A 140,525-nucleotide genomic window follows, 5' to 3' on the forward strand; every position below is an offset into this window, starting at 1 on the left:
GACACAAGACAGACGCCAATTATCAGCGCCCGAGAAGACACTGTGAACGCTTCCTGGCCATCCAGTGTAGATGTTGAAACTGTTGGGAAAACAACTTTGAAGAAACGTGAACATTTTATTTGTACTGTATAATCTGCAGATTCTGACAGAAATCTGCAAATATCCTTTGGAGCACCGCTCCTCTCTAAAACAGCAATAAGGATAATTATTAAGGCCATATGTAAATAACAAAATAACTTAAAGCAAAATTGGGAAACGTAAAGTCCGAAACAAGTCTTTATATTAAGGGTCTAAACAGAGCGCGTTGTGTGTGACGTCTTCTTTTGCTTTGAGGGTTCACACTAGAGCGCATTTGCTGTCACATTTTATTTGTAGTGTGAACAAGCAGACAAGAAAATCGGATTTGATCAAAAAATCGGAACTGAGCATTAAGACCTGCAGTGTGAACGTAGCCTAAGATTCAAAGCTTATTACATTAGAAAAAAGGAAAAAAAGAAAAAACCTGCATGTGTAACATGAGTTTAATAATAGAATCTAAACTCTTCTTCAGTTGGTTAAAAACCACAAATTCCCAGAGATATTCTGAGGACAGAAACTCAGGGTCCTGTGTGGCAGTTGTAACACTGCACACGCTAACATGTACTACTTATGTAACGTGTAAGGGAGAAAATGAACATTAAAACTTAATAACAACAAGTTTTACAATCTTTGGTTTTACCCCACATATTGCTCAGTTACAGTATTTGGTCTAATGCTTAGATGACCCCATTAAGACCTCAGTAAGATCTAGATTGCTCAAAACAGCGATGCCCATCTTGCGCAGTGTCCACTGAGGGACACATACCAGGCTGGACATTTCTTCCTGTTAGAAGCGAGTTTTTCCTTCCCACTGTCACCAAGTGCTTGCTCATAGAGGGTCATCTGATTGTTGGGTAATAGAGAATAGAGAAGTCACAAGTTAGGACTAGTAATACTCCTAACTTTACAATATAAAGCGCCTTGAAGGATTTGATTTTAGACAAAGAGAAATTGCTAGATCGTTAGATTTTTAATCTACTCTGTTCTCACCTCTGTCCCTGTAGTTTAGACTAAGCGCCAACAATGTCCATGCCTGCTAAACGTGCACACCTGCCTCCACCGTGTGCATGCGTCTTTTAGAAGCACCGCCCACCTCTGATTCTTGACCTATGATCGCTCATAGGCTTTTAGCGTCATCTCCCGTTGGACTTGCGTGTCAACATGGCGGCTTCCATGGCATCCCAGGCTGTAGCGAAAGGACTGAGGATAGCTACTTCAAAGCACATACTTCTTGATAAAGCGAAGGTAGCGTCACAGCTTCTCTTGCTGATGTTACGGTCTGCTGCTCGGGCTGGGTGGCTTCGTCGCTGACAGCGTCTCACGGCTAGGGTTAGCAAGTTAGCATGTGTGAGCGGACAGAGGTTTGACAGATCAAAGTTGAACAGTGTGACAGTTCACAGGTGACGTAACAATGCCGTCTTCAAGTCCTGCAGTAGCTCTAATCATGGAGGCTGTTAAATATACGCGCTGCTCTACAAATGATAGTTATTCGGCAAGAGCTTGTTTGAGTAAAGCTTTTCTAATGCGCTCCTGCATGTGAATGTTACTCGTGTACACTGTCTGTCACTATAACTGTGAGTCTGTAAGTTTGTGCGTTTAAAATATTTTTAATTTTTCTTTATTGCGTATAATTGAACTGCAAGGGTCTTCTCGTCAGTAAGTTATTTTGCATGCTTAGGTTCAGCACTTCTACAGTGGGCTGTGTGACCTCTGATGAGCAAAAGTCATAGTGAACAAAACCTCCAGCCTGGCCCCATTTCAGATAAGACCCGAGTAAAAAAGGTTAACCCTTGCACTTTGAGCTTCCAGCATGTGCGTGTGAGCTGGCAACAGCAGCCAGCAGAATTCGCCTGATTAGAGTTGTCTAAGTACACAGTGGCAAATGCTTACAGTTGCACAGTTTCTCATTTAGCAAACAAAGCATTTGGTCTGGTAATCGCAAAGAGTCTTAAACATGCTGCCAGAGCTGCAACACATAAATCCCCACACCCCTGCACTGTATTGACTAACAAACAAACCCAGTCACACAGAGTTGTGCTTTCATAATAAATTTCAAAGCTCCAGGACGAACAGATGAATAAATTAGCATGATATGCTGTACTGTCAGTTTGATGCTTTTCTGCGCAGTCGGTATCTGAGAACTGGTCTTTCAGGTTGAGGTGCTTGCATAGGTATTTGTAACATTAGTACAAATCACCATAGTGGGTGGACAAAGCAGGGACATCTCATGTTGTGTTTACCTTTCATATTTACTCCCAGATGGATTCAAATGGATGGTAACTTATCATCAAACAGATTTCATGTGCAGTGTGGTAGAGTATTTTTTTATATAGGTGTTGTACCTGGAGGAAAGGTGATTGACTGAAAAATAATTGTGCTTTATGCTGATAGAAAAGAAAATATGTAAATTGAACTTCTTCTTTTATCCAAATTTGTCCAGATTAGCTTGGTAAGCTCCTAATACTAAAACTATTAGACATAATTACATGCTACGTCTCAGTATCAGAATTCATTATTATTGCTTTTCAGCTTTAATATTATGACTTATTACAAAGTATTGTCAGAAACGCATGGAGGTTTTCTTTTTGTGTTTTTGATATGTCTTGTGTTAAACTAGTTGCTTGCTTCTCTGCAACCATTACTAAAGTATAGAGAGGCCAAGTAATGGCCCACACTTTACTCCGATTATAAACCTGCATATATCTGTGCGTCATGCCTCCCCCCCCCCCCCCCCCCCTTTTCTTCATGTGGCTATTGCACATAGCTGCATTACTTTCTTAGTCCTTCCAAAATGTGGGCAACCTACAGCTTACCTTGCCGGAACATCTTGGATTGGATGCTGCTTTGATAATGTGCTCTTCACACTGTGCCTTCTATTTAGCCATGTGTCTGTGTCTGTGTTGTTGTTTTTTTCATGATTGAAAACCTTTGGTTAATGTTATTACCTAAATAAAAACAATGTCCCAACCAAGGCAACAAATTGCATGAAACATTTCCATTATTTCTTTTCTCATTTTCCACCAACACATTCCTTAGAGCAGGGAATGGGACCCCCTGTAAAGGCTGCAATTATTATAATTTTTTTCCTCCAGCATTAGAAAAAATGCTCTATAGGATTACTAAATCTGCTATTATTATATATCAAATATAAGTGTTTTTTATTTATTTAAAAAAATATATTTTTCATCCATCTAAGAAAGCAACTGTCAGTTTGCTAGTGGACGACAACTTCGCTCTTATTTTGAAAGGTCATTTGGCGGTTAAAATCTGGCCTTTCCAACTCCTGTTTTTCCAACTGGCTATCTTGCTAGCCGGGGGTGGAAAAAGAAGTGTATTTCTTTTTTAGCACTTACAGCACCAACTATATGAAATATCTCTGAAATTGAGGAACCTGCATCAATAACCAGCCTATCTGCATAAGGTAAAATTTAGATATGTCAGTGGAGGCCTGAGACCTGGCCTGAACTGTTCCTTTAAAAAGTAAACTCTAACAAAAGTTTTTATCTCATGTTTACTGGCTCTTTACCTGCTCGTCTTCTGCTTCTTTCACTTCTTTCGCTTCTGTCTCTCTCTTTCTCTCGTTCGGGCCAGGTGATAAGAGTAATGATCGGGGATTTTCTCTGGTGTGTAGCACAGTATCAGGGCCTGAACAGATTAACAGTCAGGTATCGCTACAATAGAATCAAATCAGCTTTGACAGTATGTCAGCTAAGCTGTGGAATTCAATTTGCAATGATTTGTCACCAACAATGCACAGGACATTGCAATATTCAGATGGTTAGGCTCCAAGATACTCCTTAAAGGAGGAGTGAGATGTTATTTTTTTTTCTCTCTCACACTCTCTCTCTCTCATAAATCAAATCTCCTGAATTCTTGTCTGCACACCGAGATAATCCTCGGGTTGTTTTTCACTGTCGCTGCACAGGGATGAATTTGTAAACCTTTGCTAAGTTTTTATTTTTTGTGTGGCGAGCGTGCTTGGTAATACCCCAACTGTGTTGAAGCCCAGCGTGGTTTGAAGGGGTACACTGGGAAGAAAGGTGTCTCAATGAGACTCAGTCCTGAATATTTTACAGAACAGGGTGGAGAGCCCTCTGCTTGCAACGGCTTCTTTTGCTGGAACTTCAAACGACGGGAGGCTCCCCCATCTGTCTCAGCAAGAACACATTTACATTTCCTCCCCGCAAGGGATACTGGAGGACGAAGTTGGCTCTAACTAGATTTGAATATCGTTCGCCAAGGTTAATAGCCATTTCTGTAGCTGGTGAGGTGCTTAGGCTTTTTCAATAATTTAGAGCGGCTGCAGTCATTAGGAAATGTTGCCAGCCTCTGCAATGAGTAAATGCGCTCCTATCAGCTTAACTTATGCTGTTGTGCCTGTGTAGATAATGAGGGAGAAGTGGGAGTAATGCTGAAAATTACTTGAGAAAACAATGTCAGTGATGGCTGACAGGCGTAATTCATTAAAAGTGCAGTATATTGAAGATCATGTTCAGCTTCTCTATCATCTGTGAAATGAGACCTTCAAAGATTGAGTTTTCCTGGAACTACCCTTTGTGCAAGTCATAGTAGGGCTGAACGATATATCGCATTTGCGATAATATCGCGACATGATCAAGTGCAATTTTCTAACCGCAAAGGCTGCGATTATACTGCGATTATATTATACAATTCATGGGCTGCATCCTCCTGAGGCCGCATTTGTAGACCGATTACGTCACAGCGACGTGCCGAAGGCTGTCCAAATTACTACCATATCCCAGAATTCATAGCGCGGCCCAGCCAAACTCCAGTTTCCAGCAATGGCGGCCGCTACTAAGTTTTAAAATTACTCATACTAATCTTTCTGGGTCACAAAATAAACTTTTAACATATTTTCAGGCGAGAAAGTAGTTGTGTAAACATCAAATATCTGCTCGGTTTATCAAGATATCCCATATTTGCAAAAGTGCTTCGACGTTTTCAGAGGCGTCTGCTACCCACCAGCTCGACAGCTAGCCGGGAGCTCGAGGGTTACTGATGCGGCCGAGAACGGCACAACTCCCGGCACATCATTTTCAGATCACCGCGGAGTTTCGCTGCTCGGGTTAAACGTAATATATAAGTCACTTAGACAACCTAAAAATGTTATTGTTGGGCTTTTTTCAGTGTTTTGTTTGTTCGTGAGTAAATCGGTTTGGCTGAGATTAAAGTTATTAGATTAGATAAAATAAAACTTTATTAATCCCCCGGGTGGGTTCCTCCTTGGTTTTCACACAGCTGACTAAACGTCAAACAGAAAACTTATTAAACAGAAGTATGAGACAGTCGAGAATTTACACCAGTGTCTGGTTATATTTTAGATAGCAAGAAGCAGACGGCCGAGTTTATTAAACTCCACCGAGACAGCGGTGACGCTAATCAGAACTAGACCGTCCAATTTCACGCCTTTAAACTTTAAAGGCGTGTTTGTGTGTGTGTTTATACAATTGCTATTATGTTTGCACTTTATGTGTAATGTTACTGACTGCAGAGATCAGTAAGATGTGTGTATTTTTTATTTATTAGTTTTATTTATTTAATATTATTTTTTAATTGAATGACTGTCTAGTAGTTCACAGATGTCGAAAAACTGAGTGTGGTAAAGCCACTGATTTTTTTTATGTATATTTCTGCAATCTGCACATTGTACTGACTTTCATTTTAATGTTTACACCAGGGTTCCTTGTCAGCACTTTATGCTCAGATGTTTGTAAGCTAAAAATAAACTATTGTGTATGTTCAAATATACTGTTGTGATTGAAGAAGTTAAATAAAAATGTCAGTCATCAATTCATGCATCACCTCATGTCATCATAACAGAGGTCTGTCTTCCAGGAAAGAACAGTTTAAAATTAATGTAATATAGTATTGGCCATACTATATGATGTATTGCTTGTCTTTGTTTAATAATACAGAAGACAAATACCTTAAAAAATAATCGCATATCGCATCGCAATCGCAATATTGGGGCAAAAAATCGCAATTAGATTATTTTCCATAATCGTTCAGCCCTAAGTCATAGGGATCCGATTCATTGAAAATTCTGACTGGGTCTGGCTGGCTGATCTCTCTGTGCCATAAAGGCGGTGATTCCACTAGCACTGCGTGAGTGAAGAGACTGTGTTACAGAGCACAATGGCTGCTGCCACTTGTAATAAGTACGCTGTAGTACTCTTTGCACAGTTTTGCCTAGATATCGACCATCTCGCCTGCTTAACCTTGGCATGCATGCCATGATCATTTTTAAAGTGGTGACGGCATATTAATCTGAACTTATTGATGAACAAGATAATTAAGCCATCAGCTAAAAGCAGTGCGTGGCTGTTAAAGCACAAGGGGAAGGCTTTTGCAATTCATGAGCTGTGACTGAAGGTTTGTGCCTGTGGCAAAGTTCACAGGTATATGGGACTGAACTTTGCCACAGTTGCGCATCCTTGTATTAACTTCTCCTTATTTACTGCATTATCTTCCCTTTAGACCTGACACCTTTGAATCTGACTCCCTCCTCATATTAACTATGCTAATTACTGAAATCCCTATCTGTAGAGACACAACAGTCAGGTTTTCCTTTCTTAAGCCTGTCTGCAGGAGATTAGACCTGCCCTGCCTAAAGACCTGCCAATGATGCAAATCTCACTGATCTAAATCCTGGAGCCATGCTCTACTGCTTCCGTCTCTATCTCTGCTCCGCTGTTCTATCCCCGGCTCTGTAACAGGCAGATGTCATTTCTCTCTCCTTACTAAAATGGTCTGAGCGTGACCTTTTTAAAAGGCAAGGGCAAAAAAAAAAAGCTACAAGTGGCTGCTAGCAGTAATAAGAGCAACAGCGCATCTTTTGTGCAATAACCAGACCCAAATTTAATTTATCACTTTTTTTATTTATTTGTTTTGTCCATGTGATCAGAAAGGTAAATTCAGAAAAAGTAAAGTTCTATAGTATAAAGTGCCTTTCTCTGGTAGCTACAACAGAATGAATAGGCCAATCATTTGAAACGCTTTAACATGCATAACTTTTTAAAGGGGGTTATGTAACCTGCAATTTTATTTATTCATTCATTTATTTATTTATTTATTTATTTATTTATTTTTTTGATAAACTAAATAACCTATTCATGCTTTCATCCAAATCTATAGAGGCACTGCCACAGTTGAGGGGTAGAGAGAGGCACTTGTGCCACGAACACTCAAGCACTATATTAATTAGAGCAGATAAGGCTCTTTGAATTAGTCCACTAAAGCTTCATGAGGCATACTCGTGCTGCTTTAAATGGAAAGCATGGCTGTGATTCATACTGGCATGTTTGTGAACACAGCTTCTTCGCGTCGTCCATCTCTCTTATTTTATGTCACCTCTAGCACAGCTTACTACGCAGCGCTTGTCTTATCGCAAGACAGTTTGTATTTATGAGATGCAACGAAGTAGCCAAGTGCCACCTCATTAACAGAGTAACACTGTGCGATCAGTATAGCAGTGACTCTGATAGTCACACAGAGGACTGCTCAATGTGATTCAGCATGTGCGAGTGCGAATGGACACTATAAATTTCCCCTTTTAATTTTTCCTTGGATGGTTAGCTGAATGGATGGGGAAAAGAGATGAGTTCATAACCTGAATGGGAACAAATCAATTACATAGAATTGATGAACTGGCAATCTGTTAATTTCTTAAACATTTGATAATGCCCCTTAAGGAGCATTCTGGTTAATTAAGTCTGCAGTCATTTGTCTTAACTAATTAGGTAGTGTCATTTCAAAGGGTTAGGGACTGGCCATGACAAATAATGAGGATTTTAACCTCACCAGACATCTGGGAATACCACTTAATAATATGTGATATTCGGTGACTGTGATTCGCAGTTTGGAACAAGTGCATTGGTTTGTAATAGGTGAGAGTAAGGACTCATTTTTGTGCAGAAAAAATGGGACTTAACAGCCAATAATAACATGTCAGTGTGTTGCCAAAATTGCTCAAAAATGCTTAACTCTATTGTGATACATTAAAGAAAAATGTCCTTGTATACGGTTTAATGCATCGGTATTGAAACATACTGTTGTCCTGAAAAGTAATTGTTTCTGTACAACAATAACAACAATAACAAAAAAGATGTGCATGGGAGGGCATGAGTGGGGAGAGCGGTGTGCCAACCAAACCTCATTTAAAAATCTGGCCTTGTCAGCTCTTGTTGTGAGAAGTAGGTGCCACTTTTCACTGAGTGTGTGATAAGCTGCAGCTGCTTGAAGTGCATGCCGCTCCAGTCCTCAAGTTAGTGATATTGTCTGTAAAGTGTCTAGATAAGCCTGAAACTAGGTTTAACAGATATACAAAGCATATCTGATATCAATATGCTTATTTCTTATATTCTATGTAAAGTAGAATAGAATATATTGGTATTTCGTTATTCCCCCAGGCATATATGCAAATTGGGCATTTATTTTACTTTCTATTCTATTCTACTAATCTTCCTTAAAGAAAAAGAAAGTTATCACTCTGAAACTGTAGCATGGGATTTGTAAAAAATAAACAAACAAAAAACACTGATTAGTTTCTATTTAGAAGACAAAACCAAAAAAAATGAGTCAACAGTTGAATATGGAAGCCCGTTTCCACCACTAAAAAAAAAAAAGGATCCATAACTCGAAATTTCGAGTTATGGATCCTGGAAATGACGTCATTTCCTTGTTACCCGGAAGCTGAAGCCCTCGGGTACAAATGCTACAGCTAAGCTACCAGTATTACATCCAGTCATGAATGCACAGATTGCTGAGTATTTTCAGCGTGGCTTCAAAAATGATGAAATCCTTGTGTTATTAGCTGAATCACATGGCGTTACTATCAGCAAACGTACTCGCGAAAGCGCCAATTTGTTGCGATCAAGTTTTGAGTGCATGTTACTCTGTGCCATATGCTTCCGGGTAACAAGAAAGTGACCTCATTCACGTAGATTACTGATTGGCAGAACTAAGTCGAAATTTTGAGTTATGGATACTTTTTTGTTTGTTTGTTTGTTTGTTTGTTTGTTTGTTTTAGTGGCGGAAATGGGCTTCCATAATTGAAAAACCCCGGTAAGACCTGAATTGGAGATTCACCCATTTTAAGTTTAGCATCTTTAAAGACAATATATTCCGCACGTCTTTGAAACGCAACTGAAATTTATTGCTAGTCTGCTTGTCAATGTGCCCACTAATACAATCTGAACAGGATTTTTGGTTTCGTTGTTAAATGTGCTGAAGACTAATTGTAAATGTTCTGGAATATTGTTGCCCAGTCCCTAATGACTGTGACCTGGTGTAGCTAAAACCAAAGAAATGTTTTTTGATGAGAAAAATGTTATTAGATTTTCATCAGAGCTCCCCTTTTTTTTCTGGCTGTGCATTATATGTGCTTAGGTTTGAGCATGTGGCAGCAGTGCATTCATACACTAGATGAAACTGAATCCTTTTTGCAATTACAGATGCTGTTTGATAAAACAATCTGTTGTTCTTTTTACAGAGCTTGCACGTGGACTTGGCACTGAGGAATGTATTTTATCTTTATTTTATTGATGCTGACCTTTCATTTTCTAGTGTTTGACAGCCTTACAAACTAGGAAAACTTCAGAATATGTTTTATGTGCCATAAAACCGCTGGTCTTGCTTTGAGGACCTGTTTCCCAGACATGTATTAAGCTTAGTTCAAGGTCTTTTCTTCAGTCGATATTTTTAAAAAGTTAATCCAGGACTGGGCTCAATACATATCTGGGGAGCTGGATGAAGATGTTCTTCAGCACTTGAATTAATAATAATAATGATTTTAAAGGCACAGACTATTGTTTTTGACGCTCATTATTCTTTAAATGTTGAGTTCCAGATGTCATCAGGGATGGAAGTTTAGTGCTACCTATTGGGAAAACTAATGGATACAAAGTGTCCTTTGTCCTATCTTTAATTGGATCTTTAAAATAATTACAGCTCTGAATGTCATTGTGTCTGTCTTTCTTTTCCCCATGAATCATGGTGACGGTGTGGGAGAAGTAGATCTGCTGTTTGCTTTGTGTTTGATGTACAGGACATGCTGGTGTTAGACTCCTGTCTTTCATTTACATTGGCCTGTTGGCAATTATGGTTTTACCATAGCAGCATCCAGTTATGTTTTTCTGTCTTCTTATTCAAGCACATTAGCATGCTAACATCTGTTAATTATTTCAGAATATCAAAGTACAGCTGGGGGTGATTGGCACATTGGTAATGGTGATTTATATGTTCATAAATGTCCAACTTATCAGTGGCTCCCCTGAGATATCACAGCTCATCCTTAAGGGAGCGTGAATTCAATAGCTGTCAAATGTAAATCTCATAATGGTGCTTTATATGAAAAGTCAGGAGGTGAAGGTAAAACATAGTATATGTGTAGTTAAAATCCACTAGATATTTTGGCAGTTCATTGCAGACATTCTTTCATGTAATAAGGAGGGGGACCAGCAGATTCACGTTTCCAGCTGCAGAGCTTTCTTCCTGCTGGAAATAAAAACATAATTCTTTGTTTTCACTGTAATAGATTCTAGGTGTAGCAGTGCACCTATGGCAGTTTGCTGCAACTGACAGCATATACAAACAAAAATTAACTTTTGCATAACTCCATTTTAATAATTGTATGACATTATTAAACTTCACAACTTTTCCCAAACTACTATAAGTTTAAGGATCTTTTCTCACTTACTCATCTGAAAATAAAGTGCTCCGATATTAGAAACCGGCATAAATACTTAACTGAAAGTGAGCTGCTGTACATTCATCTTCACCTGACGTATTTGACTTTACAAGACTAAATCAGGTGCAACAGATTTATATAACAAAACCAATGTCAGTTTCTTACATCATTTTTTCAGAGGTAAAATATCGACCCCGTTTTCTTTTTAACTCTATAAATCTCTCTCCATAATTTTCCTCATACCTGCTTTGGTCCTTTGCTCATGCTGAGGCTGCTGACTTCTGAGGTTTAGATTGAGTTTAGCGTTAGCTTTGTTAGCTTCTTTAAAATGTCCACGTTCAGGTGATGCAGAGGAGTTAAGCATTGGACTACGTTTGTCTTTATAAATGTTTTTCAGACTCGTCCATCTGTACTTGAATTTATGTCCTCACAGTGAAGAGTTTCCATGGTGAAGACATGTTAGCTTGTGGATTTAAATGTGCGCACAACTATAGACCAGCTTGTAATCAAACATCTGGGAGGCTGTTTGGCTGGTCATTGGTCTCTACTGAGAATGCTGGAAATCGGTTGATTTAAATCATGGATTGATCGATGCATCTCTAATAAAAGTCTGCTTTTTTCTGAAAATGGAGAATAAAATAAACACAGCAGGCCATTTCAGAATTTGGCAAGTTAGGAATTCTAAGCAGTCATTAAAAGAACAACAATGAGGTCTTTCATAATGCTTAAATATTTCAAAAGTTCCTTTGACACGTCCTGATTGGACTGTTGCAAACTTTAGAGCTCTGAAAGGAGTGTCACGCAGGTTGCATCGATACAGATTTGCAGTGTCCTCATGAATATGCCTGCTTAAAATTGCCTTAGTCTCTCAAATGTTGTCAATAGCCTTTCTTTATTTTTGCATAGAAACTAGTAAGGATCAATCCAGGGTTGACTTATTGAAAACTTCCTGTAATGGAACTCACTTTGTCCTGCCATCGAGGCTTTTGATTGATGATAGGCTTTTTGTAAGTGGGATGGTGTCTTGTTCAAGGTGCATTTCTGACTCAGTGCAGCTGTTTACTGCCTTAATGTAGCTCTTCACAGTGTATGTAAGAGATTTATCTGTGTATATATAATGTATAAACTTACTAAGTAAATAATTCAGTGAGATAATGTAAGGTTATTTGTTTTTATTTCTTTTTATTGAGTTTTGAAAGGTGATGACTGACAGTGGCTCCTGTTAAAGTACGTCTCCTGCTTCAGTGCAGCCTCTTCACAAAGTCATTTCATCACTAGTGTAACAATAGATACCATTAGGTTCTCATATTGCTCACATTTCTATATAACAGTTTCCATAAAGTACTGAGTTTTATTATCGCTTTGTTTGTCTGTTTTTAAGAATGGTTTTAATATAACTGTTACAAAGGTAATATTTTTGGAAAGCTGCTGAGCTTGTTTGAATAAATGTTATAATAGGATAGCTGGAAACTAGAGTTTTTTGGGGGGAAATAGTGAAATTGATTTATCAGATGATTTTCTTTATGCATCACTTGACACTTTGTTAGTTACACCCTGTTAGTACTGGGTTTGGACTCCTTTTTGGACTCACCACTGTCTTCGCGGCATCAATCCAGCAGCAATACTCAGATCGGCTGTACAAACCAAGTACAGTTCACACGGTCCTATGTGAACTGTACCTCAGTTTGATGTTTTTAGCTCGCACTTGGTGTGTGTGGTCTTCTGCTTTTATAGCCCTATGCTTCAAGTTTGATGTGTTGAGCATTCAGAGATGCTCTTCTGCACACCACAGTTGTAACAAGTGGTTATTTGAGCCGTCCTATCAGCTTGAAGGATTCGATCTCCTGTGATCTCGGGCATCAAGAGGCCATTCAGACCTCTGTAAACACTAGTGATGGTTGTGGGGAAATACCCCAGTAGATCAGCAGATTCTGAAATAGTTACACCAGCCTGTCTAGCACCAACAACTGTGGCACATTCATAGTCACTTAAATCAGCTTTTTCCTTATACTGATGTTCAGACTGAACCAAAGCAGGTTCTTGACCATGTCTAGATGCCTAAATGCAATGAATTGGTTCCATGTGATAAGCTAATTTGTGTTAATGAGCAGTTGAAGAGATGTACCTAACAAAATTATACTTTGCATACAACATCTTAGTTATATAGATAATGGTAACTGGTCATTTTTATGAACCTTCCAGCAACCTCTTTGAAAAAATATTAACATAAGGTGAAGACACTGCTTAACTGTGCACCATTGCTACATGTGCAGCAGTGTGGGGAGCATTATAAACAATGGAGTCAGAACCACTCTTAATTTGATTTTTCAATAATCAAATGAATCGTTTTAAATATGCCATTTAATATTTTGTGAGTACATATGTATGATGTAATTACTACGAGGATACGTGAATTTCATTACATTGCCAAAAGAAAACGTGTGGCGGAGTCTTTCTTTTACAGCCGCAGTGCTGAAGTCTCTTGTATGATAAATCGCTTGTGTTGAGAGATAATGTTCCTGTACTGTTAACACCTGCCAAATCAGAATCACATCTTCACTCACTATTCGCTGGATCCTGTCTAGACTTACTTCCAAGAAACAAATGTGTTGTTTGACCCGCCGTGTCAACCCTTTGAATTTTTGAGTAACAGATTGACGAGCAGTGCAGCATTGACGCTCGGCTGTTTATGGGCCTGATCAGAGGTGATTGCCTGCTTTGTAACCTTCCCCTGTAAATTAAGGCTTATGGCTCCAATAAATTTTCAAGGGAGCTGGAACTGCTCTGTCAGATGGTGACTTTTTGACATTGTTCTACTCTCATAGTGATAAAGACAACTGCTCTAAATTAGCCTTAGGATATTGACTCCTTAAGTTTAACAGAAGGGCAGATGACAAAGTAGTGGCATGTCTTGAAATGACTTTGCAAAGTGCCAAGATCAGACATACCCTAACTGTGGTGACACTTCTCACAACAAGTGTTGTTTGACATTGTGCATCCTGCTCTCAACTAAGCATGAGACTGCACAATTCTGTTCCTCTTAGGAGGAAGAGAAGTCCTGATGTTGCACGATGCCGCGCTGGTAACCATATGGTCCAGCCAGAGAGGTGTTTTGGGACTAGTGTTGTACATACCAAGATTTTGTCCTTCAACACCACTGGTGGATCAGTACAGCTGCGACAAGGACTTGGCAATCTGATGCATCTGCTGCCATAGCACTATCTGTCCTTCCTGTGCCTCTTTGTGCGAGGGCACAACCAGTGAGTGTTCTGGAAAGAGAGCGCCTGCATGTCTATTCTGCTCATTTCAGTGTTGCAACTATTCTTGTTTGCTTGTTTGTTTTTTGCGTGTAAATCTCATCAGAATTTAGTGCAGGGAATTCAACGTATGAACTGTGGTCTTTAGATTTGTTTACCTTTTTGCAATTCTTTCATTTATGCTAACTATCTAATAAGGTGCCTTTGATGTGAATCGTTTTTGCAGATACTTATGGAGCAAAGGACCATGTCAGGTTGTTTTTGGCTCTTTGTCACATACACGTGAATGTGTATCATCTATTTGTTTAATTACACTTCATCGTGTCTTTTCAAATCTAATATAACCACAGTACACTGAGCACTGACTCACTTAAGGCATATTTTTTGATTTTTCTATTTTTCTATTTTTGCAATTCCATCAGAACATAAGCGTGTGCAAAGCTCCTCTCTTTTATCGTACTTTTCTAGACAAATTTTATTCGCACTTTACAGCAATAACCTTGTGCACCAATACTTTGTTGGAGTTTTACTTTACTGTGTTAAAGGGAAGAAAATTTAAATGTTGATCAAGTAAGTAAGCAGACAACCCATCAAGATATGGCTAAATGTTTGATGTTTGCTTTTAGCATTAAATGAAAAGCCCTGTTAGGATCCATCTTTTCTACAGTGTATTGCTGTGACATTTTCTGATCACTCGCTGAATGTCAGGACTCTTGCTGCAAGCATGCCAAAAGCAAAATCTTTCTCAGAATAAGTGCTTACTCAGTTTAACTTCAGCTTCCCTTTCCTCTGCCTAATTTAAATTTTATAGTTAAGTTATTTTTCCGTGCTTTTGCATCAAATCTAAAATGCAGTTGCACAGGTATAAAGAAGACAAGGTTGAGCTAATAATAGAGTGGTATGGCATTAATACTGTATGACTTTGTGGTTAGTTTGGGGTTATTCCTACCTCCTGGACATTTGCGTGTTCCTGTCCTGAAGGGAAAACCGGAGACAATTTGTGTGGGCCTGCGATGGTTTGTCAGTGGGCCAAGTTCTTCGAAAGTATGGCTGGAATGAGAAAGGGGACTTTTTGATTTACAGAGGAAAATTGTTCCTTCAGTTGTTTTTTCTTCTGCCTCCTCTTACCTTCATATATTAATATAGAGATCATTATTTATCATTGTCACCACTCCACCTCTCTTTCTCCAGTGTGCCCCACTTCCTTCACTTAAATGCATCCATATGAGAGATCTTGAGTGCTTTTGTCTGTAGAGAGGTTTGCTCTGAATACTTTATCCCATCTTGGGCCCATTGCATACAACTTTGTTTGTGCCAGTGTCTAGTCTAGTCACCATTGTGCACAGCAAACCTTGTGTCTATTCTTGTCATCTTTGTGTGTGCATTAAGAATAGAGCAGTAGTTAGGCTGAAGGACTGTGTAGGATCGTCTCTAGAGTGCTGCTGATGATAATTACTGTAGAGAGTGTGTCTCGAGGGACTGCAGGCCAGCTGCCTGCTTGCCTCCCTGCCTTACTGCCATACTGTCATCCAACACTTGCAGCTTTTTTGTTTTTTTTCCAGGGCAACCATGCAGTACTCAGATTATTTCTCTTCCTGTCAAGATGTCAGCACTATCATGACTTTCTTGTCTGAGTGCAGGATTATAAATGGCTGAAACCATAACTGTTTCAATGATTAGTCCGAAAGGAATTTTAAAGTAGTGATATCTTTATATGGTTCACAGTATCTATTGTTAAGGTGGCAAATATATCTGTGCTCTGAGTTGCAGCATCTGGGGAATTGGCTAGTATAAAAGGTTTTGCAATACTGTAATTCCCATTTGACACTTTTCTTTAAGCCTTACTGTTTTCCTGTTACTCAACTTTGAAATAACAGAGTTTATGCAATAGCCTTGCATAAATATTAGCATTACAGAATGACAGTTAACTAAAATGTTCCTGTACTTTAAAATCTGTCAGTGATCGAATGTACCGTCCTCTCTGTTTAAATATTTTAAAAAAAGAAAGAAAAAAAGTAGTAGTAACGTAGGGTGGCAAACAGTTGGGTGGCAACGGAAGTGGATGTTTTAAGAGAGAGGGCCCTGCAGGTACCTGACAGCAGTCAAGTGAGTCGGCAAAACAGAGGAAACGTGTTTTGCAGCTTGGTTTGTTAAGGCTGTGTGAGATTTTCCGCTAAAGTGGACATAAAGGAGTGAGCGACAGGCAGAAAAAAAGAGTAAAGTTTTAAAGTCATACACATCAGCCAAGTTTTTGGCCAATACCACGCAGTACAGTTAATTTCCTGCCCTTCCTTTGAACCCCATCCACGCACTGTGAAAGAATGACATTATCAGAATGTGCTGCATTAGAGGGATATGGGTAATAGACTTGGAAGCATATATGTGTACAGTACAAGCTGTAATAGCTAAAACATATAAATAGTGTAGTATTACAAACAGTACTGCAGAGGTGACCTGCACATGCCCCTGTTTAGTGTAGGCCAGTATACATCAGCGTGCGCTGCTCTCCAAGAAAACAACCTATTTTGGCTGTAATGAAGTCTCTCGACAGGCTCTCACAAGAGCTGGAATGGAGAAAGCATGCTAATAGTGTGCTGTGGCACAGAGAGGATTGGTTTTGGCATGAATTGTGGATTACTGGTCTTGCAGTTTTGTTTTCAGTCGAGGTCCACCAATGATTGTAGATTGAAAAGGTTTAACTTGGCTATTGCCTATTTAAGGGACCATGTCAAGATCATTATCCTTTAATCACTAATAACCATTAAGTGCTAGTCGGGGTTACATTTTACTCCGTCTATCAGTAAATGGTTGAAAGAACATCTCTCTCTTTCAATTCCCTCACTCTTGTGTGTTCCCCCTTCGTGAATGATGGAGTGACTGATGACTTTAAAAAACACACAGTGGCCTTTTCACGCCCCATGAACCACTGAATCAAATTGCAGCCTAAAAATGCAGACACAGTCCATGTGCGTGCGCTCAAGTGAACAAAAGATGGCTTCTATTGTTGCCTGTTTGGTCCCTACTGTAAGAAGCTTTCAAAAATGTAGTTTCTGCTCCTCTGTCTTTATTCCTCTTGAATTCAAACTACATTATTCATTCACTGCGCACGGGTCTCACGCTGTTTGCAAGTGTGAGCAAGAAACATATAAACATGTTTGCTTGCTTGCAAACATTTTTACCATAATCTGAAGAGGTCCAAATAGTTAAACATCACTTAGTACGCAGAAGAACATGATTCTGTTATGGTTGTTTTTTTTTGTTGTTTTTTTACCACATCACAAATCCTTAGTCTGTTTATGAAAAAGTCTATAAATAATTTGTTAGACTTATGTCATAAACTTTAGACAAAATGGCATTGTTTTGATTTTTTTTGTTTTGTTTTTTTTCTTGCCATGAGTCATCGAGAAATCGACAATGCTTCCTTAAGCACAGTTCCTGGTTTGTAGCATTTGACGTTGTTGCATTGATCTTTTGACAGTCTGTTACTAACAGAGGTTCAATAGTACACAAAAGCAGTGGATTATGTCACAAGTGATCATTGTCTTCTACATTTTAGATCACTTATGTGGCCCTTATGCTCATGCAGGTGTCCCTGAATAACTAATGTATTCTCTAACAGCATCCCATCTCAGTTTAACTCGACTGAGTCAGCAATAACATATTGTGTTGCAGTCCTAATGTTATCCTGATGTAAGTTTAATCTTTACCGGGTAGACAAATAGAAATACTGAAGCATTCTTTCTGTGCCGGCCGTGATTTAGTTCATAGTTCTTGTTTTTCCTTTACTTTAATGGAGTTTCTCTTCTTAATGACTCCCCAAAGACCTTTGCTGTGAAAACATTTGCATCCAGGCTCACATACAAGCCTGCTGGTGCAGAGGGATTCTAACTCTAACACAGTCTATGTCTCACTGTCGCATTAAAAAGCCAATTTCTTTTTAATAGCAACAACAGCTGGAGCTGACAGGACCGGTGTCTTGCTGATGGAGCAAACGGCTTCTTAGCTGTCCTGCAGTTTAAGCCCAAATGCCTGCCTCATTACAGGAAAAGAGAGCGTAAAATAGTTGGAGAGGAGGGAGGAGAGGAGTAGAAGATATATCCTATACTTGCTATGTGTTGTTAGACATGTTTTGGTATTGTTTAATGTAAAGAAAACACAGCAGAGTAGACAGGCTTGGTGATGTTAAGGTGAGGGGAAAAAATTGCCATTGTTAGATGTGGTGGGAGCCTATTTGCACTATTAACTTTGTTTCATTTACACTTTTACTCTTTCTACCTCGATCTTTCATCTAGTGCACCTGGTTGAGTCCGAGGAGATGGCTGAATCTACAGGAGTACCAGAGCAAGAAGCTGATGCAAGAGAGTGGCGTAGCTGTCCAGCGCTTCTATGTGGCTGACACAGCTTCTGAGGCACTGGAGGCTGCAAAGAGACTCAGTAAGTAGAGGACACACATACAGAGACATGTGATTCACTTATGTCAGCAGCTGCAATACGTTGTTGTTTAATATTGGTTTGTACCAGTGCTCATTCGTGGATTTCACTGATACATTACTTGAAGCTGTATGTTCAATGATTATTTGGGATCTGTCACAGTTTTTCACATTTATGGTAAATGGCCTGTATTTGTATAGCGCTTTTCTAGTCCCTAAGGACACACCTGTCATCCACCCATTCACACACACATTCACACACTGGTGATGGCAAGCTACATTGTAGCCACAGCCGCCCTGGGACGCACTGACAGAGGCGAGGCTGCTGGACACTGGCGCCACCGGACCCTCTGACCACCACCAGTAGGCAACGGGTGAAGTGTCTTGCCCAAAGACACAATGACCGAGACTGTCCAAGCCGGGGCTCGAACCGGCAACCTTCCGATTACAAGGCGAACTCCCAACTCTTGAGCCACGATCGCCCCCAATTTAATGAAAAGCAAGTTTAAGGTCAGTCTCAAATAAACTGGTGAGTCTGTGTTATAGCGGTCAGAATTGTGTTATTTTCAATTATTTTCATGCAGTATAGATTCAGCAAGTGCACTTGACTGTATTGCATTTGTAGCTCTCTTTTAAACACAGATGTAGTGAGGCATAAGCTAATTCCTAATTATTCTCTTACTGTAGTTTTAATGAGTTAGTGTAATGGTAAACGGTAATTGTATTGCTGTACCCAGTAAAACCTTAACGGTCCTATTTGTGCCGCATGGCTCTTTGGCCCTGCTACCCAATGTGCAAATGGCTGTGTTTGCAATTTAACAAGGCTCGAAGTTTTATCATGTTAAATTCCATCTTTGCTGTTTGCGTACGTGTGGGAGCTTGTGTTTTTGTGGTAGTGCCTGCTCAGTTTTTCATCACGGCATTCATCCATACTAATTTGTTTCGCAACCTCTCATATGAAGTTTCATATATAAGTGTCAAGCTTTTGTTTGGGTGTGTGTGTGTTGTATAAAATTCAACTTGCTGCCTCACACAGTCATACAATGTAAGGTAGTGGCCAAAATTGTGATTTTTCTTTTTCTGTTTTTGTACTTGTGGTACAAATTTTCACAGATGCATTGTAAGCACAGTGTTAAGCACACATACATATGTGTGTGAACCTACATCTGTCCTCTACCTTCCCTGTTCTACTTTCCTTTCACACACCAAATTGTCCAACACGTATAGTGTGTATTTCCACCCCCAGCTTTATATTTTATTCAGTGTCCTCTCTAGCTACAGCAGCAGCTTTCTGATAGTGCCTCCAGGTTGGTTGTCAGCCAGTGAGGTGCCACTCTTACTGCTGCCTTTGGGCTCAAGCGCCTGGGGCGCTGCTTTCAGTGGCCCTGGTTAAGATGCTGGCAAAGATAAACTGAATAGGGGAAGAGAATATATATTTTCATGACAGTATCTAGAATGTATTGCTTGGTAGGGGATGAAATGGAGAGTCGGAAAACTTGGACAGAAAAGTTCGAAGGGTAAAATGTAATTTTTCTGCACTTACATAGCTTATTTTACACATACCTGAATTTTAAGGCCATGTTTTTCTTGTTCACTCATTAACAAACACATTAAAACACAAATGGCAGCGTTCACCTGCCATCAGGAACAACTTGGGGTTCACTCTGTTGCTAGCTCTGCCATTAGTTTACATTCCACACTACCACCTAAATTACAGCACAACAGTGGAATGGACAGTCTAATGAAACCATCAGACAGCCTTAAAGGCATGTGTGCTCTCAATTCAGACAGCATTTGTCCATTGACAGTACATGCACTCACCAACCATTCACATATTCAGGTTTTCTTTGTCATGCAAATACTGAAAGGTGATTTAAGTGAGTTTCAATGTGGCATGGTTGTAAGTGCCACATTAGTTAATGGGCTGGTCCGTGTATTTCAGGAACTGCTGAACTACTGGGATTTTTCCGCACAACCATCTCTTGTATTTCATAGAGAATGGTCTTTAAAAGAAGAAATATCCAGTGAGCAGCATTTCTCTGGAGAAAAATGACTTGTTCATGTCAGCAGTCAGAGGAGAATGACCAGAGTGCTTCTAGCTGACAGGAACGAAACAAAGAATCACTCGTTAGAACCAGGGTATGCAGAAGACCGTCTCTGAAAGAAAAACATAATAGAACCTTGAAGAAGATGGGCTACAGCAGCAGAAGACCACACCGGGTGGCACTGACTCATTAAAGTTAGAGAGAAGATTGGAAAAACATTGCCTGGCTTGATTCTTGATGTCTGCTGCAGCATTTGGGGGTGGCAGCAGCTCAGGAGGTAGAGCAGGTCATCTACTGATTTGAAGGTTGGTGGTTTGATGCCAAACATCCTTGGGCAAGATACTAACCCCAAGTTGCTCTGTGATGCATCCATCTGAGTATGAATGTGTGCCAATGTTAGAGCACTTAAAGCAGGGGTGGGCAACTCCAGGCCTCAAGGGTTGATGTCCTGCAGGTTTTAGATCTCACCCTGGGTCAACACACCTGAATCAAGTGATTAGTTCATTACCAGGCCTTTGGAGAACTTCAAGACATGTGGTACGAGGAGGTAATTTAGCCATTTAAATCAGCTGTGTTGGATCAGGGACGCATCTGGTGTGAGTAGGTTAATGTGACATGTTGTATAAAGCGCTTTGAGCGCTCCAGGAGAGTAGAAAAGCGCTATATAAGAATCAGTCCATTTACGAATTACATTTGGATTGTGGTCATATGGCATAAACAACTTCCATCCTGCCATCATCAATTAAAGTGCTAATAGTGAGGAAATGGGTTTGCATTATCTTGGTGCACTCTTAGTATCAGTTTAGCATTGTGGCCTCCACAGTCACCAGTTCTCAATTTCATGTAGTTTTATTGATCTTATTTCTTATCATATCATAAACAAATCGCATGAGCAGTCACAAAATTATGAGCTGAAAATTGGTAGGAACACATTCAAATTACAGCTCCCGCAGCTGACTGGGACCTTTTTTATGTTACTAATGCATTTCCAGTGTCCCTGACAACAAATATGTTAACCCAAGTTTTTGCAGTAATTTCAAGTCAGCTTGGTTAACCAATCCCTTGCTTCCCATAGTCCCTCAGAGCAGCTTTGCCCTAATATCTCTATTCATGCACTGGGCTTTGGTTGGTCCTTATCTGTGTGTGTCTTGCACTTTTTGTGCCCTTTGACTACTGCTGGCTCGCTAATAAAGCATGCAAGTGAGCATCCACATATGGTTCATTTCTTCAGACACACACTGACTGACTTTGTCTGGGCCATTTTAGGTCATACATAAATGTGTTAGAAAGTAAAAAAGGCAGAGATTAATAGTCTTTAGTTGAGATTTGTGGTGCTGATATACAAGCCGAGGCTGTGCCAAGCTTTGTGTCTGAGGCTGTGATGGGAAGGCAGGGAATGGAGCCAGCCTAGGATGAAGATCTATTTCATGGCTTTCCACTGTAGAGGACACGTGGTATGGCTCTCTACAAAAGATATGGATGTTTGGGGTATCTGAGCTGATCAGAGTGACTCACATGGATTTCGATGTCCTGCTGCGAACCCCTGACGTACACACAATTGAATGAACTCATCAAACATTGAAGCACGGGCACAGATGAATGACATTCATGGAGTAGGCTTGCTTCTATGAGCACACAAACACTCAAACATTCACACCAACTAGTACACTCCTCTCTGCTCTCCTCTCTTAACCGTGAAGTGGTTAAATTGGCAGTTCAGTCACAGCAATGTTACACAGGAAAAAAAACTCTCATTCCTCTCATGGACTGTGGAGTGGTCCAGCTCTGGTAAGGTGGGCACAGACCGATTTGTTCTATTGCTGCTGAGGACAAACAGATTCTATCCTTCTCTATCAAAGCATTAAAAACATGTATCTGGAGCAGACTTTTAATTCGCTTTAACTTGAATGACACTCTTAGGGGAGAGTTTGCATTGCGTCAGATGGGTGATTCGCTACCAGGTAATGGCTCATAGAAAGTAGAGTTTGATTTCTTTAGTGTTGTACTGGGTGAGTCCTGCAGGGAGCTTTTGTGATGGCTGGTCCACTGGGACACTGAAAACGTTACCACACTAACTGCTGCTGTCGGTCCAAAACCAGTGACCCACATCCACTATTCACATTCACAAGCTACTAATTTTTGTATTTTGTGTGTGTATATGCATGTACAGATTACAGTTTACATCTACAAATTACACTTTTCCATCTAAGTATTTCTTAATCTAACCTTAATATGTAAATACTTTAAATGAAAGTTAGAGTTTGTACCATATTGCCTGATAATGCCTGATTTGGAACAGATTGTTTTCTTTAGGTAGATTTTCATCACCATAACCCAAAAATTTTAATATGCAAGTAGGAAATCAATCCTGTCATTTGAAGACTGCATCGTCTCAGATGCTGTGCCTGGAGCGACCCCCTGCTTGGGCTTACAGCAACCTGATGCTCGTATTCCCACGGGGATCACTTTGAGCTTCCACCTTCCACATCTGTTCTTTTTGTTCCTTCAGCTCCTGGTGCTTCTCGACGTTCTCATGCTCCTTCTTGGGATTACCACATCTATCACTGCTAATGTTTTTTGCTTGTCAGCCACCAACCACCATGTCACCGTGGAACTGCTTAAAGTTGAATTCCTGCAGGGTCTTAGCTCTGCTGTTCTCGAGCAGTTTTGCTTGTATGTTCCGTGTGGATTTTGGTACGTCTTGCCTATATTGGACAGAGAGCTTTTTGTACACTATCCTTGCTATATAACCGATCAGCTGCAGACCAGTTTTATTTTATATCTCCTTGAGTTTATTCAGATAAATTGCATAACACGATCTTGTTACAATGGAATGTTCTCCTGGGAAACTTTGCGCCCTGGCATTCATGTGGATGTTAGTTTGACACATACTGCTTACCTAAGCATTGTGCAGACAAAGCACAGCACACTATAGCAATGACGCTTTCCATAGGGACCCCAAGTAGGACAGCGTGGCCTGCCTCAGAGTATCACAGGCTCACAATTGTGTACAAAGCCCAAGGTGTTGACCCAGCTTTCAAACTCATCAGAGCCACCTTTAATCCAAAATTTAAGGTGCAGGCCAGAGATGATTCCTATCTAGGAGCCACAACCCAGCAGTTCACTGGGCCTAAAAGATCTTTGGGCAACATCCTACGCCAGAAACAGCACATCCCAGATATCCTGTGTCCATGCCAAACAGGGCAAAGTGGTTTTAGTGAAATTAAAACCTAACTAGAAGGAACAGTGCCGTCTTAAAAGCAAGCAATCATACTTAATATAAACACCATTGCTATTTTTTGTTCTGCATACTGCACTTTATAAAGACAGTTTAAAGAAATAACTTTTTAGTGCATTTTTGAAAGCGCTGTTTCTTATCTGCTAAGGCCTAAAACTTTCATAGGCAGAGATTTTTCACAAATGCTTTGTTTGAGATGTCACAGTAACTGCAGTAATGAATATAGATTTTGTGTTTGCCTTCGAAGCAGATTTGCACGGCCATGCACACAAATATACAAACACACATACCTGTGCCCTGCTACTGCCAAAGAGAATATGATTATGCAGTCCACTTTGTGTGTCGCCACCCGCCTGACAGATGCATCTGCAGAGCAAATCTTGATGGATTTTCAGTCTGATTTCTAAATCAAAACCACATTTTCCCTCTCTTTTCTTGGTACGAAAGCCCTTCATGTCTGCCATTTCCTCTGCCTCCCACAGAACTCGTTCATTGACAGAGCAGTGATGGGAAAAAACATCGGTCTGGATTCTTATCTTAACCGCATGTTGAGCCTGTGTGATGAATGGGAGCAACATATACTTGTGTATATGTACAGCTTACATCAGATGGCAAAGTGTTCTCTTTTAGCATTGTCATCTTCCTGACTTTCCTTTCAGAAATTGTGCTGCAGTCATATTCTCTGCGTCCTTCATTTTTCCCTTTCTTGTTTTCAGTTTTATACTTTAATCTTTTCGTACTCCTCGCTCACCTCAGTCTCCCTCTGCTGCTCTCTTCCTCTCTTTGTGCTTAGCACAGCCTCACTGCCAGAATGACAATTAACAGAGGAAGGAAATATTTTAATTTATTTTTTTCCCACTGCTATGAATATTCAGTGTAAACAGTTTTTATGCATGGCTGTCAAATCTCATGTGTGCTTATTAAAAGGATGGTTGGTTTGATATGTTGGCTTACTGAATAATAGCAAGCTACCTTGACATTAGCCAACCCTTTGATGAGGCAGGTTTATGTGTGTGTTTATGCAGTTTTGCAAATTTGGTTATTCTTGTATATTTTGTGATGTTGCTGGATAGGAGAGGGAACGAGAGCTCTATGGGATGTTCCCAGCTCACAGACACATTTACATTGGTTTCCACTTTTTTCCCCTCTGAAGTTGAGGTACTTTAAAAGCACTCAGATTGTCGGATGACATAGACGTCAATCTCAGAATAAAAACCGTGTGTGTGTGGGCGGGAGGGGGAGGGGGTTATTCTATATATAGTGGTTTATGTTCTTAGAAGTGAAAGAGGCTCTTTTGTTGGGCAGGATCTATTGTACTCAAGGGAAAGAAGCTCATATTGTTTTTTGTACGTATTGTATCAGTAAAACTAGCTTCCATACATTTTGTTGAACTTTGAAGTGAACAAAAAACCCAATATAAACAACAGCTAAATAACAACCTAATTACAGCTGCATACAATAGTTACATGGGCTGTAAAAGCCAAAAATTCTGTCAGATGTGGAAATTTGCAAAAGTCTTAAGCCACCCCTCATTTTTTAAAAAGTATTTTGTTAGGAAGATTTTTATTTTTATTTTAAATTGTTCTTTGGGAATCACCTTGTTGGTGCTGGTACTGTTTTTATGCTTGTCAAACTCCGCTGTTTTTGGCTTTTTTTTCCCTAGATTCATTGCTAATGGGAACAAATTTGTTTTTGTGATAGGCTGCTAGTATCAAAATTATCAAAATAAAATAAACTGTTTACGGCAATATTTTTTCATTGTTTTGATGGTCACTGTAGTGGCTGTATTAATTTCTTAAAGTGCTCTCTTTCTCTTGTAATATAACCACACTACGGACGGACAAGCGCCTGTTTTTATGTGTTGTCGTTAGCAACAACGACGGTAAAACCATCGCGTGTCCGCTTGTTTATTTTCCATATAAACCTTTCACAATAAAGCTCAAGATCCTGTTGAGACTTTTCAAAATAAACTGAATCACGTGAAAGATGCAGAGTGTTTACGGATGAGAAGTAAAAAGGAGCTGTCAGGTGCTAAAAAATAAACCTTGGACTCAAATGTTAGAACAGGCTTTTCCCCGCAGCACGGCGTCTAATGAATACTCACAAAGAAAACGGCGGCCGTTACAACTTATGTCTAAAAATGTATCGTTTCAAGCATCGGTTAAAACACTCGACTTCAGGTACATGACGCGCAGCTGGAAACACTTCACGCAAGTCGAGCTGCCCGAGATTCACAGAATTTACAGAAAATGTTAAATTTTTGTGATTTATATCGTTATCGGGACGATAGATGTCTTGTATCGGGATATGAGATTTTGGTCATATTGCACAGCCCGACAGTAGTATTATAAAATACTATATTTTTATCACATGCATGACAACATGATCATAATTCGGTCGTGGGGAAAAAAAAGTGTCCCGCTGTATTTCCTGTTCACTCCTTACTTGAATGATCTTTAAACCTTAGAGCTTTCATCAGACTGTCATGCTCTAACCAAACCTTAACCGCCACATCTCCGTATCTCAAGTTTCCATACGCAGCATAACCTCATCAAAGCTCAACCTATATTTACGGTATGTTGAACCAACACTTTCTGTACAATTCATATGAAATATGCTTAGTGTAGTGAATTCAGAAACTGTGCTTCCAGATGCAGTAAATGAATTAAATGTAGGTTATATGCTCGTTTAGATGATTGGTGTTTGTATGTGTAATGTTGCTCCAGCAGCCAGTTTCTGATATAATCACTGCAACCATCCTAGTTTTGTGTGACTGGTTTTGAACTGTCTTTTTTTTTTTTTTTTTTTGTATCAGATATACGTTTGATTTGTAGTACATGCTCCATCCGTTCAACATCGGAAGAATAACAGCATGAATGAGCATTTTGTTTTTCATCCATTTTTCGTGGAATCTGGATTTTCAGGGTCGACTGAGTACTTTGTGAGTGCTTAGCTGATTTCCTGCACAGCAAGTTTAGCATTTTCTTTTTCAAGTTTTCTTCAACAAAATTGGAACAAAACAACAAAAAAGGTCTTTCCATTTCTGAACTACTTGGCTCCTGTAATTGTTGCTTGCAGGTGTATTATTTATATTTGTCTTTCTTCATAATTCAGCAAAATGTGGAAATTCAACAAGAGTATATTTGACAGACTTTAGGTAAAGCACCGCTTTAGGCAAAGCACCACTTCTGTGTAGATGCCAAAATATATGTGGGAAAGGCTTGATATTTCAGTAGATGCTGAAACAGTTACTGCTGACATTTTGATTCACTATTTGTTTAACAATTGTAGGATTGAACAAGTTATTTTACTGCTATTTTATTATTGCATTATAACCACGTAACAAGCATTGCATTAAAGCATATATTGAAGCTGTTAACATTACATTAAAGTCTGTTATTTCAGGTGGTATCATAATCATATAATAATCTTTCATTGCAGGAGCAACTGTAATCATTTTATACACATTGCATTTTGGTGCTTATTAAAGAGTTGAAGCTCGGTCAGTTAATTGATGGTCAGAAGCTTCGTCCGGCGCGATGTCCGGCCGATCTATTGAGTAAAGTGGCCTAGAGCTATGGAAAGATTGCATACAGGCTTACAATACATATATCACATATAATCTAGAAACAGGCCTGAATAAAGGCCTGAGTGTATTCAACAACCTGCTGCATTTGAGTTTGTTTGGTAACAGATGACTCAGAATAAGTCAGGAAGTATACTTCTGAAATGTCTTTGTTTCCTCTGTAAAGTGTGCATTTTTTGGTGGTTATTTTGAGGAGCTGTCTGGATGAGGCTATTTGAATAACCAGGTTGTTCATTGTTATCTTTTTCTTTTATATTCTTTTATTAAGTTTTAAGTAGTATCATTTGATTAAAACATTTAAATCAAATCAAATCAAATCACTTTTATTGTCACATCACATGTGCAGGCACACTGGCACAGCACATGCGAGTGAAATTCTTGTGTGCGAGCCCCACAAGCAACAGAGATGTGCAAACACAACAACACAAACGAGCAAAATACAAGAATGGCCAACCTGAAACTAATAAATATATGTACAATATATAATAGTGTATGCATTTCTGGATGTGTATACTAAATATTTTCCTACGTGTGTGTGTGTGTGTGTGTGTGTGTGTGTGTGTGTATACACATTTTTACAAATTAAATAGTAAAAAAAAAAAAAAAATAATAATAATAATAATAAAATATATAAAATATACAGAGTTGAATATGTGCAAAACAAGTGGCATTAATGTACAGTATGGAGTGCATAATGTTGAAGTTCCAGTAGTGAAGCTGAGGTGTCTATGACGTGTTCAGCAGTCTGATGGCCTGATGGAAAAAGCTGTCTCTCAGTCTGCTGGTACGGGACCGGATGCTGCAGAACCTCCTTCCTGATGGAAGCAGTCTGAACAGTTTATGGCTGGGGTGACTGGAGTCCTTGATGATCCTCCCCGCTTTCCTCAGGCAGCGCTTCCTGTAGATGTCTTGGAGGGAGGGAAGCTCACCTCCAATTATCCGTTCAGAGCACCGCACTACTCGCTGGAGAGCTTTGCAGTTGTAGGCGGTGCTGTTGCCATACCAGGTGGTGATGCATCCAGTGAGGATGCTCTCAATGGCACAGTGATAGAAGGTCCTGAGGATGCGGGGGCTCATGCTGAATCTTTTCAGTCTCCTGAGAAAGAAGAGGCGCTGCTGCGCCTTCTTCACTGTTTTGTTTGTGTGTACTGACCACGTAAGATCCTCAGCCAGATGTACACCAAGGAACCGGAAGCTGCTCACTCTCTCCACAGCAGCGCCGTTGATGGTGATGGGGGTGTGTACTTCTCTGCACCTCCGGAAGTCCACTATCAACTCCTTTGTCTTTGCGACGTTGAGGGTGAGATGGTTGTCTTGACACCAGTGGGTCAGGGCGCTGACCTCCTCCCTGTAAGCCGTCTCATCACCGTTGGTGATAAGACCCACCACTGTAGTGTCGTCCGCAAACTTCACAATGATGTTGGAGCTGTTAGTGGCTGTGCAGTCGTAGGTGTAGAGTGAGTACAGGAGAGGGCTCAGTACACACCCCTGTGGAGCACCAGTGTTCAGTGTGATGGGGGATGAGGTGATGCTGCCCAGTCTGACCACCTGGCATCTGTCAGACAGGAAGCTAAGGATCCAGCTGCAGAGGGAGCTGCTCAGTCCTAGATCCTGCAGTTTCCTGTCCAGCTTCGAGGGAACGATGGTATTGAATGCTGAGCTGTAATCTACAAACAGCATCCTCACATACGTGTCTCTCTTCTCCAGGTGTGACAGGGCAGTGTGTAGTGTCAGGGCTATGGCATCATCAGTGGACCTGTTGTGGCGGTATGCAAACTGTAGAGGGTCCAGTGAGTCGGGTAGTGCAGAGCAGATGAAGTCCCTGACCAGCTTCTCGAAGCATTTGCTTACGATGGGGGTCAGGGCTACAGGTCGCCAGTCGTTCAATGAGGAGATGGTGGAGGATTTGGGTACAGGGACGATGGTGGCCATTTTGAAGCAGGCTGGGACTACAGACAGAGAGAGGGAAAGGTTGAAGATGTGCGTGAACACTCCAGCCAGCTGAGCCGCGCATGACCTGAGGACGCGGCCGGGAATCCCGTCCGGACCAGTAGCTTTATTCAATATATTACACATATAGTTTCAGTTGTGTACGTGCGTGCCTTCGGTCTGGTGGAAAGGTTACAAGGTTTAGCTGGTGAGGTGAGAGGTGAAACTGAGTGCATTTCAGGTCAACACAAACGCACACCCACACGTCAGACGTGTTGATACATCACAATAGTTCATTAGTCTTAACTAAACTGCCAGTCTTACAAGGTATGACATAACACACACATACACTTTTGCTGGTGATGCAAATGGTTCCACTTCCTCTGGCAGGGTGCAGAGAAACATTTACACCTCCAACTGAGCCTGGCGCTGCTGCATGAGATCATCTAGAGGGTACCATATGCCTCTACACCAACCCCACACACGGCCTAGCCAGTGCCATCTGTCACGAAAATGCACTTTTCCACCATGGGCATCACCACAAGTCATTTTGAGGAGTTCCTTATCTAACCATGACGCACCTCACCTGAGTCCTCCATCACGCTCCCCTCCGATCTGTCTAGACTGGCCTGTTTGCCACCAGAAATTCTGTGCTGTGCTTTCTGTGTTTATTTTTTTTGTTCTTATTTTTATTTAATATTAGATAATTGGGGTGTTTGTCGATCATTATAGCTGCTTGAACATCTTGTTTTATTGTAGCTTTATTTCTTAATGAACATGGGACATCGTTGCATTGGATTAATACAAAAGGGTGAGCATGAGGCATTCTTAAAATTCCCTATTACATCAGATTTGTTTTTTTCCTAATGAATAATGCAAGTAAAAATGTGTGCTGGTTAAATCTTAGTGAAAAATAATTTAACAGCAATTATTGTATGTGTGTTCAGTTACTGTTCAATTATAAAGTGCCAGAACTGCATAAAGTCATTGGGGCTAAACTGACGGGCTAGAACTTTGTTGTGAAGGTCAAGATTTCTTATTCAGCTGATCACACCTTCATAGCTGATAAATTGTATGACTCGACAGACTTGGTGGTAACACTCGGCAGCCGTGTGCTGTTCACACTGAGGATCTAAAAATGAAGCAAACAGATCAGGCTCGGGTGGTTTCTATTTCTTTCCAAACCTTCACACCTTCCTGACATTTCACCAGGCTTAATGCTCCGCTATGGTACTTTGTAGTGTAGTTGGGGGATATGACTAATTACTCGATTCAATGGTTAAACTAGGTAGACTAGTCTGTCAAACTAGTGCCATTACACAGCTTTTTTTTTTCCCCAGTGAGGCAGTAAATGTTACATTATAGCAGACTCCACTGATGAAAGTCGGTATTTTTGTTTGCAAAAGTCAGAAAATGGAGCACAGACTTTTCTAAGTGTTAAAAATCACTGCTTTAGTCAGCAAAGCCTGGCAGGTTGGAAATGAGGTCTTTCTTTTTCAGTATGTTATTTTCTTAAGTAGCAGTGTTTCTTGCACAAATAGGTACATTTAACAGTCATCAGAGGGAAACCCAACCTGCCACCTCGTCTCAGAAATGAACATCTGCTGTAAATGGCACTATATGAAGCGATATTTGTAAGCAAGGTCTGGATGAGTCAAAATTGAGTACTTTGGCCATGATCACCAAAGGTGTGATTAGAGTAAATATGGTTTACAATTTTATGAAAAGAAAAGCTTGAAGAATTAAAGTGAAAAATTCTCGACTTTAAGCCTCTAAGGCAGCTACTGTAGTGGCAGAGGAAACATTGCACGGATAGAGGGAAGACGGCATTTGTTTAAAGAGCAGTAAATACTGGATGCAAATGTCATGCAGTCAGAGGATGAAGTAAAGGCCTGAATGGAGAATCATCCTGGGAAGTTATGAGTGGAAACATTTTGGATTCAGCACCACAGATCGAAAGGGTGTGGCTGGAGGAAAGACAGTTTGCTCTTTTGTATAAAGGCAACTGTCTTGCATCGACACAACCACAATAACATATCCAACACTGCATCTTAGCTTGCCATTGAATTGAATTAGTGGAAATTTTACTAAATGAAATGAATTCTACATCTTAAGTAGTTTAAAATTAGGTTACATGAGATGCATTCAAATGAAGTGAAATACATTTCATTATCTTTTCTTTAATTCAAACTTGAATGAAAAATGAATGCGAGTGCCAATCCAACTGTTTTTTTTTTTCTTCTTCCTTTTTTGGATTTCAACCAGAGAAATAAATAGAAATCTGCACATATTGCTGACTTCTCGAAAGCTTGTGCTTGGCAGCTACTACACCTGACCTGCATGAAACAGACTGTGAACTAACAGATTTTATATGCATAAATATACATTAAGCAAAAATGGTGAAAATTGAATTGATGAACAAACTGCAATGCATGTAATTGAATCTAACCCACTGTACAAACGTGAGCTTTGATTGACTTGGTATCATATATGTATTGTAGGACTTGACAATCAGAAATATGTTGAAACCTTGTCGTGGGCTTTGAGTATTTATATGGCACATTAGCGTTACTCATGCTTCAGTTCACTTGAGCTCTTTTATTCCTTTGTGTCCCAAAACTTGTGCAGTTGTAGAGCCATTATCTGAATAATACTCAGCCTAAATTGCATGTTTTATTAAGGCTATTCCATGATTCATTGAGCAGTGAATTTGTAAGAAGCAACGCAGTGATATTTTCTCTCTGTTGTGTGTGTGTGTGTGTGTGTGTGCGTGTTCTCTCCAGTTCACATCCAATTTTTGCCTACCTTGATTTGGATAGCAGTGCTGTGTAAGACCTGGGTCTTTTGTCATCAAATTCTATTATACTCAGCTCTGTGTGTGATAACTCTCCCGTTCTATCAATGACAAATGTTTGGACATATCTTGCACTTCAATAGAGGGTTGAAAACGGGGGGAAAAGGTACTGTACACATCGCGTGCACATGGGGCCCTTCTTCCTTTTCAGCGAGGGACAGACAAATATTTTACTGTCAAACATGGTTAAAACACGGAAAATGGCCAGACCTCTCCTCGCTGTGCACATCCCCCCTTCTCATTCACACTGTCCCCACTGGAGCTGCTTCATGCACTTCAACATTTCAAGCGCCTTTTAAGACCACTTTCATCTTCCCCCTTCAGAAAATGAGGCAGAGTCTCTGGTGAAAAGCGCTGACAGTAGCAGTTAGCGTTGAGTAGTGTTGGCTCAACCACAGCTCTTTTTCTTCTGTCTTTGTCTGAAGTATTGAGAGATGAGACGACCCTCTCAGAAGTTGGTCTGTGTGACTGTGTAGACCAGCTGGAGCCCTCATTGCGTCCTCTCCTCGTTGGTCTGCTGGACAGAGGACACCGAAGCAGCTGCTCATCTATCAAGCCACTTGATGTTACAACGGGTTCTCGCACTTCATGAGAATATGCAGCCTGAGCCTCTGAATTTTGCGCTTGTTTCGCTGCCATCTTTGTGCTCTTGCTGCCAGCAATTTCCATCAGAGTCTTTGTCATTTCCACCTCTACTGTTTCCAGTGTAAACATTATGTGGTGAGTGGAGCTGTGCTGAGATTGGGTCTGTTTGGTGTCAACCATTCAGATGGGTGAGCTTGTGAATCACTGAACAAACACACAGGGGAAGATGTATTTGCTAGCTCACTACCTCTTTTTTGACATGCAAGCCTATATATGAAAGAGCTGTTTAAGCGGTTCATGTCTTGAGTCTGTGGCTTCCAGATAGACATTTTTTTTTTGAACACACCACTATCTTTTGGATATTTAATGTTTGCTGACCAACAGTGCATAATTAATAATACTCAGTCTTTGTGTTGACTGCACAGTGTAATGTATAGTTTGCAGTAAAAACATGATTGGAAAATCCGTCAGGTCATTGGCTGCAGCTGCTAAGAGACTGATATGAAATATTTGTGCCCAAATGATAAGAAACTGACAAATTTGTAGCTGTTAGCTGTAATTTGGCATGCCTCAGCCTTTTCTCCAATTTCCCTTAATAATAACTTCTTGATTGCCATCCTACCACTGAGACCATTTCTGATGAGGGTTAAGGGCAAGTCTTTCAGATACAATTCATCCTTTGTCTTCTACTTGTCCAGTTTCCTCAATATTTTTTAAGAACGCACTGCACACCATGCCGAGATGTGCCACATGTTTGGGTAATAGCACTTTGGAAATCACCGTGCTGTTCCAAAAATATTTTATGCCTGTCAGACTGTTATCTTTGGCAGTTTTCCTAGAGTCAAATAATAAAATGAGAAGAAATTGTGTTTTGGCAAGAGGCTTAAGTGCCTAAAGATACAATTTAAAATGGGTTCTTTGGTAAATTGTCTATTATGTGTAGAGACAATCCTGGTTCATCCCATTTAGAACTTGTTGCACACGTTCTAAATGGGATGAGTTACATAGCTCTTAAATTGTGATTGTGAAGTTAAAACAGCATTGGAGTTTCTTATGTATTGAAACCACACAGTGCGCTGTTGCCTTCTTCTTTAGTCACTCTTTTCAGCCTTGTAATGTCTTTGTCACAGAACTATCCAGTTATATATGTTGTATACTATATACGTGTGAAAGTGTCTTTTTTCTTTTCTTCCACAATACGTGTTGACTTTATTCATATTTAAGTCGTGAGTGTATTATAGCATGAGTGTGTTTTGAGTGTTTTGAGACGTACAATGCAAAACTTTTTTTTTTACTGTACATTTGTTTATTTTTCTTTCCCATATGATTTTTCTTTTTCATTCGTCCCTTACTTCAGGCTGTTGTTGCTCACTCCTACTCGCAGCTCCCCTTATTTTTAGTATTTCCTAAACACCCCCTCAAAATGTGCCCAGACCTTCTGTAAAATCATCATAGATGGTACTCATTTGCCAGTTTAATCACATCGGAGGGGATAAGTAAACAAAAGCAGGTTGTTAGCTGGAGCCAACTGCAGATATCTGCGTCTCACTCACTGCAGGGCTCCTGCTGATGGACTGAACAGCTCTCGCCCCTCCATAGTGCTGCTCTGTCACACAGGAAGACAGATGTTAGCCTGCAGTTTTTCACTACCTGCCAAGATAGCACGCATAGCACGCAATGAGGAGAGAAAGTGGGGGTGGGGAGGGGGTGTGAAACAAAAGGTTATTAACACAGACACAGCGACCCGCCGACTTGGAGACAAAGCAGAAAACCACCCGTAGGCAGCATGATAGCTGTGAAGACACATGCGCATAAAAACGTCGAGAATTTTCAAGCACAATATGAGCGTTCCAAAATAAACAAGCAGATGCACATTACACTGCCCTCTCCAAGGACCTGTTGTTATCCATTACATTAGCTGGCTCTTAGGTCTTGCGTTGGTTTTAAAAAGGGGGAAAAAAGCAATGCATCTGAAATTGTCTTAACAGCTGTAAATAGGCTTTGCAGGGTAAAGCAGCCTGTCTCTCAAAGAGCTGATTTCCGTAAGCAGCTTAGTGTTTCCACCTCCTCATTACGCACCACAACCTTTTCATGTTGTGGAATTATTTTTCACACGTCTTCTCTATCGTATTAGGATGATACTAATGTGCCAGTGAGCGTGCCGCCTATTGTTTGTTGTCAGGGCACATCGGGTAAACATGGGGCACCTGGTCGTGCCGGAGTTGAAAGTAGTTCGAGCAGATACAGAAATTGTGGAGTAAAATGTGCAAGCTCGGCTGTGCTTCGTTGTAGTGAGCTCCAGCCATTAGATACGTTTCATTAGTCATCAGTGGAATTGGCATTGCGTTCCTCCTGCCCACTAATGCAGCAGCAGATGTCTGTAGATTTTAGAGTTTTTCTCTGCAGTTGTTAATGCTGAAGTGAAGAAATTGTATCAGTCAATAAAAGGGCCTCTCAGCTAGTTAAACTTTTTTTTATTTATTTATTTATTTATTACTCTTTTTCTTTTTTTTCTGGCGATCTTGTCTTTAACAAGTTGATTTTTATTTTATTTTTTTTTTTGTTAACTGTTTCCCGATGAGCCTCGATACAAGTAAATGTCTTCACCCTGGTTTTTGCTCCGAGACGAATGATTCGCCCTGCAGATATCTCCATGGTCATTTAGCACCCATTGCTCCACAACACCATTATCATTATGATCACCCTTCTGCTTGCATGGCAATTTAAAAAAAAAAAAAAAAAAAAGAAAAAGGGGGAAAAAAGACTGAGAGGAGACCGGGGGCATCTCAAGTTGTCATTAGAGGTGCTGTCCTGTGTCTGAAATTCAGGTGGACTTGTCCTCTAATGAGGACTCAGCTGTCATGCAAGCCGTGACTGGAGGAGTGTCACAAAGAGGTGCCATTGTTGGTCAGGGAAACTGATATTCTTTTTCCACTGAGTAGCACCGAGATGCATCATTAGATGCAGAGACACATGGACACTGGGCTTAACCAGACAAGACAGTGACATGATAATTATTTATTTAGTTGTAGCGAACAAAGAGGATAAATGTTGCAGTCTTTGGCTATTTTGGTGTTCAAATCTGTTTGTTAGAGTCTTGTTAGGCCCATATATCTGGTTGAACTGACGCGCCAGTAGTAAGAGGGCTTTTACCAAGCGCGCTTATGATTTATAAATGTTGGTTGACTTTTCAACCTCAACTGAACAGGCAACATATTCTGCTTAAAGAATTTCAAGACCATTATATGTCAAGGTAGATGCAAAACAGAGAGATTTTATTTTCCTGTCTCTCCTTTTGGTTCACTTGCCATCGCTGCATGAATAGAAAACCATTTAATGTCTGACCTTTTCACAGTCTGGTAGAATTGGGGGAAAAAAGGTAAAAGTTTAGAGAAAGCGGAACTTTTTCCAAGATAATGTCAGCTTTATCTGCTGCGCTTACAGCCCCATCTTCTAAAAATCTGTATTCCTTTGTTAAAAACAATGATTTTACTGTATTCAATTAGACATTTGATGGCACAAAGAAAAATTGTCGAATACTGAAACTGGGAAATTTCATTGTTATTTGACTAGTGTGCTGATTTTAAAGTGCTAGCCCTGTAAGAGACAGGCTGTCCCAGGTGTATCCCAGCCCTGAATGGGATAAGCAGGGAATGATGGATGCATGCTGACCAGTTTATAAAAATCTTTTGCCGTTAACAAGTTATTTATGAGCACAGCTTAAAAAAACTAAAAAAAAGTTTGATGATTTGTCTCTGTGTTGTTGTTTTTTAATTAAATTTAGGCTTTAAATGATTCGCAAATGATTTCCTTTTGTTTTGATTTACATTTTACATCGCATTCCAGCATTTCTGGAAATGGGAGTCGTAAATGAAATCATTATACAAGCAGTCATTAAACATGACCCGCTCTGTGCACTTGCCCTAATGGTGCCTAAGTGTAATTAAAATAAAATGTGTTGATAAGGCTATTACACTAGGCATTTTACAGAACTAAGCGCTGGCCCTAAATTTGCCTTTTAATTCACATGAAAGGTAAAAACCCGGCGCACATATTCACTTTTGTGCTTAAACAATTAGTAAAGCTTATTAGATGGTTTCTTTGTTTCGGATCATTAGTTTCCTGCGTTGCCTATGGTGCTGTAGTAGATTATGAGTCCATTTTCACAGCCAAAAATCACTGCGGCAAAGTGACTCATAAACTAGAGTCGACAGAGTCACTAGCTTTCTTGACATCAATATGCAGCTGACAGCATAATTGAAGTTATTTAAAGGTACACTATGTGCTTCTAGATGGAAGCAAATGGAGGTGCAGATTGTTTTGTTTTTTTCCTCCTACTTATCGTAAAATAGCTCTATACTGGGAAAGTATAATTGTGCCTACGCTACTTGTTTTAATGATCCTGTAGACTGACATTTCCGGCCTCTTCTTTTTTTTTTTCTTCTAAAGAACAGATTCCACCTGTTCGACAGCAATCAGCACTGTCTGGCATCATAATCGAGCACAGATGTTGAGGGTTTGACTGCGTTTATTTTTATTTTTTTTATTTACTGTCTTTCCTCTGGTGTTAATGGTATTTATCCATAGGAAGGCTGAGACTCAGACTGGCTGTGTTTGATTGTAGCTGTTCGTGGCTTGTGTTTGTTTTCTCCTTACTCCCAAGAGTTTGATTAGTCTTCCCCATTTAGCCGCCGCATTACTTTCATTACAGCACACGAGTGTCGGGGAGGGCCACCCTGATCTTTTTCTCTCTCCTTGCAGATGGTAGCCTCATCTTACTCTCTCCGGATTGGCGCATAGCCCGCATCTGTCCCTTACCAGGCAGCATTCCCCCTCATGGCGCAGCCTCAAAGGCTTAATTAAATATCAGACCAAAGCTAACTGTGCTGTTGGCCGCTCATGAGCTACATGCAGAGGGAGGAGGGTGGGGGAAGAGAATAGCCTTTCAAAGTGCACAGAAAGAACGGGGTGAAAGAGACACCGACTGCAGAAGTAACGTCCTCTTTGCCAGCTGCCTTCACTGGCAAGCAGACTGGGAGTTGATTTGCTCTCATTACTGGGAAATAAGTAAAGCCTGAGGATGATGACCGCATTACTCAAATTGCATACGATGAGATCGGAGATGTTGTGCAATGTTAATCTCCTTCCGTGTGTCCCCAAGAAATGGAAAATAAATGAAGATGAAAATCTAGCTCCATTTCTTCACAGAGCGCCATGCATGATACAAATGGAAGCAGTTAGCTGATTATGAAACACTGTCTCCCTCCAACTAAGAAGAGGATTCTCGTTCAGCTGATAAGCAAACTAATATCAGTCTGAGGAGATTTTTTTTTTTAAATTATTGTGGCTGGATAACAGAAAGGGATTATTCACTTAGCCAGTACTGTAAAGAAAACATACAACAAAGCAACGTAATCAGAACATAGAAAATGTTCCTGTGATAAAACACCCACCTGTGTCACCTTTCAGATGTTTAGAGCTAAATATTGCATTTTTTCCACTGTGTGAACATCTTGAGCTGTGACTCATCAGCAGCGCTTGCTGGTGTCTTTATTAACTTCAGACACGTGCCCTTGTTTCTGCTTTTTCTTTACAGTTTGACATAAGAAAACTTTGACTTGTTTCAGATTTTTTTTACATTTTATTACTCCTTTTCCATCCTGTCCTCACGCTGCTCTCATTATGGACCAACCTTTTTCTCTCAGTGTTAGAAGCCATCTCTTGTCTGCCATACTACCAGCTAATGGTCACACTGCTCTTTCACTCTGATCTTTAAGGACATTGTTATAATTTCCATGCATTTCAACTGAGATTGATGTTTCAGTGTTAAACAGCATTATTTGTAAGATTCTACATGGTGTGTGTGAGAGAGAGACCGAGAGAGATGGGAAGAGGCAAGTGTGTCCTTTTTAATCATGCTGTCTTTGTGATTGGTAATACTCACAGTTTATCACATTATATCTGCTTCTTCTGTTTTTCCTCTAAAGTTTTCTCTTATTATCAGCACATTACAGCTTCTGTGGCTATTCATAAATGCTGAAATTGCTTATATATCTTATTGTTTGCAGATTGGCTTCACTTACTAGTGCAGCAAGAATGAACACCTGCCTTGTTCTCACACCATTACCTTCCTTAACACGCCACATACCCTTTTCTTCTTCTATATATTTTAGTGTACTTGCTATGACGTCTTATCTTAGTTCTTTACCTTTCTTCACACCTCAATGATGCAACCTCCCTGCTGGGCCACATCCTTGTTCTTTAACTTGCTTCTTTTTTCTATATATTATTTCTTCTTTTTAAAGCAAAAGTCATTTCCTCTGTGCTGTCCCTCTCCGCTGCACATGCCCGCAGGACATGCTTTCTCATCTTGCTTTGAACTCTTTTTAATTTTGTGCAGTAGCAGTTTTTTTATTAACATATTTATTCATTTATAACTGCTCTCAAAGCCTTTTGCATACGAGCTCACCTTTCATTCTCTCTCCATCTCTTCATGCCTTCGCTTCCCCTCTCCCCTCAGCCTTTAACTCTCCTCGCAGAACGGGCCTCACTAATGCAGTGTTAGTTTAATCCCTGTCACCCTGTCCAAGCCTGTATTCCCTGGGTCCTTTTTTCTTCCCCCCCCCCCCTTCCCTCCTTTTTTTTGTTTTAAACTGCAGCAACAGTGAACATGGAAAACATTTTTAGCCCCTCCAGCTTCACCAGGTCCTCGATCTATTCCACCCTTCCCTTAGACGTCAAGAGTTTTTATTTTTTTAAATGCCATCAAGGGAGGAGCCAAGGTCAAGGTGTCTTCTTAACCACGTTTCTACGCCCCCTCCACCCACTTCCCAACGTGCTGGCAGCCACCTGTCAAAGGTTGAACTCTCCCCACCTAGATAATAATAACCTAACTGTAGACCATCTTTCATCAAGTGTCCTCTGATCCATTTGAATAGTGCGGGATTGTGGGTAAGATGCGGGATTGTGGGTAAGATGCGGAAGAGAGAGCTCAGAGACGACCTCCTGATGCGACTGCTTGGAAGGTGGCAGTGACAGCGAAGGGGATGCTGGGTGGTTAAGTAATTAGGGCAAGGTCATGTTTCCAAACTTCCAAGACTTCAATGCTTTACCAAGTTTTTATTTTCCTTCTTCCTTATGTGGATCTTTTAATTCTTAAATTTATCATAATGGCAATCACCCCAGAAATGGTAATCCTCTGTCAGTGTGTCCACCACTTTAGCTTATATGTTAAATTCAATCACCTGAAATTGGTAGACATTTCTGTTCTTCAGAAGCTCTCCTGTACTGTTTAGCATAGCCACCAGGATTTTGACTTCTTTGGGAAAGTAGTTCTACTAATACTCTGATAACTCCAAAATGATCATCACAGTTATTTTAATCAGTACTGACATCGCAGTTAGTGGCTCTACATTGTGTAGTGCTTTATACTTCCGCCCAACAGCAGAAGCTCCCTGGTTAAAATCCCAGCAGGAGACACAAATTCCAGAGAGGTTTTATCAGGAAGGGCGTCTAATGTTAAATAAATAAATATCTGCCAAATCAAATGTGAAGCTACCGGCTGTGGCGACCCCTTTTTGAATAAGAGAGCAGCTGAAAGGAGCTTTATTGACATTATGATTAAGCATGGAGCTTAGTGACAAAAATGCTTTGTAAGTATAACACTGCTTTTTCATCCAGGTTGTGTTCCTGCTAATGTCCCTTCATATTGTTCATATTTACCATTTTCAGCAGCTGAGACAGATGTTTGTTTGTTTTTTCACATTAGTTTCGTATTTCTTTGACCTTTGAGCTAACACCAGCATCAGGTCAGAGGTTTTTATTTTCCTTTGCTTTTTATTTATTTAAAAAATGCATTTCAGAGATCCAGTTTACCTCAGTGAGTGAACAGGTGATCATATGCCACAAGGCTATAGTGCAGCAGCCCAGGTTCAAGCTGACCTGTGTCTCCTTCTCTCTCTTCTGTCTCCCCACTTTTTTTGTCTGTTTTCACTGCTGTACTATCAAATAAAGGTTAAAATGCCCCAAAAAATAATCTTTAAAAGATGCATTTATGCTGTTGACAAGTTAAACCACCTGTACTTTTTCTTTAAAAAACATTAATTAATGGACTTAAGTGTCCATTGATAAAACTGGTATGTTCTTTACTGGACTATAAACAGATGAATGTCTCATTGGGAGCCCTTAGATCTGGAATGCACTATAATTGGTGTTTAAGGAAGTCTTATCTGAAATGTATATGAAAGGATGTTGTCCACGAGTCCTGTTGGGTTGGTGGGAAGGTTAAGACCTGTCACTGTCTGAGCCAAGAAGAATAACATTAGGTTACAAAAGATATTTATTTTCCACCATCCGGCTGTCTGTAGACTTAATAGAGTTAACTTTGTGATGCATTACAACAGGACCTTAGTATAAACTAAAGTCAAAGTCTTGCAGATGATCACTCTGCTAAGGAATGTTAGCCAGCCTTCTGTTTTCTTCCTCCCTCTTTCCTTCCTTCAATCATATGGACAAATAATTGACAGGCTCAAGGGTGCGTTCAAGGGCATGAGCTTATATCTTAAGTGCTCCGTCTGACTTTCTCTTCTCCTCCTTTTGTCTCGTTCCCTCTCTCTATCTCTCTGTCTGTCTCACTCTGTTGTTCAGATGCCAAAGAGATCGTGCTGAAAGCTCAGATTCTGGCCGGGGGCAGAGGCAAGGGTGTGTTCGACAGCGGCCTTAAAGGTGGAGTGCACTTAACGAAGGAGTAAGTATGCCCCTACGTGCATTTCACACTGTGAGTTACTGTAGGAAATAGATTGATGTTATTTTCTCCAACAACAGCAGCTTTTACAGCGAGGAGGCTCAAAGAGCTTTCTGAAGATGCTCCCTAGGCACAAAGACACAGTCAGGATTACTCGGGCTGCAAATAAACATTTTTCTTTCTTCCACTGTCTCGTTTTCGAACAACTACCCTCAATTAAATGTTGAAAAAGGGGCTTTAAGGTCGACTGAAGCATTACTCACCCCATTTTCAGTTTCCCCGCTCGGGTTTATTGGGTTTTGTGCTACTATTTTGTTCCTGCTCAGAGTTGCGAAGTGTGATGGATGTATTTCTTCAATGAGGGCTCACTCTGAAATCTTATGCATTTTTCAAAAGGCTAAACAAATCTTAAAAGAGCTTTACTTTGCTCAGGAACTGCATTTCCCTCCACCAAGTTTCCCCCGTATAAAATACATAAAAAAAAAAAAAAAAATGCTGTCTTCTTAGTAAAGGTAGCTACAACTTGCTGCCACCGCAAAGGCAGAAAGGTGATTTATGACAATTGTCCCAAGCATGTATCATCATCACCCTACTTCGGGGTTCGGAAAGGCCGGAAACTTGTGATAATTTTCTAGATATTTTTACTATGTGGTACAATAAACATTGTCCTGTAAACGAACACATGACAAAGAAAAAAAAGATAAAAAGTCCTTGGCTCACAAAAGGAATTATTAATGCTTGCAAAAAGAAAAACAATCTGTATAAACAGTTTATCAAAGTAAAAACAAAAGAAGTGGAACAAAGATATAAAGCATATAGAAATAAATTGACTGATATTATAAGAACGAGCAAACAACTTTATTATAGAAGAAGATTATATGAAAATAAAAACAATATAAAAGGAACTTGGGATGTGTTAAACAACTTAATTAAACAAGGATCTTCTGGAACATCATATCCTGAATATTTTACTGATGCAAATGGTGAAAATCACAACATGAGTAATATTGTCGATGGGTTCAATAAATTCTTCATAAATGTTGGCCCTGAACTAGCAGCGGACATCCCGTGTCATAAAAATGAAAATATCAGTAATATAAAATCAAATCCCTTTTCACTGTTCCTCTCAGCTACAAATGAGCAAGAAGTAATAAATATCACATTAAAATGTAAAAGTAAGTCTTCAATGGATTATCATGACATAAATATGTCTGTAGTTAAACAGGTTATTCTGAATATTGCTAGTCCCTTAACATATATCTGTAATTTATCATTTCAGTCCGGTTGTTTTCCAAAAAAAATGAAAATTGCGAAAGTAATACCACTATATAAAAGTAATGACAAACACAGTTTTACCAATTATAGGCCTATTTCTCTACTGCCTCAATTCTCAAAAATTCTAGAAAAACTTTTTAATTCAAGATTAGAAAAATTCCTTGAAAAACATCAAATAATAAATGTTGGTCAGTATGGTTTCAGAACGCAAAGAACCACTTCAATGGCGATAATTGAGGCAGTAGAAGAAATTACTGATACACTGGATAAAAATAAATATGCAGTTGGTATTTTTGTTGACCTCAAAAAGGCCTTCGACACAATCAATCACTCAATTTTACTGGATAAATTGGAAAGATATGGTATTCGAGGGAAAGCTGGTAACTGGTTAAAAAGTTACCTAACAGGTCGGGAACAATATGTTAGCATAGGGCATTACCATTCAGAGAAACTTGGTATTACATGTGGTGTTCCCCAAGGGTCAGTGTTGGGACCAAAACTTTTCAATGTATACATAAATGATATTTTTGATGTTCCCTTTCAGTCGATTCACTCGGTACAACACATAAGTATGGGATATCACGCCCTCGCGTGTCCTGGCTGAAGAAACCTTTATTCACGCCTTTACGGCAGATGACGTGTGATGACACGCGCAAGGCCCCGCCCGCACATATAGCCGCTGCCATCACCGTCATCCCTCAGTTCTTACGCTCTTCACCTCGCTGAGAACACCTCTGCTGAGTTGGGCTAGCTAGCTACTGCTAGTTAGCTCCGTTGTCTGCCAACTTGAACCTAGCTTAACTGCCCCTGTTGGTGTTAGCCTCCACCGCCCAGCTGGTGCGTAGGCTGCCCGCGGAGCGCTATTTTCAAGTTTTTCTTGTGCAGCGTTTCGCTTTGCGTTTTGGGAATGGACTCCAAACCGAAGCGAGCAAAGCAGAAATCTTCTGTTCGCCCCTGTCCTCAGGGATGTGGTTTCTCTTTGCACGACAGCGACCAGCACGATGCCTGCCCTGTCTGCCTGGGGATCGTCCACGCTAGGAGAGCGTTGACGGAGCCCGAAGCTTGTGCGTTTTGTCGCCAGCTCCGACGCTCGACCCTGGAAAGACGGGTGACGTTTGTGGAAAGAGTGCTGGGACGCTCGGCTGTCGCACGGCATGACCCTCTTCTTTCCGAGTCTGGAGCCCCGGCTTCGTCCGAGTCCGAAGACGAAAATTTTCAGGTCGATGTCCCCGCGATTAGCTGGGCTGACCACATGGAATACGTTGACGGGTTAGCCGATGACGGACCGGAACCATGCAGGAGCGCTGACGGGCTTCAGCCTGGGTTGAAGCCCGCCAGCGCTCCCCAGGAAGACGATGACGTGCTGGACATCGGCCTGGACATCCATGGTTTGTCGGAGGATGAGCAGGAGAGCTCATTGTCGACCCAATATGCCGCCGCTGCTGCGCCGGTCGGCCACGATGACACCTCTCTTTTCTCCCTGTTTCGCCGTGCCGCTGAGAAGCTGCAGGTGGACTGGCCCTCTCCTCCACCAGCTCGGAAGCCGTCGCGGTTTGCGGGTTTTTTCCTTCCACCGGAGCCCGCAACGGCCAAAAACTGCCTCCCCATGTTCCCAGACTTTCTCTGCGAGCTAACAGCGTCATGGGACAAACCTCTGTCTACCCGCGTCACTGTGCCCGGCTATGGACAGTACATGGAATTGGACGGCGCCGAGGGAGCTGGTTTAGCTAACCCACCCCCTATGGAGCCGTCTCTGGCTGCTTATCTGGCCCCGTCCCATAACCATGGTGTCGGTGGCCCCGCAACTCTGCCGTCCAAGCACTGCAGATTCTCGGCCTCGCAGCTGGAGAAGATTTATCGGGCTCAGGCCGGCACCGCTCGAGCCATGAGCTCCGTCACCATGCTCCAGACGTACCAAGCAATGTGCCTGGCGGAGCTTGGATCGCTGGTTCCGGAGGACAGCCCGCTGTCACCTCTTCTTAACGAGGTTAGAGTCACCACGGATTACATCCTCCGTGCGTCTCGCTGTGCAGCGCTCTCCCTGGGCAGAGGGATGGCTTCGACAGTGGTGGCGCAGAGGCACCTGTGGCTGACCCTCTCCGACGTCCCTGATAGAGACAGAGCTGTGTATCTGGACGCACCAGTGTCTGCGGCTGGGTTATTCGGACATTCACTTGAAGCCATTCAGGCTAGATTCGATCTGAGGAAGAAGCAGACGGAAGCTCTGCGCGACATCATCCCCAGACGCCAGCCCCAGCCCAAGCCCACTGCTAGCTCTCACAGGCCCGCCGCTCCTCTGACAGCTGGCAAGAGACCGGCGCCCACTGCTGGAGTGGGAGGGCCGCCGGCGAGAGCACGTACTCCGGCCCGAGCTCCACGCCAGTCGGCCTGGGGCAAAGGCCCTCCCCCGGGCCCCCGACGGGACCCGACGCCCAGGAGGAAGAAGCCTCAGCCCTCCTAGCTGTGATTGCGAGTGGGGAAGGGATCCGGCAGCAGGGAGACGCTGCTCTTACCCCTCTGTTGCCGCACAAGAGGTGCCGCTTAAGTTCTGTTCAGGTTGTCAGCCCCAGAAGGCGCTGCACTTCCCTATCGCGGTCTCCCAAGCACATAACCCCTGCACACGGTTCAGATGTGTTGAATGTTCAAGCGACCACATCGAGTGTTCCCGCTGTTTTTCATTGTTATGCCCCGGAAAAGGTGCACCCAACAAAATGTATAAATGTACATGTTCCCATGTTGCAATCAATAAAGAGTGTTGTTTACTCTCAAACAATCTCAAATGCTCAACCTGCAGGCGAAATGAGCCAGGTCAGGCAGGGGATGCAGTCCCCTGCAGACACACTGGGGGGCGACGGCGCCCCGCCGTCAGTGCTGCAGGCCAGCCGGCTGGCTGCTCACTTCCCTCAGTGGCGCGCTTGCGCCCCCTCTCCGTGGGTGCTGCAAACCGTTGCCATGGGTTACCGGTTGCAGTTCCGGGTCAAGCCGCCTCGTTTCCAAAGAGTCGTGAACACGATTGTCAACCCCGAGGCAGCCTTGGTACTCAGAGAGGAAATACAGGCGCTATTACAGAAGAGAGCAATACGGGTGGTCCCCGCTTCGGAGACGGACAAAGGTTGGTACAGCCGTTATTTTGTCATTCCGAAGAAAGGGGGAGGGCTTCGTCCCATCCTCGACCTGCGAGTCTTGAACACGTACCTGCGAACGTACAGGTTCAAGATGCTAACACTCAGACAGCTCCTGAGTGCAGTCGGCCCGGGAGATTGGTTTGCGACAATCGATCTAACAGATGCTTATTTTCATGTCGCTATACACCCGAAACACAGGCAGTTTCTGAGGTTTGCATTCGAGGGCGTAGCCTACGAATACCTAGTGCTGCCGTTCGGGCTGTCGCTCGCTCCCCGCACCTTTACGAAATGTGCCGAGGCAGCGCTAGCGCCCCTCAGGAAGAGGGGCATCCGCATCTTGGCCTACCTGGACGACTGGGCTCTCGTGGCTTGCTCCAGAGAACAGGCGGAGACGCAGCTGTCGCGGGTTCTGTCACACATTCAGACACTGGGGTTCTCTGTGAACTTTCAGAAGAGCTCGCTAATCCCAGGTCAACAGATCGCTTTTCTCGGTCTGGAAATATGCTCTCTTTCCAGCCGCGCACGGTTGTCAGAGCACAGAGTGGCCGCGTTTCATCGCTGCCTCGCTCAATTTCAGCTGGGACGCAGACTGCGTTTCCAGACGATATTGCGCTTGTTGGGCATGATGGCATCTATGATCGCCGTAGTGCCGCTTGGGCTGTTGAAAATGAGAGCGTTTCAACGCTGGACTCTCTCTCACCGTTTGTGTGCTTCGCGTCACCTCCGGAGGAGGCTGCCGGTAACTGCGTCTTGCATGCTAGCTCTCCGTCCTTGGAGGGAGCCCGGGCTACTGCACCAGGGCTCTCGGATTGGGAGGGTGTTGTTTCGCAAGGTGGTGTCCACAGATGCTTCCCTAAGTGGGTGGGGAGCGCTGTGCGAGGGTGCGTCAGTGAGAGGGATCTGGTCCGCGGCTCAGCGCCAGCTGCACATCAACCACTTAGAGCTGTTAGCAGTGTTCTTAGCTCTAAAGCGTTTCCGTCCAGTCCTGCAGGGCCAGCATGTCTTAGTCAGGACGGACAATTCAACAGTGGTGTCTTATATAAACAGGCAGGGAGGAACACGCTCTCTTCCCCTGTTGCAGCTGTCTCGCTCTCTGCTGTTATGGTGCAGTGTTCATTTTCTGACTCTAAGAGCCACCCATGTCCCGGGCCACCTGAACCTGGGGCCGGACCTTCTCTCCAGGGGGGGTCCTCTGGTGAGAGAATGGAGGTTACACCCTTCAATAGTGGCTCAGATTTGGGATCTATTTGGCGAGGCGCAAATAGATCTTTTTGCTTCCAGGGTGAATGCTCACTGCCCCCTGTACTTCTCCATAATCGACCACGATGCACCCTTGGGCTTGGACGCGCTAGCGCACCAATGGCCAGACGTGCTCCTGTATGCATTTCCCCCAGTGGAAATGATATCTCCAATTCTGGAGAGGGTGCGTCGGCATTCCCTCTCTCTGATCCTGGTGGCCCCTTGGTGGCCCGCGAAGTCGTGGTATGCAGAAATAATCAGCCTGCTTGCAGCAAGTCCTTGGCAGCTTCCTCTCCGCAGGGATCTCCTCTCTCAGGCGGGGGGGGAAGTGTTTCATCCGCGCCCGGATCTGTGGCACCTTCATGCTTACCTGCTGAGAGGTTAAACTTGGTTGCTAAGGGTCTGCCACCTAGTGTGGTAGCGACGATTCAGAGCGCCAGGGCCTCGTCTACTAGAGGCTTGTACGCTTACAAATGGCGAGCCTTCGAGCGATGGTGCCAGGACCGCCACACTCTCCCATTTCAGTGCTCTATTGTGGATGTTTTGACATTCCTGCAGGAGCTGTTGGATAAAGGCCTTTCGTTTTCGACGATCAAGGTTTATTTAGCGGCTATATCTGCTTGTCATATCGGTTTTGACGGGGTGACACCAGGTGCGCATCCCCTCGCCGTGCGTTTTCTGAAAGGGGTTCGCCGGCTGAGGCCCGTGCTTAAGTCCAGTGTCCCGGCTTGGGACTTGTCTTTGGTGCTGGAGGCCCTTTGTGGCCCTCCGTTTGAACCCGTTGGGTCGGTAGATATGAAACTTCTTTCGTATAAGACCGCATTACTTCTCGCTTTGGCCTCGGCGAAGCGAGTGGGGGACCTTCATGCGCTGTCTGTGCATCCTGCCTGCACACAGTTTTCTCCTGATGGCCGCAAGGTCGTATTGCGTCCGAATGCCGCCTATCTTCCCAAGGTCATGCCTGCATCTTATAGTTCAATGGAGTTTGAGTTGCTGAGCTTTTGCTCCCCTCCTTTTGAATCTGAGGAGCAGAGGAGGGTGCATTCTCTTTGTCCGGTGCGTGCGCTACGCACCTACATTGAGCGCACTCGGGATGTGCGTTTGTGTGACCAGTTGTTTGTCTGCTTCGCTAATCCGAATAGAGGTAGAGCTCTGTCCAGACAGAGGCTGTCCCACTGGATTGTAGAAGCTATCTCGCTGGCATACAGCACCGGAGGTTTTGCGTTGCCCCACGGGGTGGGAGCTCATTCCACCAGGGGGATGGCGACCTCATGGGCTCTTTTTAGAGGGGTGCCTGTGGCTGATATTTGTGCAGCGGCTAATTGGGCGTCGCCGCACACTTTTGTGCGGTTTTATCGGTTGGACGTTACAGCCCCTTCGGTGGCTCATGCTGTCCTTTCTGCTGGGTCTACCACTCACTAAGGATGTGGTGGTCCCGTTCCGGTTCGGTGGCTGCTCTGCGGGGCGTGTATATAGGTCCCATACTTATGTGTTGTACCGAGTGAATCGACTGAAAGGGAACGGTTAGTTATGTCTATAACTTCTGTTCCCTGAAGGAGAGGAACGAGGTACAACACAGGGTGGCCCCACTGAGCAGTTGGCTCGGTGAAGAGCGGCTATCGAACTGAGGGATGACGGTGATGGCAGCGGCTATATGTGCGGGCGGGGCCTTGCGCGTGTCATCACACGTCATCTGCCGTAAAGGCGTGAATAAAGGTTTCTTCAGCCAGGACACGCGAGGGCGTGATATCCCATACTTATGTGTTGTACCTCGTTCCTCTCCTTCAGGGAACAGAAGTTATAGACATAACTAACCGTTTCTCAAGTACTTAAACTCATACTGTTCGCAGATGACACCAACATATTTTTCAGTAGCGATGATTATACTGATCTTGTAATGACTGTAAACAGGGAGCTAAAATTAATAAAAAAATGGATGGACATAAATAAATTATCATTAAATATAAATAAAACTAAAGCAATGTTTTTTGGTAATTTAAAATATAATATAGAATTACCAATTATCATTGAAGGTGTACCAATTGATAATGTGAGTGAAAACAAATTTTTGGGAGTTATAATTGATAACAAAATTTCATGGAAACCCCACGTCAGACACATAAAAACCAAAATTTCCAGAAGCCTCACAGTTTTGAACAAAGTGAAACAATTCCTTGATAAAGATGCACTTCGTACTCTGTACTGTACCCTGGTTCTTCCATATCTTACATATTGTGTGGAAGTGTGGGGAAATACATATAAAAATACAACTAATCCATTAGTCACAGTACAGAAACGAGCACTGCGTATTATTCACAAGGCTGGTTATCTAGATCATACTCACAAATTCTTTCTTCAGGCAAAGTTACTTAAATTCCAGGATCTGGTTAATTACAATACATCCATAATTTTGTATAAAGCTTTTACTAAACTTTTACCGGCAAATTTACAAACTAGATTTGAAATTCGAGAAAAGGTTTATAATGTGAGAGGCTTTGGAGAATTCAAATTACCCAGAACTCGAACAACCCGTAAAGGCTTTTGTGTGTCTGTATGTGGTGTGAAAATCTGGAACAGTCTGAGTTTACAATTGAAACAATGCAAAAATATTCATAGATTTAAATTTCTCTACAAACAGTTGGTCTGGTCACAGTATACTCAATGATGGGTTTTAGTGTGCTCTGTAATGTCTGTCCTCTTACCATTGCTGGTATGGATTCCAAAATAAAAAATAAAAAATAAAGTGTGCGTATGTATGTACATATATGTACTTGTGTGTGTAGATATATATGTATGTATATGTATGTGTGTCTGTTACTTGTAGTTATTACTGCCTGTTACCTGTGGTAATGCAATTTATAATTTATATATTCTGTATTCAGTTATGAAGGCTCTAATTGTTGGTTGCGAGCTGCCGCTTAGATGCTTGTATCTGCCCGGGGCTGTTGATGGGTCTGTATGCAGTGATGGGCGTAGCTGCGGGAAGTTTATTGTTTTTTTTTGTTGATGAGTGAGTATAGGGGTGGGATTTAATAAGTTTTCTTCGTCCCACTCCTTTTTCAGGCAAGTTTTGTTTTTTGTTTTGTGTATTTTATGTTCAATATAGGTATTTGTTGTGCCTGAAAATGAATAAATAAATGAAAATGAAATGAAAGTGAGATACAGTGAAGTTCATCGTCCCCAGACAGTGACATGAGTGCACAGTTCACCTTCCTCTCATCTATCAAAGGATGAGTACAACCCCGAGCTTCATTTGTATTCACTTGCAAAAGCAGAGCAGGCTAACAGAAGCAGCCTCAGCATGCGTGCTGCTTTTAAATGGAGAGAAAATGCGGAGTTTGATTCACAGCAGTGTGCACGTGTACCCAAAAGCTGTCCTTCATCAGAATATTTTGGACTAATACCGAGAAAGTGCTGAGACATATTTCTTTTCAACCGAACAAAGTTATTGAGAGGGGAAGAAATGCGCTTTCATCTGTAGACCCCTCCTGCTTTTTCCACCTTTATTTTAGAAGTCTTTTATTTTTTGGCTTTATGATAAAGATTTATTTCAAAGAAGTGATATTGTTTGACCTACAACCTCTGTCCTTTAGCCCCGCTGTCGTTGGTGAGCTGGCCAATAAGATGCTGGGTTTCAACCTGACTACTAAGCAGACACCAAAAGAGGGAGTGAAAGTGAAAACGGTGAGCCACTGCAGAGACAGAGGGAAGGAAAAGATCTCTACCCTCACTATCTTTTCTTGCCTTTTTTTGACCTCATTTCAAGTCATTTTGAGTCCAGTAATTAATTTCTGTCATATTAATATCAGTTTTGTTGTTGTTGTTTTGTGCTCAGTTTTAATAGTAGCTAGCCCCCGATGTTTACTTTTGGGTTGCACTAGCTGGTGTTATGGCTCATTGCATAAATTGAACAGAACCCACTGTGAATTTAAAGTGTCTGGTAAACAACTGTTTCTGTGCGCCACTAACAAGCAGGAATACTATTTTCTCTGCTCGCATGCTGCATGTCGTCCCCCCTGAAAACAGACGTTTTCCAGGTGACGAAGCCGTTTCAGTCTGTGGCTTGTTTGTGTGTCCTGCTGCCTTCCTCTTTGTCTCTCCTCATCTCTGTTTCTGTTTCCCCAGTAAAGTTTACGTTGAATCAAATGAGCATCACACATCATTTTTATTGACGGCGGCTACAGAAAATTCAACAAGCTCAGAGTTAACTCGCTGTCTGAGGCAGAAGGCAAAGGCGGATAAAAGACACAAACATATGGCCAAAACCTGGATTAGATCTGACTGAGAAGAGAAGTGAAAACCAATTGGACATCTACAATCATTGTCTTACCAAGAAAATCTCACACAGCACAGAAATCTGACGTGGCAAAGAGCCGCCTAACGGCTCGAGTACAATAACGGTGTAGTCAGAACCCGGCGTTTCCGATGACAGCCAGAGCTCAGCTGTCAACCTGCCAATGGGAGCACACACCAACGCTCAACCCGTCCTACAACACAGATAAGGGGCAGCACTCGTGTATCTGTGTGGATTTTCACTCTCATAGCTCTGAATGAGAGATGAGGAAACGAGGCGGGACAGGTGAGCGAGGCAGAGAAAGATAGAAATAGACTGTGGAGAAAAGAATATGTTTAGTTTGAGAGAAGAAACTGGTATAAGTCAAACGACAGGCAACTTAAAAGGTTGTTTGAGTGAGTGGGGAAAACAACTTTCGGACAAGAAGATAGGAGCGCTGTCTGTTAACACGGAGCGCAGAAAAGCCGATCCATCCTCATTCACTGGGCGATAAGGTGGAAGCAGAACATAAGGGCTGTGCATGTTCAAACAAACACCCCTTCCACCAATCCTGCACCCCATTAGCCACCACAGAACTGATAGTTTCCTGTCAAGTCTTTTTTTCCTTTCCTTTTCAAATGGGCTTCTTGCTTGCTTCCTCCTGCCCCTCTTTCTGAATGAACACACAATCCCTCTCTATTTGCCTCTGTTTCTTTTATTCATAACAGATGACATTTCCTCAGAGCTGTTGCACGTAGATTGTGCCAATCTCTGCACTCTGCTTATGTTCTTGTTTTGTACAGCTAGTTGTAAATGTGTTACTTTTAAAAGATAAAGTTAAACATTTTCGGAGTTTTTGTAAATACTGGTCGGAATAAAGGGGAACACAAATGACTTATTTCCCTTTTTTTCCCCTTAATAATAATGTTTTCTTAGTGATGTCAGATCAGTAACATAGCTACCTTCTTCTATCCAGCCCCTCTGTTTTTGCTTTGCAATGTGCAGGTGATGGTTGCTGAGGCCCTGGATATTACCAGGGAGACATATTTTGCCATCCTAATGGACCGCTCCTTCAATGGTCCTGTCATGGTAGGAAGCCCCCAGGGAGGTATGGATATCGAGGAGGTGGCTGCCAGCACCCCAGAACTCATCTTTAAGGTATAACATTTCTGCTTTTCAGTCATTTCTAAGTTGTCAGTGATTACCAGCTACAAGAATAAGAAAGAGGGGGGGAAAAAAAACTTGAGAGCAGTCCAAACTTCCTTGAATTAGACATCTTACCATGATGCTTGTTCTTTACTGGCACAGTGGAGCTCTTTATAATCCCCTCACCATCTTACTTTAAAACTGATAAAGGTTTTGGTGGGGGGGGGTGTTGAAATCATACCGAGTTTCCAGATGGAAGCTGAGATCTGTTCGCGCACACACAGCAGAAGCTGAACACGGCACACGCATACAGGAACACACTGGAGTTTAACATGTGCAAACACACACAGCCTTCGATGTTTTCTTTTGCCATTAATGAGATTTTATTTACAGCTTCTCGACAGCACGGCCTCATCGTCATTAGCAGATGTAACCTTGAAGCGTTTACAGATGGCTACCTCCAAAGGTTATATACGTGTATCTTATTTTGCTAATGTGCATTGTGAAACATCAAGCTGAGACAATTACGTTACATTAACTTCACCAAAGACTGTAGAGTTTCTATAAATGAGAAATGCGTGGTTTTACTATCAAACAAAATGATTAAAATAGTTATTGTCCAGCCCTGTTTGGTGCTACAGACTGTCTGTACAGATGGATGAGATGTCACCAATAGGTGAAGCAGTAATGATGTTGTAAATAGGAGATGGGCAGTGAAGATTAGGCTGCTGAAGTCATGTTTCCTACCAGATGAAATGCAAACACTTGGGTTTTGCTGAAGGATGATGGTGTCAAAGTGAGCACCATCAAGTTGACTTTTTTTTTAAATAAAAACCTAATTTCCACATTGATACATGAAATTATCATTACTATGAGATTCATAATAAACTGAATCTGCTTCACTACAGTTTGATTTTGCACTTCCACATCTAACCAGCACTTGGAACACAGACGTGCCTCCACAGGAGCGTGCACACAGGTTCATGCCCGGACTTGACACTGATCCATCATCATCAAAAGAGAGAAAACAGGAGGATATATTAGGCTGCCAGGCTGACTTTTTGTCCTCCTTTATCCTGGAGCTTAATGTGACTGCAGTTTCTTTATATATGGTCTCCTTAACTTTTTGTTTCCCCGCGGGGGTTTCTGTCAGTGAAGAACGTGCATAGGAATAGTTGGTAAAAAGTGCAGAAGAAGCAGGTGAGATATTTTAAATGGAATAAAACTGTAGGTGTGAGGTAAATAAGTAAAAGAGCCAGCAAGTCTTATTTATATATGTTCAGCTTCTAATCAGCCACCGTTTCTCTCTGAACCATGTGCTTTTTTGGGTCACACACTCTGCTTTATGGAGGACGGATAACCTCCTCTGCCAACAATGATGCTATCAGTCATCAGCAGTGCTAAAGGGGGAGGATAGAACGATTTGAATATGGAGCCAATTGCCCAATCCTAATAAACACACATGCCCAGAACTTCCCACAGATCAGTCGATGCATTATGCATAAATTACCTGCATGTTATAAAAACCCAGTGGAATGTGGGTAAAGGATCTAAAAGGATAGATCTGGATCACTTTCTTCAATTTTGCAAACTGGCATTGGTCTTGGTGATGGATATGCTCCCTGAAATTTTATTATTTTACACCATGTTACTGTACTCCTGCTTTGTGCAAGCTATAACTCTGGTGTCTGATTCTGGTTTTGTACAGTTTACGTATTTTGTGGTCTACAAAGGAAAATGAATGACATGGTTTAGGAAAGAAACAGTTCGTACATGTGCAGATGCTCCACTAGTACCTCAGGGATTGCTTCAGCTACTACAAATAAGCACTCATTAATAAGATAATCATAAGCATTTATAAAAAGTTTGATGAGTGTGATGAGCACTTTTAGATATATTTTTGGGAGGTATTGTGATCATCTTCATAGACAGCCTATTGCTGTTAGAGAGTTGGTCCATTCTGTGTATGATTATCAGAAATATATTGCATAGTTTATTTAGGATATAGCCTAATGTTTACTTCTTGTCTTCGTTTGTTTGTCTTCCTCTGTCTTGCATATTCTCTACAAATCTACCAGGAAGCCATAGATATCTTTGAAGGTGTGAGAGACGACCAGGCACTTCGCATGGCAGCTAATTTGGGTTTCAAAGGAGCTCTGCAGAGACAGGTAATGGGCCCATGGAAGGCTTTAAAGTCACAAAGAAGGATCAGTGATTCTGACATTCATATATATGTAGGCAGGCAGATGCTTGCCCAGTCATAAATAGGCCATACTTTGGCTATTATTAGTTTTCCAGAGGCAAGTTGTGAAGTGTCATTATACTATGCTGACTTGCCAGGTGGTCTGTTGTCATACTTGGCAGTGAGGCACAGCACTGTGCCAGGCTTAGGGAGCTTACAGTACTAACGATATCATTATTTGGTGGAACATGGCACACACTGATTTTGTGAGTGAATCATGCGTTAGCCACTAAAACTCATCTCAGTGGGCCAGTTATGATTTTGAGGACAGTGAAACAAACATTTTCTCTCCTCTCCCCAAAGTTTTGAGTCATGTTCAGGCATTTGCTCTGAAAATAAAGCTGAGGAAGAATAGCACAGCAGTAGGCCAAGCTCACAGTCTGAATAAAATGTGTGCTCAGTTAAGATTACTTTAGATCTTTTTTTTTTTTTTTTGCCTCTTAGTATTAAACCCTATTTTTATGGCAAAATTTCAAGTATTTATTTCTGGGCAAATTTACACAAATTTTGATTTTTATTCAGATTTTCTATGTGTTGTTTCACATTTGCCATCACGAGCACTGGAAAAAACAGTTAACTTCTGGTTTGTGTGATTGCTATTGTTAGCAAATCCATGCAGGCTGTTGCCCATATACAGTATAAAAAAAGGCTGAATTGTGTCTGTGGGTTAACGGCACCTTGCCGGGGAGGTGACAGGTGTGTTTACAGTGTCTGTGAGCTATGAAAGGCTTCACAGTGTGGGCCTAAAGCCACACAGCAGCCAGACTTTCGGCCTTTCATGCCATGTCAAGAATGTAAGCCGACGTCACAGCTTTGTGCTGGAAAAGGACAGAAAATCTGCAAGTCATGTTTCCATCACTGCAGATTGAAGGCAGAGCCGATAAATACCCAGAAACGCCGTCAAGCAGACTAGAGTCATTTGACCGATGATAAATGCAGCTGTACCCTTTCCCGCTGTAGAGAAAAGTCAGATGTTTGTCCAGTATAAAAAGGGCTTAATTTGTTTTCTTTTGCACAAGCTCTGACTGGCATGAGAAATCAGATAACTCAAATCCTAGCACATAGAATAATGAAATATATAAATTACAAAAAAGTAAAAATCAAATCTGCCTTTGTGAAGCAAACTTGATTTGATGACATTTTTATTGCATCCTTTTTTATGGCCTGTTTTTGCTGGATACTGAAAGGAAATTGATTTTAAACAGGGAATGGGAGAAATAGAAAATTATTGGTTAGTTGTGTGCATTGTTAGTGCGCTTCTCCATGGTTGCTGTTTGTCAGTTGCCAAGCTGTTTAATTCAGACATAATTACAGCATTTCTAAAATACCTTTACTGTTTTGAAGGAGCTGTGTGGCGACGGGAGCTTTGTGCAGATACAATTTTTTGCGCGTCTGTCTGCACTGTCAGACTGCCTTTGTCACTAAAGAAGCAAAGCTATAGAGAATTAAAAAGAGGTTCCTTTTAAAAGGAGGATTTCATTGATAATGTTTAAGTGCAGTCGTGTTTAATATCCCGTATTCTCACTGACAACATTTGTTTTCCACATTGTAAATATCAGTTTTTTAAATGCAAAAGGCACATTAGCAAAACAGGTATGCATCGATACTACATCTATGTGCAATCAAGTGAAAGGTGTGCTAACACCAGGTAATTTAACTTTGCCTTCCTTACACATTAATGCCATAAAAAGACACGGCGATGTTGAAGGTGATTTGCCATGTTTTATGTAGCCTGTGTGGGAAGCTGAGCAGCCTTGTCAGGGCTGACTACTCAGAGCCGAACCATCAGGTAATTACTGTCCTCTGTGGACCTCACAGGCAGCAGATCAGATTAAGAGGCTCTATGATCTGTTCCTGAAAGTCGACGCCACTCAAGTTGAAGTCAATCCTCTCGGAGAGACTCCCGAAGGACAAGGTACTTTGTATCATTTTTTAAAAACATACTTGCCTGTATGTTTGTTTGTTTCATGTGTGTCTTTGGATGTGTGCCGTCCTGCTGTCTGTAATTTCTATTAAACATTTTACACGCAGAACTCAGCATTTCAGCATCACGATGCTGCCACATATTAATCACCGACTGCGAGACAGAGGCAGCACTTCGCTCCTCTGGTCTAAATGCATTTCAGAATGTGAAGTGTACTGTAATTGCAACACACTGACATCAGCTTCTTGTCAGCATGACTTTGTCTGGATCAAAATCCAAATGGCTTCAGGGAGCAGAGCTTTCCATATTCACAGCATGTTCATGTTTGTTGATGTTTCCTAGTTGCTGATGATTAACTGAAGGCATATAATCTATCATCAGCAAGTAATGAGGGACTACGAATAGCAGCAGCGGCAGCTTCAGACGCAGCCTTTTAATTTATGGTCGGCGAAGATTAACCACTTTGAGATGTTCTGTGAAACTCTTATGGGCTCTGAGTGGAGCATTAATGAAATAAAGTAAAGTATCATAATTAAAAATATATTGACATAGGTAACTTTGCATGACTGTTTGTAGTTTTTGAATTGATCAGCGTTTATTTCATATTTATTATTTTCATATTTATTTCATATTTTGCATGCGCACAAGATGTTCTGTGTAATCCCAGCAAATCTTTATAGGAAAGCTAACAACAAATAATGCTGTTTATATTTATAAATATATCAAGTATAAATGTTAAGATTTCCAAAATAATAGGAAGAAATAGTAGTTCCCAAGTTAAAAACGTTGCATCGGGGAATGCCCCTAAAGCACTTTAAAAACCACAAAAACAATTTAATTTATCATACTGTTCACTTGTTCTATTCTCAAAGGAATTATTTTCTATAATTGTGTCGTTGTAAACTGGCCTTATTCCAAATGCATGTGCTCAGCCAAAAGTACTTAACTTGGAATATGTCTGTAAGTGTCTCTGAATGGATGAAAGGGAGATTATTAAAAGGTTGAGCAATTATCATCTTCACTCGACAATGTTTATTGGAGTGAAGCTTAGCCTATTACACGCTCAGTCTATTGAAATTAACTTTCAGTAATTATATTCAAGATAAATTTATTGTGTCGTCAAGCAATAAATATTGTCTCTTAACTCTTTGTACTTCATGTATAAATGATCAGATGAGACACATGAGCCAAATGACAAACTGTAAAATAGTAATGCTAAATTTTCTAAGAAACAAGCAATGATTAAGGTGTTGGCCTTGATCAACATGTCTGACTTTGTGCTGCTGCAGAAGTAGTTACGGCTGCCACGATTAGTCGACTAGTCACGATTACGTCGACTATCAAAATCGTCAACGACTGATTTAAGTCGACGCGTCGTTTGAAGCTTTGTAAGATACCAAAAGACGCAGGAATAAGTAGTAGGATTTAAGAGTGTAATAACGGACTGAAACAGAAGATGGCAGCACTGCATGTACAAGGATGCCAGCTGCCGTTAAACCCCGAAGAAGAAGGAGCTGTGTCCCAGACAGTGTTGCCAACTTAGTGACTTTGTCGCTATATTTAGCGAGTTTTCAGACCCCTTAGCGACTTTTTTTCTAAAAAAAAAAAAATCGCTAAAATAAGACGTGAAAGCACGTATCGCTTTTACTCTCAACAAGCAGCGGGTGCTGTAACGCAGTCAGTTCTTCTTTTACTCTTTTACTCTTATGCTGTTTTGTGGATTACAAGGTTTAAAACTACTTATAAACACAGACACAAAGTAACTCCACCAGAGCGCCTATTTCAGGTCACTTTTGCCGGTCCAAGCCCGGGTAAAGGAGCAGGGTTGGAATTGTGACATTAAAAAAACAATAATTGCTAAAAGAAATTTAATTTGTAGTTCTAAACTCTAAATGCATTTAGGACGTTTTTTACTCACTTTATGTCTCTTCCACGATGTTATTTCTCTCTCCAACAACATGGGTTACAATTAGATTAGCATGACCAATTATGCAAATTAGGCGATGACGTCATTTAGCGACTTCTGGCGACTTTTAGGACAACCAATAGCGATTTTCCTTACTGAGGAGTTGGCAACACTGGTCCCAGAATTCATAGCGCAGCCCAGCTCAGTTTCCAACAATGGCGGCAGCTAGTTAGTTTTAATGTTACTCTTATTATTCTTTCTGGGTCACAAAATAAACGTTTAACATATTTTCAGGCAAGAATGTAGCTGTGTAAACCTCAAATATCTGCTCAGTTTATCAAGACACCACATATTTTCAAAAGCGCTCCGACGTTTTCGGAGACGTCTGTTACCCACTAGCTCGATAGCTAGCCGGGGGCAAGGCTCACTAGAGCCCGTGAGAACACCGGACTCCCGGCAAATCGTTTTCAAACCCACCGCGGTCTTTCGCTACTCAGGTTAAACATGATATATGAGTCACTTAGATAACTTGGAAATGTTATTGTTTGGCTTTTTTTTAGTGTTTTATTTGTTCCTGAGTTAATCGGTTTGGCTGAGATCAAAGTTATAGTTTTTACACAGCTGAATAAACGTCAAGCAGACAGCTGATTATCAGAAGTGTGAGATGCTCGAGAATATACTCCAGTGTCCTGTTATATTTTAGATAGCAAGGAGTTTATTAAACTTCACTGAAACAATCTGCAAATTTCATTCAAATTTAATAAACTATCATCTTGTCTTTATTTTTAGTTAGCACATACCTTAAACACTTAAAGCTGTAAGCTAATGATAGTTATATAAGAGCAGATGCTGCTGGTGCAATAAGCTGTAGTTTTACGTCTAATACTTGCATGATCTGATTAGTCGACTAATCGCAAAAATAATCTGTGACTAGTCGACTATCAAAATAATTGTTTGTGGCAGCCCTAAAAGTAGTTAATAAAAAGATGGGATATTTCAGTCATTGAAAAGTGTCTTAGATTAGTAATTTAGAAGTACAGTCTTAAATCCCCCCTTATTTCTTTATATTTTGCTAGGATAATGGAAAAAGGGGTGCAATGATTTACTGAAACACGCAAACATCCATGGAAATACAATATATAAGGCAAAGAGAGAGTTAATTAAATTCTACTGAGCTTAAAACTCAACATTTGGTAAGACCAACTTTATCTTGAGCACAGCCTGAACTCTCTAAGCAAACCTTTCTTGGCATTTCCTGAAGTAATCCTCAGAAATAGATCTCAAAGCTTCTTGAAGGACATTCAAAGCTCTTCTTTGGATGTTGGCTGCCTGTTCAGTTCAGCAATGTTGCTGATTGGACTCCGGGGACAGTGACTGTTGTGTCTGAGTGATGGTGTTTCACTGTGTGTTTTCTCTATCCAGGTATATTTTTACTGCATTGACGGTTTGTTCGGGATCGTAATGTTAAAAAAAATGAAAGTGCTGCCAGTCAGATAGTTTCCTGATGGTATTGCTTGATGGATCAAAATTTGAAGTGAATGAAATACAGCCAAAATCATGACACAGCCTCCACTGTGTTTTACAGATGGCTCCAGACACTCACTGTTGTATGTTTTTCCTGACTTCCTCCAGACGGGTTGAACCAAAAATTTCAAATGCGCTTTCATCACTCCGTCAGCCCTGCAGCCGCTAATTTTCAGCCCAGTGGTATTTGGCCTTTTCTACCCCGTTTCCCTTCATTAAGAATTTTTGATTCAATGAAGAGTGGATGGATCTCAAGTCTGTTCATTTTCTTTTTAGGCTTGCTACTTCTTTTGTCCTCCATGTATCCAGTTTCCTTAATAATGCCAAGATACTCACATACAAGTTATATGAATCCACAACAGTAGTTCATCCTTGAGTCGAGTAACTTTTTTTTCATATACTTGAATGTATCATAGGTCAGTGTTAAAGGGCTTAACAAAACAAAAATTCCTCTGAAAATGGTCAGGTACAAGGACTGGAGAGAAAAGGCGACTTTTAATGGTTTAATGAAAAACTTTGAAAGGCCTTCAGAAAGCCTGGAGCACTATTGATCAAAATTTTTTTTTTAAATTACAAGAAAGTCTGTCTTCTTGGAGGAAAAAGATAAAGACATGATTCAAGATTTTTGCACAGTAGAATACAATTGGATCCAATATCTACCAGGATTGTTCAATTTTAAAGTAAAATACCATTTCACGGCCCCTTACTTTATTTGAAAGTCACCAAGAGCAGTTCACATTTCTGTCCTCCTCTCATTTGTAGCAGGCACTAGCAAACTGTTGTGTCCAGTAAGAGTAATGTAAGAGTAAAGTTTCTGCTTCTATAATTTCTTGATGTATTTTTCCTGTATGGCGTAATCCCTGTTGGAAGCAAGCACTTCCAGTCACACAGAAGAACAGAGATATGGGTAAATTTCAGTCACCTTGATTTCCCCTAGTGACAAAAATGGAGGTTAGCAGGAAAACAATTCAAGTGCTCGTCATTCACATGAGAAGGCTGTTATAGGAAGTCACAAAGCATTATTCCAGCGCTTGTGACGCTGCCAAACGTTGGTTTTTGTTTTTATTTTTCTCTCAAAGAAATAAGAGTGATTGTCTTGTCTTTGGAGCTGAACACAGATTGAGTGTGATGTGTCATACACTATTACAGCGTGCTGAAGATGCATCACTTCTTTGATCCTTAGTTTCCTCAAAAAAAAGATGCTTGCTCAAAGTTATCAAACACTCACACGACAATGTTTTTGTGTGATTCGTTATGAATATTAATGCAGAAAATGAGTCCTTAAAAAAACTGAATTTATACGAGGGGTATGATTTTTTTTTCTTTTTTTTTTTAAAGAAGGAAGACGCAGGTGTTGTGATTGAAGCAGGCTTTGTAGAAGGGCTTCACATTAACATCAGCTCATTCTTTGCTTCGATTTGTTCACACGTCGCAAGGGAGCACAGCTATTTTCTTGCAGGCTTTCGACAGACGTGTTTGGAGAAGGAAAATTTCTCAAGGGTGGAAAATTTGTATTTTTTTGTCTCGTTTGGTAATAGCTGAATACATTTTGTAGATAGACTGCAATAATGTATGTGTCAAAACAGAACAAAAAGGAATTGTGTAGTGAGGAAAACGCTTCACCTGGAGGACGCAGCATGCCGACTCCCCAGTCCCAGGAGAGTCTGCCGGCTCCATGTGTCTTGTGTCCATGTATGTTGCTCATGTTGCACTCATAAAATATTTGCACATTTCAATATTTTCCTTCCTTTCCTCAGTTTCGCATCAGGATTGCCTGAATGTTTAAATGTAATTAGCCATTAAGTGGAATAGTTAATATTGAAGGTGCTATAGAACATTACCGTAGTTCATTTTAAAGCAAAGTGTGGAAAATACTGTGAGGCCTGAGACTGAAAACTGGACTGGAGAATATAAAGTCAGCACAAGCAGCTGGTTAGCAAAGCAAAAACTGGAACTAGGAGACGTGGTCCTCCATTTGGATGTCATTTTTATACTTTAGGTTTTGTATTAAATTAATTGAGCTTCAATATCGGGGTGAATTTGTTACCTTTCCCCCTACTTTCCTGGTTTTAATAATAAGCTGAGCTAACTGACTTCTGGCTCCAGCTACAAATTTAGCAAATAGACGTGACTTTTCAAATTCTCACCAAGACGGCAAATAACTGTATTTCTTTTGAATGTCCAGTTATCCCTTTCAGTTAGAGTCACTATTTAAGTGTAAGCGCTTCTACTAATTTGTTACATTATTAGTGTGCGGTATTTTCAGGTGGCTTTAAGAGTGTAGAGTCTTTGAAATACACACTCTTTGATGTGTAAAGGAAATGTCCATTTGCTATAATAGTCTTTTCCTTAGAGGCAGTGTCAAAACGTTGGGTTACTTAACGTAATCCCTGGTTCTTTGATAACAGAGTGAGGTGTTTCACTATGGGAATCGCCTCGGCGTGACCAACTACGGAAGCTCCAATGACACCACGTCTGTCTATGACAGACCTGTCGAGCCGTGCTCAGGGCTCCGCCCCCTCGTACTAACACGGCCGACCAGCTCCTCCTAACTCATTCCAAGCACTTTTTTCTTTCCGTGCCTAAGCAAGGAGGGAAGTGTTGGTGAAACACCTCACTCTGTTATCAAAGAACCAGGGATTACGTTAAGTAACCCAACGTTCCTTTTCTAACTTCGCTCGGTGTTTCACTATGGGAGATATGGCCCACTCCCGGATTGCGCCAGCTCCCGAAGCTACTCTCCAGTGCTACTCCAGGATCTCAGGTCGAACCTGAGGCACCAGAATCCAGCACCATCTGAGCCAGGGATGACTGTGCAACATCCAGCCGATAAAACCGGACAAACGTGTGCGGCGTAGCCCAGCTTGCTGCCGCACAAATATCCTGGACTGATACACCTCTGAACAACGCCCAGGATGTGGCCACACCCCTAGTGGAGTGTGCTCGGAGTCCCGGGGGGGCCTGCAAGCCCTTACAGCTATAAGCCAGAGCTAAGGCCTCTACAATCCAATGAGCTAGTCTCTGGCGTGATACGGGCCTGCCCTTGTGAGGGGAGGCCCAGGAAACAAACAGCTGATCAGACTTCCTGAATCCAGCTGTTCTGTCAACATAAGTCCCCAAGGCCCGGACAGGGCACAAAGTGTTCAGCCTCTGCTCCCTCTCGGAAGAGAATGGAGGGGGGGTGAAAAGCTAGGAGCTCTACTGTAGGGCACCTGTATGATGTTTCCAACACTTTAGGGACAAAGGCTGGGTTAGGCCTCAGGAGTGCTTTAGTGAGTCCCGGGGCCAACTGTAGACAAGAGGGGTGAATAGACAGAGCCTGTAATTCACTAACTCGCTTGGCTGTGGTTAGAGCCAACAGCAGAGAGGTTTTAAGAGAGAGAAACTTCAACCCCACTGCCCCAATAGGCTCAAAGGGGTGGTGGGAGAGGGCGTCTAAAACGACTGACAGATCCCATAAAGGGACCAGTGGTCTAGAAACTGGGAGCGTTCGACGCGCTCCTCTCATGAAGCGACCTACAAGGGGGTGCTGCCCAGCAGGTTTATCACCAAACCCCACGTGGCAGGCTGAAATAGCTGCTAAATAGACCTTTATAGTGGAAAAAGCTTTCCTTTTGTCCAGCAAGTCTTGAAGAAAACACAACAGCTCCACCACTGAACACAGAAAAGGGATAATCTGCTTTTCATGGCACCACTCTTCAAAAACACGCCATTTACTGCTGTAAATGGAACGAGTGGAGGAGGCTCTGGCATTCTGAATGGTTTCAATAACCTTCGGAGGCATGCCTGCTGCCTTCAAATTCCACCTTTCACGGGCCAGGCCCAGAGAGCAACCTGGTCTGGATGGGGATGGTATATCTCCCCCCGCGCCTGAGACAGAAGGTCCCTGCGGATGGGGAGTGGCCATGGCTCGTCCACCAGAAGCTGGATGATTTCTGCTATCCAGTGTTTGGATGGCCACCGTGGAGCTATTAAAATCAGAGACAGCCCCTGATCCCTCACTCTGATCAGTGTTGGGGAGATCAGGCTGAGGGGAGGGAAAGCATACAGCAGAGTTTTTGGCCAAGGATGGGCCAGCGCATCCACGCCCAGTGGCGCGTGTGCGTCTGACAGGGAGAAAAACAGGGGGCACTGTGTGTTTTCTCGCGAGGCGAAGAGATCTACGGCAGCCCGGCCGTATCTCTGCCAAATCTGCTCCACCACCTGTGGGTGAAGCCTCCATTCTCCGAACAGTGGATTTCCTCTGGACAGGAGGTCCGCCCCCCTGTTCAGAATTCCCGGCACGTGAGTTGCCCGAAGGGAGAGGAGCCGAGTGCTGCTCCACATAATTATTTCCCTGGCTAACCTGTGTAGCTGCCGGGAACGGGTGCCGCCCTGGCGGTTGATATAAGCAACTACAGTGGAGTTGTCTGTTTTCACTAAAACATGTTGACCCCGGAGATACGGCAGAAAATGCCGTAAGGCTAGGAGCACCGCGCGGAGCTCCAGCACATTTATGTGATTCAGAGTGAGTCTCTGTGACCAAACGCCATTCACTGCTCTGCCCATCATAGTTGCACCCCAACCTGACAGGGATGCATCTGTGGTCAGCGTCACCCTGGATGATACTGCCCCGAGCGGTACCCCCGCCGCGAGAGCTGTCGGGCTCCTCCAGGGCCGGAGAGCCGCAATACACGGTTGCGTTATTTTTACACCACGACTGAGATGTCGGCGAGGGCACAGCTGCAGAGAAGCGACCCACCGCTGAAAATCTCTCATCATAAGCAGCCCCAAGTGTACCACCGATATCACCGAGGCCATGAGGCCGAGGAGGCGGAGACAGACTCGGAACCGCACGACTTTCCCCAGCTGAAAACGGGAAAGACAGTGAGTGAAGGATGCGATCCTCCGCTCTGAAAGTGCGATACGATAAGAGATGGAGTCTATTCTGAGCCCCAGATACTCTGTAAACTGTGCGGGTTCCAAGTGGCTCTTTTCCAGGTTGATAGTGAACCCAAGCTCCGTGAGGTGATTCACCACCACCTCGGAGTCTTTGATCGCCTGCTCGCGCGATCGTGAGCATATTAGATAATCGTCTATGTAAGAAAATATTCTGATGCCGCTGTTCCTTAATGGAGACAGCGCTGCCTCCACACATTTGCTGAACACCCTCGGAGCTAAGGATAGCCCGAATGGGATAGTTTGAAACTCGTACGCTACGCTCTGATAAGCGAACCTGAGATATTTCCTGTGTGGAGGATAAATGGCGATGTGAAAATATGCGTCTGATAGGTCGATTGTAACAAACCAATCGCCTGTGTGAATTGAGCGACAAAGCGTCTTGTGTGTGAGCATTCTGAACGTGTACTTTCTCAAATGCTTGTTTAACACACGCAGATCCAGAATAGGACGGAGCGACGTTCCGTCCTTTTTCGGGATGAGGAAATAGCGGGAGTAAAAGCCCTGCTGAGCTTCTTCGCTCGGAACCGCTCCGATCGCCTGTTTGTGTAACAGGGAGGATATTTCCTCCTCCAGCACATTCGCTGAATCGCGACTGGCCACAGAAGCTAACACTCCGCCGAATCTCGGTGGTTTTGCCGCAAACTGTAGTCTGTAACCATGGGAAATGGTTGACAAGACCCAGGGATGAACTGCGCATGCGCGCCACCGCTCCAGCCGCGCTGCGAGCGGGCCTCTGAAGAAGCGGTAGCGTGACGTCACCCCTGTCTCCCGGAAGGAGTTGGGGCTCTCCCCCTCGGGAAGAGCGTGAGCTCCCCCCGCTGGGAACAAAGACAAATTGCAGTGATTTTCTTTTGTTTTTATTTTGAAACTGGGGGGACATTCTGCCCTTGGCAAACTGCCTGGCTGCAGAAATGCACGTTTTATTTCTTTTGTTACCCCCAAACCACAGTGAAGTGTCTGGTGACTCTGGGCAGTGCTTGGTGACACAGACAGAGTGCTTAGAAGTGTTTGGTGACACTGCGCCATTTGTCCACAAGTCTGTCCTCCCTGAACTGGAGGAGGAGACTGAGAGGGTGCTCCTGGTGAACTGGAAACTTCCGGAGACCCTGAACTTTGGAGTGATTTGGTTACCCCTTCTAACACCTTCCTTCTCTTTGGGGAAGAAAAGAGGGGTGACACAGAATGCTGCAGGTGTGCTAGGCTGACCGCTTCTTTTTCCCCTCTCCGGGGTGTGACGGCTTGTTCTTTGCAGCAACTGCTGCAAAGGAATGCTTGCCCCAAGGTCTTCGGTTCTCTACCTTGGCCTGGTGGGCACCCTGCTGGCCTCCTGCTCCTCTCTGCATTCTGACCCCACTCTGTCTCCCTCTCGCAGCTGCTGCTGTTGCTGCAAAGCCAGCTCTTGGCACCTGCTGGGGCTGAGAGTTAGGTTTTCTGGGTAAGCAGAGATTGAATGCTTCACCCTCCTGCTTTCTGCGGGTGCTTGTTTCTCTCATTCTCTCCAGGGCTGGGCCAAAGAGACCCTTGGTTGGGTCATAGGCTGCATCCATGACCTCAGCCTTCTGAGCATCACCCAGGCCTGACAGGTTTAGCCACAAGGCTCTCTCACCCGAGACTGCAAGGCCCATAACGCGACCACACCCTTGGACTGCTCCCCTGGAGGAGCGAAGAATGAGATCATTAACCACGCAGATTTCATCCCAGAGGGCTGGGTTCGGGGAACCCGAGTCAAGCTGACGGCCCATGTCTTCCAGAATTTCTGCCTGATATGCTGATAGCAGTGTGACTGCATTAAGCGAGCACACTGACTGTGCAGCATATTTGTATGTCCTTTGATAAATAGATGCCGTGAGGCGATCTATCTTGTTGGGCAAAGAAATGCTAGAAGAAGCTGAGATTGCCCTGCGGTTAGGGTGAAGGTGATACGCCACTGAAGGCTCCACTGCTGGGGGTTCAGTCAGCCCCAGTTCACCCATCCCCTGGATCTCAAGCTTAGAGCAGCCCTTGGTCGGAAGCTTGCTTTTAAAAGGGCTTGACCAATAGCGACTCATTTCTTTCATGCAGGCTGGGACTGCTGGCAGAAGCTGCTTTGATGGCGGCAAGGCTGGTGGGAGCCTCTTGCCGTCGTACAGGTCGCGTTCTGCGCCTTCGGCATCCTGGGCGGCTGGCCATGGGATGCCTAGCTTGGCAGCAGCCCGTTTACAGACCTCGTACAAATTGCTGTCCACCAGGGGTGCAACTTCAGCCCCACTCGGTGGCCTGGACTGCTGGGGAGGAAAGGTAGAGTCATCCTCCTGTTCCTCATCCATGTCCTCCAGGTCGAGGAGGTCGGAGTCGGCATCGCCCTCCGCGTCCTCGCCACCCGGCTCGCCCACGTTTTGATCGAGGAGGTCCTCGAACGATGGGGGCATGAGCGGGGACTCTTCTTCCATCATGTCCGCCCAGCTTGTGGAGGCTCGCGGATGACGGACATCGCTCGTAGCAGTAGCAGCTGACAGGCAGGGGTCCTGACTGTTCGTTACTGCTACTCTCAGCCTCCTTTCCAGGACTTTCTCTGGCATCAAAGCACAGTGTGGGCATCCCTGAGGGTCCGCCAGTGAAGCCTGAGCATGCTTGGCACCCATACAGACGATGCACATTGGATGAGGGTCCCTGCCCGAGATGGTGGCACCGCATGATGCGGGGCACGGGCGGGATGCAGCCTCTTTAGCCTTCGGCTCCGACCTTTTGGCGGGAGTAGGAGCCGTAGACATGGTTAGCGGAAAGGGGTGAGACTAGGCTACACCAGGCTCGTCTCGACACGTTAGCCCGTAAGTAGCTAGGACTAGCAGCGGGTGTTAAATCCGATCTAGTCGCGGCGGGAGTCAGCTCGTCGTGACACGTTAGCTGCACTCCGCTAGCCAATATCGTTAGCTACTTAATGCTAACCGAACCCTACGTCGACCAACAAGCTAATGCTAGTGAGACGCTAATGTGGTTCGTGGCCTGCTAACAAGTTAATGCTAGCCGGACACTGAACGAACAGCTCGCCGTAACGCGTTAGCCTGAGTCACACAACGTCGGCTACCTCGCTAACTAAAACCAGGAACCGCTGGGACAGCTCGCCTGACGCGGTTGCTGTTCCACAGTGCAACTCTAAGTACACTTCTTTCGAAGGACTTACTCAGCACGATCCAAACTGGAACCGGAAAAACTGCGTTCGGCGACGTACTCCTACACGGGACGCCTGAGAACTGTTAAGCAGCTAATCAAGTTAGCCTGGATGCGCTGAGGGAGCTCAAAGTAGTTTCTCACGGGAAGAAAGCGAGAATAAGTTAGGAGGAGCTGGTCGGCCGTGTTAGTACGAGGGGGCGGAGCCCTGAGCACGGCTCGACAGGTCTGTCATAGACAGACGTGGTGTCATTGGAGCTTCCGTAGTTGGTCACGCCGAGGCGATTCCCATAGTGAAACACCGAGCGAAGTTAGAAAAAGAACCACATACCTTAGTGAGCCTGAAATAATTAAGACCAGCAGACTGAGGGGACACCCTGGAGTTCATTACTTTCAGGTTTTAGAAATGGTAATTAGGTTTTTTTTTTAATGTCTGGATTCTGCTTCCTCTTTCTCACTTGTTCTATTTTTCCCCCATTGCTGTCTTTTACCCATCCCTTACCGTAGTGGTTTGCTTTGATGCTAAGATCAACTTTGATGACAACGCTGAGTTCCGTCAGAAAAACGTGTTTGCCATGGATGACATGACGGAGGCCGACCCCACGGAGATGGCTGCAGCAAAGTGGGACCTTAAATATATCGGACTGGATGGGAACATTGCCTGCTTTGGTAAGGAAGCGAATCTCTCCATCAGACCCGACACACCTGCTTGCACATACACCACCCAATAAAGGAGTTCTCCCCTCCTGCCATGTGGCTTTAATGTGTCTCTTAAGTAGAGTAAGCGAAAAGCTCAGACACAGTTAAAACTTAGTCAAACTAACGGCAGTCTGTGCTCTCCTCCAGTCCACATTACAAGCAGCTTTCTGAAGACTCCAGAAGGATTGCTGCCATAACCAATGCGTTCTAATTAGCTATAATCCACCCAGAAAGTCTCCTGTGAGCCAGATTGTTAGCATTCTCATTAAAGGCCCCCTCTCTTGTCATAAATCAAAGCTTTTACAGTGTACAACTGCACTAACAGGTGCTCTCACTTCTTACCCCGTAGCCTCATAAACACATTAGTTGTCTGTTAACACTTCTCCTCCATTCTGCACACAAACCCCATTCTGCATCCCCAGCTCCCAGGCTCTCCTAAAGTAACAACAGCTTTTAAGGCCCCGCAGCTTCCTTGAGAGCTCCGTAAGCCACCAAAGTGACAGCTGTTAAAGCGAATTTCCCTTTTATTGAGACCTTGGTTGGGGAGCTTGCCAGGACACAAGTTCAGCTTGGCTAAACCAAATTATGTAGGACATTTTTGTGCACTTGGCTCCTGCACAACTCAGCAGGGCAGAGGCACAGGCAGTTGGCTAAATGATGACATAGTCCACAGTCCAAAAGCATAGCACAACCTCTTCTAATCAACACTCTCTTCTCTGAAGTCGGGAGCTGAGTTGTAATCAAATTTTCTCTGTGTTGCTTGACTTGAATGTTTCTGATTAGAAGATTTCCAGCAGATTCACTTTTTAAGTGTGGCATTTTTTTCCAGCTATTAGCTCGTATTTAGTGGATGACTTAGCACTGAATTCCTTTGCGGGTTATTATAGTTCATGCCATCTTTCCTTCAGTGTCAGTAATGTTACTTTAATTAACTCGTGTCTGCATGTATCGCACTTTGTTCTCAGGCACGTCTGTTTCAATATCCGAATATTAGCCTTTATTTAATGTTCAAATTGTTATACTTTAGCCTCAATTATCGTTAACACAAATATGTGAAAGTGCATAAAAACGAGTGCCTAATTATTACATTACATTGTCGTAACAGTGAATGGAGCTGGTTTGGCCATGGCCACGTGTGACATCATTGACCTGCATGGAGGAAAGCCAGCAAACTTCCTGGACCTGGGTGGTGGAGTCAAAGAGAAACAGGTGTACGAGGCTTTTAAGCTGCTCACTGCCGACCCAAAGGTAGGAACAAACTGTTAACAAAGAGGTCGCTTGCCTGCTTCTTGACCAGCTTGACTGTAACAGTTGAGTACATAAGCTAAATTGGTTACTGATTTTTAAAGCACAGCTTGGAAGAAAAAGCAATTTTACCACCTGTTGAATTGCGTTTGATATTGCAGTCATGTATTTTGTCACAGTACATTCATAAAGCTCTATCTGTCTGGTTAGAGCTTTGTCAGTGCAACTCATTAGTCTGGGGGCTTGGCATATGCCCATGTTTAACTTAGGAAAACAGACTCTGGGAGGCTGTGTGATTATATGCCATCATTTCAGTTACTGTGGCATGATAAATTGGCGCTCTGTATTCTGCAGTAACTGCGCTTGTAAAGAAAGGCTAAGACGTGCAACCGCGTGCGCTGTGAACACGCAATAACGGGCGCATATGCAGCTCAGATTTAATGCACATATAAAACTTTAAATGAAAAGCATGCGACAGAAATTCTCGCGGCTGTGAATGAGTGGCAGCTCGGGGTGTTTTACAAGTGATTCTGCTCCATGTTCGGCAAGCTAATAATTCCAAGCTAAACAACGTAAGCCTTGTAACGATACCGCAGTGCTGATTGTGTGTTGACAGTTATCACATCGCTAAATCCCTCACTGCTGTCACTCCTGTATCCCAGGAATGATCACGGGTTCGCTCTCTGGGGCGTCTCTACTTGGTTGTGTTGAATACAGAGTAGAATTAGATTGAAATTCAGTCCTCAGCTCACTTTTTTTTTAAAAATCTTTCTTTAAAAAAAGCACATGCTGACTTGATTTGGCAGTAAATATTTTTGAAGAATTAGCTTCGCATCTAGTTTAAAAAGCTGTCTTGCCAGCTGGAATTTCCTCAAATGGCTTTCCAGGACAGGTTACTAAACAATACAGCTACAGTACGCTGTAAGTGCATGTGATACATAGTCTAGTCTTAAAATAGATATTCTGTATATATTACACATACCAGAAAGCTTTATTTCATCTAAAGCTCATTCGAAACACTGAAGTAGGATTTTTCATGGTAGCAGTGTTGCACACCTTTTGTTGATGAATGTTAAAAACTTGCTAACCTTAACACTCCAGCAGGTGATACATTGCCTGACTCGAAAAATCCACTGTGTGATCGATTTTGGTCTCACAAAATCAGCCCGGCAGACTGTGGAGAAAAATAAAAATGAATATGGTGGTTAAAAAAGAAATGCAATCAACAGGGGAGATTTGCTGCTCTCTTCCCCTGAGGGAGCCACATTTTTATTATTATTATACCCTTTTAAAACAAGTTGGATATCTTCAAAGGCGAGATCAGGTTTTAGTCTGTATCCACTGGCCCCCTCACCATCAAACACTCCTCCTGTTCCTCTTTCTCTCTCTTTTTTTTTTTTTGTCTTGGGTTGATTCCCCAAATCCAGATGGGGGAGTAGACCTGCTGCCTGTCCCTCCTGCTGCTGTGTATGGAAACGGAGACGGGAAGCTCCTCCCTAACAGGGAAAAAAATAGAGGAGGATTGACATTAAACTGGGTTGGAAGCACCATTAGCATTTCAACCAGGGGAGCTGAGAAACCTGCTCTGATCTGTGGAGGGAATGTTAATCATTTCACAATAAGAGCATGCTGCTCATTTGCATTTGGTTTTTCTTTTTTTCCTCCCCACAAATTACTACTCCCAAATATTTAAAGGATATATGCACAGTAAGTAACAGTAAAATCATACCCTGGGTAAACATGGATGGGATGAGGTGCCGAGGCAAAATTGATCGGCTCGGAGCGTCAGTAAATTCTGTTTTTCCTTATTTGCCTTAAACATCAAGGCTTCAGTGCTTATTTCCTTCAAATGCGCAGCCCTTTGTTTAGTATTTATTCAAAGTTTAGAGTCTCAGACAGCCTGGTCTACTTGCATTTCACATCATTATTTTTCTACTGATTTAAAAAAACAAAACTTTTGCTGCTTTTGCATAATAGTGTTGATAGAGTGCCTTATAGGAATGCTTACTTCCACTGGCACTGAATAAAATGAGTTTGGTAGCTGCTGTGAGGAAGGCCAGAAATGTTCTGTTGCATATGTGAAAATGTGTTTTTTTTTTTATTAGGAACCACTGCAACTTTTGAGTGCCAAGATTAAAATGGTTTATGTCCTGCGAAGAAAAAATGATAGAAGCCCATTCAGCAGGAAATATTACACTGTAATGACAGAGAGAAAAAAGAAGGGGAAAAACAGGTATTTTTGGGGTCCGTCTCTTCTTTCTGGCTTTCTTCCTCGGTTGCTTTTTCCGCTTTTGTCTCCCTCCCTCCCCTCTGTCTTCCTCGCGCTCTCTCCCTCTCAATCTCCGCTTTGATGTCTCAGGCTCATTGTGCTGAGAGGAGTGGATGCGACGCGAGTGTACCGCTGGCACTGAATAGCAGAGATGGAGCATGAGATGACAAAGGCTTCCTTTTCTTGTTTGCTCACTTCCCCAGAATCTACCCTTAAAGCATTCATTACCTTCAGATTATTATGTTGTGAATGAAAGGGGAAGAGAAAACCGATAAAATGGAGGGATACTGCATGAGAAGTGGGAACAAGACGAGAAAGAAAGTGGGAATGAAATTAATGCGAGAAAAATAAACATACATGAGATGTTATGTAGCTCAGCTGGGTCTACTAGACCAATAAGGTTTGTTTGAATTTAGGCCCCCGGCTTTTTTAACAGGAACATATTTATCTTCCATGCTAAAATAAATAGCTCCACTTTCTTCACATCCACGCGTGGAACAGTTTGATGACAGAATGCCTGAATTTATTAAGGTTTCCCTCACATCACCTGTAGGCACAGGAGCAGGCAGCAAATACCAACAGCCAAATAACCTCGTTATTGCCTTGCGCCTGTGCCGTAAAGAAGGTGGCAGATGGATGTTTTGTCCAACTCAACATCCATTTTGTTCTCCGGGCTTAAGGCTGTTTTCTATAATTTTTATAGGCTAGAGTAAATGATGACATTTTCCTAAAACACACTCTTGTTGTGGCTAGATGCCCGTATCAGGGCCGCCATTATATCAACCTACTAATTGTCAAGGCGGCTTATTTTGTGATTTATTGTGTCGCCGTTACGTAATTAATATTCTATTCAAGTAGGCCGAGCGTTTTCGTAATACTTTAACCTTTCATTCCCATATTCATGCGTCTCACTGCGAGTGCATAAAGGAGCCTTTTTCAAAGGTTTATTACAATGCGAAACATCTAAAGCCCTGATCTTATCCTCGACTACGGCAAACTCTGTGTTTTCAGATGAATGAGAAAATAAGCACGTACGGCAGCCTGTCGGTAAATGAACATGTCGTGCTGACTCACGAGTGTGTGTGGGAAGCTTGGTTAACATTACACTGAGTTTGTGCATGTCATGTGTTTACAGATTAGCCTTTCGTTCCAAATTTACTGTAATGCAAACTAAAGTCTGCAGCAGAGAGGCAGCGCGGTGATCCTGGGGATGAATACTGAGGTTCTTTCTGTTTCTTGACCGACAGTTCCCAATTTCCATTTTACAATTTATGAAAACTACAGAATCCAAAGCAGTCCGACTTTAAAAATGAACTGGCTTTCGGTGTAGATAACGTCTTCCCCTTCCAGAATAAGGTGGTGTTGCGGTGTTGCTCGAAGGAGAGTTAAATTTTCAGAGTGAGCGAGCTGTCAGGGTTCTGCCGCCCACTCAGTTGTTTCTGCGTGTGTTCAAAGAGATGGCGATAAAGAAAGAACAAAAGTATAATGTGTTTAAAGTTGTAAATAATATAAAACTGGGAAATTACACATTTATGTATCAAATATGATAATAATGAAAACAGCTATTCCTACATTGTGACCTTAAACATACAGGCAGTGTTTGTTTCTGCGTCTTATGACAGATTTTCTTCTTTCTTCTTTGTACATTGTTACCTTTAGGCTTGTTGCATACTGTAGTAGTTTGTCACATCTCTGCGTTGTTTGAGGTGAAGCAGGCACGCTATGAGGTGGAAGAGGCACAGACGGGCACATTAGCATTAGTCAGCCGGGGGGACCCGCCTCTGAGGCAAAAACAAGAGTCGCGTACATATTCATTTTTTGGCGTTGCATAATCACACTGCCGATCGTGAAACATCTTTTAGCTCGCACTGGTTTGTGTGTGAGTGTGAGTGTGAAGGCAGTTTGAAATGCTGAGACTCACCTGTGTGTATGTAATTTCGAGTTTCTCCCTCAGAGAGCTCTCCCTCCATTCTCACTTGCTCTCTCCCTCCCTCTCGCTCTCTTTGTGTGGGATTATTATGCGTGTCGCTCCAGCCCCCTCATTGCCCTCAAAGAAAACTACACACAATTTTACCTCTTTCCAGCTCAGTGACTCTGCTTTAACTCACCTGTGGTTCCCCTTTAACCACTTTCCTCGTTGTTGCAGTGACACTCCCGAGCCCTGCCGGCTCTAAGCCCCATCTCACCCTCTACAGGGAACACACCACTATTACTACCTTTCCAGCTCTGTCTTATGTTATCTGTGAAACAGTCTTTACTGGTGTTATACACCACTACTTATGTGCTGATGTATACCCAGGCATTTCCTGTCTGCTCCTGCTAGTCTGTCATTTCACTAGTTCTTCTTGTGTTTTCTGCTTCTCCTTCTCCACCTTTTATCTCTCCTTCTTTGTGCTTCTTCTTTCTTCCCAGCAGACTTTCATCTCACTAAATCCTGTTAAAGTCAATGTGAAGAGCTTCCTTCAGTTTCATGCCTGCTAGTTAAATCCTGCAGGTGCCCAGGCACTGTTTCTCATCCCTGTATGGAGATGTCTGTACCCGTGTCCAGTGTGCTCCACATGTATGCAGACAGAGAAAAGGGAAGAGGGCTCAGGTCCAAGCCAGGTGAGCCAGAGAAATGTGTCATGAAAAGCCCATCATCCTTTCCTCACTGAAAAGAAGGAAAAGAGCTCTGTGTTACAGGGCTGTTTCCTAAGGGTGTTACAACACAGTTTGCAATGAAAACCACACAGCTCTTCCTGTCACTCTTAAGAAATGCAAATAGGTGCAGATAAATGCTTGTGTCATGGCACAGCCACATCATACAGACGCACACACACGTAGTCCTCATGGGAGCCAAACAACTTTTAATCACAACAGTCACCTGCGATATTAGAGTCCCATGCTGCGTTATTTTAGTAGGAAAGAAATCACCTTTCCGCCTGGAGCCAAAGGCCTTTGGGAGATTCTGGTCCCCTGTGTTATAAACACAAGCAATGCGAGCTGGTGAGAAAAGGAGAGAAAGAAGAAAACAAGCTACCTCAGTAATGGGGTTCATTCCCAGTGTGCAGAGTATTACACAAGTACTAAATATGGGGCCAGACATAAAGGGACGCATGCTTAGTCCAGTCAACGCACTGGGGCAGCTATATTGAGGCCAAGCTGCAGGAAGAGTGAGCACTGCTCGAGACAGGCAGACAGTTTGTGCGCTCCGAGGGAGCTGTGGCTCTCTGTTTTCCAGTTACTGGTTGCGTAGGTCATTTGAGAAAGCCTCCATCTCATATTGTGTTTTCCTGCAGATTTGCTTATAGTGCATTTAAGTCCCGTAGTGATGGATATAGGGTTAGGTTCTGTGTGCGTCTTTGAGGACCTTTTCGTCTCCAGCTCATTTAAAATCAGTGCAGCAATGTAAGAAGCTTCTATTATAGGCTAACCTTAGAGTACACTGACCCTGGCGATAGTCTGTGAAATGTATTCACCTTTTCTTTGCTATTTGAACATATAGTTTTTGAATGCATGTGCGTATAAATTTCAGTGCTTTCCATTCTGAGCTCCCAAGATTGAGGGCAAAAGTTCAAAACCCCTTTGTGCAGCTTTATAAAATACACATGTACAGGCTGAGGCAGCATGGGTGAACATACTTGATGAGACCTTACCTGTTAGGGAAAATATTCTAAAACACTTCTTCAGTAAAGACTCAGAGAAGAGAAACACACAGAACTTCTTGCTAGCAAGGGCAGCCTCCAGACTGAGACTCGCACTAAGAAACTGCCCCAATCTTTATTTATACTTCAGTAGGTGTGTGTGTGTGTGTGTGTGTGTGTGTGTGTGTGTGTGTGTGTGTGTGTGTGTGTGTGTGTCCTGCTGATCAAAGGGTCATGAGAGCACAAAAGGTACATCCTTGGTCAGGAAAGGGGGTAGTCTCCCCCACCCTAGATAACATGGTGAGGAAGTCCAGCAGTTCATCTATATGTAAAGAAGCACTTAAACTAAAACAGACATAGCTACGTTAATCCTGCCGTAAAACAATAAAACAAGGTATGAGCTCTCATGCTCCCAGACGTGGGGGTGCATTCCTGGGATGCACCCCAAGCCTGCAGCCTGTTAGAGATCACACACAATTAATTATATGCCTCTAAGTATACATGGTTGAATATTTCCTAATACAAATAACTACATGCAGTATTCTACCATATGCAAACTTATATCACTAAAAGATTATACTGACTACTAAATACAATTTTCCATTGACATTACCTCACGGCAGTATTTTAAGTTCAGCTTCCGAATTAACTTTTGGTGTTTCACAATTTTTAACATGACTTCTAACAAGAGAAGTCAGGAAGAAGCAGATGTTTGTTTTTTATCACATTTTTCCCCAATAGTTTTAATGAGTGCACCCATGAAACCAAGAGAATACATGTCACACACAGCAGCTGGTGTGTTGAAGTGTTGATTGGTAGAGACACGAGATGGCATATGGATTCATGCTTGTTTCGGTTTATAGAGATATATGCATTTTGTGTGTGTGTGTGTGTGTGTGTGTGAATCAATACCAATGTTGGCAGAGCTCTGTTTCTGTTTTCAGCTTGTGCATGTTTAGCTTTGGCTGTTAGCTTTACATTTGTAAACTGTGCTGCAGTTGTAACATGAGAGAATTGCAGATGGTGTCTTATACCTCTTTGCAGTGTGTTGGATGAAAGCAGTAGATTTATGCTTATAACCAGCCTAACTATATTTTCTTAATTTTCTCTATTTGGGTTTTGAAGCAGTTCAGGCTCGGAACAGATGAGGGATTTTGAGAGGCCAGTAAAGATCCCGTAACACTGAGATTAACAGTAAAATGTTAATACGCCCGGAAACACGTTAATATTAGCCATTTAACTATTATTACTAGCCATATTAGCCACATGCTAAGTTATTATTTAGGTAGCAGTTGTTGGCAGTGGCTAACTATTAAACTATAACATTAGTGAGGAAGCTAGGAAACAAACAGCATAAGTTCTGCCTGTCTTTAAGTCTAATAGAGGCAGTTAACAGGATAACGCAAGTATTTATGTGTATAAAGTTGAATGCTTTTCGTAAATTCCCAGAATGAAGTTGAGAAAAGTCTACTAGCAACTACAATATGTGCTTTACTTTTATATGTGTTGCATGAAAGAACAAGAGTATGATGATGAAATGCGAACTGCATCCAGAAACAGAAACTACTGCACAGCCAGCATGCTAACACAAAGCTAGCCAAAAACTCAGACTGACGTTAAAGGGCCCAGCAGCCTGACCCTGAATATCAACCCTAAATTTCCACCTGTACATGTTTCTACAGTAGGATCACTGTGCCTTTAAAGTTTCTCTCAGCTAGTTCTAATCTTTACTTGGTGTTTTTAGTTTTGCTTACTTACGTAAAAACTAAAAGAAAGCTCGTATGTGTGTCCTCATTAGGATTGGGATTTATGTTGGTGTGTGGGACTGTAGCCAAAAATTTATGCTAACTTGTACTTTTTTATTACAGAGTGCGTCTCAGGTCATTTGTCAGAGTAACATGGAAACAATGTAACAAATTACTTTCTCTGGTGAGTAATTAAGTAATATCCTGTGTCACTTTTATGAAAGCTAATGAGTCAAGTGTGATACATTACTTTTTTGAGTAACCCGACACTCTTGATCAGTACAAAAAATATGGTGCCCAGTCACCAGAAGCATACAAAATTTTGGCTTTTGTCAGGGGTTTTTTTTTTTTTTTTTTTTTTTTTTTTTTCACAAATACTTCATATGTGGATATCTTAGAGTTCAGTTACTCTGTCACTGTCATTTACATTATTGTTTGTATTGTTTTAATCTTTATTTTTAAAAAGTGCCTTTTCCCTTTGCTTTTTTCACCTCATGGTATCAGAAAGAGTATCAACTATCAATAATTTTCTGGTCAGTATCAAGTTTAAAAATGTAGTATCATGACAACTCTGTACTAGTTTCTTATCTTAACCAGAATCACAGAAGTCTCAGAAAACGAGTATGTTGTAGTAGGTCGTATAAGCACACCATGCCAGAAGTACTTGACCTATTTGGACTTGAGCCTGAGTTACAAATGCATATCCTCTGTCGGCACGTTGATGCAGGTTAAACAAACACCGCGGATCTGTCTGTGTGGTTTGACCCTCCTCTCCACCTGGGTTTGATGTGGGTCAAATGCTGCCCAGCTTTGGTCACTTTCTGTTGCTGTCTGAAGTGGAAAGAGTCTTAACTTTTAAGTGTCATTTACCAATTGGCTGAAGGAGGAGTGAGAGCACGGATGAGGGCAGAGAGAGAAAAAGCGATTAAAAAGCTGGAAAGAAAGAGAGAAATTTTGCACACCTTGGTGTTGAAGAGAGAGGGAGGGGTGAAACGAACTTTTTCCTGCATGTAATTCTGTGTCATTTTCAGCCTTAACTGTGAAATGTGAAGCTGCTCCGTGAGTGGCTTTAATGCAGATTGAACGAGAGTGAAATAGATCTGTGACACGCACAAGCGTGCTCTCTTGAAAGCAGTATTGCGTGGGTGAATGTTGAGACAGGTCAATGAGATGTGAACTGAGAATGAAAAAGTCAAATGTACAGGCATGATGAATAAGCACAAAAATATATGCTTTCCACCACAGAAAAGGGATGTTTAAGCCGTAAGTGAAGAACAAACAGTACTTTTAGACTAACTATTGTATACTCTCTCTCTTATTTCTGTGCTTAATTTGAGGGCTCGAACTGTCCAGACATGTACAATGGAACTGATGAGTTGTCAGATTGATTTGCCCTTCAGGGAGCTGTCGTCTTCTCCACTTGATCTGGGTTGGAACAGCACAGCGTGCTTTTAAAGACTCATGTCATTTTCCACAGCACCATCAGCAGACAACACCATTAACCTAACCATCATGTATTCAAGAAGACCGTGGATCGCTAATGTATTCACCTCATCCCAGCACCTTGACTTGGCACCAATTTGTCCCCTATTGAGACACACACACTCGTGCACACATGCACACAGAGACGAAAAGACAAAGAGGGAGACGGGTCCCATGGGTATGTCTGATTGAGCTTTCTCCTGTCTGCCATTCCTCATCCGAGGGAAATCAATAGAGGATCTGGGATTGGAGCTTGAGCTAATTGAGCTCTGCTCTCTCTGTTCTCTTATTGCTGCCAGGAGCATTTTGTCATCACAGCACCTGGTTCACACCACGGGGCCAGGGGGAGCTAGTCAGCGATCAGATAGGGCCTTTGGATGCCACAGGGAGGTGAGCTGCATGTGATTGAGCAACCTTGTGAAGTCAAGCACTCAGAGGAAGGGCATACCAAAGACGCTCTTCATTTATTTTCATTTGCTTCTTTGAAAGCGGCTTTACGTCTGCTCCTTTTCACCTGATGATAAAGGAAGTGGAAATACATTTTTAGTTTTGTAAAGTTTAATCATTTCGACAGTGATTATCACGTTGGGCAGATCCTTGTTAGAACTCTGTATCGTATTGGTCATTGCATCTATCTGCATGTATTTTACATCTCACTATTGGCTACAAAAAACTCAGAGAATAATTAAAAGGCTTCAAACTTAAACCTGTTGTCGTGCCAGTTTAAACCCCGATGCTTTTTCGCCCTGAATATCACAGCGTGAATGCAGCAGTTTTGTTGTGTTTACACACCACACAGGGTTTCAACATAGTCACCCACGATAATGGCTCAAATTAAATGTGGCATGCTGTTGCTAGCCAGTGTTCTCCTCTTCTGAGTGTTGAGTAAATGAAGATTTCTTCCATCCAAACCATCTGCTGTCATCACTCCACCCTTTGCCTCCTCTTCCCATCCTTCCATCTGTCCATGTTCCAAGACTTGAGAGAGTATGACCATCACAGACTTTTCCCTGTGCAGCTCTGAGAGACATTGCTGCAGAAATGTGACTCCCTCATTTCATGCTCCTCTGGCGCGTATGTGTGCACACAGGCGCGGGAGGGGGTGGATTATATGTGGCCACTCGAACACTCAGTCGATGAGATCAATCGTGCTCGGTGAGCCATGTATTGACACCACAAACACTGTACCCTCTCCTGCTCTCATGCTATCAAGGTGGAGGTCGGTGGTGCGCAGGTTAATTTCAGTGAAAGCTGGCGAAAGTTTGACGAGCAAACATGGCAGCTAGCTAGCTCTTTTTGGCTAGAGGTGACCAAAGTGCACCTCATTAACTGCAGTATGAGTCACTGTAAGATGCATCACTCATCACTCAAGGAGATGCATGTACTTTAAAAAGGGCTAATATTTTAATAGCAGCATGTATTTGCTTGAACAAACTCTGAAATTTCATTCAGTTTACATTTTCCAGCTCCTGCAGGCTGCTGTGTTATAGGATTCTGCAGCTGAACACAATATTATCACACAATATTTTTGTTCAGTCGCATGAATGAGAGCTGAGATTCTGCACTTTAAGCATTTATTCATCATGAAATTGAAACTTGAATATGTTTTGGTACACTGCGAAAAATTGTGCCAGCTTCCAGAAATATGTGAACTTAACTGTCTTTTCTGGTCACGCTGCTTCTTTCTGTGCTGGATTTTCACTGCGGCTGGGGCTGAGGCAGCACCTCCATACACAGCAGACTAAAAATACTGAAACTGCATGAAATATCAACGCTTAGTTTAAGAATATGTTAGGTTATTTCTTTTGCTGTTGTGATATTTATCTGAACATATTTAATCTGCACCACTTTTTGTGTATGCATGTGGTGTGTTTGCCTGTAGATTTCATTCTTAGGGATTGCGTTTATTCTAACAAGGCCCTAGGCTCTGAATAACTCACATTAACCTTCTGATTTTAGTCAGACTTGGCTCTAAATACCTCCCCTCCCACTGCCCTCTCTGCTGTTGATGCCTCATGAGCTTTGACAGGGTCACAGGTTAAAACATCATCTCCTTTCCTCTAGCTCCTTTGTGCCATGCACCTCTATAATGTCCTCAGAATGAGCAACATTAAAGGACAACTGTTTTAGCTTCTTTGTCCACACTGTAAGTAAATAAAAGTAGGATTGTGCTAATGCTTGCAGTTTCAAAAAGAAAGCCACCCAAATTCTGAAAATCCCAAAGCATTTGCTCTTAAAATGCGGCGCCTTCCCACAGATGCTGTCGCTTCATAAACCGTTCCTGGATACACTATCTGTTTAGATGTCCTGTCTCTTGTCAGCGCCCCTGCTCGTCATGTTTCAGGTAGTTGCTGCTTTGTATGGCGAGACATGCCAGCAGCAGTACAGCTAGAGATTATTGTCACAGTAATTGGCTTTTCCAGGCCTGATTTGATACGAGCCTCTTGTCTGATCCACACACTTCTTTATTATCAAGCGTAATGGAAAGACGATGAGGCTCCCATAAAACGCTTGGCTCGTCATATCTCCAGAGAAATCGCCTCTCGCGTTTTGTCTCCATACTCCGGGTCAGGATAGATGGCCTTATATCTGTGTGAAGACTGAAAACCCGTAGAGGCGCACACACTAGCATTAGGCGTACTGGATCTGCACACATGAGAAGAAAAATGGTCTTTTTCTATACTTCCTGTATTAATTTTAAGGTAAAGTTACATTAAAGGATCTTGACATGGATAATAGTTTTTGATACCAATACCTAAACAGTTCTGCTATAGGTCTGATTCTTTATCACACATTTGCTGAGTTTGACTCAAATGGGACTTTAATGTCATTGTTTTGCTTTGTGCAGCTGTCAAATAACACAAAGTTTCTAGGAATATTATTTTAAAGGATAATTTAAACTGTGTTCTGGATTTCCATCCCTGTTTAGAAGTGCTGGTTGGTGCATAAGAGCGAGAGCATCAGGCCTAAACAAAAGCGCACATCACCCTCACCAATGAAATTAAACAAGTGCATGTGAATTAGATCAATAACTGAGTAACCACCAAATGATGATAATGATTGTCAGGCCAATACTGATGCTATTAGTATTTGCTCAGCAGGTGATGCTGTTTTTTTGTTTTGCTTTTGACTTTATTACTCCCTCTTCGATAACTAAAATACTTCATTATTATTGTTGTTGTTGTTGTTTAAAAACAGACTGGTACTCTGCTATCTGGATTTCACAGTGCTGTATGTGAAGTGACTCACAGTTTCATTTCGCTCCATTCTTGTGGCCGGCCCGCCTATCAAAACTCCGATCAGATAAACTCTGACAGATTTCATTTTCTTCAGAGGACAACATTACACTTCTACATGTTTACACAGCAAATTGTTGTGTGCGGTTTTATTAATGTTTAAAATCTCATATATTAAACCCTTAATCGCCATTTTGCTAGTACGCACTGCGGCACATTTCCCTTATCCAGATTTTATTGTCCCTGCGTTCCCCATAAGTGACAGCTGGTTGGAAGAATTTGCTATCAGATTGCATGATCCAGTTCAATTCCTGGTACTCTGTCCAAGCTGACATGACTGTCTGCTGCTGTGGCAGTCTGCCTTGTTCACCAAGCAGCAGAGGCAGTGTTGAACACGGCTCTCCTCCATTATTATCTCAGTCACTATCTGCTACTGCCAGAGGAAGATACAGATGGACAAGAGATTTTCGCAGGGAAAATGGAAAAGTACTGTGAAGGCACGGGAAAAATTTTTTTTATTTCTTTGAGATTGTTTGAAATAAAAATAAATTATTTCAGTTTCATTTCTGTAGTTTGTGTTCGGGGCTCAACTTTACCATTACCACCTGGTGAAGTCTGCTGGCAGCTAGGGTTTCATTTCTTATACGATGTCACATTCACACATTTTTAAGTGCTGATTCTACATTTTTATAGAATTTCCTCCATGACTTTGCTGATTCACTCACTGGGTTTTAAAGTCCCTCAAGCTGAGCATGTTTGCCATTGCTGTCATAGTGGATGCAAGGAGCAAGGGTTGCAACGGACTGAGACCAAGGCCACTGCATGCTCATACAGCAGGGAGTAGGCCTGCACTCAGAGCTCACTTTGTAATTTAAATGTAGTGGCAGGAGTTTACAATATATCATGTATATTGTTTATATTGATATACCAGCATAGTTGGATGATGAATTTACAAAAAGAGTTTCTTTATTTACACATCCAAGATATTGATGAGGAGAACCAACTGCTTGCTTACTGCGTAATTCTGATCTAAAGCAATCAATCAATCAATCAAGGCTTTATTCGCTACGTGCAGGTTGCCCTGCAGTTAAATAAGGACCCCCCCCCCCCCCCTCCCCCCCCGACCTTACACACACAACACAGACATCACATGGGGATACAGGTCGGAGATCGGTAGCGTTACAGAAAAAACACTGAGGACAGCATGAGAACGGGTAACAAAAAAACTACTACACTAACATACCTGGTTTTAAATGAATTGAATCAAATGCCATTGAAAAATATAATTATCTGAATCCCAAAGGGATGCACTCGCTATTGATCCACTGATATTTTTTTTTCATTAGGCTTTTGTTGTGTGCTTGTTTCCTTACCTACAACAGATTGTCATTTCAACAGCCGTATGACACTCATTCTTTGTTTATTTGTTGTAGCAAGCATAGTGAGGAGTACTGGGAGAAAATGAGTAAAAGCGAGTCGGCGTGAAAAGAGCAACCAAATGGAAAGTGAGAAAGCGCAAAGGATGAGAAGAAAAGGAGGGAATGTGTATGTAGTGTGTAGAGGGTGGTAAAATGGGTGGAGGAGTGGGGCTGGGAGAGGAGTTCTAGCAGTGATTACATTGTCCATCAGGCCACAGGACGGCCTGCATCAGCCCGCAGGATTGATGTTTGACAGAATAATTAGAAAACTGTCGCAGCCTGTAATCACTGAAGCTCATCTTCCCGAAGAAGACTTCCATTCACTTTGTGCCACACATACACACACACATATACAGACTAGTGGGAACCATCTGTGGTTGACTGGTATATGGGACAGTGGGTTGATAGAGTGGTAAGATGGGAGTGTTCCTGTTTATTCTTAAGAAAGTGAAAGACTTTATCTGCAGCAGTGGAGACAGGAGGCGAGCGTGGCCCCTCACTCACTGGTTGGCTGACGGCAGGAGTGGGGAATGCGCTGGTGATTTTAAAGGTGCCGCTGGTAGGATTTATGGCATGGCAAAAAATGAATTAAATGGAGTTTTATTACAGTGGGTGGCAGAATGAATGAGATGTGGGACCAAGAAAAAAAAACCTCACTTTGACTATTTCATTCATGGGTGGATGACTGGTTGTGTGAAGCGCTTTGGGGTCCTTAGGGACTAGTAAAGCGCTATACAAATACAGGCCATTTACCATTACTAGTGTGTTTGCTATAGGAGTGACTAGATCTGCAATGCTAGTCAAAGTGGACACAGTGTATTTGCAGTAGCCCATAGTGAATGGTAGGACATGAGTAACCCATCATTACTAAGCTGTGACACACCAGTGAACATGCTTAAGAGTAGTGGATGGTAACTAAAATCTAATCACACCTTAACTGTGTTTCCTTAAAGGTACAGGTTTGCTTTTGCCTCTGGCATTTGTTCATAACACCAACAATTAATCCTTACCAAGTATCATAAGCTATAATGAATAAGGCTTATATTTAAATAAACACACCAGTGTGAGATGGAGTAATTACAGTGAACTACACTGAGTCAGTGGAAAGTGTATTGAACAAAGCACTCTCATTACAAGAACAATTTAAGCAGGTGCTCTGGAACTTTCAGCCCTTGCATGTTTTTTTCATTTAAGCCTAAAAGATGCATAACAACAGATATTGTAATCTAGTTATTAGATTGTAATAGATTATCTTGAAAGTTTGATATTGCTATTCAAACTCCCAGTTTCAATGCCTGTTGATGGTTTATTTATCAGCAGTATAATATTAAGGCTTTCCTTGATTCAGCTACATGTTGAGTCTGTGACAGCCCTGTTTTGTGATTATTGCACATCAACTAGCATTAGCGCCTCCAGGTAAGAGGTCACAACATTAAACATGTCATTCTTACACAGCTTTTAAACAGGCTTGTGGAGTCTTTCCCAGCTTTGAGTGAGGGGACAGGATACACTCAGGATAAGTTGGCATATTAAAGTTAAGTTAAAACTAGTGCTGTCAATAGATTAAAAAAAATTAACTAACTAATCTCACAATTTTCTGTTATTAATTGCGATTAATCTCAATTACTTTATTAATAGCCTGGCTCCAATTACATTTTTTTATTCTTTATATTTTAAGTAATTATCGTTGTTCACCGAAGTCCAGTGGTCTCCGGTGAGAGCGACATTCCTTACTTGCACAAGCTTGCTGGACTGCTGAGCCCTCTGGTCCCCATACAAAGTGTGCAGTCTCGACACAATGGTTCCTCTCGAGGGCAGATTGTAACACTCATCTCCTGATGCAGCACGAATGACTTCTCTCAGTCCATCATCTTCTACTATGCTAACTGGTCGGCAGTTTTTAGCTATCCAAACAACCAAGGAATTGGTTACCTTTTCTCTCACATTTTTTGTTATTCGTCCACAAGCACCATACTCCTGAAGCGTAGACTGGCGAGGTCCCGTAGAGGTGGATTCAGTTGGGTGTTTTGCTCTCAGGTGATACGCCAGTGATGAACTGCTTCTGTGGTACTTGAATTCAGCGTTGCAAATTGTGCATCTTACTCTCGTTTTGTCCAACAAGCCATCAGGCAACTTCTTAAAGAGAAACTTTCCACCCAAAAGTCCGCCCTCGTCCATGCTTGCGTGTGTTAGCTAGTGTTAGCTAGATAGTAGCATGGTGTCACTTCTTCTTCTTCTTCTAATCATTTCTGTCAGGCCAAACGCCAGCATAGCACACTGTTGCCCCCTCCTCCAGAGGTGCTCATGAATTTAAAGGTCTTAGATTACAGGAAATTAATAAAAAAACAAAATCAGCGTTAAATTTTTTTAATGCATTAAACATTTCGCGTTGATCTTAACAATTAACGCGATAATTTTGACAGCACTAGTTAAAACACAACCAACCCCAATATCAAATAGTACAACAACCTCTGTTTCATTATTAGGCCAACACTGCAGGAGGAAAGACAGAATATCAGGTCAGCAAGATAGCCCAAAACATTCAAATGAAAGAACTAGATGTTGGTCTTGAAATGATAGACGAGCGGCACAGTTTCCATATTTAAACAGACAAGTTTATGTAGGATGAACTGGACAGAAGGATGAAAGCAAAGCAACCTACAAGTGGAGCACTTTGCAGAAAGAGTATTGAGATCAACTTTCAACTGTTTTTTTGTTTTGTCTTGTTTGTTTGTTTGCCACAAGTATAATTAATTATGAGATTTAAACCTTACAGAGATTTTCAGTAGATGCAGCCATGTCATTGATTTGAAAATTCTGCGTTTCCTCGTTCTTGACTTATTGCATTCACAAACTTGGGTGTCCACACCGCCCCGCTATATACCAAACTCAAAAGATTAAGAGGTGTTTTTCATAAAAAATTACAGCACACAAATAACAAAAATGGCAACACTATTTTTGATCTAATGAAGTGCCAAAAACAAACAATAAATAAATAAATAAATAAATGGATAACTGGTAGTGAGTCTTTTGTGTGCACACAGTCTGTGTCAACACACAGGGGAACACTGAGACTTCAGAACATTTTCACTGTGTTTGTCTCATTCAGCCACATATTTGTTTCAAATAACTTTCAGATTTTTCACATAAAAAGCAGCACAGATTTTGTCCCTCATCATTTCAGCTGCAAGCACTTTATAAGGTGAACATTGAAACTGAATAGAAATCAGACCTAGCTTCATTCTTCAGATCATTCTCCTTCTGCTGGTCTAACAGCACAGGTCACAGCTAGTCTTCTCCAGCATCATTGCTCTAGTTTAGTGTATCCCAGCCACTGTGCCATGGCACACAGGTGTGAGAAATGATCAGGTGTGCTGTGGAAGATTATCTGGTTCCACCTGATTAGTACTCTAAGCGATCGGGGCGAGTAACGGGCAGAACAATTGTATTCTCTTCCAGTAGAGGGCAGTACAACTACCTGCTCTAATAAGGCATTTAAACATACACAGGCATAACAATACTGCGTGTATAAATATGAATATATAAAGTTGATGACTGTGAAAGTAAAATAGATCATTGTAATCAATTTCTTGTTTGCTCCCAAACCTGTAACACATTAGCTTGCACTTGAAGTTCAAAGGTCACATTATATGGCCTTCCTGTTATTCACAAGGCCCCCAGACAAGACTTTCATTGATCTGAAATCTACTCTGCATCTTCCTTCTCTCCCCAGGCTTTTATTGGTTTCTCTGATCCCTTTAATACCTGAGCAAACCATTAATGGCTAATTGATATGCTGCACCGTTCTCCTGAACTCCATCAAAGTATGCATGGCAAAATGTCAGCCATAAAGCCATTGGTTGCCCCCACCCCCTCCCCCCTCCCTTCCTCTAAGACACACGAGAAATCCTTTGCATTTGCATATGTGAACAGGCCACATCTCTATTTGATGAGACTTCAGGACATGGGAATTTTTTATGTAAGAGCTCTCAGTGCAGGAGAATAAAAGGCATGAGCTGGGGTTGCTAACATGCCCAATCGGTGTGTGTATCTGTGTCTGGCTTCCTGTAAATTAAACCCTGATTGTGCCCATCTGTTTCGACCAGGTTTGGATGTTCCTGGCAATTTAGCACCCACTTTCCCAGACCTTGTTGCAGCCACAGGGGTTGGGAAGGAGAGAAAGCTGGAATAGAGAGCAAATTGGGTCTATTCTATCAATTTCTGAATTACTCATTTAGCTGGGGCTGAGTGCCGTAGAGAAATCGTCATCTCCATTCATTAGCTGCTGTGATTTGGTCATTGACAAGAATGATGAATGAATAAGTGGGTTTGTTGGAAGGAGTTCTGTACTGTATGCAGAGGCTTGCTTTTCATTAAGCTTTTCTCTCGATTTTGGCATTTATAAAAGGACATATGAACTTTGACGTCAGTGCAACTACTATACTGTTCTCTCTAAGTATGTTCTAGGGATCTAATATGCCATCCTTTTGGTGCACGTAGCTGATTTCATATACTAAATTCTCACTCTACACCATATTCACCTGCCCCTTGCTTAATTGGCTGCCCTTCCATTCTTTCACAGCTTAGGTACGGTTTGTGCTTATGTATTCTTAGAAAACTTGCGCTGCGTTGGTGTAGTACTTGTAAGATGCGTTAAGGTGAAAATTGTAGTTGCGGTGCCACTTAATTGTGAGGGGGAGGAATGTGAAGTCCTGAATGAACACTAGAGAAGTTCTGTAAAAATCTTTTTCCCTTCCCTGTCAGCTTGTTTAAGAGCAGTTATTCCACTTTAAAAAAAAAAAAGACTTTGTTTCTTTTTTTTCTAACTATGCAGAGTCTTGGAAATTATTACAGCAAAATCAAGCTTACAGTCTTTTAACCTGAAGATTATTCTGTGTTTGGTCTCATTTACAATCACTCTTCTCTCCTGTGCTCAGTGTGTGTGTGTGTGTGTGTGTGTGTGTGTGTGTGCGTGTGTGTGCGCGTGTGTGTAAGCGCTTTGTTCTGTTTAACTGACTGTCCTCCGAGTTGTCCGGCTAACTTCCACACCAGGATTACCTGTTGAGCATTTTTGAGCATTAGTGTTAACTATTTGTTTACACCAATGTTTACTTAGAAGTCATCTGCTCTGTTACTTTTTTGTTAAGTTGTTTATAGTAGAGATGGACCGATCCGATATTACGTATCCGTATCGGTCCGATACTGACCTAAATTACTGGATCGGATATCGGAGAAAAATAAAAAAATGTAATCCGATCCATTAAATATCACGAAAGCACCTCACAAAACTTGCAACACGCCGTAACTCACCTCAGAACGTTAGCACGTCGGAGCAGTGTGCATCACGTGATAGAGCGGCTGTGGCATGCGGGACCTGTCGGTGGTCTGGATAGCATTTGGAGCTTCGCTAGCAACCCGGCATTTCATCTCCGACAAAGTTATCCCGAGAGAAGTAAAGCAAGTGTGTAAGTCCATCTCTGAATGTTTGTAAAGCATTCCTGCGTTAAGCTTAACAAGCGACTGCCTCTTCTTGCTGCTACTTCAATCATGAAACTGCTTAATGATCAGCTGATCGGCTTTTCTGTCGCGAGTCCGTGTCTCTGGTTTGTTTTTGGCCCACTTTGCACCAGAAAGAGGAAACCAGCGGCTGAACAACAGCAGCACGTTTAAGCTTGATCAGCTGTTGTTAGAATGTATTTAATATTACTTTCTACTCGAGGATCTTTTTCTACATAGCTGACGCTGGTAACTGTGCAGGGGCGGATCTAGCAAAGTTTAGCCAGGGGGGCCGATAGGGCATTAACAGGGAAAAGGGGGCACAAAGACAGACTTTTCTTTCTTATTCTCATTTAAAATGTCGAGCTTTTAATAAATAATTATCTGACACCCAAAGTTTTAATTTGATGCAAAATGAATAGAAGTCCATTACTGTATATAGTAACTATTAAGTCTAATATACCCTAGTAAGCTATACTACTTTTTCCTTTGGGAAGGTACCATCTGTGCAGTCTGCAATTCTGTTGAAGAAAGATGTTGAATCTATTTAATATTTCTTGAAAAATAATTGATTTCTGTGCATTTTTTTCACACTGCATCAAATTAAGGTTGATTACGTCGATTAAGCATCATGAGGTGGAGCGTGAGGGGTGGTTCCCCATTTTTTATTTATTTATTTTTGTTGTTGCTGGGAGTTGGAACCCTATTAGTTAGGTTGCTTAATATTTATGCTAAGTACTCTTTCAAATACCAGAATAGGGAGGATGGTGTAGGTTTAAGTTTATTAGATTGATCAGTATTGCTGAACTATGAAATATTTTTTTTGCATACAGGTATAACAGAATAGCTTTAGTGTAGTTGTTGTTTTAAACTTGAGTATGAACTTATACAAAATGCGGCAAGATATTTAAAAAACAGTTTTGTTGATTAAAAAACACTATATCGGATTCATATCGGTATCGGCAGATAACCAAATTTATGATATCGGTATCGGTATCGGACATAAAAAAGTGGTATCGTGCCATCTCTAGTTTATAGTGGAATGCACTTCACTGAAAGCGAGCAGTCAGGCCTGCTCTGTCGGACACGTAAATGGTGGGGAGGTGACTAAAGATGAGAGTTTGGGCGATGATTTGCCTTGCAAAGCACACCCATCTGCCCTCTCGATGGCTCATTGGCTCCCAAGATCAGGTGCTATCTGAACTGGAATCATTTGGATAATTGACCTTCTGTGTGCATACATTAGAATAAATTAATTCTGATTGGCCGTGCAGCATTAGGAACAAAGCGGGAAATGTTGGCTCTTTTATATTCAACTCCTGGTGTGTTGTACCCAGTCTCTTAGGTGATTATGTATGCCATTCCCCAAACTATTATGCATTTCTTCAGTTTAATAAAATAATTCTTGCTCTGAGCAGAGTAGAGCACAACAGACACACACCAGTACTCAACTTTTTAAAGCTTCAGCCTGACTTTGCAAAAAAGTATCCATCCTACCATATGTCTATGCACTTATGCAAATTTCTATACATATTTCACGAGTAAAGGTCAGTGATGTATACCAATCTGTGTGTCTGGCAAAGAATAAGAATAATATTCCTGCTTTCATCATTTGCGTTCTTGTCTTCCAAGTTGTTGTTTAGTTTGTTTTTTTTAAATCTCCAAATGACCTTGCTATTCCAGTGAAAGTGGTTACACTGTGTGTGCGCACCAGGCCCGTGTAGCTTTGTATGTGTCGTTGCTGCGTGATGGACAGCCATTAACCCTTGTTCAAGGGGTTGAGGAATATTTATGTCTGCCTGTCAGCAGTAGCACGACACCCTCCGGGGATGAATAATATGCCTGCCCTACACTGGCTCCTATTGTTGAGTCTAATTCACACCAAAATGGTTTGTGTGTGCATGTTGGTGCGCCTGCTGATAGGTTTACAGTGTGTACGTGTGCATGTGTCAGTTCGGGGCTCTCTGATACCCTGAGGTGAACAGCAGGAGATGAGTTCTACATCCCTCACTGACATCTGACAAACCTCCCGCTCACCACAGAGGTCGGTCTCTCCTCGCCTTGCGTCATGCATGGCATCTCTGTTGCCTCGTAACTGTTCTTTCCTTTTTCTCTCCGTGTAACCTTCAGTGTGCACAAATATATAAAAGGATTTTAATCCTGATTATGTCAACATTAGGATTGGATTGAAAAGGTTGTTCAAAGGTCCCGAAACCTATAGCCTGGAAGAGTTTGCAATTTGTATGGTGACTGTATAGAAAGTGGAACATGGTCTTAGGGCCTTCATAACTAATTATCAAATCCCTTCATTTTACTATTATTAAATCTCGTGTCTACCATCGTTTCCAAATTCATGTTTTTTTTTTCTCCCTCTGAGTGTGACATATTTTCATAGATGGCTCTAAAAGGTCTCCCAAACATTGCTGTTAAAAATGCCTTCTGGATTGCTTTCACTCACCGCAGTAAGCTTTAGGGCCTGTAGTGAATGACTTTTGCTGCCAATGGGATCATTTCTACTCTCAGCCTACATGCAGTGCTGCTCCAGCCTCTGCTGCTGTGAGGTTGTCAAGGTCTAAGAAGAAGAGAAATTTTGTGGAATAAAATAAATACTTATACAGCTGACCCAGAATCAGTCGATACTCTGACACCAATCAATGCAAAAAATTACTATCAGATGAGATACTCGTTTGTAGCAGTATCAGTACTAACGACACCATTTTTGCCTCCTCCAGCTGATCCACAACTTCACACAACACCTGCAGACTTGCAGACACACAGCCCCTCCTCTGACATTCATAACACTAAATAACACTTTAAGTTATTCTCAGAGACCAGTAAAGCTCTCGTTTAAACAAGATTGAAGTATTGAATAGTTATCATAAATGTTAACTTGGCCACATTAACATTTGTGATTCCCACTCAATAGGTCTCTGAGGAATCAAAAGTAATATTGAGTCGTCATTATCGAGCTTGAAATTCTGGTATCATGACGACCCTAGCATGACCTTAGTGCCACTCGGATCAGATTTGTCTGTTCACTGTGACGATTTGAGTACTCGTCCCTTTAATGTAACATTGGCCCACCGTATGAATTCGTTGAAACACATTCAGAAACTAAGTATGCATTCCTAGTCTAATCAAGCTCCTCTAGCCCAAAACGTGTTCCAGATAAAGTCACGTCTAAACGCGTGAACATTTTAAAACTGTGCTAATGTTTAATGTTCGTTCACATTTTTAAGGTTCTTCAAAATGCTATCCTGGCTTTTTACAAAAAAAATGTGCTTCTTTACAAGGTCTGCTGTGGTGGTTTTTGCACCGGAGATTCTTAAGTGAGACTTTCATCCTTCTCGGTTGTTTAAAAGGATTAACTGGCAGCGTAAAAGAATGTGGAGTAACATGCTTACTGCTCAACTCCTGCTTCATTAGAACTATCCAGTGCTTTCAGAGTATCTTAACCTGTCCTTCATAGCTTTCAACAACAAAGTTTTTCCCCGTCCGCACCTCTAAGCCAGCAACATCAGCTCCCTGCTCCTATCTGCATGACAAAGAGGAAGTATATTTTGTAAAGCTGACCTTCAGAGGCACCTTCTGGGTTTTCATGTACTTGAAGTGCATTTAAAGACAAATACACATAAACTCTGTGACACTATTCATAAAATGTGTACATTATCAAAGTTATAGGTGTTGTTGTGGGAGCAGTTATTCATAATTTTCCCCACTCTATTATACCCATGTACTCAAATAAAATGCTAGAGTTGTCTCTGTAACACAGCAGCGTGGATAAGATTACATACTTTACCAAATACAACTTCACAAACACATTCTGTTTGGCCTAAGGCACTGAAATGTTTGGTCTTAAACTCAAACTCTGTCAAGATGAAAGCTTATTTTTGTGTGTGTGAATCATAATAATGTAAATGACAGCTGAATGAGTTCACAGTGTATTGTTGGGATGTATTTCATAGAAAATACAGTTTTGTTTTGTTTTTTATAACTTTTTGTGTCTGATAAGTTGTGAGAGTCTCTCTTAAATTTGAAATTTGATTTCCATGAATACTAGATATTCATTCTGCTTATAAATCTGAGGGGAGGTGAAAGGGTCACATAATCATTGTGATGGTTTAGTAGCTAAGAATAAGAATAAAGCTTCAGTTACACAGTGACATCTTTATTTAAAGCTTCTTAAATGTTGGTACAGGTGATAACCATCACCTAACTGCATCCAGGAAACTCTTGATCTAGCCTTTTTTTTTTCTTTTTCTTTTTTTTGTCTTCAGAATCAGAATGTATTGGTCAAGTTTGTGTACATGTGCAAGGAATTAGGCTTGAATTTTCTTTGGTCTCAGTAGAAACAGAATAGACAAACAGACAATTGCAACATGACACGAACAACAGCTACATGTGTAGCATATTTATATTTAAATATTCAGTCGTGTAAAGTGCAAAAATATTGAAATAAATTATGGAATAATATCTCTTCTTATTGAAGTGATGTTTCCTGGAGCTCGGTGGACACTTGGCCTTTGGTCACTATTACTTATTAACTGAATGTCTCTTAGAAAAAAAAGGACATAAGTAGTAAATCCAGAAGTACTTGGATTGTACACAGTTGCACTTGTAGTTTTACAGTATTCCTTGTTCCTTGTACAGCCATTTATTAAAACATGTGCAATCTTACATATAAATACATTATGTAAGACAAAAGCAAGTTAATATATCAGCAATTGTACAAGTGGAAGCTTTCCAGATGGTTTTGCATGGTTGCTGAAAAATTGACGGTGTATTTCTGTTTTCATAAATCCATCGATTTTGACAGGATCACCAACACCACTGGCTGAAATGCAGCCATGAACCAGTGTTTACAGCTAACTCCCTCACACTCACTGTTGTACCTCTCATTCCTCAGCCTTTTCTTAATGGCTTCTTTACAGTCACCGTTCAACTCAGACCTTTTCTGATGAGGCTTCATTGAAAAGTAGACGGATCAACTGAATGGCCAGATGCATCTCTCAGGTCTAATAGCTAGCATGTTATTGGTACAAAATTACTATTTTATGCCTGTTATTTTTGCTATCTGTCATAGATTCATCTAAAAAAAAAAATGGGAACAAATTACATGTTCTTGCAACAGGCTTTTAGTAACAAAGTGTCCAAAGATACAATTTCAGATTGTAGACAAAACACCGGTTCCCTTGATTTAGATTCGTTTTTTATGCTTGAATGGTTCACAGATTGGTGAAAAACAAAAAACATCCCTCTGAAAATGGTCAGGTACAATATCCAAAGAAAGAATTTGGAGACCTCCATAAAGCCTTTGAGAACTTTTAAAAAGTGTAAGACCGTCTGGTTCCTTGGAAGGAGAATATAAAGAAATTAGGGGCCGCTCAAGAGCTTTGCGCAGTACTGTACGTTGATCCAGTCATTTAACCCCAAGAAATGAGATGGTTAATAGTAAGATCTGCTGTGGTGTTTACATTGGTCTGTCTACAGTTAAATGTGTTTGATTCTTATATTTAACAACAGAGAGAGAAAAGAGAGAAAGAATCACATCCTGAATGACAGAGTAGAAAAAGTGGTAAAGACGTGTCACTAGAGATCCCCAAAAGTCCCACAAGAAGAGAAACTTGTCACAAAATGTTAGCAAATCACAAAATGAGTTTCATGAAAAAATGCTTTGCTTGTTTTTTCTACTTTACTGAGGAAAAATCAAAGAAAATCTTTAATTGTAGGGCGGTGGAGCCCCTCTAAAATAATCCTCTCAGTCACGACACATTGCACAGTTTTTGTGTTTGCTTGGCATATTAGACAGTTTTGGTTAATTAGCATTATTTGTGCCTCTCACACCTGTCGAACATGTTTAAACTAATCTTAATGGGAATGCCTGGCAGTGGCTGGATCAGAAGGCAAATGATTACAATCATTAAACTCCACATGCTGTATGATTTTTATCTCCCGACTGTCGACACCAACTGGCCCACACTGGAACAGATTTGATCCCACTTGGTCCAATCAGTCATTACATCCAAATCATAGCTATTAGTGGCCCAGAAATTGTAATGTATATTCACCTCCTACTCTTTTTTTTCTTTATTCAGCCAGAGATTTTTGTGTACATACTCATTGCATTACTTTGACAAAACCACAGAGTGCAATGACTGATTCCAGAACAGTGCAAAAGTTTGTGAGAATAAGATCAGACGAGCAATGAGAAACGAGATATGTTAAAGGCCGTTTTCAGGATCCATTCTGTGGTCACACAGGTTACACCAGACCTCAGTTTGGTTTTTTCCTCATTTCCCTCTCCCTTTCTGTACCTACCAATACCTTCACACAAACTGATTTTGGCTGGAAGCAAAGCCATCTTTTCCTTGATTGGTTTCTATTCTTTCGCCTGCAGGGAAAAAAAGGAATCCCAGGGGGCTCTAGGTTGGAGGTGGCTGAGTGCTCATAAAAGACTCTTGGCCAGGACATATGTGAGAGGACTCAAAGATGTGGATGAAAGCGTGCAAGACATTTCGATGCATACTCGAGTTAAGGCTCTGAAATAGTGCTCCGTCGCGTTGCTCTCAGGATGATTTGTTTTCAGAAAAGAGAATTGATGCCAATAATAAAAACGATGACTATCTGTTAAACTGCACAGCTTTTAAATTGGCACAGAAACAGGAACATAAAGGAGTATGTGTAGTTAGTAAACTTAGTTTAGTGATTACATCCTTATGTCCTCCAGATGTAACCCCATCAATCAGACAGGTATCCAGCTGCCTGTTGCGGTAGGTTTTTTACCATCAGCTGAAACTTCAGACGCCACTGTCTGTCAAAAGGTGTCTCTGCCAGTGACATGGCCAATCTTTGACATAATGCTCAGTCTGTCTCTCTGCAGTCCCAAGAAGGGGCTGTCATGCTTCAGCAGGCCGGATAATTATTTCCCTCTTATCCCTCCTTGCCAGGGCCAATCCTAGCCTTCAATAGAAGTCAGGGCCTGCACCACTTCCCATCAGTTCTTTCTGTCTCTTTTCTTCTCCATCTCCCTTCTTCCATCTGTTTCACTTCACCTCACTCTCTGACTTTAAGACCTTCTTTTTTCCTCAGTCTGCCTTTATGTCATTCTCTCTTTCCTGTTCTGTATCGTCTCTAAGAATAGATTTGCATGGTAAAATAGATACTCCGTTTGACAGAATCAGTGGTCATAATGGCAAATGTTCCATAAAATTGCCGTGTGGGGTGTTTGATTCTGTGAAGTGGTCATTTAATGCAAAGCTTGTAGAAGAGTTGGGTTTCCCAGAGATGACAGTGTTACATGATGGAGCTCCTTGATTTTTAAAAATGCTGAATTTAATTCAGTAGGTGCTGTCAGGAGTTTGGATGCTCATTACTCCTCTTGGCGTTGTTCACTGGACCACTCACTGAATGAATGAAACACTCTGATAGAGGGAAATACATAGCATTATTCGGATGTATTGAATGAATGAATTCCTAGTTTTTGGACCTTTTTATCAGCATTTTAGAACCCAGCTGCTGAACCTGGATCTTTCAGATGTTTTTCTATAAACGTCAAAATAAAGTAAATGACCCTGCTGCCATTTGTGAGATTAGGCTCTAATATGGAATTTATAAGCAATTTACCCATCTCAGTATCTCAAACAAGGCTAAAAAGAAGGAAAAGAAAGCATGCTAGAATACTGTGAACAGGCTCAAGTCACTCCTCATTTCTTTATATTTTGCATCCAAGTAGCCGGTCTTTCTTTCCATTTTTAAAGTGCTCTTCTGGAGTACTTTTAAAGTTTTTCCCAACTCAACTTGCTGATACAGTATGGCTCAATCAATGACAATTGCAAGCATATTTGGGGGAGAGCAAAGTAATCCAGATGCATAAAGAGATTGCTTGGGTTTACGGTCAGTGAGGAAAACCTCCTCCAGGCTGCAGGAACCAAGTTTTCTTTTTTATAGGCATGGTGAAAAGCATCTTATTCCATTCTTTGAAATGGATGATGACTTTGTTGATTGTGCTGATGGTGAAGGTCTTTTGAGTGCAATGGTTGTGAGTACAGTGCAGACAAGTGAAGGCTGTTCATTAACGAATCAAATATAAATGTGTCTTACTGCATAATGGCAAATACTTTGCATCTATGCCAATTCGTCTTTCTGTTAAAATTGAAAAAACAAGCAAAAGAAAATGTGCAGATCATGTTGGAGAAGCTGAAATCCAGTGAGCACAAATGGACCATATGTGAAAAAATGAATTCGCATTTTGTGACAAAATTAGAATTTAATATTTTATTTGGTATTTTTTTAACTCTGCCTCACTGAGTTAGGTAAGTTTTTTTTTTTTCTTTTTAGTTTTTTGAAACTAGATCTAGTTTTTAGCTCCCTTTGAGTTGTTCTTTTACAAAGTTTAAGCTATTTGAGTGTAGAAACTAAACATATACCAAGAAATCCAAAACAACTCAGTGCCCATCTAAGACAATTTAATGCTTTCCACTTCAAACACGGGCAGAAACAGAATAATCGTTTCTCGCCAACTGCTCCTCCTTTCATTCCAAGATGTTTTACTAGAGCCAGCAGGCCTACCTTGATTTGGAAGCCGTCCATGTTAACCTGTGGCCCCAGGACCAAGAACTGGGCCCCCAGTGGATCGAAAACAAATAAACAAGACCTGCCAGAGCAGGCGGTGACAGTACAGGCTGTCTTCAGTAGATAAGACAGAACAATAGCCCTTAATAGGCCACAGAGAGACACACACCCATCTCCATCCCTGCCTTTTTTTATACTCTATCTTGCTTGCTGGTAACAAAGGGAACAAGATTCTTTCCCTCTTCTATCCTGCTGAGAGATTAGCGGTGCTTAACAGCGGTATGGGCATAAAAATGTGTATTTGAGTGATAATTCAGCAACGCACGCACAACTCATCACAAGGAGCCTCGCAGAATGAGAAGGAATACAATGCCTTTATTCCCTTCTGGGCTAAAATTTGGAGGAGAAAAGTACATCATGTTTGTTTGCTACTTAACAGTGTATGGAAATGAGCACCAAGACATCCCCAACATGGAATGGTGCTTTCTAAAGTTGTCCTCATTTTTCAGTCAGTACAGATGACTGTTTCAGTATATACTGATCCAGATCTGTGCCCATAATAATTACACACAGTGGGGGTTTTCCCAGACATGTATTCAACATATGTTTTATAAAAAGCTCAGACAGCAAGACTACAATGAAGGTCCACATGAGCATGGTGAATTGTCTGAGTTATAGCTTTCTTGTCCTAAGTGCAGTTAGTGGGGTGTATAATAGCAGGCAGAAAAGCCTGTTTCTCCTGTGAAGGCCCCCTTTTTTTGACTTTGACACAAAAAAAACCTTGGCAGAGTATCTGAATGCCAGCAGCAATGATCCTGTTTTCTAAAATTTGAATCATTTCAGCGGCACCCAGGTAGAAGGTAACAGCTCATGCTGCAACTCTGCCTGAAAGAACACACAAAGATCCTCTAAAAGAGTGAGCTGGCACATTATACCTGATGCCTTTATGCTGAGCTCTGATGAAAGAAATCCACCCCGCTGCCAACTTTGCTCACCTGAAATGAATGCCTTTAAGGAAAGAGACTGTAGCGTTTTACCGTCTGTTGCAGAAGTACAGAAATGCGATGTTGAAGGTTTGAGGCGGATTGAGGGGCGCAGCGCTATTTCAAACCTTGAAATTTGGATTTCTGAGATGCTGAAAGGATACGTGGTGCAGGGGAGTTTGTCGTTTAATTGTACAGGACATCAAACAAATGGGCTTGGCACTAAATTTGGCTCCCATTCTTTTTGTTTCCCCTGTTGTTGCATTTTAACCCCACAGCTCACTAACCTGCGGAGAAGCAAAGTAATTCATACCTAATGTGCCGTTTTCATTCCACCACAAAGGAACCGTACGCTTGACCTCACCATATTATACATTTTGAAACCGAGTGACTCATTCCAGGGCAGAATATCTTTAGAAAAATGAATAGTTAGAACTGCCGTCGCTGCCTTGTTCCCTCCTGCCGCACGGTTCTGTATTTAACGTATATCTGCGATTTCTGCTTGGAAAATATAGCAGCTGAAGAGTATTTATATCAAATGTCTGCTTATTTGTCTCTTTGTACGAGGTGCTCCTTTGGGATGTACACATTGTCATAAAACGAAACGGGAGAAGAAGGGAAAAAAATAAAACGAACTTTCAGCAAAGTGCAACTTATTCCTCGCCACATCCATATTTCTATAAACTGCATTTACTTTTGTGGCCAGCAACATAAATCATGCCTTATATATCATTAATATACATGGGTGTCAATAGGAGATGCATGAATGGAAGAAATATGGTTCATCCCCACAGAGACAGAGTTGAAAAATGGGCTGTGGACGGGGTGAGAATAGAGGCTTCTCTAGTGAAGCTGCAAAAGGCGTCTAAATCTCTGCTGCCCCCAAGTGGGACTCCATATAATGGAGGGTGTGTGTGTTTGCGACACTAAACAACTGTGATACAATATGTGCAGCTTGAGCCACCAGAAATAAAGAAACGCACTGTTATCGTAAATCGGTGCCCCATTTTGCTGTTGCTCAGTGTCAGCTGTGTAACGCGAGGAGCACTCCAACAAAACTGTCACATTAAATGCGATACATTGTTAACGCACTGCACTGTGCATGCGAAGTCATGGCCGATGATACGAGCATTGTTTGCTCACTGGTAATACAAACAACTCCAATGATTATCTTGCCTCAGCGGGTCGTTTTTTCTCTCCACATTTGATCTTTCTTTAAAGCTCTGTTTATGCTCTGGATTTTATTTATTTATTTTTCATCTATTGTACGTTGCTGCCGGTCAGGATAAAAATTGGGTGCGTGCATCGACTCGAGCATTATAATTTGGTTGATTATGTTTTCTGTGGATAATATCCAGTTGTTGTTGTTGCCTGTTGTTTGCCACACCTGCACGGGGTAATGTAAAAACACACACTTTCATACTTGTGCCCTAAGGCAGGATGTAGTGTATATGGCCAAAAAAAGAGGAAAAAATATAGACAAGCATGGACTTGGTGAACTCTGCATCACATCAGCTGCTAGTGAGTCTTTGTCATTGATGGTAACGAGTGAGTAAATGTTATTGCTAATATATTGCATATGTTTCCTTTAAAATGTATGTAAATTTACCCATATTTCACCTCCACATTAACCTATATGTGGTCCTTCCCCTGTAGACCCATTATTGCAAACACACAGGTCATACAATGTGTGGTGGAGCAGATTCATGATTGTGCAGTGATGTCAGTCGTAAACATAGACAGTAATGAACAGCAGGGATAATTCAAAGCTTCTCCTTTTAGATGTTTTACAATAGGTAGAATTTTTTAACATTATATTGACTTTTCAAACTATTCATGGTGCAAAGTACAAAGTGAACATAAAATAAATAAAAAGACAGAAAAATGCAGAAATAAAACGCCCTCCTCTCCTACCTTTTCCGTTTCAACTTCACATGAGGAAAATATGGATATGTATATGTAATGACATATAATAGCTTTCCTTTTTACAGAATTTTTTTCTTTCAACGCCGTGCCTTAAAGCAGAGAGCGCAGCCTTTGTTGCAGCAGTCTTTGCAGCATTTTGCAGATATGGGTAACATAAAAGAATTGTAAGATTAATTTACAATAATGAAATTAGACTCATAGAAGTAAAAGAGAAAACAAAATGATTATAAAAGTGAAAAGGTGCTTTCCATTTTTGAGCAGTTTGTAATTCTGGGAAAGGATGAGCAAGTGTGCTTGTAAATATTATCTTAATAAAATGCATTTAGTTTGTTACTGTTTAAATGATGGGAATATTATAACAGGGAGAGATGAAGTACTAGAAGTACCTGAAGCTGCTGAGTGGCACAGTTATCATTGTTTAGAGTGTATCGTCAGCTTTCCCGTAGACTGGGATTGTGACTTCATTGGAGTCAAAAACTACAGCACACATAATTCAAACTGCCTCTACCCCGTCCATAATTCTCCATAAAGCTCCTCATCATACAGCATTACTCTCTAATCAGGAGGCCGTGTTTCATTTGATCACCTTTGCGTTTTATTGAAACATCAAACTGTTATTTTCAAGTTTGAGACTATCGATTCCCGGCCTCTTCCTCTTGTTTGTTTGTTTTTGCATTTCAGGGCGAATTCCCTGTGCGATGCACTTAATCAGCACAAAATGGGTCTCGGTGTGAATCTTTCTCGGTGTCTTTGCGTGGTAAATGAGTTTTTATAGTCCTGCCTATGTTTGTGTTTGTTCGGGAGCGCTCTCCTGGTCTTGTGCCATTCTCCGCCGTTCGTACGGAGATGCTCATTTGGATAGCATATAGAGGACAATGCCATGGCGACACTCTGATAGCTATCCAAGTCCTTGATCTTCTCTCCCTGTAAACATCATTACCACACACTGACAACATACACATGCACAACAGGCACGCACACACAAGCACACAAACACACACCCACAAGCTGCTCATCCAAATCGCTGCTAACAGATTAGCAGTGATTATAAACAAACATGGAGGATTAATCCTGTGTGCTCTCAGTCTACTTTTCCACTGAGCTAGCTAGGGTAATTACCAAGTGCTAGATTGTCAGTGTGTAATCACACACACATGCAAACACACACACATACAAGCTGCAATACTTCTCTATTTGGTGATATCACTTTTGTGCTTGTTTTGTAAGAAAGTTGAGCGTGTCTTCATCGATATTTTAGGGCAGCTGTGCTCTGGTAAAGATGATGGGATGTTAAGTCACTTTCCAATAACCTGACAGCATCTGAACAGGTCACTGATGTGTTGTAATGCACAAACTGGACACTTTTCTATAAAGGTACAACATATATATCCATATATCATTTACATAACACTTTGCACAGAGGCTCAAACAAGATTATCCTAGTTCAGAAACACACACTGCTGTATCGTGCCCTAAACAGCCAAACAGAACAGCCTTTTGTCATGAGACACACTTTTGACACTGTCTCGCAGTCTTAGTCTGCCCGTGCTGACAGAACAGACAAAGCTGCTCCTTTGTGGAACAAAATGTGTTTTTATGCACACCTGACAAAGTGTGAACTTCACACTTCTTCCACCTTTCACTGCCAGCAGAGTGCAAAGATGCACTCTGTATGTCTCTGTGTGAGTTTGCCTTTTTCACTTTGCCCTACAACTTTACAGTAAAGTCTTCACCCCAATGAAAACTTACCAGCAAGAAAAATAATCGTGATAAATTACCCCTGAGACACTGAGAGGATTGGCCATGTTGCGTACAATACTGTGTACTCCACGTAGGGCTGGGCCATATTATACCGTTCACGGTAATACCGGTATAATGTTAGGCAACGATAGGAAAATGAAATATCGCGATAGAATGGGAGTAAAACGCGCGTGCGCAGTGCCTTTGTTTTCATACGCACATGGCCGATTGTTGAGTGAAACAGATGAACCAGAATTGGTTTGTAAAAATGGTGCAACTTCAGTGATGTGGAACTGGTTTGGTGTTTGTCCGTCAGATACACAACAAAGCACATTTTTTTGCAGAACATGCAAGCGGCCGTTGTTATTGTCGTATTTGTCGGACTAAGATGCTCTTAAATCTGGGAGTAATCTGGGTCCTAAACTCCGTCTTTTTCAGGTCAAACAACACTGCAGCATCACTTAGAGTTAAAAACTGTCTAAATTCTTTCATCTTTAATAAAACGATCAGCATTGCTGCTTTACCAGGTGTAACTATAAAGTTTAACTTCCAGGCATCCATGAAAACAAAAGTTATTACATTTAACGGAGTTAGAAGTTAGCAGGAAGCTAGCGGAAGTTAGCTCGCTAGTTTCGCTAGTTACCTAAGCATGATATTGCATGTTCTGACTGAGAGATTTCTGAAAAAAATCAAACGTACAGCTCTGCTATCACTTCCAACATAAATGAAGACAGGAAACTAAACAGCAGTGACGTTTGTAGGGTTACTGAAGTTGGGCTAGCTGGTATATAATGATGTGCTACGTGATCGCTAGCGACACAGCGATGTTAGCATAACATAAACAGTGAAGCTGGAGGAGGAACACTACCACTTTTCCACTTATAAAAATTAATGTTAAGGTTCCTGATAGTTAGAGACAAATGCAATCGCATGGCAGGATGCTGTAAACGGACCAAACTTCAGTCAGGAGAACAACTAGGGTTGCCAACTCCCTGAAAAATAAATAAGGGACACCTCGTGGCCAGGGCCGGGCAACCCAGTTGTCTTCACCCTTCCCAGTGTGGTAGCTCTTTTTTTGTGTGTGAAATTATTTTTTAACCATTTGACTTGAACTTGATTTAAGCAGATGCATATTCTTTGTGATATGACCATATGGGAAACAAATGATCATTTAGCCATTTATTTTTAGCTCACAATGACAACATTAACACAGTAAAACAGGTCTCTTTCTTAAACAGAAGCCTGTCATGCTTAACTTTTGAGAATATAAGTAAATCTTTCTTTAAAAGAACTCTGTCCTACTTAACTTAAAATTATATAAATTAATAGAAAGCAATAGAACGAAAAATATTCTTGTAACAGTGCACATTTAGTGCATTTAGTACAGTTGGCTTCAGTTGAGGTATTATTTCAGCTTTTCTAATGCTAATCAGCTGCTCCTGTTTGTAAACCCACTTGTTCCCATGATTACGTATCTTAACTCATCATCATTATTCATCTATGTATTACTTTTATGTATTAGTGATCTATTTGTTGTAATCATCTATCCTTGCAGTTGTTTATTACACAAAATAAATTATATTATTACACTTCTGGCCACATAGCCCTGATATTCACTGCACATGCCCATATTAACCTTAACCAGAGGGTTTAAAAAAAACAAACCAGTGTTTACATACCATATCTGCTTCTGCCGTGGCCTGGCGGACAAAAAATTGGTAAAGGGTTCCCCGAGCTTTCATGCCCCTCATGTTCTTCATGTGCCCACCACTAGAAGCATGCCTATGGAAAAAGTGCGCCAGCACACAGTGCAGTGCGCTTTATAGTGCACTTTTCCAGCCAGGTGTTTTCCTTTTCCCATTCCTCCCTGTACTTTTGCAGCCTTTTTTTTTCTTTCTCTGAGCGAACAAACATTGCTGCTCTAATGCTGGGCTCACACTGTGCGATTTTTGGCCCATTTTGAGCCGATTTTTGAGTCGTGCGACCGATTTGGTGATCAGCCCGATTTTGGCCTTCATCGTGCATCGTGTAGTATACGTTGGGTAACGAGAAGCGATTAACACCTCACGACCAGCTCCCGATCATCAATCGCTCGTGAGGGTGTCACTGCAGCTGCTCACGCGCAAACACGTAAACGTCGGTGAAAAAGACGTTGCAGCACGGCTGTGCAGCGTGTGATCTGGACACAAGCGATGGAGGCACAACTTGTAGAACTTTGGAAAGCTCATCCGAGCCTTTTCCATGTGGCATCACAAAATTATCACGACCACAACAACCGTGAAAATAGTTGGATTTACACTGTTGCTCAATCACAGCTGCCTGATCATGTTTTTCATTAGCAATTTAGCAAAGTTGATGTGGTGGTGTGTCTGTGTGAGTGAAAGACAGAGAGAGCGAGCGACAGATTTTCTGTTATAACCTTCATTTTATGGACGCACAGTGTGCCGTCCGAGACTTGCACCGCAGTGTCGGCGTTTGTTTCCCTGTTGGCCATGCTTCTTGTTGTGGTCATCGGTTGTCTTCCGGTATTTTCTCCGTAAGCGACCTTTCCTCAACCAATGAGATGAGCGGTAATCTGACTTGTCATACTCGAATTGTCATAAGTGTGCTGTCAGCTCATTGGTCACAAAGCAGGAGAGGGGCTGGGAATTATGTTTTCAAACAAAGTGTTAATTCCATTAAAAGTTATAGACTACTTTTGATTCTCACTGTATTACGGGACAAAGTGCGTCCCTTATTAGCTCAATACGGGACGTGTACTTTTGTTTCTAAATACGGGACGATTCCGTTTTTTAAGGGACGGTTGGAAACCCTAAGAACAACTGAGATAATCCATCCACAATACGAGGTTAGTCATTAATATACTGCAACAACATGGGAATAGAGCAGCTGCCAGAGAATTCAACATTAATGAATCAATGGTACAGAAGTGGAGGAAGCAAGAAGAATGAGTTTAATAAAGTTTGATTTATCTGACTGCTTTGTTTCGCTTAATGTGCCTTATAATCCTGTGCACCTTATGGTCCGAAAAATACGTACTGCACACTGCAGTTTAATGTTGCAAAGCACCTCTTTTTAACTTCAGTGGATATTATACATGGTTATGCTCAGGATATGTCAGCCCATTTCTACTGGAAATGCCTTTTGGTTAAACTTTCAGCAAGGAATTTGCATTTGCACTGTTACATTTTTATAAAGCTTTAATGTACATAAAAACCAGCTTCTTGTTTAAGTGAAAATAAATGGAAGGTTGTCTTTTTGCGCTAGTAATGTTGTGGAGTTGTATTTTGTCTCGCATCAATTATATCGTCAGTTATATCGTTATCACAAATTTTCAAATATATATCGTGATAAATATTTTTGGCCATATCGCCCTGCTCTAACTCCACGTAGGACATTTTTTTTAATCAAAAAGCAAGACTTTACCAGTTTGTCACATCATTGTTGAGGAATTTCATCCCCTCTTCTTTGCAACATTACTTCAGTTCAGAGTGTTTGCTTATGCACAGCTCTCTTAAGGTCCCACTGCAGTTTTTCAGTCAGATTGAGGTCTGAACTTTGAGTCAGCGCACCTCCTTAATTCTTTCCTGTTTTAGTTATTCAGTTGTAGATTTGTTGCTGTGGTTGGGATCAATGATGGTTGTCAGACAGACTGTCTCATGTTTGACTCTCGAGTACTTTGGTATACAGAGGAGTTCATGGTCGACTCGAAGGCTGCAAGGTTCCCAGGCCCTGTGGCTGTGAATCAAACCCAAACCATCACCGTTGTTATGACTAGGGCTGGGTATCGTCACTGATTTCTAGAATCGATTCGATTCCAATTCACAAGGTTCCGAATCGATTCGATCCACGATTCTATTCAATTCGATTCGATTTGAAATTGGGAAATTTTGCCTCAGACAGTGAGAAATATTATAATTCAGATCAGTACATTTACATATTTTTGTATCTATAAAAAGGAAGCTGACACTCGCAAGACTTTATCAAAGGTGTAAGCATCACAGCAGATGCCTTTGTGTCAAAGTAGCTGAAGATAAAACACAAAAATATGAAGGTGATTTTCCTGGCCTGGGATTTTATAAAAATATTCTGCAGTACATCAAAAACGAAAGAAAACCATTAATCAACATATGAACATTACCTCTGAAGTTACAGCGGTTTTATTAGAGACACAGCTAAGCGTTTTGCATTTTGCATAATTTTTAAAAGTTTACATTTGTTCAGTATTGAACGGCAGAAATTAGTCTTTCTTTTCGGTCATAAGTAAAAGGGAAAAAAACGTCGGCCGACAGCGCTGTAAGAACGGTAGACTTGTGCGTAACAAGCAAGCAAATAATGCAGAAAACAGATTTTTAGATGGGAAACTGTTCTTGAAGTATACAGAGAAAGCGAGAGAGAGAGAGAGAGCTGTGCATGAAGTGTGGTGGAAGCAAAACAGCAAAAGTCAGAGTGAATTCATGACGATGTTTTTGTGAAGCGTAGTTTGGATCTTCTTTTGCTGCTGGTTTGGTCAATAATGTTTGGAGAGATCAAACTAACATCTTTAGAATCAGCGCAAAAAGGGCGTAAACACAAAGCGCGGACCCACCGAAACATCTGAATCAGCGAGCTGTCAGCTTTCAGCCCCGACCGTGTCTGTGCCGTCGGGTGAGAAAGGCGACATCTCACTGATTCTGATGCGTCGGCGGGTCCGAGCTTTGTGTTTACGTCTTTGTGCAGAATCTGTGTTCCTACTCTCATTTACAGTTATGAGTTGGTATGAGGTGTTTGTGCTTATACGCTATGTTTGGGTTTCACCAAACAATCCAAAGGACATTAGAGTCTCTTTCAATAGTGTTTGCATGGACATTCTTACCTTGCACAAAAAAGTCCATATGCAAAATTATTTTCAGATTCATGAAATGTGCACACCAGCTTATGTGTTCTTTACACCGTGCATCTGTTAGTGAAACACAGTCATGTTAAACCAACAGGCTTAGTATTAGTAAAAGTAGTAATTTCAGCACTAACAGTATTTTTATTCAGCTTTGAAAAAAACTTGTTTAGTTTCAAAGACAGCCAGACCTTTGTCATTGAAATGTCTGTATGCATAGTTCGTGCATAAACTTGTGCATACACATTGTTTCAATGAGGTTCATTGTTCCAAAATTTGTGCTTTGTGAGAAGAGGCTTTTTCTAATTGTACTGTCGTGAACTTTAACATTTAACAGCTCGTAGAGTCTGAGATGTCGGACTTAGGTTTTGTTGCACTTTCTCTGATCGCTGCACAGCCTGATCTTGCAGTGAATTTGCTGGGACATCCACTCCTGGAAAGATTGGCTGCTGTCTTGATCGTTTTCCACTTGTGAATAATCTTTCTCAGTGTGGAATGATGGACTAAAAATTTTTCGCAAATGGCTGTATAACCCTTGATAACCCATTGATGGACAGCAACTAGAGCAGGGCGATATGGCCAAAAATATTTATCACGATATATATTTGAAAATTTGCGATAATGATATAACTGACGATATAATTGATGCGAGACAAAATACAACTCCACAACATTACTAGCGCAAAAAGACAACCTTCCATTTATTTTCACTTAAACAAGAAGCTGGTTTTTATGTACATTAAAGCTTTGTAAAAATGTAACAGTGCAAATGCAAATTCCTTGCTGAAAGTTTAACCAAAAGGCATTTCCAGTAGAAATGGGCTGACATATCCTGAGCATAACCATGTATAATATCCACTGAAGTTAAAAAGAGGTGCTTTGCAACATTAAACTGCAGTGTGCAGTAAGTATTTTTCGGACCATAAGGTGCACAGGATTATAAGGCACATTAAGCGAAACAAAGCAGTCAGATAAATCAAACTTTATTAAACTCATTCTTCTTGCTTCCTCCACTTCTGTACCTTTGATTCATAAATGTTGATTTCTCTGGCAGCTGCTCTATTCCCATGTTGTTGCAGTATATTAATAACTAACCTCGTATTGTGGATGGATTATCTTAGTTGTTCTCCTGACTGAAGTTTGGTCCGTTTACAGCATCCTGCCATGCGATTGCATTTGTCTCTAACTATCAGGAACCTTAACATTAATTTTTATAAGTGGAAAAGTGGTAGTGTTCCTCCTCCAACTTCACTGTTTATGTTATGCTAACGTAGCTGTGTCGCTAGCGATCACGTAGCACATCATTATATACCAGCTAGCCCAACTTCAGTAACCCTACAAACGTCACTGCTGTTTAGTTTCCTGTCTTCATTCATGTTGGAAGTGATAGCAGAGCTGTACGTTTGAATTTTTTCAGAAATCTCTCAGTCAGAACATGCAATATCATGCTTAGGTAACTAGCGAAACTAGCGAGCTAACTTCTGCTAGCTTCCTGCTAACTTCTAACTCCATTAAATGTAATACATTTTGTTTTCATGGATGCCTGGAAGTTAAACTTCATAGATACACTTGGTAAAGCAGCAACGCTGATCGTTTTATTAAAGATGAAAGAATTTAGAGATTTTTTAACTCTCAGTGATGCTGCAGTGTTTGACCTGAAAAAGACGGAGTTTAGGACCCAGATTACTCCCAGATTTAAGAGCATCTTAGTCCGACAAATACAATAACGACGGCCGCTTGCATGTTCTGCAAAAAAATGTGCTTTGTCGTGTATCTGACGGACAAACACCAAACCAGTTCCACATCACTGAAGTTGCACCATTTTTACAAACCAATTCTGGTTCATCTGTTTCACTCAACAATTGGCCATGTGCGTATGAAAACAAAGGCACTGCGCATGCGCGTTTTACTCATATTCTATCTATATTCTATATTTCATTTTCCTATCGTTGCCTAACATTATACCGGTATTACCGTGAACGGTATAATATGGCCCAGCCCTAACAGCAACAGTGGTCTGTAAGATCACAGCTGACATCTCTTTGTCCTCAGCATTGTACACACCTTTGCTGCTCTGGACCAGCAAACTGCCAAAGCTTCTGCTTGTTCAGAGGCACTCACACTCACTAATTATCAGTTAATCAAGTGCATTTAATTAGCAGGACCTGGCAGCTACTTACTCTCTTTATTCCTATAGAAGCAATAAGGGAATTCTTGGTTTTTCATGTACTGCTTTTGCATTTTAGCTCAGTTTTTGATAAAGAAATACTGACACGCATTAATTTGTCATGTTTTGTTATCTGAGGTTGCAGTTACCTCATTTTAAGACCAGCTAAGGACCAGATTATTTCTATTTTGTCTTTATAAGTAAGACATTATCATTTAATGATATAATTGAATGTCTTATTTAGTACATGTCTGAATGAAGCCGCTAGGATTCCCAACAAGACATGCTCTGCTGTTTGTTTAAATGATGTTTCTTGCTATTGCACAAAGATGGTACAGCTGAAACTTGCCTTTATCTTATTTCATTTCACTTGCTGTTTATTGTTGGGTTAATTCTTTTTTTGTCTATTGTCTTCTTTCACAGGTTGAAGCCATCCTGGTCAACATTTTTGGGGGCATTGTTAATTGTGCCATCATTGCCAACGGCATCACCAAAGCTTGCCGAGAGCTGGAGCTCAAAGTGCCGCTGGTGGTCAGGCTGGAAGGTAAAACAGCACTTGACACTCACCAACACTGGAACACATGCACAAAAGTTTTTGTTTTGCCTCTCTGACGCTGTTAGTAAGTCATCGGCAGTTGGCACTTCCAGTTAAACCAAACAGACTGCATCATTTCTCTTAGGCACATCTAGCCTCCAGCGAAAGAATTTCACATTAATGAGCATTTAATGATTGGGGGTTAATACGCTATAACATGCAACTAGGTTCACAGCTGTGTCGCTCGTCACAGTTGTTCACCTTGACCTGGCGCATGAGTAACATCATCATCATGTAAACACAAGTTCCTTTTGTCTTGCTTTTACATATATGTGTCAGTAAGTTTTATTTTTCTTGAACTGTACCTAAAGTCTCCTTTGCTCAGGGTACAGCTGGTTTGAGTTTATATGGACTGAGAATATAGCTTGCAGTATCGTTTTATGAATATTTTCAATTTCAAAGGTACAAAGAAACTCATTCCCCACCTAGTTTTAAACTTTGCAGCCATTGTATTATTGCTGCTGTACTCTCAGGAGCATATCCATCTTCATTGTGGCCCAGTGTCCCAGAAAGAACAGCAGTGCACCTGTCATTAGCAGCAGCCAGAATAACTGTAGAGACGGCACTGATTGGCTCACCTTTCACCTCTATATGCTAATAAAACCTGCTCAGCTGTGTGTGTTTGCCCGAGTGTGTGTGTGTGGGGAATGGCAGTGGTGACTCAGAGGCATAGGGCCAGTTGGTGGTTAGCTTAATTGTCAAGATCCTGCCGAGTGGTGTGTCCAGAGCACAGAGCAGGGGAGAGTGTGTGTGTGTTAGCGCTTAGCATTTCATGCTGTATGTCTGCACACATCTGCTATTTGTAGGTCAGGGCGTGTAAGCTGTTTCTAGAAGCCAACTGTGTGTCGAGGTGCTGTGCAGTAGTGAGGGCATGGTTGTTCAGAGCACGATGTAGTGTGAGAATTTTACTCTTAACTGTCATTTCCACTACTTTCCCCTAAAGTCGAATAAAAATGTCATGCAGGTATGTACATCTACCCCATGGCTGTAAAAACTTTGCGTCTGAACCAAAAATAATATTGTTGACTGGAGTTCAAACACCCCAAGTTCAAGATGCACATTTGTCTCTTTAGAATACACAACTACAGAACAAACTAGACTGGCAATCTGCACGGATCCTTAATTATCCACCACACATTTCTGATAGTAGCCATAATTCAATATGACTCTCAGACAGTCCAGAAAGTCACTTCTGGTGGATGCCGGATGGTCCAAACACGTCACCCTGACCGAGGCCTAATCCAAGCCTTAGTTGTGGGTCATTACATCCTGGGCTGCAGTCTTGTGGAGAGGATTGGCTCTGAATCAATCAGCTCAGCTTGCTAGGCTGTCTGCCTGGCATTGAAAACGGCCCAACGTTCTTCAACAGGATCAGAATGGATTAACAGGCACACTTTTAATTGGAAAGGCCCTAAAGAGCCAGGGTTGATTGCACTGGCAGAGAATTATGTGCTCCCATATGTGGGGAAGAGAGGCCATGTGGTCTAGTTCTTGATAGAGTTGTGTTAGTTGATAGAGTATGCATGAAGTGTTTGATGTGGGCTGATTGAGTTGATCTAAAACAGTCTGTAATTATCATCGCTAGCACTTAGACTCATCTGGTGAAAACTGAGCAGAGAACACGCAGACACACTGTCGTTATTGAAGGTATAGAAAGGAAGCGATACCTAAGGAGGTGCTGTACTGCCCTCTTTGGCTACAGTGTGCGCATGGTCATCCTGTGTTTCTCTGCAGGTTTGTCTGCCTCTTAAAAAACCTTTGGCATCCAAGAAAAAGGTGACTACATTCATTTAACTCTGTTCTGAGGTGTCCCCCAACTCTCTGTCAAAGAGTGGAGAATGTTCTGCTTGAGCAAGATTTGAAGGCCCTGTTTCAATGGATGAGATTTCAACATCAGTCCTGACAGCATCATTATAGCTTAACTAATTGCTGCAGCTATATGCATATCCACATACATAAATATAGAGTAATATACATTCACACACTGGTTGATTTGGGGGGGGGGGGGGGGGTTCTGTCTTTGATTTCACATATATTACACATTTTTTCATTTTTGTAGTGCTTTTTAAAAATAGCTATTAACTTACCCTCACATAGTGTAAATCTCGCTATTTGCCTCTCACAAAGAATCTGACAAGAATTGATTAAATCATGAGAATGAATGTCATGCACATTATACAAGTATGCAAATAGGGAACAGTGTTAAGATACTAAGATACTCTCTGTTAGAGTTAGCACTGATGAAAACATGAAATCTGGTGGTGCAGTAAGCTGCTCTTAAATAACAGATAATACAAAAAACTGAATAAAAAATGTAATGTGTTATGTTTGTTTTAATCATGTAGACCAGGGGTCGGCAACCTTTCTAATGGCGAGTGCCATTTAAAATTTCCTCAGAAGTCAGTGTGCCATATGATTGCATTAGCAATAAATTTAATAACGCTCTATATGAACAGTTACACAATATATAGACCCACTTTATAGAATTATATTTGTTTACAGATTTTGGCAGCTATCAGTGAATAGTTATCAGATATTTTGAAACAAAAAAAAAGAAAAAGACACTTTTTATCCATAACAGCACATGAACTGTACAACAGAAAATACAAATGCTATTTATGGTCTCCTCACAACAATGATAAGAAAAATAAACTAAGCCAATGTGGCATGTCTGTTAATGCAGAGACACACATGTTAATGTGATCTCTGGTCTCCCACTCAGAGACACAGGTCTTCGAGTGTCCAGCATTCAGACGGCTACCTGAGGACTAATGTGAGAGGAAATCTGCGCACACAGATATGTACAGCCAAATACTGTCAATAAGGCCTCTGCAATGTTCTGAAGACAGTTAAACTTCTCAGGTAGTGATGTCCAGCAGGTGAAAATGCAAGCTCCATGAACACGCACAGCTGTGGATTCCAGCTACGTCGATGTCGCATTAACTGGCATCAACTCAGCCAGTTAATGTGAGACAAATCCAGCTGCTCATTAAAGATTTCTGGTTTGATCAGAAAAGAAAACATTGGTCCAAACACCTGAGAGCACCACTGGTGCGGCCATTTATTTTTTGATGCATCTTCTCAGATTAATTCACTGCGTGTCGTGTCCACGGCTGGACTGGGACAAAAAATCAGCCCGGGCATTTTGACTACAGACCGGCCCACCAGGTATTAAAGCCATAAAGCCTTTGAATGAAAACAAACGCTGTTGTGACAGTGATGTACAGTCTTGTTGGTATATGCATGATTTCTGTAAATTTTACATCAGATAAAAACTGTGGTTGTAAGCTTCAGATAATTATTTAATAACAGCCAGACATTTTAAATGAGAATAAGAAAGTAAAGTATTTCCTTGTGCCCCCCTTTCCCTCTTAATGCCCTACCTGGGCCCCTGGCAAAACTTTGGTAGATCCGCCCCTGCACAGTTACCAGCTGTCAGCTACATAAAAAAGGATCCTGGTGTTATTTGTCTCTCAGAAACAGTTCATAACTTCCCTTCAACTCATTCATGTCACCTAAAAGGTAAACCTGTTTCTCCATCACCTGTTCAGCTCTGATGATCCAGTAAGGACATCTCCTGGTTTCATCTTCATGTTTCCCTCTCACCAGATATACAAACCGATATCATGACCAGCAGCTTTACAGCTGTGGCTCCAGCAAACATCAGCTGATACTAGAAATTAATATTAAATAAATTCTAACAACAGCTGATCAAGCTTAAACGTGCTGCTGTTGTTTAGCGCGACATCCGCTGGTTTCTTCTTTCTGGCGCAAAGTGGAAGATAAACAAACAAGAGAGGAAAGCCGATCAGCTGATCATTGATCAGTTTCATGATTGAAGTAGAAACAGGAGAGGGAGGGGGAGAGAATGAGAGAAGAAGAGGCAGCTGTGCAGCAAAGACACAGAATAACTCCAGCTTTGTGTCTTTTTTTCCCCATTCTAGCTGAAGTACGGGACAAACTGCGTCCCGTCTCAGCTCAATACGAAACATGTAATATTTTCTCTGAATGAGGGACCATTCCATTTTTTAAGGAGCCGTTGGCAACTCTAATAACTAACCTTATGAATAAAATAAAGTTCACTTTAGTTCAGTAACATCATAGCACCCACCCAGCTGTATATAAACTCCGTCATGCTAGCTCACGCAGTACGAGTTATTGTAACTGACTGTAAAAAGTCAGCACAACGAAAATAAACTCCACCTAAACTTGGTTTATATCTGACCCAGACAGACTGCAGGTCATAACTTCATACCTGAAGTTCAGTTCACCTGACACTCGGACCGGCGGCCGCCTCGGGTCTCTCCTCCTCCTGCCTCCCCTTTCTCTCATCCACCTGTTGGCCTCCACCACTTGCTAATGTTACTGAATCTGTGGAAGCTACGCCATAGCCACCACCAAACAACTGAGTTATTTTTACACACCGGCCACATCTGGCCAATCCAACACCTTTCATTGTTTATACCGTTACAAAAAATAAAAAATCATCGGGTCCCGAGCAAATGCCCGGTATGCCCAATGGCCAGTCCAGCTATGGTCGTGCTATCAGTTAACCCTTCGCGTCCCAACCGTGGCACGCGTGCCCAGGGTTGCCGACCCCTGATGTAGACTGTCTGGTTGGGGCTGGGTTAAGAGTTGAGTGAGTATGACAACATGCAGTCAGTTAAATAGTTTTCTTTTGGGGGGAGGGTGTATACATCAGCTGCCTGTGGTTCATCTGGCTGGTCTTGAGGCAGAGCGCCCTTCTTTGTTTTAAACTGCTTTTACTAAGTGAGTTACTGGACTGTAGCATTGTGACATTTATGCAGATTCCCAACACAAAAAGTTAATGATACAGATTATAATGTATGTTAGGACAGTGGCACGAAACAAAAACAGACTAAAATGTTAACTTTTGGTTTGCCATGAGATTTCCTGACAACTGCAATGACATACATACAGTTTACATACATAATTATTTGCTTTATTTGTACTGAGCTTGTGTCTAATTTAAATAAATAAGTCCTCTAAGAACTTCTTTCACAGCGTACCCCAGTATCTTCAGACAGCTGACAGATGGTGGGAATTATGTTAGTGTGACACATCAAAAGCTCTCATTGACAGCCAGGAGATTATTACGTGGGGAACTAATCACTTTCTAGTGTGAAGCAAACCATAACTCACCAGCAGTGCAGACAAGCCACCAACTCAGGAAACCTGAAAAAAACTGTCAGTGGACAGTCTTGCAGAAGCTGCCCGTCTAATTGCCACGTATTAATGACAATTGTAATATTTAAAAGGGAAAAGAAATATCCAGACACACACAGCCTTACACTGACAATCACTCAGTCACCACATGATTAATTAACCGGTTGGCTTGACTGTGAGAGAAGGTGAAGGGGTTTCCATTTTTTGTTGTGGCAAAGATTTTACCAACAGCAGGCAAAAGAGTTCATTTATCAAGCTCTACATCTTTTTGTTTCCCTTATCTTCTCCTGCTAAGGAAACAGTCTTTATCGTGTCCTTGACACATAAGGAACCTTTACAACTTCAGACTTCCTTTGTATGTGTGACTCTACGGCAACGTGTCCTTCTCTCAGATGACAGCAACGCTAAGCACAGCTTGTTAGGACAAAGCTGCTCACAAATGTAGGATTTGCAGCATCAAGAAAGCTCCTCCAGCACAAGTCTTTGGCACAGCCCCAACCCTTATTATCCCACTGAAGCCTAGTGGCCTGTAAGTCACACGTTAAGGCGTCATTTTTCACAGTAGTCACAGGTACGCTAGTTAATTGCCACATAAATGTGAAAATATTGTGTTGTGATGCTTGCCACCTGCTGAATGCTCTTATGTTGTTTTCTTTGTTAAATGCTGAATCTAATTTAAAATCCTTCTCTTCATGTACAAGGTCTAGAATAATCAGGTCCCATCTTATATTAAAGACCTCACAGTACCACTTTGCCCCATTAGAGCACTTTAGTCTCAGACTGCGGGTTTATTTGCAGTTTCTAGGATATTTACAAGCAGAATGGGAGGCAGAGTCTTCAGTTTTCAGGCCTCTCTTCTGTGGAATCAGCTCCCAGTTTGGGTTATGGAGACAGACAGCCTCTAGTGTTAAGTTTAGGCTTAAAACTTTCCCTTTTGATCAAACATATAGGGAGGACTGGATCAGGTGACCCTGAATCCTCCTTAAGTTACTCTGCAATAGGCCTAGGCTGCTGGGAGATTCCCATGATCACTCGTCTCCTTTCATAAGTAGTGTTCATAAGCTACTCTGTATTTAGTCATTAGTTATTATTAATCCCAGGCTCTCCTCCGAACTCATTGGTGTGGTCTTTCTCCCCTTAGCCCAACCTAGTCATGGCAGATGGCTGCCCCTCCCTGAGCCTGGTTCTGCTGGAAGTTTCTTCCTGTTAAAAGGGAGTTTTTCCTTCCCACTGTCACAACCTTCTTCCTCTAAGGGGTTGTCTAGCTGTTGGGGTTTTCTCTGTATTACTCTAAGGTCTTTAAATTACATTATAAAGCGCCTGGAGGCCACTGTGGTTATGATTTGGTGCTATATAAATAAAGTTGAATTGAACCTAATTAAATTCGGGGGGTTTTGTCGGTTTTTGATTGGATTGAGCACTTTTGAAAAGTGAATTAAAGTTTGATTGAATTTTCAGGAGTTGATTGTTAATAAAGAAAAAAGTTCAGACTAGCAAGTTAGTGTTCTGTGACATTTCTCAGTAATTAACAGGTCAGTTGGACTAATGATCGAGGTCTGGAGAATACGTGTTGTGATGAATTTCTGCAGAAATCTATATTTTTGCCTTCTCTAATGTTCATTTCTTATATTTAATCATATAGATTTAAAACAATCATCTTGCTTTGGTTATTTGTGCATGCTGACTGTGTGCGTTGATGCCCTCTCCAGACTGTGAGTAGGTCTCTGGCAGCACCTAGTGGCTGCAGGTGAACACACACATATCCCCATTCTCCAGTTATACCCTACACTCACACACATATACTCCACACATGCCTTAGTAATTCTGTATCCAGCTGAGCTCAGCCCTTGCTGATGCTGCTGGCGTGAGCTATCAGTGCTCCCTACTGCTCACAGTGGAACTGCAGTCAGCTCTCACCCATACTTGTGCAGAAAAAGACTCCCACAAATGCACGACTCCAACACGACGTGTGATTCTTCCACCACACATGTCCTGAGTAACACACAGATGCTGCACAATCTAAATAATACACTGAATACTCCTGCTGGTCATGAATATGTATCAGCTTGGGGAGAAAAAAATGCATGTTTACTTTTTGTTCCTGTATACACTTTCCATAGGCATATTTGTCTTTCAGAATACCTGCTGCATTATGTATTTGCTGGGGGCCCATATGGCTGCTTCCACTTTCGTCAGTTTTATCTTGTGCCGTTTGAACTTTGTTGTGCTGCAGCTTTGTTTTAATCTTGTGACAGATAAACCTGTCAGTACACAAGCATAGATCCATCAATCTCAGTGAAGTTTGCGGATTAGCCTGTTGAATGTAAAGCATACAGTACTGCACCGCTCTTCTCGCTGCGTGTCCGAATCGAGACGCACACAGTCGCACGGAGAATATCCGCTGTTTGATGTGAAAACGACTTGAGACATCCGATCCCCTGTTTATGCAGCAGAGCAAGAGCTCTCCCTGCTCTTATTCTAATTAATTGCATTGCCGAATTGATTGTTTGGAGTGCGAGCCTGCAGAAATGTGTTTGGAATGACTTATTATACGGCTGGACAAAAGAGATGAAATATTAGGCGTTAAGTGGCAGTGGTAATAGAATTCCTCATGAAAGGTCTATTGATCAGGGTGGCCCGGCCTCCGGAGAATTCACATATCATGCAGTCTTAATTACACGGCAGCCACGAGAGCGAAGGTCAACCTGTGAGCGTCTGAGCATGCACAAACACTCGCACATCGACTCGTTTAACACCCGAGCGAATACAGGGAGACACTAATATACAGAGAATCTCAACACACCCTTTGTCCATATACAGCAAACGTAACGTGTAAAGTCACAATAAAGTGTTTTTCCAGAACCTTTTTTAGAGACTTTTTCAAATGTTGTTTGTTTGAATTTGAAGTAAGAAAAGATCAGACAGGAGTGATCGTCAGTTGAAGTGTTCAGCATGGACACAGAGAGGTGCGTCCACTCAAAATGTAATAAATGAGATCTGAAATCTGATTAAGAAAAACAAACAAATGCAAGTAGTTCGGGGGGAAAAAAAGATAATTAAATGTTTCAGCAGCGTGCTGAGTCTTTGATGGCACATCAGACAGATTCAGTTTTTGTTCTTCATGTGTCGAATCAGTAAATGCCACATAAACAGCTGGCTTTTGTTGTTTTTAGCTGCAAGGGGCCAATTTTGCTTCATTTGACCTTTTGCTCTGCTGCCCCACCAGCACCACCACCTCGTTCACTCCCTCTCTCTTGCTCTCATCCACTCCCCTTCCTGCGTCCCTCCGTCCGCTGAGGCGCCCCCTGCCCTGTGTTGTGACAGGCTTGTCAGGCTTGCATTTGGCCGAGCGGTGTGCAGTGCTGGGAGGCAGCCAGCTCAGTGCGTAGAGCCTCGGGGTTGCACAGAGTATCTCCGAGTGTCTTCCTCTTTCTCTCTCTCTGGTTGGTTGTGGGCCTACTGGGGGCACAGGCATCACCGTATCACCCAGCACCTGCTACCCCTGACCTCACTACAGCCGGGGGAGCTGACACACACACACGCGCGCACACAAATTGCCCTTTTGCCCGTTGTTCACACTCTACGACGTTCGGATCAGCAGTTGCATGTGCCACCATTGACCCATGACTCCATCTGTCTGTGTGGATTGATTCCTCCAGAGGAACTCTTCGTCTTTCACACAGTGTGGTTTTTAACATCCGTGCAGATGGCAGATCAGGTTCACCCTTGTTTAGCCATTTTTGTAATGTTGGTTGTCGCCTGTTGTAACACTGTTTTTCTTCCCTTTTTTTTGCCCCTTTTCAGGGACCAACGTCCACGAGGCTAAAAGGATTCTGACCGAGAGCGGCCTGCCCATCTTGGCAGCAGATGACCTGGATGATGCCGCCAAGAAAGCGGTGGCAGCCATCAAGAAATAGAGAATCCTGCAGGACGTCTCATTCCAGCCTCAGCACAGCACCATCAGCCTTTTCTTCCACATGCAGACCTCCAAAACCTTGAGCCTTTGCGTGCATTTCTCACTTTAAATGCCAACTGAGATCCAGATCACGAGCACTTACAGGATTCTGCCATTACACTGGTTTCCTCTCTGCAGATCAGATCAGCTGCAGTTTCTTTAATCATTAAAATGTGCATTAGTTAGGAAGAACCACTGACATATTCAGGCTAACATATTGAAAGGACACCCAACACTTTGTCCATTCCATTAGCTTTCTTGTCTTTATTTTTCAGCAAAATATGAAGTGGGAAAGACATTTTCCATCTTCACATCCCATCCACTGAGTTGTTGCCATGTTATCGCACACCATTCATAAGCTGTGATATCATTCAGTGGTACTTGCTGAAACCGAGATGAATGGAAGCTGTAAACACTTTCTTACTTCGTCCACGTTGGTTACCAAGCCTGGTCTGCGTTTCAAATGAAGTAGATGGCGTACTCACTCTGAATTTGTGCATCATGTCTTATTTATAAAGTGCTACTATGAGACGTCCATTATCTGCTCTAATCCTGTGCCTGTCCAGTGAAAGCTAATGAGGCATCACAGGTGTCGAGAAAATGAATAATTAAAAACAAAGAATTGTACTTTTTTATAATCATGAATGGATGTTGACAGGATGTCTGAAATACAATGAGAAAATGCAATTTGTGACATTAAACAAAAAATGTTTTAAAAACTACACTTTAGTGTGTTGAATTTGTCCGGCCCATATCGGAGTATCCTGATGGAGGAAAAACTGGCAGAAGGTGGAAAGTAAGGCGGAAAAAGAAATTCTGCTGAATTTCCCGGGTATTTCTGAAGGAAGCACACTCCCAGAATAAATGTGATGTCAGTGAGGAGAGCAGATCCTCAGCAGTTTGCAGTTTTCTTAACACTATTGACTGCATGAGCACATATTTTGCAAATGTTTTTCCAAGTAAATCAAGCTGCTTCTTCAATGGGCAAGTATTTTTTTTTTTTTCCAACAAGGGAAAAAGAGACTTGGATGTAATTTATAGTGAAAAGTTTTAATATAAGCAGTTTTTTTTTCATTCTTGTAATAGATCTCCCTTTTTCTTTTCAGGAGGATGACACAGATGTAGACATCTCAAAAACTCATGTATCAAATATGACACAGAAGGGATTAAGGGGTTAAGCGATCCAGAGGCCAAAGCTCATCTTTGTGTTGAAGTGTCAGTTGTCTAAAGATATTTAGTTTCTTAAGATTTCTACCATATATTTTCAGGTCTTCTTTCTTAAATGTTTAGAATTTTACGTTTAGAACGTATAAATGTTACGTTTATTATTTTTCCATTCTTCAGTAGTTCAATAAATCAGGATTTTGACAGAGCTCAGAAACTGTTTGTTACAGATTCCATGGTAACTGTAAAACTAAAGTCACTAGAAACGCCCTCATGTGTATCCAAAAATATAGTCTACATGATATCATTTAAATCTTTTTTTGTTTCTTTGCCATTTTCTTTTTGAACAACCCTGCCTTCTTTCTTGCTTTTCGTCTGCACATCAGTGTACGCGTACACTTAAACTCCTCAAATCATCCACCTGCAGTCTTCTAATGAAATTCAAGTGTACGTCGTCCCAGGAGAGACTTGAAAAGAGTGATTGTCCTTCATAGGGCCCGTGTGAGCGCTACAGAAAGTTGACTGAGACCTCTTCCTGTCAGACACACTGACTGTGTGATGGATTATCTGTCAGGCAATCTGAGAGGGCTCACAGGATCGACTGCCACCTCCAGGAAAGACGCACGCAGAGAGCACTTTTCTCGTCCTGCCTGCACCGGAGAAGAACAAGTGTGACTCAAACTGAAGCTTTTCTCTACAGCGCTTTTTTTTTTCTTGGGCAAAGTCAGGAGGACTCCAGAAGGGCCTCTTGGAAACTGCTGCCATAGCTACACGTCTTTGTGACATGTTTATTGACAGGCTATATTTAGAAACAAAAAAAAGATGTTGCCTAACTACTGAAATTTCTTTTCACTGTATTAATTCTTAGCATCCCTATCGCTGAGAGTCATCTCACAGCACAAACTCGGAGCTCTGAGGCTCTGTGCTGCATCGTGCCAGCCAGCCAAGCCGTAAAAATGGGCTGAAGGGTTCAATAATTGCCTTATTTCATGCTCTTCCCTCCGTGTGTCAGAAATATCCCCGCTGATGGATTGGACGGAGGAATTTAAGGCTTGTTAAAGCGGGCTTCTTGAGCCCTGATATTGTTTAATTCAGTGTCAAGCTGGAGGTCACAACAGAATGTGCACACTGATTTACTGGGCAAAATTAGTGCCGCTCCTTCATATAAATATAGATGAGGGGGGAAAGAGGCTTTGGAGGTCAGTCTGACGACTTCTATCGTGTAGCCCGCTGCTTTTAACTCTGCTAATACCTCCGGAGGTGGGAGACACGGGGGTGTTGTTGTAAATGACCCTTTGGATGGGCTGCTCCTTTAATTAAGCAGAATTATTATGTCGCGGGAGTTTTATTTTCCCGCTCTCGGTGGCTGGCTTTATTTGCCTCTGTAATTGTCCAGTTTGCTTTCTCAAAACAGGGCAGGTTTGTTATGTGCTTTCTGAATTGATGTCAGGATGGTAATTGCCACTTTACCGAAGCTGCTTTCAGTGTTTAAGCGTGTTGGGGGAAAAGCGTCCACTCGTGAAAAGCGTTCTTTCAGACAACCGGGTCAAGGCCGTCTCTGAGGAAGTATTGGATATTTATTGAGTAATTTGGAAGCGGCAACTATGAACATATTAGTTCATAAAAAAGCAATAGTGGGATGAATTGCCTCCGGCTATTGTACTTCATTTTTCAGGGACAAGGGGTTGCTCAATATTTACAATTTTCTGCCTGTGAATCTGTCGACCAAGCGGTGGATAGATGAGGACAATGAGCCTGTGTGTGTGTGTGTGTGTGTGTGTGTGTGTGTGTGTGTGTGTCAATTGATTGTTATATCAGTTCCTGTAAGTGCTGTGAACACATGTTTATGCATGAGCTCTAAAAACCGCCAAGGTAGCTCTGCTCTGTGGGATCATACAAACACACAAACATTGTTTTCCTTTTCTCGGTCATGGAAATGCCAAGTGAGATGGAAGGTCGGGCCTCGCCCTCTCCACGGCCATTATTGTCTTACCAAAACCCTGAAATCATAAAAAAATAGCTGTCGACAGATTTTATGGAGCAAAAGCAATACAGCGAGGTAAAAACGTCAAGTGAAGGAGGAGCCTTGGCTGGCAGCAGCGTGCTTTGTTACAGCGCCGCTGTAGAAGTCCTCAGATTTGGCCTTGGCTCACAGATTAGCAGAAAAATCCATTTCCCCTCTCTCCAAACTGTTGTCAGTGTGTCTGTAATGGAAGGACTTAGAATCGATTTAAATTACCTTGGCTGTCTCGAGAAATTGAGCGAAGAGGAGGCAGATTTAAAAAGTTGCAATAAGCAACACTCCTCTTTCCATGACAATCTCTTGTTTTCAGCCTGTCTCCCAGCTGCTTCCACAATCAATACAATTTCTGCATCTCTTTCAGTTTCCAAAGTTTAAACACGCAAGATAATTTTTTGGGGGGATGTTTCCTGTTGATTTGGACCAAAGCATTTTAAACTTCCTTTCCATCCATCAAACACCAATTTGCTCCCTCAGTTTTTTGTCATCTGACCCTCTAACCTGATTTATAATAGTTTTGCTTAAAACCTACTGCCCTCTGTCTTTGTTGACTTTCTCCTTTGGTTCCCTTTTCTTTTTTTACATTTCTAATCAACCTTATTACTTCCAGGTAGTGCAGTGGGGCCGTGGTTAGCACTGTTCCCACACAGCAAGAAAGTCCTGGGTTCAAAGTCTAGGCCGGGGCCTTTCTGTGTGGGTTCTCTCTGGGCGCTCCAGCTTCCCTCCAGTCCAAAGACGTACTTGAGGTTAGGTTAATATGAGATTTTAAATTGTCTGTAGGTGATCATTACTTCTCTCCCTTCTTCTTTGTTTATCTATTCAGGCTTTGTCCTCTCTAATTTTTCCTTCATTCTTACTCCTCCCATCTTCATCTATTGTTTTTTGTTTTGCTTTGTTCTCCATCCAGAGGTGTGTCATCCTCTTTACGTCAGGTCAGGATGGGCATATGACATGAAATTCTGCTTGTGGTTGAACCCTAAGTTCTGATGTAGGGGAGCAGTGGGGGGAAATTACGTAATTAGAAATACACTCCCTGGAATCACACGGGTGCTCTGATAGACTGAGCTCTGGTAACTGTGGAGGCCATTTGAGTTCAGTGAAGTCATTGCACTGTTCAAGACATCAGTTTGAAATGATTTGAGTTTTGTGACTCAATGTGTTATCCTGCTAGAAGGATTGACATGGTCAGTAATAATGCTCAGGTAGGCTGTGGCATTTAAGCAATGTTCAGTTGCTACTAAAAGGCCCAAAATGAGTCAAGAAAATAACCCACACACAATTACACCATCACCAATGGCCTGAAAGATGAGAATATTAAAAGAAGCATGTGTGCAGGCGGGACCGTGTGGTGAATAACTGTGTCCAAGGCATCAGCTGCAAGCACAGTCAGGCTGCTGCACATGAAAACTGAACTCGCTTGACAGTATTTTGTATTTTACTGCCTACAAAATTGAATTAGTTATTAGCTGAAGTTAGTGCAAAAAACGGTTCCAGGTGGTTCTACCTCAGCACCTTCACTCTTCCATCCTTCCCTCTACATTTCAAAAACATATGAAATCCCTTCCAAACCATTTTTGCACATGCTTTAAACTGCAGTCCTGATCAGAGTTGCAAAGATGCACTCAGTCTGGAAACTCTGGCATCTCAAATGAGACTTCAAAGTGTTTTCTGTGTCGCTCGCAGTGCAGCATACAGTGATCAGATCAAATCAATAGTGCTGAGCAGAATCCATGAGTGCCATGAAGGACAGCATGGAGAACAACGGTGGGTTAACAGATGTCCAAATACATTATTTTGTAGCACTTTGAGGTGAGATGTCAATACAGGAAAAGCTAGAAGGAAAGCCACATCACCATCATACCTACGTGCTGACTGATGGCTTAACAAGGTCCTCAAAGCTTCTGTAATTACAGAGTGCAATACAAACAGCAGGAACAGACAAAGGGAGGCAGGGTACATAAACTACATAAACGCTGCATAAACCTGCTTTCTTTTTCTCATCTCTATTCTGACTTATAAACCTTCCCCTCAACGCATCCTCATTTTTTGGTAAGCGTCCTACGTCATCAACAAGCCAGCATCAAGTGTGTCAGTGTGGAAAAGAAATCTACTCCTGCAGTGGGTGTAGTTAAAAGCTCATTTAGCTGACCTCTGAAAAAGCTTCCACCGCTTAATTAAAACGGAGGCAACAGTTTCAGATTGCTCCCAAGTTATCCTGGTGGAGCGCTCAGCAGGTGTTCACCTGACACTCTCAGGCGCTCAGTTTTCCCACAATGCCATGCTTTGAGGCCGTTCTTTACTGCACTTCTTGCATTTTCCTTATCTTTCTTCATATGGCTGAAGGTGTGTATGCTGATGAACATTAAGTACACACCCAGTGACGTGATCTGTCTCCGTTCATCGTACTGGTTGCAGTGTGTTTGCACACACCCCTCGGGGCGAAGGTGACTTTGGCAGTTAATAGGTGTAACGTTAGCTTTGCCGTCTCATGCTCAGGCTGAATATATGAAATGTGTGTGTTCGTGTGTGTGTCGAGCGTTATCACCATCAAATGATTCTGCCCACAACGCGCGCTGAACGGGGGGCACCAAAGGAAAGTGGCCCGTCACCTGTGATTTTGGCAACGATATAAAGCAGAGCAGTACCAGCAAAATGAAGGCCGCTCTCACAAATCCAGCTATGAAGAGAAACGGTAAATAAGGTAATGAGGTTTAGTAAGTGTGCTAGATGTGCCTTGTGGAGGATGCAGCGGAAGCCTGAATAGGTCTGATTGTGTTTATTCTTATGTTTGCTCTGTGGATGTGTGTCAGAATCCACAGGAACATCAAATTGGTGCATATTTGCACCTGTGTTTGTATGTGTGTGTGTTTATTCACTGTGGGAAGATTTGATGAGGCATTTGTGTAGGGAAATGTGCTTGAAGGTTTGTTTGTGTTCAGGGTTGCGAGTGAATTGCTTTCTGTAAAAAAGTAAACTCGTGACGGTTTAGTGCACGTCAGCCTGGAGTATTTAAATCATATGGTAGCGATTAGCATGATATGAATCCGCTGACTAATTGTAAACTTTGCCTCACCTTTGTTTACCTGCTGCTGTTTTGCTGAGTACACAGGCTCGCTGCATTCACGCTGGACTGCGCATTCATTAGTGGGAGCTCAAACTGTAGAGCACAGCCATCTTCTTCTTTTCTTGACTGCTTACCAGCCTCCGTGGAGCAGTTTGGGATTAAAAGCCTTGATCGTAAACATATTAATGGCATTTGGTCAAGATGGTGCTTACTAGAGCTGTGCAGGAGGTACACACTCTTGGTTCTGTCTTTACACAGACGTTTATTATGTAGGAGGGCATTATTTGTTTCTTACAAAGCAAACCTTAACAGATAATAATATGGGGTAAGGCAAGTATTAAGTAAGGATTTGAAATGTGTTGATATATTTCAGAAACTAGATTTTTGTGATTTTTTTTTTTCACCATGCAGGGTAACCAGTAAACACAAACGCCCATTAAGCCCACCAGGGAGTATCAACTTATATATAAATAGCCCTGAAGGCACAAAAGCGATCTCTCCACTAAGGCGTGCAGTTCTAAAAGTATAGTTGTTACACACAGAGTAATAAAAGAAAGAACTAATCTTCATTTTATCTGCCCAAGTGTATTTGTGCTGGAAAATCAGACACTCACTTTGTAATGTGCACCTGTTCAATTGCGCTTTAACACAAATACCTAATCAGTCAATCACATGGCAGCAATTAAGTGCATTTAGGCACAAGGACATGATCAAGACGACCTCATCAGAATGGGGGACAAAGGTGATTTAAGGGACTTTGAATGTTTCTGAAAATGCTGATCTACTGAGATTTTCCTGCACAACTATCTCTGGAGAGAAAATATCAATTGAACAGCAGTTCTCTGGGTAAAAATGATTTCTCGTTGTCAGTGTCCAGAGGAGAATGGCCAGATGCCTCCGAGCTGATAGGAAGGCAAGACTAACTGAAACATCCACTTTACAAGCAAGGTATGCAGAAGAGCATCTCTGAAAATGCAACACGTTGAACCTTGAAGTGGACTGTTTGCAGCAGCAGAAGACCACTCTGGGTATCACTCCTGCCAGCTGAGAACAAGAAACCGAGGCTACAGTTTTTGCATGGGGTCACTAAATTTGGACCACAGAAATGTTGCTGGATCTAACAAGCTTTCTCTTCAGACAGTTGGATTGAAGGGCCAGAATCATCCGGCCAAGCATCCACCCATCCATCCATCCCCTGGATAATGCACCACATCACAAACTGGTTTCTTGAACTTGATAATTCTCTTAATAATTAATTAACTTAATAATTTCCCTGTATTTTAACTGCCTCTACAATCACCAGATCCTTGTGTAAAGGTGCTTTAACCTTTGGTGGAATGAAAGATTCTCGTCATGGATGTGCAGCCAACAAATCTGCAGCAACTGTGCGATGCTATCATATCAGTACAGACCGAAATCTCCAAGGGAGATTTCTAGCACCTGGCATCTGTGCCACAAAAAATTAAAACGCCAAGACATCAATATACTACTCAGTATATTAGTCATCTGACAATCAATCAAAACCTTTGAAAAAAGTTCAGGAAATTTCCTCCTGAGAATCTGCAAATCATGCGCAACAATGTGTGTGAGAAAAAGACGTAGTTTAGGAAAGAAAGCGGAGCCTACTTTCCCTAGATGAACACATTACCTACATCCAAAGAATCTTTCAAACACTTCCCCTTGTAAAATTCTCTATTACATGGGTCAATAGAGGGCAATGGGAGAAGAATAAATACCCACCCCTCTCCCATAGACTGCAGCCCTCTTCATTGCCTGCACACAAACATGCACACACGCGCCGGCTGACACTCGCTGTCAGCCCATCTGATTGCCTGTTAGGCAGTCTCACCCACCACGACAAGTGCCCTTTATCGCCAAGAACCATTTTCTCCGCCATGTCAGATATGGAGATATTAATAAATGCACAGTGACAGTACTTAGGGAGGCGAGCAGCTATCCTGCCTCTGCAAATTTACCTGCGGGTCACTTTTGTTCGACGGGAAAAAGAAACTACGGAAACAAACAGGTGCGGGTCAAAAACTCATCTCCTCTCCCAGATTAAAAACTCATCTTTCAAGGCAGTGCGCCGTTATTGAGGCTGATTCCCAGTGCTCTCCATGCAAATGGAGGTGTGATTAGACACATGGGAGGGGTAGGGAGGACGTGGCTGGGGATGAGGAGAACAATGTGTCCCTCTGTTCAATTACCCCTGTAAGGATAACTGAGAGATAGAGGGCCAAAGGCTGCCTCTGCCTCAAAACACTCATTAGGAGTCAAGGTTGTGTAGTTAGCACAGGATTCAAAGAAACACACAGCTTCACACTATCCTTGCTATTTGGTAAATTACCAGTAATGCACATAATAATTTCATCATTAGTGTATTTATTAATTTTGTATTTAAGCTATATTAAGGGCTACTTGTGTTACATTTGTGCCTTTTTTTTTATTAAGAGGGCACTTTTTTATTTATCTGCTATCACTGAATCTTTTCTGGTAGATAAAAACTTATTGTGTCTGTGAAGGTTCATCCAGGTCATCATAGTCTAAGGAGCTTGGAAAGAAAAGTGTCTGGACTTCTTTAAGTTGCTTGAAGACGTTTCACCTCTCATCCAAAGCTTCTTAGATGAGAGGTGAAATGCCTTCAAGCAAAAACATATTGTCTTTATTTACGTTTTCCATATTTATTTGTGTATGTGATCAAATATAAAATAAAAAAAAATATGATGATGATGCAGATCATTAAAGCACTGCTTCAACCCAGCCATGAGATGCCACAAGCCAGTATTTTCCTTGTGCCAGGCCCAATCGCAGATAAATAGAGAGGGTGGCATCGCAAAGGGCAACCAGCAAAAAAACCACAAATGTGTAGTTTTCCATACCAGATTGGTCAGGACCCGGGTTGACGACCACTTCCTGTAATGTTGGCCAACAGGGTGCAGGTGGAAACGCTTCTTGTCTTCCTGTTGGCTGAAGACAAAGGAAGAGAAAAGGGGATGGTGTGTTAGCAGGTATCAAGAGAGAAGAAAAGGCAAGAATCTGAAACTGAGAGTTGGGACTAAATTGTTGGGATTAAATATAAAATTGACTGACTGGTAAAGGTGGAGAGTTGGCTGATGTGATGGAGAAAAAATAAGGTAAATATATTTTGTGTGCAGGAGACCAGGAGGAAGGGAAGCAAAGCCAGCAGCATCAGAGGTGGATTCAACCTGTTCTACCAGGGTGTAGATAAGAGAAATAGAGTAGGGGTAACCTTCAAGAAAGAGTATGTGAAGTAGGTGGAACAGAGCCTGGACAGGTAAAGGTATGCACTGGAGACAAGAGGAGGGAAAGTCAGTAGAAGCAAGACTGAATATATGTGTAGATGGTGGATAGAAGGTGGATACGATTAAATATCAAGGTTTAACCATCCAAGGCAAAGTGCAGGCAGGGTGGAGTGGGTGGAGATTAGTCTTAGGGGTGATTTTTGACAGGATAGCAACAAGAGTGAACGGGAAGGTTTACGAGATGGTGAGACATGCTAAGATATATGTTTGGAGATCTTGACACTGACAAAAAGACAGGAGGTTTAGCTGTAGGTGGTAGAGCTGAAGATGCTTAGATTTTCATTGGATTAGAAATGAATACACCAGACAAATAGTGCAGGTTGAGACAGTTTGGGCATGTGCACAGGAGCGAAGGCAGATATTTTATGACAAGGATGTTGAATATGGAGCTGCCAGGCAGGAGGAAAACAGAAGACCACAGAGAAAATTCATGGAAGTGAAGGAGGACATGCAGAGGGTTGGTGTGATGGAGGATGTTAGTGATTGTGTGAAATGGAGGCAAGTGATCCGCTGTAGCGACTCCTAAAGGGAACGACCCAAAGAGGAAGAAGATTAAAGCAAATGCCTTTTTAATGAAAATCACCCGGGTCCAGCAAAGCTAAACGGGGGGGAATGAGGGTGGTTTCATCTGCTGTTGTTTCCTCATTAACCTTAAATTATGCAAACTAGACCAGTTCCCATTCCAGTTTGTGGACAGCTCCCTTTGCTCACTCTTGCGGTACCAACCCCTTCCTCTCCTCCCCCTCCCTCTTCCTACGAGTGGAGTGCTTTCATGTTGGCTCCAACAATCTGAGGGTCATGTCTGCTTTTCATTGCCACCCATTCCACTGCTGCTTTCCTCTGTAATGAGTCCTGGTGAGCCGACAAGGTCAGGTGGCACAGACACATGGAAATATCGTTTCTTTTTCATGTGCTAGCTCTGTGTGTTTGCACTGGATCATTTCACCATCTCTGTGTGTGTGTGTGTGTGTGTACGTAGGGACGCACATCAAGCTACAAAGCCACCAAGGTCTGTATAAACAGAAACTCATCCATCCTCACACACACATTGTATTTCGCTGGTATAACTCCCTCTTGCTGAGACTGCAGTTACCTGCGCTGCCTCCACTTCAGCCTCAGGGTACGGCTTCATAGTAAAGTCTGCATATTTATCTGCTCTGCTGTCATGGATGAACTTGTTTGAATTGATGTGGAGGATTAGTATTTCACACCAAATCAGATAGCTCCTTGGAACCTGCCCTTTAGCTTCTGGACTTTTTGTTTTTCAAGGGAAATAATATTAGAGAGAATTATAGATATGAGTGTCATTGTACAGGTACGTGTCCCGAGGAGGCTAATGCTAGAATGCATGAACAGTTAGGAGTCATGGAATATATATTTTTTTGTAAATAAGATTTGTTTCAGTAAGACCTAGGGCTGTAGTGGTTCTACAAATCAAATGTTTTCTGGGTCCTTAAGTCAAAGCCTCTTAAAACATCCCATCTTTCACTGCAGCATCCTTTAGCACAACAGCTTCTCATGACTAATTAGCATAAGCAACAAAGCTAATTAGTGCGACATTATGTTCACTTATTACAATCTATGTGTTTGTACTTTTTTTAAAATAGGGGGGGAAAGCTAAATAGCGGTTCAGCACAAAGTTTGCCTAACACTGAAGTTAGGTAGTTCCATGTATAACTACACTATGTTGGCAAAAGTATTCACAAGTTCAAAAGAATATGAACTTGAGTGGCATCCCATTCTTAATCCATAGGGTTTAATATGATGTCCACCCACCCCTTTGCAGCTATAACAGCTTCATCTCTTCTGGAAAGGCTTTTCACAAATTTTAGGAGTGTGGGAATTTGGGAATTTCTGACCATTCTTCCAGAAGCACATTTGTGAGGTCACACACTGATGTTACATGAGAAGGCCTGGCTCACGGTCTCTCCTCTAATTCATCCCAAAGACGTTCAATGTGCAGGCTAGTCAAGTTCTTACACACCAAACATCCATGTCTTTATGGAACTTGCTTTGCACAATGGTATGCAGTCATATTGGAACAGGAATGGGCCATCCCCAAACTGTTCTCACAAAGTTGGGGGCATGAAATTGTCCAAAAGATCTTGGTATCCTGAAGTATTAAGAGTTCCTTTCACTGAAACTAAGGGGCCGAGCCCAACTCCTGAAAAATAACCCCACACCATAATCCCCCCTCCACCAAACTATACACTTGGCACAATGCAGTCAGGCAAATGAAGTCTGGAGATCTGTAGTGATTTGCTCTGCAAAAAGTTGCCGAACTCTGTGCACTGTGTGCCTCAGCATTCTCCGATCTTGCTCTGTGATTTTACATAGCCACCCAGTTTGTGGCTGAGTTGCTGTCATTCCAGTTTGTTTTTTGCCACTAACTAACACTTGACTGTGGAATATTTAGCACATTTCATGACTGGACTTATTGCACAGGTGGCATGCTATCATGGTACCAAACTGGAATCCACTGAGCTCCTGGGAGTGACCCATTCTTTTACAAATGATAGTAGAAGCAGTCTGCATGCCTAGCTGCTTGATGTTATACACCTGTGGACATGGAAGTGATTGGAAAACCTGATCAGTGATCAATGATTTGGATGGGTTAGTGAATACTTTTGGCAATATAGGGTAGACAGATGCTTCTTTATGAGCTGCTTTTCACTGTGAAAAACTTCAACCACTACCATGTTGCTTACTAGACGTCACCAGGACTCTGACCTGTTTCTATCTCAAATTTCTGTCATGCTTTTGATGTTCCTGTAAAATTAAATAATAAAAATTAAAAACCAGCAAGTCACAGCTTTAAAAAGTCTCTGTAAAAATGTTACTGTTATGAAAGTGTTTAACTGTTAACAAAAGTGATTAACAAAAATAACTGGCATCCAGCCATTCATTTATCATTGTTTTTAACCTCTTATCTAGTTCAGGGCATAAACAGCATTAAAAGATGGTTGTAGCTATTTAGACATCACACAGTGGTTTTGAAGCCTCCAGAAGGTTTCTACTGTCGCCATCATGGTTGTAAAAAAGAAAAGCAATATGTTTGTGAAGCCACCCACTCTTTGGCTGAAGACTTTGTGTGGTTTATTTTTTTATTGAATATTACCCTAAATGAGTGACTGAGCTGATAAGCTCAGCATGCAAGTGTTTACACAGGTCAAGACAGAAAGCCACTTTGCCATAAACTTCTATAGGACCAGAAAACCTTTTGTGGCCACAGCTATCGCTATCTGGTGCCCTTCAGATAGACTCTGCAGGTTTAAGGTACTAATAGTGGCTTAATTGTTCTGACCTGGAAGACACATCTATGTTTTTTACTGTCTATGGTTCAGGGTTACATGGTGGCTGAAGCCTATCCTAACCTCATAGGGTGGGGGACAGGTCCGCTCCATCAAAAAAAGGTCATTTAGCTTTATTACTGAATCAGAAAGATATTGAAATTTAAAGCCCATTTGTGAATTGGAGATGTTGTTTGTGTTATTGGCTGAAGTAGTCCTAAATCTACCAGATTCACTATATGCCGGTGCACCGCTACAATAGCGCTGAGTGGTGCACGGTGTTTTTCAAGTTAGAAGATATTGATGGACCGCAGCACTAAGGAGAAGAGACTTTGAGGCAAATTACATTCAACTGTCTGCAGTTCTGATTTCCAGTCAAACTTTGACAGGAAAACTTGTTTAAATGATAAAGTGATTCTGTCAGTTTTTATATATCATACAGTCAGTTCTTACAACAGGATATCACTGGAGCAGCTGCAGATTATTAGCATTCAGTTCAAACGTTATATCATAGGACTATTATGGTCAGTTTCAACATGAGATAACATACTGGTACAATTCATAAGTATAATTTAAACATTTAAACAAGTCATTTGTAAATTGACTGAAGTATGATGATGATCGTTGGGATAGAAATTTGTTTCTCAATAGACTTTAGTGCACTATGAGGGGTGGCTCTCTCCAGTGCCACTGATGCAGTGCTCCAGTGAACAGCATCAACTAGTGTGGTGACAAGTAGGTTATACTGAAAAATTCAATTCATTCAAATTTAAGAACATGGCAACATTACTGTAATCGATTATGGCTATACTTGTGTAAACTGTGGTGGATAATCATTTTACTAATAATCCTTTCATCTATTTTGTTATCTATTTATCTATTTAAATATCTATTTATGTTTTTGCATATTTGTCAACTTAAATGTTTCAGATCGTTAAACATGAATATTAGACAAAGGTAACACAAGTAAACACAAAATGCTGTTTCTAATTGAAAGTGTTTATTATTAAGGAGAAAAGAAAATTCAAACCTACATGGCCCTGTATGAAAAAGACGTGAACCTGCTGGTGTGTTTTGGATCATTGTCCTGCTGCAGAACCCAAGTGAGGTCAGTCAGCTTGAGGTCACGAACAGATGACGGGACTTTCACCTTCGTGATGTTTGGTAGACAGCAGAATTTGTGGTTCCATTTACCACAGCAACCCAAAAGTCTTGGGGATCATCAAGTTTTCTGGCAAAACTGAAATGAGTCTTTATGTTCCTTTTGCTCAGGATTGGTTTTCGTCCTGGACCTCTGGCCATTTTTGCCCAGTCTCATTCTTATGGTGGAGTCATGAACCTTAACTGAGGCAAGTGAGGCTTGCAGTTCTTTGGATGTTGTTCTGGCGTTTTTCGTTCTTTTGTGACTTCTTGGGTTAGTTGTCACTGCTCTCTTGGGGTAATTTTGGTTGACCGGCCACTTGTGGGAAGGTTCACCACTGTTCCATATTTTATACTCCGTATACTCAGGAGGAACTGAAATATAAAATTAGTTGAGGACTACACTAAATTAATGTCAGGGAAACTCAGCCAGAGAGACTATCAACCAACCAACTACTCATTGTGTATGGGATTTGAACACCATTGTACTGTAAAAATATTGCCTGCCTTTTATGGAGTAGCAAGGGTGCCAAATAAATACACTATAAAATGATGTATTAAACGTGTCATGTATTAATCAAAATTGGAAATATGTGGAATATTTTTTTGAATACGTAATAATTGAATGTATCATTCATTAAAAAATCTATTCATTTTATTTCTCTAATTCATTGTTTCATGGTTCATGCATAGGGATTCACTGGAAAGCCTTATGAGACAGTAAAGGAAGGGTCTAAGGTTATTTTTACATACGATGTTTAAGTTGAATTCATGTGCTAAGTGTGAAAAATGAAAGAGTGCAGCTCAGCACAGACTTTTAAAGCAAAACTTTTTATACTGACGGTGAGTAAATGAAGGGATGGGAAAGGAGGAGACAGAAGAGAGGGAGAAATATTATTATGTAGTCTAGTTTTGTTGGTGTCGTTTTTTTGTGAGTGTCATAAAACACCCAGAACAGTTGATTGTCAATTTCACAACGTTATTATCTGATAGAAAATCGAAATATTCTAAAATAATAACATTAGGTTGGTACAATAAACAACAAGACCACACAGCAATGGCTCAATGTTTCTGCATCACCCACTGTTCTTCATGAGTCATTTCACTGTGGCTCAACAGAGATGGAAAATGGGAATTTCAAAACAGCCCTTTCAAACAGTGAAACAGCTGTCAATTTACCGTCTTGGTGGAGCTACAAAGCAGTGGCTGTGAGCTGGGAGGTCCCTCCTGTCTTTCTCCACCTGGATCCATCGCCCTTGATGCACACTTTCAAGGACACCTGGCAAACTCCATGGAGGAGCTCAATAATGTAGGCAACGACCCCAAAAAGCCCAACGCAGCAGCTGCTCGGGCGCCACTCAGGGAGAGGCGTGTGTGGGTATGTGTGGAAAAAGTAACAGAAGCATCTAATTGAGTGAAAAAGTGTTTATATAGTCCGTCCAATAATACCATGCTAATATTGGCTAGGCTATTTGCTCTCAAAGGAGCATTAGCTTTTCAGTTCATGGATGTTGGAAACATTTCTTTTGTGTTCTGCTCAGTGTTTACATATTTTTATCACATTATTTCTGTAAGTTCTCTGCAGCTGCACGTCGGTGCTGCAGATTTTCTGTCACTCGGGTCACTGCAATCATTGTCAAGCTAGCCTAAAACAACTCTCTTTGAGGTACACTGTTTAACATAAAATAGAAATCTGTGGTTACAGCAATATACATTTTTAGCCATAACTATAGATTTGCTAAATAACATATCCACTTTTGTGCTACTTTGTGACGTTCCAATGACATAAGTGCTTGTTGTTAGTAACTGCTGCTGTTTTTGGTGATGGTAGCTGCTGTTAGCCTATGTTAGCTGGTGTTAGCTAATGTTAGTAAAATCATCTTTGAAGGAGGTCTAACATTGCTGGACTTGGACAAATAAACTCTCATATAATGTCAGAGGGTAATCAAATTGTTTGTCAGGGAAAGTATGATTTTAGGACACTCCAGTCTGACATTAGCTGGCATACATGTTAGTTTTTATCCAGCTGTTGTTGTTATTTAGCTTGCTTGTTGTCAGCTGTCCAGAGATGGGAAGGACACATGTCTTAAGTGCTAATAGTAAGTAATTGTTACAATATCAGCATAATTACGCGCTTTTATCCACGTTTTTATGTGTTAGAGCCCTGACAAGAGTTCAGGAGATGAGGCTTGTAGGAAGAGGGTAACATTTTATCGAGATGCGGTTGTGTTGTCACTTTCCTTCATCTCTGCCCTTCTCTTATAATGACACATAGGTGTGATGCTTCATCATCAGGTGCAGACACGAATTAAAATGTGTCTCCACAATACACAAATGACTACATATTCTCTTCTTCAAAAGTTGATTCTGTTCATCTGGACATAGCATTTTGTGGGAGAAACGTTTCGTCACTCCTTGAAAGAGATGAGGATGTACACATCCTGGACAGGTAGGAACGCTGGTTTGAGTGCGAAGTCAAGGAGGCCATTTACGTGAAAAGGGAAAGACCATCTCTGAATCGAGGAGGGGGCCTAAGGGTAAGGGAAGAAGTCACCTGGATGAGTGACGAAACGTTTCTCCCACAAAACGCTACGTCCAGATGACAAGAATCAACTTTTGGAGATTTACTTTCCTGGATGATTGAGAATGCATCAATACATATTCTCTTCTTCTTCTCAAGCTGGTGGGACAACATGGCAGCTTCCATAAACCAGCACCTGCTCCTATGTCGTTTTAATGGACTCTTAATAGATTAATTCTAAATTTGGGGTAACACACCAGTTTGTTGGATGATGTAATTACACACTGATCAAAGTATATTTATGAACACAACATTTTTCTTTCTATTAAATTACCTTAAAAATGGCCGTGCCTTTAAATAATGCTGCTTCTTAACAAAGTGAGGTTAAAATCATTAGTTCCATTTATTCAGCTGGTTAAGCAAAGGTAAATGTCTGTCTTTGAGAAAACAAGTGCACACAGACACACACACACATACGCACGCTGTATGTGTGCAAATGTGAAAGCTGAGCCCTATTCTCACCTCCGCAAACCCACCACCACCTCCCACCACCTCAGAGCAGCAGATGACATTTCATCAAATATTTATTAAAAACAATCTCTGAACAGCATAATTAGAGACTGGGTTTAATGTCGGCCTAATCCTTGGGCTCCGATTTCCCCGCCGTGCTCGTTTTGCAGTTATGGAAGCCAGTGCCGCAGTGTCTACAGCCAAATGGGCTCCCAGTGAGCACCCTGCAGCGTGATGTCTTGTGGAGCACCTCGTCAGTTCCTCACCTATGAATCAACGTTTAATTTCTCCCCCTCTCCCCTTTTTCTACTGTCATTCTTGTTTATCTCACTAGAAGCTCACAAAGCAGCTGCAGTGTAATATGCTGACAAGATGCACGCACGCACGTACTTGGCTTCAAACGCTACAATCCCCCGGAATGGCTTGTAGGAGAAGAGCTGCCGCTGAGCACATTATTATATTTTCAGGTTATTAATTACTTTCCAATTACTTAAACAAATATGCTACATTGAGTGCCTAATTTCCCTGCTAAACTGCAGCAGATGGATGTGGCTTTGGCTCGAACCGGCTAGCACTTGGTGCCTCAGCATAAAAGAAAAGCACAGAGATGAGGAGAAATATCATGCACTGGTTGCTGCTCTGCTGTTTTAGCTCTAGAACATTAGTTAGTTGGTGAACCCTAAAGCAGGGCATCAGGACGTGTGTGTTTTCTGTGCAGCCTCGCAGAGAAGCAGCTGCTATTAATTATTCCTTGAAAAGTTGTGGCTGTTTGGCATTTTGGGAACAGTTATTTTTTTTGTATCTAGTTGTAAATGACCTTTTAGACAACATTTTCTAACCTTGAACTATAAGCTTTTTTTTGGGTGTGTGTGTGATGGATGTTGGTCTTTCATTAGAGAGGCGCACACCTACATATGCACGGAACGTGGCGCCCTATGGTTTTGCGGGTGCTCGTCTATTTACACACCCGCCAACTCTCTCTCAAAACAGCGGCCAAACTCTTCAGTCACATCTAAAAGCCTAATGGGAAATCTCTCCCCTAATTAAGATGCATGAATAATTCAAGTGGTGGCACGCTAATTAGTATTCCATCAGTCCTCTGTGGCAGTGACGGCCTGTCGAGGCTCATCACAGCTAGTTACGGCCCGTACGGGGAGGAGGCCGGCTGAAGAGAAGGAATGCAGACACCTTGAGAGCTGCTTGACAGAGTATCCTATGATTACTGCAGAGAGCATGACAAGCTTCCTATTTTCCTCCATCTCTGTAATCAACAACAACATGAATCCTTTGTCTGTGGAAAATCTGGTGAGAAAGATATAATTTAGGAGGAAAATGAGCCTTAGGAGAGGGAACTGGGTTTTTTTCCCCTTGTCTAGCTTCAGCTAGAGAAAGCGATGTTACATTTATTTGTGTGAGCATGAGTAGTTTTCTTGTCACCCAGGGTGCAGTGAAACTTCCATATACACATTGTACTGCTTTAAATGCATGATTTAGCAGTGTTATGGCCCCACAGTTATTGCCTCTCTCTCAAAGGGGCTGTTTAATGCTAGTAAAAGCAATAAAGAGGTGTTAAGATGGAAATTAAGTCTGGATAAATCACCGAGGTTAACTCTGCTTTAGCTCACAATTACTGTGTGCCTTCAGTGAAATTCATTACTTTATCCACAACAGGAATATTAACCCTGTATGGAAATGTGCTAATGTGTCTGTCATCTTGTGCGATCTCGCTCCGCATTGTTTTCACTGCAAGAATATCATTAAACAAGAAATTATCTTTAATTCAATTACAGCTGCGTCGTGAAACAAATTAATGGCGATGCGCGATACATGACGCAGTAGCTTCTATTCGTGCCCGTGGCTGTGTCACTGTATTCGAGGATTCGCCGTTTTGTTGCCATGATACGCACACACACTGTCTCTCACACACACGCACACAGGAAAAGAAGAAAGGCTCCTGTGGGCCCTCGCCTGTGTGAGTGTATGTCGCCCCGGGGAGGCAGGCTGAGGTTTTGTGGTGTCTTTGTGCTGGGGTTAACCTTGGCTGTGGGCTAAACACACAGGGAATGTTCTGAGAGGACCTTCAGCCATCAGCAGTGGCTTTTCATATACTGCTTCACTCCTGTGGGAGTGCCGCCACAAACACAACTATTGATCCGCTGTCACGCTCTCACACACTCCTCCCCTTGGCGTTTCTCTTTTTCTCTTAGCCAACTGGGTTGTGTGTGTGTGTTTATGTGTGTGTCAGCCAGGCTAAAAAACACTCTCCAAAGTGGTCACAGATCCCCCTGATGTGGTATTGGGATATTGATGTGTCCCGTGTATCCTGTGGGCTTATGCATTATGTTTTGCATCTTTTCTTTTTAAATCTATTTATAGCCACAAATGGCCTGCAGTGAATGTGTGCAAAATATGATCACATGTTGTAAATTACACGATTTCAACTTCCTGGAAAAGAGTGGAGGGTGACCTCGTGCTGCATTATTAGTTATTACTGTTTCTGCTTCTATCAAAATCAATTTTAATTTTCCCTTTCTTGACTGGCACCACACTGTTAATGCAAAATGATCTTTTATTGTGCAGGTGCGCCCTGGCATTGTGTAGTAACGTTGCTCATTTTTATTCACAGAAACGTTTGAAATTATAGGAGAAATGTATTTTTTTTTAATTTGTTGTCGTGGTCTTTAAAGTTGAGTTAGTTGTGCACTTTATGTTGATTATACTTTATGATATATATCTATGCTTTTCAGTGGACAAATTCATATTTCTTCATGTTGGGATAACCTGCTGTACGGGTCACACCAGCAGTTAATTCATCATCATCATTGTTAATTAGAATTAGTTTTTTGCATTCCTTGAACTTTAATTAGGGCAACATTTCACAAGCCTTTTGTGAAACTGTGCAGAGGATGTCTGATTCCCTGTGTGTAGGTACAAAGAAGCAGAAAGATTTAGACATGCTTGGTTGTTTTGGGGGCATGTTTGACCCATCTAAAGACTTTAATTGTGAAAATTGTGAATTTTTAATTATTATTTTTGGACATATGAGATAAAGTTGGACAATAAAAAAGTTTTATTTGCTTTTATGTGGATGTCTTCTCCTTCTAACCTCATGACTGTGTTATTTGGACTATGGCAGCCCACCTTTTTTTTTTTTTTTTGGCCATTTGGGAGTCAGGTCAGTCTGTTGTGAGACTAAATGTGCAGTGATGGTAAAACAGAGTTCGAGAATTTTAAATGCACAGCTAATAATTTCAAATTTGGAGGGGAAAAAAAGAAAAAAGACGAAACCCCAACAGATGGAGCAGGAGACAAGTTCACAGGATTTGTGGAAAAAAGAGTTGGGGAGAGAGAAGGAGAGAGAAAGAGTGGTCTGAGGGACTACAATGATTCATCTCCACTTCCTCTGTATGCGGAATAAATAGCAGGCCATTTCCACATCATAAATATCACCCCCGCTTAATGTGCTGAGCTCCAGGGTGGGCCTAGACTGCGTTTTTGTTTTTAGCTTTTTTTCTTCTTTCTTTTTTTTTTGCGATTTGGGGGGCGGCGTTGTTGATGAGGTGGTGCGATGGATCCCTTACCTGCACGCCTCGAGAGAGGGGGCAAAGGGCATTTAATCCCCGAAGCAGGTGCCATAGCTGTCATGGTCCCAGAGGGGCAGATGTGCTCCAGATGCCAGAAGGGACCAAAAGGAGCATTAATCATTTTCAGCCTGATGACTCTCCTCTTCATCTCCTCAACCCGGAGGAGCGCCTGTGTGAGGCTGAATGAGGGACGGGCACACCTATATTCGCATGTGCGGTGTAGCTACGTTTCCTTGCTGTAGAAATAGAATGAAGACTTTGGGGGCCAGCTGTCATAATTTGAAGACAAATTGAAGAGGATAGTGAGCGTACACACGCTTTCTCTTTCTTTTATCCCTTTTGAATGTAGACCTCTCGTGCTGAGCAAGTCAGTGACATTGGGCCCCGATTTGTCCTGACGTGTGGAGGGTTGAGCTCATTTTTCTGGATGTCAAGCGTTGTCCCCTCTGATGAATCCTCTGGCCCGAGGCCTGGGCAGATTGGCTCGCGCGCTGGCTACAGGCA

General features: G+C 41.8%; 2 protein-coding genes across 2 annotated transcripts; one reads left to right on the forward strand and one right to left on the reverse strand.

Moving 5' to 3' along the window:
- The first annotated feature begins 1,214 nt into the window (after window positions 1-1,214).
- Window positions 1,215-120,094, forward strand: suclg2 (succinate-CoA ligase GDP-forming subunit beta). Its single transcript, XM_085353071.1, has 11 exons — window positions 1,215-1,323; window positions 18,336-18,477; window positions 41,357-41,456; window positions 50,686-50,776; window positions 52,371-52,523; window positions 54,590-54,679; window positions 56,572-56,668; window positions 68,703-68,864; window positions 70,000-70,142; window positions 110,092-110,212; window positions 119,255-120,094. Exons 1-11 carry the CDS (start codon window positions 1,240-1,242, stop codon window positions 119,365-119,367), a joined length of 1,296 nt encoding a protein of 431 aa, XP_085209197.1. The 5' UTR covers window positions 1,215-1,239; the 3' UTR covers window positions 119,368-120,094.
- Window positions 65,794-67,949, reverse strand: LOC146631736 (uncharacterized). Its single transcript, XM_085353070.1, has one exon. It carries the CDS (start codon window positions 67,796-67,798, stop codon window positions 66,245-66,247), a length of 1,554 nt encoding a protein of 517 aa, XP_085209196.1. The 5' UTR covers window positions 67,799-67,949; the 3' UTR covers window positions 65,794-66,244.
- Window positions 120,095-140,525: the final 20,431 nt, after the last annotated feature.

Source organism: Diplotaxodon limnothrissa, linkage group LG5 (assembly GCF_057381915.1).
Source record: "Diplotaxodon limnothrissa isolate DT_005_m linkage group LG5, D_limnothrissa_male_GT1.1, whole genome shotgun sequence".
Taxonomy (NCBI): domain Eukaryota; kingdom Metazoa; phylum Chordata; class Actinopteri; order Cichliformes; family Cichlidae; genus Diplotaxodon; species Diplotaxodon limnothrissa.

Excerpts from the sequence above, each read along its gene's own strand:
- suclg2 (XM_085353071.1), top strand. The coding sequence starts at position 1,240 with ATGGCGGCTTCCATGGCATCCCAGGCTGTAGCGAAAGGACTGAGGATA. Across the intron at positions 1,324-18,335 it reads TACTTCTTGATAAAGCGAAG|TGCACCTGGTTGAGTCCGAG; the intron begins GTAGCGTCACAG and ends TCTTTCATCTAG. Across the intron at positions 110,213-119,254 it reads GCTGGTGGTCAGGCTGGAAG|GGACCAACGTCCACGAGGCT; the intron begins GTAAAACAGCAC and ends GCCCCTTTTCAG.
- LOC146631736 (XM_085353070.1), bottom strand. The coding sequence starts at position 67,798 with ATGTCTACGGCTCCTACTCCCGCCAAAAGGTCGGAGCCGAAGGCTAAA.